The sequence below is a fragment of the Zootoca vivipara genome, chromosome Z2, assembly GCF_965207765.1.
Source record: "Zootoca vivipara chromosome Z2, rZooViv2.hap1.1, whole genome shotgun sequence".
In the NCBI taxonomy this organism is placed as follows: Eukaryota; Metazoa; Chordata; class Lepidosauria; order Squamata; family Lacertidae; genus Zootoca; species Zootoca vivipara.
The window spans coordinates 18499479-18622852 of record NC_142585.1 but is presented as its reverse complement, the minus strand read 5'-3'; the positions used below and the strand labels follow the sequence as shown (position 1 = coordinate 18622852).

At 44.0% G+C, this 123374-nt stretch overlaps 7 protein-coding genes and 1 long non-coding RNA gene across 13 annotated transcripts; 5 read left to right on the top strand and 3 right to left on the bottom strand.

Annotated features, from left to right (window-relative positions):
* Positions 1-5811: 5811 nt before the first annotated feature.
* On the bottom strand, positions 5812-29026 carry AIFM1 (apoptosis inducing factor mitochondria associated 1). 3 transcript variants are annotated; one of them, XM_035123086.3, is made up of 17 exons: positions 28871-29026; positions 26019-26161; positions 22222-22315; positions 21768-21797; positions 20917-21041; positions 20690-20820; positions 19370-19460; positions 17633-17717; positions 17416-17492; positions 16402-16510; positions 14161-14268; positions 12265-12353; positions 11685-11825; positions 9801-9943; positions 8091-8215; positions 7545-7741; positions 5812-6089 (listed from the first exon to the last, which is right to left on the bottom strand). In XM_035123086.3, exons 1-17 carry the CDS (start codon positions 28941-28943, stop codon positions 6018-6020), a joined length of 1833 nt encoding a protein of 610 aa, XP_034978977.3. In that variant the 5' UTR covers positions 28944-29026; the 3' UTR covers positions 5812-6017. The 3 variants fall into 3 exon arrangements, with proteins under 3 accessions (XP_034978977.3, XP_034978978.3, XP_088520676.1); XM_035123087.3 differs by lacking the exon at positions 26019-26161 and adding an exon at positions 23526-23653; XM_088664550.1 differs by lacking the exon at positions 26019-26161.
* Positions 29027-29127: 101 nt separating this feature from the next.
* Positions 29128-36007, top strand: MARS2 (methionyl-tRNA synthetase 2, mitochondrial). Its single transcript, XM_035123582.3, has 3 exons — positions 29128-29419; positions 30333-30667; positions 34724-36007. The coding sequence occupies exons 1-3, from the start codon at positions 29176-29178 to the stop codon at positions 35867-35869; spliced, it is 1725 nt and encodes a 574-aa protein (XP_034979473.2). The 5' UTR covers positions 29128-29175; the 3' UTR covers positions 35870-36007.
* A 4707-nt stretch (positions 36008-40714) lies between these two features.
* Positions 40715-46915, top strand: RAB33A (RAB33A, member RAS oncogene family). Its single transcript, XM_035123134.3, has 2 exons — positions 40715-41135; positions 46306-46915. Exons 1-2 carry the CDS (start codon positions 40941-40943, stop codon positions 46756-46758), a joined length of 648 nt encoding a protein of 215 aa, XP_034979025.1. The 5' UTR covers positions 40715-40940; the 3' UTR covers positions 46759-46915.
* Positions 46916-51764: 4849 nt separating this feature from the next.
* On the top strand, positions 51765-54622 carry RBMX2 (RNA binding motif protein X-linked 2). Its single transcript, XM_035123187.3, has 6 exons — positions 51765-51862; positions 52160-52275; positions 52389-52440; positions 52853-52982; positions 53322-53499; positions 54051-54622. The coding sequence occupies exons 1-6, from the start codon at positions 51858-51860 to the stop codon at positions 54404-54406; spliced, it is 837 nt and encodes a 278-aa protein (XP_034979078.2). The 5' UTR covers positions 51765-51857; the 3' UTR covers positions 54407-54622.
* Positions 54623-56908: 2286 nt separating this feature from the next.
* Positions 56909-70847, top strand: SLC25A14 (solute carrier family 25 member 14). Its single transcript, XM_035123185.3, has 9 exons — positions 56909-57079; positions 59651-59798; positions 60016-60110; positions 62111-62196; positions 64477-64572; positions 65213-65337; positions 66481-66616; positions 67405-67485; positions 69923-70847. The coding sequence occupies exons 1-9, from the start codon at positions 57016-57018 to the stop codon at positions 69962-69964; spliced, it is 873 nt and encodes a 290-aa protein (XP_034979076.1). The 5' UTR covers positions 56909-57015; the 3' UTR covers positions 69965-70847.
* A 9405-nt stretch (positions 70848-80252) lies between these two features.
* On the bottom strand, positions 80253-82126 carry GPR119 (G protein-coupled receptor 119). Its single transcript, XM_035123583.3, has one exon. The coding sequence runs from the start codon at positions 82010-82012 to the stop codon at positions 81023-81025; it is 990 nt and encodes a 329-aa protein (XP_034979474.1). The 5' UTR covers positions 82013-82126; the 3' UTR covers positions 80253-81022.
* Positions 82127-83614: 1488 nt separating this feature from the next.
* LOC148686576 (uncharacterized) lies at positions 83615-85903 on the bottom strand. Its single transcript, XR_015948655.1, has 2 exons — positions 85765-85903; positions 83615-84578 (listed from the first exon to the last, which is right to left on the bottom strand). It is a non-coding gene; the product is annotated as an uncharacterized LOC148686576 (long non-coding RNA).
* On the top strand, positions 85496-122417 carry ENOX2 (ecto-NOX disulfide-thiol exchanger 2). 4 transcript variants are annotated; one of them, XM_088664534.1, is made up of 16 exons: positions 85496-85836; positions 98540-98662; positions 102243-102374; positions 103381-103518; positions 104860-105066; positions 106479-106712; positions 107405-107617; positions 110367-110473; positions 114078-114189; positions 114786-114851; positions 115043-115224; positions 116333-116440; positions 117422-117484; positions 119217-119325; positions 120482-120567; positions 122200-122417. In XM_088664534.1, exons 1-16 carry the CDS (start codon positions 85641-85643, stop codon positions 122332-122334), a joined length of 2211 nt encoding a protein of 736 aa, XP_088520660.1. In that variant the 5' UTR covers positions 85496-85640; the 3' UTR covers positions 122335-122417. The 4 variants fall into 4 exon arrangements, with proteins under 4 accessions (XP_088520660.1, XP_034978959.1, XP_088520661.1 ...); XM_088664535.1 differs by lacking the exon at positions 85496-85836 and adding an exon at positions 92119-92241; XM_035123068.3 differs by lacking the exon at positions 114786-114851.
* Positions 122418-123374: the final 957 nt, after the last annotated feature.

Sequence of the window (123374 nt, the reverse complement as noted above, 5' to 3'; positions counted from 1 at the left end):
GCCTTCCACTTGATGCTTACCTGTACAATAACAGTTGACTTTTGAAAACAGTTTCTTGCCATATCCCTCCCAGGACAAAGCAAGCTGCTGTTGGTTGGGGAGAGAGAGTACTGGGCTCTTAGTCCCAGTACGGGCCAGTAAACAAAGAACAGCAAGGAAGGGAGATGGATTTTGGCTCCGATGCTGTTGTCCTTCACCTAAACAGTTGAACACGAAGGCGTCTTACAGTTTTAAGTTAAGAACTTGCATTGTTTTCCGAAAGTGCATCATCTAAGTGACTTGCATTTTCCTGATTGGAATTCCCATTCCACTCACCCCTCAGCTAAAGCTGCTGTGATTCCAGTTGTGTAAAATGGGGAGTGAGTAGGTTGAAAGGGTCAGCCTCCACATACACTTTCTCTCCCAGCTCTATCCAAACCCAATGTTCTAATTTCTTTAAAGGAGGCAAGTGCTCTGTTCACACAGCTGGTTTTTTAGGACTTAGCCTCCTTTGCATCCTCTTAAAACCAGGAGTGGGGAACCTGTGGCCCTCCAGATGTTGGGGAGACTCGGAACACCCCAGCCAGCATGGGCAATGGCCAAGGACTCTTGAGAGTCACAGGTTCCCTATACTCACTTTAAACAGTACCAGAGTATAATTATCTGTTGCGGTGAAATCCTAAGACACTTTGCTGGGTTATCACTCATACCATTCAGGTAAGGTGGGATTTGCTGGCAGCAGCACCCTGTCTTTGCAAAGGTCTTCCCGGTCAGTGCTGTGCAAAGGCAAGGACTAATTGCAGCTGGGGGGGGGGATTCAACATGGAAGGTTTTGTCCAGGGACAGGAAACCTGTGGCCCTTTGGTTGCTGTGGGTGGACTTCAACTCCAAGCACTTCCAGCCAACATACCCAATGGTCAGGGATGATGGGAATTTAAGTCTCAGCAGCAGCTAAGGTGGCCACAGGTGTTTCCCATCTCCGATCAGCTCCATCATAGTTTAGCTGTACACAAGGTTTCTGTTATTCCTGGGAGGAGGATAGGTTTGACAAATCTCTCCTCCCTAGCTGGGATTATCTCCCACTTTGTCTTCAGCAATAACTCAGCAGTTAGGTTGGCTTTCTAGTTAGGAGGATTATGTGGGACTGTCGCCTCATTTCCCAGAGTCTGCTGGCATGGGCAAAGAACTGAGGGTGGGAAGTCAAGGCACTCTTCTTTGATGCAGGGCAGTAGGCACAAGCAGTCCTGTGCTTTCCACTCCATCCTGAAGCCCACTAGGAAAGTAATCACCCCTCCACCCGTTACTACTCATTTTCTCCAGCAAGAACACGGTGTATCTCCTCCATCTGTTTTTATTTTTACAACAACCAACTTACAGAAGCAAGATTTCACTCCCTTGCTCTCCTACAAGCAAGGGAGTGAGAGAGGTGGGTTCTCTCCTCAAAGCACAGCTTTTACTGGCATATCAGGCTGCTTGCCTGGTGGAGAGAGGAATGCAGCAAGCTGGTGAATTTCTGGAACCCCCTGAATTGTGCCTGCTTTGTTTTGTGTTGCAAGTTGTCACTTATGATGCTGGGCTGGGCTCTAGGGGACTAGGGTTCGTTCCTCTCCTGTGCCTGCTTTCCCTTTGATATACCTGTTCCCTACCCAAGCCTGGGGCATGGAGTGCCTGGAGGAGAGGAGACGCTGCTCCAAACTGAAGTGGGATGCACACACAATCCTTGTTGGGCACAGCTGTAGCTCCTGGGGGGACAAATCTTGCCCTTTAATCTAGAAAAGCATTTATTGGCTATTCACTGGAACAAGGAGGCATGGTCCCTACTCTGTAAGGCAGGGATAGGAAACTTGTGACCTGGCCATACTGCCCAGGGCTGATAGGGACCGGGAGTCCAACATATGGCTAGTCACAGGTTCCCCATTTCTGTTGGAAAAAAGGATACGCATGCCAGATGATAAACTGATCATGGATGTGAACCTCATTTAAATTTCTCCCTCCTAACTGCTTGGGATCCAAGCTGGGGCCTAGCATGAAGCTGTAGCCAATTATTATTATTACATGGTAGGCTAGAATCCCCCAATTGTTTCCTATACAGAGCAGCTGACAAGATTGGGTGGCTGCAAGGGTTGAGAGGGAATTCAAGGACGTCATGTGCCACCAGCAATGTGGAAGGAGGACACAAAAGATAAACCACTCCCATGCCCCCATATCAGCCAATGAGCTGCAAGGGAGAACACTGGTGTGTGACAGGCTCGAAGGGGGCATGGCTTATCCTCACTGGTCAGTCTTCAGTATATGACAACAAACTATATATCTAGAGCCAGCTAAAAACAGGCCCTTGGGCAGCTGCAGTAGTTCGCCTGAGCTCATGAAAATCCTTTACATCGTGTGAAACATTTCAAAACAAGGGTGTTGGAACAGCAGGAGGTTAAGTGTAATCTTAAGAACTGAAATGTGAAATTGCTGATCGGCTACCAAAAGTATGCAACGCCCTAAGATCAGCCTCTGTGCTTGAGGTTCTAAAGGTAAAGCCATTTTTTAAAAAAAAATGGTAATTGGGGAACTGGCATGAAATTACAGGCCAGTTAGTTTAACATCTCTACTGGAAAAACTATTGCAGAGCATTATTAGAGGTAGAATTACCAAGTACTGTATACAAAAGAGAACCTTGCTGAAAAATAACCAGCACAATGTGTACATATTGCCTCCCATACCACTTATTTTAAGATCGTCAATAAGTATATCTGCAGAGATGCTGTGGTAGATACTGTACTGCATTTTCAAAACTTTTTGATACAGTGGTACCTCAGGTTAAAAACCCTCCAGGTTACAGACTCCACTTACCCAGAAATAGTACCTCGGGTTAAGAACTTTGCTTCAGGATGAGAACAGAAATTGCGCTCCGGCGGCGCGGCGGCAGCAGGAAGCTCCATTGGCTAAATTGGTACCTCAGGTTAATTTTTTTGGTTATGGATCTCCGAAACGAATTGAAGTTCTTAACCAGAGGTAATACTGTACAGTTCCTCACCAAAGACTAATGAGTAAGCTTAGCAGTGATGAAATGAAGAGAATAAGGTCTTATGGATCAGCAGCTGGTCAACAATCAGGAAGCAAAGGGCAAGAATAAATGGGCTGTTCTCACAATGAAAGGCTGTAAGCAGGGCCCGCCTAGGATCAGTACTGGGACTTGAGCTTTGAACTATTATACTAATAACCTGGAGTTAGGGATAAGCAGCAAGAAGGCCAAGTTTACAAATGGCACCAAACTGATCAGGGAGGTAAGAACAAAAAGGGTGAACTGGATGAATGGGTATTCAAACAGCAAATGCTACTCAATGTAAGTAAGCGCAAAGTGATGGCCATTGAGGCAAAAAATCCTGGCTTCAACTGTACACTTAAAGGGGCCTGAACTAGTGATAGACTGAGCAGGAAAAAGGTATTGGAGACATTCGATGGAAGCATCAACCAGTGTGCCACAGCTGTGGAGGTGAATACCATCTTATGGAGCATTAAGAAAAGGATTGAAAACAATTGTCAGTATTGCAACAGTACTATACAAATCTGTGGTGATACTGCACTTAGAATACTCTATACAGATCCAGTCACTGTCCCTAAAAAATACATTGTAGAACTGGAAAAAAGGCTCAGAAAAAGGCAAGCCAGACGATCATGGGACAGGACAGGAACAAATCCCCCCTAATGAAATGATACATTTGTAATGCTGGAAAAAACAGGATGTGAAGAAAGCGGGTAGGTATTTTCTCTTCTAATACTAGAACTGGGTCATCCAATGAAACTTGGAAGAATCAACACATGCAAATGTATGTATGCACCACATACTGAAACCATGAGATGTGCTACCACACAATGCAGGCATGACTATGAATCTGGGTAGCTTTCAAAGGGATCTGGATTGAGGATAAGACTTTGAATAGCTACAAGTACTCATTACTGGACTACTGCCAGTATTTGGGGCCATATGTCTCCAAATAACACTTGCTAGGAATCAAAAGTTGGGGAAAGCATTGATGCAGCCATGGGATTCCCAAGGCCACTGTGTGAATGCTAGAGATGGTCTTTGTGGCATCTTACCATTTAAGGCAGGCATGGCCAAACTTGGCCCCCCCAGCTGTTTTGGGACTAGAACTCCCATCATCCCTAGCTAACAGGATCAATGGTCAGGGATGATGGGAATTGTAGTCCCAAAACAGCTGGGGGGCCAAGTTTGGCCATGCCTGATTTAAGGCAACTTTCTTCGTTTAAGACTCCACTGTAATAGCCTAGGGCAGAGGAGTCCTCTTTCCCTGATTGCTTCATCCCATCCAGGTGCAATTCTAGCTGGACTAGGGTGTAAAACAGATCCGGATCTAGTGGTAATTCACTGGGTGTCTTGCTGTAGATCAGAAAGGCCCCTCTCATACCCAACTGTTTTAACAATAGCAATGGCATCCCACCCCCACCCCCCAAAATTAGGCAGCTGAAATGAAGAAAGCTTGGAGGAAAACCAGGAGTGTATTTTGGAGTGAAAAGGACTCGGAAGCCTGGTCCCCTGTCATTCCTCAACTCCAGGCCTCAATGCAGGTTCCACAGTTGGCTCTACCATAAATCAAATCCATAGCTCTCTGGCTGTTATTCCCTGACCACTAACTGGTGTCTGTGGCTTGATGGTATGATGTCCAGCAACTGGTTCCCCAGCCCTGCCATCAATCAAACCCACTAGTAGACACTTCCTTCTGCACAGTAGCACCTGAACGTGTGAGTCAGGTATTAGCCGAAATTCAAAGTGGCAGGAAGTCAGCCATAAACACCAGGTATTGTTTCCCCAATATAATATATCCTGTTTTAATGGTGGTTATTATGTAACAGGTTACACCTGCTTACTTCGGCACCAAGGTTCTCCAAATTACTTCACCCTGTTTTACAGTGTTAGAAGATAGATTCAACACCAATTTACTTGGCAGTTTATCTGGCAAGGGAAACTTTTATTGCATGCCATAAGCAGCAAAACCAAACCCTGCTCCTTGTTGTTGTTTTGGGGGGGGGGTTCAAGAAAAGGAACATGAAAACCCTCAGCCTGAAAATAACTCCTTTTGTCTCTACCCAAGAAGCTCCCTGCTCCCTTTCAGCTTTTGAGAAGAAGTAGGAGTAGTAGTGGTGTTTGGATTTGATATCCTGCTTTATCACTACCCAAAGGAGTCTCAAAGCAGCTAACATTCTTTCCCTTCCTTCCCCACAACAAACACTCTGTGAGGTGAGTGGGGCTGAGGGACTTCAAAGAAGTGTGACTAGCCCAAGGTCACCCAGCAGCTGCATGTGGAGGAGCAGAGAGGCAGAGGGGAACCAAACATGGACAGAAAGCCAGGAGGAGGATGGTTGAAGCCAGGGATGAGGAACCAGCAGCTCTCTAGATGTTACCAGCTCTGATCATCTCTTACCATTGGCCATGCTGGCTGAGGCTGATGGGAGTTGGAATCCAGCATTGTATGCAGGACCAGAAGTTTCCCATACTGTTGCAGCTGGTCTCTGAAGCTCCCGATTTTCACTCCTACCCAGCACAGTTGTTCCCCCTCAAAGGCTGATGTCAGAAAGGAGTGGCTTGTTTTACACTGTGACTGCCCAACCTTAACCTTCACACAACCATTCCTCAGTGCTTTTTTCCACAGGGGGTACTCAAGGGTATGCAGTACCAGCACCTCATTTTGTTGTTGTTTAAAAAGTGTGGCACTTATTGGAACAACTTCATGGTGAGTACCAACACCTATTTCTCTAGATAGAAAGAAAAGCATTGCCAGGATCCAATCAGCAGCAGGGAGGTTACCAGGAAACAGGCCCCAATTGCTATTTAGAATCCGGTTTAATTCATGGTGCAAAGAGAGCCCAAGTCTTGGGCCATTACAAACATTCACAAATATTCACACATACTGTGGTGGGCAGGACAGGGAGGGGGCACACAAGCATACGAGCTCACGCAGCCTGGTGCCTAGACCTTCATCTCTCCAGTTTCCAAATGCATCCCAGACCAAGGCTTTGGGGGGGGACACTCAGTCCTCATGAATGTTGAAGAGCTTGGCAACTTCGTTCAGGTCAGCGTGCTCTTCCCCATCCTTGATGATCTGCAAGAGAAATAAAACAGCTTCTGCCTTGTGTTCATTTACCTGCTATGAGCCTACACTGTTCAGCTGAAGCTCCTGAACTGCCACTTACTCCACTCTGCTATCAACCACCATGGGGTGTCCTTTTTGAAAAGCCCCCCGCCCCTAGGCCAATCTCAGCACTGCTACTATCTCAGAAAGTGACTAGGTGGTCATGTTTTCTGATATCTCCGCACTGTAAATAATATGCACAATAAAACTCTTAAAGACAGTGCGGACTGGAGCGTCATTACTCGAGAGTAGCCGCAACAACCCCCTGACAGATGCAATGCAACATACTTAATCTGCAAAACCTGGGATGAGATAGAACTAATGGCCTAGCCTAGATGTTTCTCAGGTGTGTTCTCCTGATAGAGGGAGGGGGCAGGGCTAGGAAATACTCTTGTCCAAGGTCTTAGAAAACCTCTCCCAGTCAGGACAAATAGTACTGATCAATACAGGAGACAAGATGACATGACCCTAAATGAAATCCAGCTACTCGTGTAATCTTGAGGACTCATATCCTGCCTTCTCTATTCCTTAGGTGTTGTGCAAGTCAGTCAAGAAGACCAGCCCTGTACTTCTCTTCCATTAGGCTATCAGGAGCATCACCTCCAAGCCTCCTACCTTGCAATTCATAATACATTTATGGCTGTAAAGTTTGCTTTACACTAACTAGATCCTACTTGCAAGTTCTTCTCCTTGTTGTTGTTGTTTTTGTTGTTTTTGCCACACGGAAAAAAGCATGAGCTGGGGAAGCACTGGTGTGCTGCAGTTATCTAAATAGCCACAGACCAAGCACAAGGGTATCACACCAGATGTATGGGTGAACACATGGAGAATGACACATTCCCTGGAAGCACTGTCTGTATCTTCACTAGCATCACTCTACTGGATCACTGACATCTCATCCACGGAGAGTTGCCCATCTCCTATTCACAGCAGTCTGATTACAGCCTCAGAGTTTGGCAGACAAGTCAGTTCTAGTTCTGTTGGCTCTTTTTAAAATATATATATATTAAAAATTAAATCCTTTCTGAAGACCACTGATGCTAACTGCCAAACACAGCATCTTGAGGCAATGAGTGCCACAGGTTGCATCAACAGACCTATTACTTCTTCTGGACTATCAAAAGGCTGCAAGTGGCTTCTACATAAAGTAATTCTTTTTGCCCATGCTATGATTCTTTTAAGTTAGGTATCTTCTACCTTTTCAGACCCAGGGCCTACTTTTAACCCAAACATGCATTTCTTAATCTTTTCCCGTATGTTTGCACCGTGGCAACACTCCTGTTATGACACACCCTGGATCACCCTGAAGCCCACTAGTGGGTTCCGACCCACCAGTTGAAGACCAGTGGGCTAAGTAACAGCAGCCACATGGATGCCGAAGATACACCCCATGAATAAACCCGCCCCCAGACTCATGCTGCTTACCTTTCGAGCAATTGGCATCCGGTTAAAAATGTTCCACAGCACAATTCCCACCACCACTTTATCCCTGAGGTAGAATATGACGCCTTTCCCATAGTCCTCTCCCTGCTGTGGGGCCTGCAGGCTGGAAAGCGAGGCGGCCGAGACCTTGAGCTCTGGTGCTTCTAATTCCGTTTCACTCTCAGAGCGGATTCCAGTACCTAGAATAAACTTGGTCTTAGCCCTGGGCACAGCCTGTTGGGCTCCCCTCTCCTCCTCCCTGCCTTGCATGCCAGGGTCCCCCAACCTGTGGCTCTCCATATGATAATGGACTACAACTGCCATCAGCCCATGTCAGCATGGCTAATGGCCAGGGATGATGGGAACTGTAGTCCAATATGGAAGGACACGGATTGCCCACTTCTGGAATAATCCTTAGCAGGCTGCGTTTCACTCCAAGGGAGAAATCAAAAGCTATCCCTATAAGAAGAAACAAACACTTCTTCCAACCCAAGATGACTCTTTTATGAATCAACCAGTGGAAAAACTGATTAAGGAGCGAAGTTTCACCTGATTCCTCTGTGGCTGATCTTGGGGTGTCCTTTGCTGTTGCTTTAGCAAACACTCCCACAGTGGGCAAGCTGCCATCCACAAGACCAATAGCTTCATAGCCAACATCCGGGCCCAGATCACTCCTAAGGAACCAAGCAAAGACAGTAAGGGCTAGCTCAGAAATCCAAGGCAGATTGTGACTGGCATTCTCAAAGCACAAAGAAAGAATGACTGAACACAGAGAGGCTCTGCAATATCTTGAATCTCTTTATTATAGCCCAGGAAGGTTGGCATGTCTTTTTTTTTTTTTTAAAGCCACCCCACTGCATCCATGTTTTTATAAGGTGGGCTGAAAGCAATCAATGTTTTGGAGCATAACTCTTGGATTACAAGAAAAACAAAATGCTGTCACAGGTATTATGTAGAGTGGCATGTCATTGGTTGCTTTTAGATGCATTCGTTCTACTCATGTGAACATGTTTTTAGCCATATGTGTTTTATCTGTTTTTGTTTTCATTTTTGTGAGCTGCCTTGATTCCCCGTTCTATGGTAGATACGGTAGATGACAGACAGCTAGACAGACAAAAAAACTCATGGGAAGTATATCCAAAGCTGCCTCAACCAGGTCAACTGCTGTCCACCAAGCCTAGAACTGTCCACTGTAACTGTTAGCGGCTGTCCAGGATCTACTGTAACAGACTTTCCCTATCAACTGCTTCCTGAGACCCTTTAACAGGTAATGCTGGATTGAACCTGGAGCACTCTGCTCAACCATTTTGATGCCCTAAGAACCAGAACTTTCCTATTTATTTTAAATAAAAGCTGAAGCATCAAGGACACCGACCACTGGACCAAATCCTAGTTCGGCAGAATATGTACAGCTTTTTGTTATAGCAGCCCCTTCTAACTTGGTGCTCTCCAGATGCCGTTGGATTCCAACACCCATCAGCTGCAGCCAGCAGGGCCAATAGTTAAGGATGGTGGAAACTGTAGTCCCACAGCAACTTAGATGCGCCATGTTGGCTACTCCTGCGTGTAGCTTTGGGGGAGATGTCTGGAATTCTGAGATGAGGAAAGGAATGTTCAATTTCATATTGCAAGGGGTGAGTAGTAGTAGTAGCAATAATAATAATAATAATAATAATAGTGATGGTGATGATTTATCCTAAAATTAGGGGAAAACATATCAGGAAGAAATGTTAGAACCTCTCCTTGCTTTCTACTTGTGGGTTGTTGGGTGCAGGCTTTTTTTTGTTTTGTTTATTTTGTATATTAAGGGAGCATTCAAAAGCCAACCTCAGTCTACAGCCTAACTATCTTATCCCCACCTTATTCTACTGCTTGTGTAGATCAGATCTCAGATGAACATTTAGGATGTGACACAGCCGTTTAGCTCCTGTAACAGAGTTTGTGCTTTTTGTGGCAGCTTTGCCAAACTGCCAGCAATGGTCCTTAGTGCATACTTAAGTGCATAAAGTCCCAGGTTCAGTTCCGGTATCTCAGGCACCAACACAGGGGGAAGATACCTCTGCCAGAGACCCCAGATAGCCATTTTCTATCAAGAGCAGACAATACTGGGCCAAATGAACCAACAGACAGAAGTTAATATGAAAGGCAGATTCTACAACTTTGCTACACCAAGTTGGTGCAAATGCAGCATGTTGAAAAGGTCCAGGAAGATGAGCTCAACATGAGCAAAATCAGACAGAACAAGAGAATCCACATTACCAGAACATGGACTGGTGCCAATATGGCTTTGCCGCTCCCGTCATGTTCTCTCCTGCCAGCCTTCCGCTCACCACAGCGTGATCATGGTGTTCCACACGCCGCCTGCCTAGCTTGATGTCATAGAAGCAAGCAGCATCCCCTGCCTGGGAAAGGTGCAAAGGGTGAGGACTGGGCAGAGAAAGGTCAAATTAATAAGAGATTTATCAGGTCCTTCAAAGCACAACAGTGGCTTCAATCTGGGCACTGTTGGTCTCCAGCTGGGAAAGGTGGCCTGAAACTCTTTTTAAGAATGCTTGCAGCATTGGTGGAGATGGAAAAAGAGGAGGTGGGCTTTTGGAGAGTGATTAAAACTAGAGCGGAATGAAGCTGTCCCATATTCAGCACTGAATATGCTGCTAGTCACAGTCAGGAACCCTTAGCTATTTTCTTTTTGGGGGTGGGGTGGGGGGGAGGAAATTTGTATCATGATGAGGACCAGAAGCTCAACTTTCTTCCCTTAAAATGGGAACAGTTTCTCAACATCCTATGCACATTACTAGATTCCATGTCAACAAGCATGTTGACATGGAATCTAGTAATGTGCATAGGATGTTAACCCCGTTAACCCCTGCTCCTCAAAAGCAACATGCTTGGATGTTCCTTCCAACTGTCATCAACCAGAGGGAGAGAAAACAGTATTTGGGCACTCCTTCATTGTGATTAGATAAAAACAGAGCTTGGTCTCCCCCAATTCCTCCAGCAACCAATTTCCATTGCTGAGACCATTCAAGGGAGAAACAGCTGCAGCCACCTCTCCATCGTACTTAGACCCAGGTACATGACCTGCTGAATTACTGTCTGGCATACAGGTGTGATGAGTTTTGGAGGAAAATTAAGACAGTCTAAAAATAGACTTCTCCAACCTGATTGCCTCCAGGTAGTTAGGACTCCATCTCCCATCGGCCCCAGCCAGCAAGGATGATAGGAGTTGTAGTACAAGAACATCTGGAAGTCTCCAGGTTAGGAAACACTGGTTGAAACCATATCCAAAACAGACTGTTGTTCAATTTCCAAAACCTTTCCATCCTTAGAACATCCAAGGAGAGAAGCAGAGACAGGGCAGGGGAACCACTGATGAACAGACACAGTGAAATAGATCACAGGGTGATGGATAAATAATTGGGGGTTGGGGGTGGAGAGGGCTAAAGTGGAAGCATTGCAAGCTGATCGTTCTGCAGGTCATTTGTAAGCATAATGTTCATGATGTGTACGTAAAGCTTGTTTTCTTTTGTAAACCACATTGGGAGAGCTTTGCCCTGGAAAGCTCCATGTATGTAACCACTTTAAATAATAATTGCTGCTCTTATTATACAGGTGTGTCCCGTTTCCCCCCTCCCCACTAAAGTGTGATCGATTTGTGTGTGGTACTGGGAAATAATTAAACAGATCAATTCAAACTTGGAAATGGTGGGGGAGAGCTGGAGAGTCCTTGTGGCTCTCTGACACAAGTCACTGAAGAGTTCAGTGAGGGTGGAGGAAGCCCCCAAAAGACTGGAGGCACAGTGGGGATTTGTATTGGCTGCTCAATCTCCTTGCCTAACAGCCGACGTGCGGGGTAGCTCAGGAGCAGCACTGCTTTCCCGCGCATCCTCCAGCTGTCCCTGAGCTTCAGTTCCAGTTATGGATACTTTTGGATACAGTATTTTTTGTATGGATTGAAAAGAGAGTGGCAGAGGTGTTTAAAGGTGTTTAGGGGTGCTCCCCAATTTATGCAATTTCACTTATGCGCTCATAACCACTGCATTAAGTGGGAAGTTGCCTGTACTAAATCTTTATAGTCAGTAAACTCTCCAGCAGCTCAGGCCCATTCAGACGCTCTCTCCATACATACACAAACACACTTACCACCCAGATATTGGAGCGGGCCTGGAGCTCTGCATTGACCCTAAAGCCCCCGAAGTCTGAGTCCACCTCCAGGCCAGCTGACTTGGCCAGTTCAACATTGGGCTCCAGGCCCACAGCTGCCACAATGTGATCGGTCTCCACCTGAGTAGCAGAAAAAGCAGACCGTTTTTTAATTCCTCTGAAACTACCTGCACTATGTGGCTGCCAACACTTAGAAGTCTTAGCCCCAAAGTGCTTACAGTCAAAAATTAGAGAGGAGAAAGCAGAGGAAAATGAGTGAAGCAGGAGTCAGCTTAACTGGGGTTTAGAGGGGAAAGTCTATGCATTTATTTCAGTTACAATGACTTGTTGGTTTCAGTAGGGAGCAGGAACCGAGGGTTGAGTTACATTATGATCACGATTCACTCCTTTTGTGCACAGACACACACACATAAACATAAGAAGCAGGACCTGATCACAATAGCACTCTCCTCTCCTGTGGTTTCCAGCAACATATTCACAAGTGTTATACTGGCTCCGACAGTGGAGGCAGAACATGGCAAAGGCAGGTGATCCATCTTGTCATTTGCCCAGTACTCACTTTTCTTCCATCCTTTAGTCTTATTTGCAGCCGGTTTCCAACAACAGATACAGACTTGACAATGGCATTGGGCATCACATTCACTCCCTCTGCAAGTAAAGCACAGAAAACAACTACTGTCTGATGGCAGGAGGCAGAGAGATGCAGTGGACAAAGACAGCAATGCAAGGGCTCCCAGATGTCTGCATTTTTCTGGACATTACTGGGATTTCAAAGGTAGAATTGACATCTGGGGGGAATTTCCAAAAGGTGGTGCTTCGTCCTGGATTTTAGGCAGGTCAATCGGCAGGTGTTTTAGGCAGCACAACAACTTTGGGATCTTCTTTAAAAAAAGCTCAACAATTTTTGGGGTGTCCTGATTTTTACTTTTTGAAATATGGGAACCCAAGCAATACCTGAAGGTTGCACATGCCTTGCTGCCTACACAGAGCAGAGCCAGGCAGAGAAAAGACACAGCAGCAGGGTTGGTCAAGATCTGGACGGCATCCAGCTCACCCCAGGGCAGCAAAAGGAACAGTGCTGGTGCCGCAACACCTTCAATTTAAAGCTAGAGATCAATAACTTGTGGGCCAGGTTTGCGTACCCCATGCTCATTGTAATTGCTAGCACTGCATTCTTGCCTGCCACCTTTCCTTTCAGTACCGGAAGTGTGCGCATGGATGCTAACTTTATGAGCGAGTGCCTCTACATGCCTTGACTTCCTGTTCTTCCCCGCTCCATTTGTGCTTTCCTATCTATTAGGCTCATCAGCCTGCAGGCAGGTACTGTGGCATTTTAATAAATCTGTGCAAACTTTAGAAGCTTTGTAAACTAAGCATGCAGGGATGGAACAGGAGTGCCACCAATCATTACAACACAGCAGAGAGAGAGGAAGTGGGGGATTAGAATAATAGAATTGTAGAGTTGGAAGAGACCATGAGGGTCATCAAGTCCAGCCTCCTGCAATGCAGGAATCTTTTGCCCAACGTAGAGCTCGAACCCACGACCCTGAGATTATGAGTCTCACACTCTGCCAACTGAGCTATCCCAGCTTTTGCTTAAGGCGAAACATTAATAGCTGAGTCAGAAAGAGACTTGGCAGGGCAATTACAGAGGCATGGCAGGCTAGGATGCAGTTTACAAAAAGGGATCTTGCCTATGGTTATAGCTGGCAGCAGGGAGATCTAAGGAGGGGTTGCAATGCAGGGTGCACAGAAGTGGGGAAGCTTTTTAAGTCAAGGGCCACATTCTCTCCAGGGTGGGGTAGGGTGGGGAGTTACATACCAGCAGAAACTCGCTTTAATTCTGTTTCTGCCAGTCCTACCCATCCCCCCCAAAAAAATCTTTTTCTTTCTCATGGCCCAACACAGAAACAGAACTGGCTCACCAGGAGAGGAACACAGCACTTGCTCTTCATTCCTGCAAGTTGCTGGGAGAGATGAGGTGAGACTGCAGCTGGATGGGAATTTGCCACAAGCCAGATTCAGCCTGCACAACAGCAGTTCCCCACTCCCGAGCTGCAGGAAGGGGCTTACACCTGGCTGTCCCAAGAGCGAAAATGCAGAGTAGCAATTGCAAAGGGAGTCAGAATGCAGATGCTAGGTGGCTGGGCAGATATGCTATAAACAGCTAGGAAAATGTGCCTTGGCCATACCGAAGGCATGAGATAAGGATGTTGGGGTGGCAAGCCTCAGCTCTGCCTCCTAGGATCAAACGGCAGAGCTGCCTCATGGCACAAGAACTGTGGAACAGAAAAATGGCTTGGAGACAATTCTCATGCAAGTCTTCCTGCTGACAGGCTGTTGCAGCCTCAAAATCAGACCATGCCAGTCCACAGCCCAGGCTGACACGCGTCTGGGTGCTTAAGGATAGCCTCCCAACAGCTCCAGCACAAAGGCAGAAAAGGGAGGGCCTTACCTCGCCTGACTTTGTTGGTGGTCCAGTGGCTCAAGTACTCAGGAAGAACTTTGCCCATGTTGCCATTCTCTGGGAACATCTGGATCACTTCTAGGCCCCTTGACTGTGCTGCAAAGGGAATTGGAGAGTGTGGGCTACAATTTGTTTTAGGGCATAATTCAAAGTGCTAAGTCCTAAGGCCTGGGAGCAGAGTACATGAAAAATTGTATTTCTCCCATTTAAACCTGTCCGTGATATAAGAGGCCCTTCAGGTGTCCCCACCTTCACAGAGTAAGCAGGAAGAGACCTGGAAAAAAGGGTCTTTTATGAGATAGCACCCAGTGCAAGAAATACCCTCTGCAGACATGCCCACATGGTACTGTCATAGAAACTGTATAAACCATAAAATTAAAAGTTGGAATGTGTGTGAGAAGGGTTGAGCAAGTGTTTGCAAGGGAACCATGAGACAAGGATGGAATTACATGCACACAGAACTATAGCTGTAACTAAAGGTAAAGGTAAAGGGACCCCTGACCATTAGGTCCAGTTGTGACCGACTCTGGGGTTGTGCGCTCATCTCGCATTATTGGCCGAGGGAGCCGGCGTATAGCTTCCAGGTCATGTGGCCAGCATGACAAAGCCGCTTCTGGCAAACCAGAGCAGCACATGGAAACGCCATTTACTTTCCCGCTGTAGCGGTTCCTATTTATCTACTTGCATTTTGACGTGCTTTCGAACTGCTAGATTGGCAGGAGCTGGGACCAAGCAACGGGAGCTCACCCCGTCACAGGGATTCGAACCGCCGACCTTCTGATCAGCAATGGTTTAACCCACAGCGCCACCTGGGTCCCTAGCTGTAACTAGGAGGAGGCAAAAGATAAGAAAGTTGTTATGGCTTGCGATTATGCCAGTAGAAGCTAATTGGCAGAAGTACTGCCATATATGGACATAACAAAAAAGCTTGTGCTTTTTTCAAATTTGGGAGGCCACCCTTCAACTACTTGTTGGTTCAGGTTGTGTTGCACCAGCCTGGCAACACCTAAATAAAAATCCTGTTTGACTGACAATTGGTGTCTGGGTTCTATTGGCTGTCCAGGCTGAACCCACAGGCTATTGGGTATAGAATCCAAAATTCCCCCAACAGCACCATCAGTGTTAGCTTTCGGTATCGAGTCAATAGAATTCACTGATCGTTTGGGGGATAACATCATTTTACAATTTTCTCAATTTGCAGGAAGACTGCAGGTGTTCGCTTCCATTGCTTTATCTCCTGTTTTTATCTTCAGTGCTGATGCTTTCTGATACTGTTGCTTCTTGATGCTGCGTGCATGCATGAGTGAGAGACAGATTCATGGTAAGATACCTTGGGAGCAAAAGACCAAGAGGTGGCATATGAATATTTAAACACCTGCGCATGTGTGAGCACACACAAAACTGAGAACAAGATTAGTCACAGCAAAAGCCAGTAAATGCATGTACACCTGCTTTTCTTTTATGCCCAGCAGACTTCTGCACACTCAAAAGTGAGAAACTCCTCAAGGCTGGTGTCTGTCTGCTTGGCTTCCTGGGAAATTGGATTGGTACACATCAGCACTTAGGCAGGGCTGTTGTGCTCCAAGCTCCCAGAATCACCCATGCAGGAGAGCAGAACTTCAGTATCCTGAGAACAGCCCCATTTAATACATTAACAACATTCTAGTCCTCATCACTGCAGAAGAGAGTCGGGGGTGGGGAGAGTGTCTGAGCAGCCTCTTGTGCAATTTCAGAACCTGGGAAGATATAAGCTGGACCTCTAGTCATCAGCGGTGAGGATGGAGGGCTAAGAAGCCAGTCATTTTCTAAAAAAGACAACAGACTTAGCGCAGCTAGTCTACAATTAACCTTAATAGTTCTCTCAACAACTCCTCCAAGGAGTAAATCAAAAGGCAAAAATTTGAACATGGGCACATGGGCAGAACATGTGAGATTTTACATGCTGCCAAACTGACCTAATTGCAGTGACAACAATCCAGACCTGATTCATTCCTTCAGAGCAAGGCAGCTCACTGCATTTATTCCACTATTCTCATTTCTAAGTCCTTGCATTGTGGCAGAGTGCTTTAAAATTCTTGCCTTGTTCATCACCACAAGCAGCAGGTTTGAACAGGGAGTAAAAGTGGTTTAGCCAAATAAGCTTGATGATCCAGTGGCTATTTATACCCTTGTCTCACACTCTCAACTCCTGCTCTTTGCAGACTCTCACTAATCAGAGGTCACACTTACCTCTTCGCCCCAAAGCACAGGCTAACTCACTACCCAGGAAACCACCGCCAATAATGGTGACTGACTTGACTTCTCTGGAAATTTTCTCTAGTGAACGGAAATCTTCAACCTGCAAGGAGACAGGGGAGCATTTCAGTGGTTCTCTTTAGTCAGTGTTAGTAACAGTGTCCCTGCTCAGTACATTAATCAGAAAAGTTCTTAGTTTATAGTTTCTCACTGAGACCAGTGAGCTACAAGGTGAGCAGAGGACCTAGGAACCCATTCTCCTTTGGTATTGCTTGAGGTCTACAGGTAACACAAGACAGGGATGTAGGCTTTCCATTATCAAACAATGAAAGTCAATGCAAGCTAAGTTAGCAGTTTGAAGGAAAGCCAAGCATTTGTTGTCTGTTACTAGTTGATTTGGTAACTATGAAAACTCTTGGTTATGGACAAGATTTCAATCCAAATTAAATGGGGCACAGAACCTGTTCTTTGTGGATGACAGTCTAGAAAAATGTTTTTCATTTGCTGCACATTTTTACATTTTTTAAAATGCTCTTAACATTTTAAAATGTTTGTGATTGTTTCCAATGTTTTTAATACCTTTCAACTGCACTGTTCTAACTACTTTGTTGTTTGCCACCCTGGGCTCCTTTGTGAGGAAAGCAGGATAGAAATTAAACTCTCTCCCTCTCTCTCTCCATACTCACACACTCAGGAAAAACAACACATGAAAGGCACTTGCATCTAATGTTATAAATTTGGGGTGGCAGGGAAGAAGACAAGGAAAAAATGAGAAATTGCTCTGGAATTTTCTGATATCTTTCATATCTTGAGATGTTCAAGAAACACTAGCGCTTGTCTGCTTTGCATTTTTTCTTTGTTTTTTTAAATATGCTTTTTAGGGGGGGAATCAATAAGCTTTCAGTTCAATACAATTTCTTAAAAACAAGCCAGTTAATAAGCATAAATTCATCATGGCAACTGATGGGTGAATTGTTGGTCAAAAGATGGTTCCCCTCTTCGGATTACCTTCCGGAAAAGGGTGAGCCTCTGCTGCACCTCTTTGCCTGCCTTCTCAATCACAGGAAGATTCCTTGGAGAACCACCTGAGGACACAAATGAAATACCAAAATCACATGTAGGCAGAATATCAGAGCCCTCTGGCATCTTGGCTAATACCTCAATACACCCCATGTCCACCCACTGTGGACTAAAAGAGAAAAAGAAGCAGCCTCCACATCCTAACCTGTGGCAATTAAGCACTTGTCATAGGAGATTTCTGCACCGTTGTCAAGTTTCACTATGTTGCCTCTGATGTCCATGTGGACCACCTGCAAGTCAAACACAAGCTTATGTTTCACAGAGAAATGAGTGAGCACACAGAACCTGAGCAGCATTCCCTATTGCAGCCTTTCTCAACCTTGGGTCCCCAGATGTTGTTGGGACTACAACTCCCATTATCCCTGACTACCAGTCCTTCCAGTTAGGGATGTTGGGAGTTGTAGTCAAAAAGGGCCTAGGGACCTAAGGCTGGGAAGAGCTGCCCTAATAACCTTTGCATGCCAGTGGTGTGTGGGGGCAGAGGCAAAGGGGGCAGAGCAATGGCAGGGGCGTAGCAAGGGTGCCACCCTGGAGGGACAGACAGTTGGTGCCCCTCCGCGACTCCCAAGCCGAGCCCCGCCGCCCGGTAAAAAGCCTCACTCGGCATGGCGGCGGCTGGCTTCCTCGCTCACCTCCTCTGCTGGCGCGAGCTTTGCTTCTTCCTTCCTGCTGGGCAGAGCCATTGAGGCGAGGCGTCCCTGGTCCGCCCCTCGCCTCCGCGGCTCCGCCCAGCAACAAGGAAGAAGCAAAGCGCAAGCTAGCCGAGAAGGTGAGTGAGCAAGCCAGCCGCTGCCGCGCCGAGCAAGGCTTTTTACCGGGAGGCTGGAGGCTAGCGGGGAGAAGCGTCCCCTCCCACCCACCTGCCACTCCCACGCTGCCCCCCCAAAGATGGACTTTTGGAGAGAAGTGCAAGCGGCGGCACTGGCACCCCGCTACTTAGAGCGCATGCGCAGTGTCGCTACGTAGCGACGCATGCATCGTACGTAGCGATGCATGCGTTGGTGTGTTGTACGTAGTGACGCTGTGCATGCGCGCTACGTAGTGACGCCCCGCCCCAGGGTGCGCATCATGTTTGCCGCTCCGGGTGCCCAGGCGGCTTCCGCCAGTGAGCAATGGTTCTAACTCTTACTTCTGCACAGCTGGCTTCATTCAGTCTATCGCTATATTCATGCAAACAGGGTGCATCACTGCAGTTCAAAGATGTATTCCAGCCAGGAAAACACACACAAGGAGGATAAAGAGAAGGGCTGGTATGGGTCATGGCCAAAGCAGGGGGGGGAGCTAAGCAGAGAGGCTTGGCGGGCCAACATTGCCCCCAAGGCCTGAGATTCCTCATCCTGCATACATCATCTTGAGAGGACCTCTGATGGGCTCCCCTGACTTGGGTGACAATAAGAGAAATGGAGGCAACCACTGCTAATGGAAGAAACTACAGTATCCACTGCCTGGTGCCAACTCTTATCTTCTGGCACCAGGCAAGCCCTTTTTAATTTTTGCATGCCTTTTAACATTTCTCCTCCCTAGGAACATAGGAAAAAAACCCTAGGCCAAGTCAGGCTACTGATCTATCTAAATACACATTGTCTATGCACTGACTGACAGCAAAAGCTCTCTACCATTTCCAACAGAGGTCTTTCCCAGCCTGGCTTGGAGACTGAACCTGTAACCTTCCACAGCCAACATATGCACTCCGCCAATGAGCCAGCCCCCTGCTAAAATTGGGTGTCATGCTGCTTTATATAGAGCAGCATCTCTTTCAGTTTTGACACTGATTGGGTTTGTTATTGATTCTGCTTTGGTTTCAAGAAATAAATAAAGGAGAGGATATAAATCCCTTCAGATACGGTACTGATGAAACAGATGTAATCAATGCTACACTAACCTTCCTTCCAGTGAGGACGGCCACTCCACCATTCTCTAAGTGAGGCAGGTCACGTGCAGATACATAGAAAGACGGTGGCTGGAAGTATATACTGCATTGGGGTGATAAATAAGATGGGAGAAAGTGATGCTCCACTCTAAGTAGCCATTACCTTCAGACTTGCTTCCTCCACATGCTCAAACCCAGCAGTGGCCAATGTGGTCACCTCCACATGCTGTTGGATGATATCTCCCATCATCCCTGACCACTGGCCCTGGGGCTGGTGGGTTTTGGTAGTCCAACAATGCCTAGAAGACCCTACTCTGCCTATTCCTGTTTTAATATCTCCAGAGGTGACCCTGCTTACCAGTGCTTGCACTACTTTCCTCAAGTTAGGTAGCTGAAGATTAGGACTTCTGGGTAGCGATACCCTCTGGGTGGAATTCACTGCCCCATGAGGCCAGCAAAAGTCAATCCTTGATGAATATTTAAAAGCGGGTAAAATCTTAGTTAGGAACAACACTTGCTGCTTAAGACTGGCTGCTGCTGCTGTTATTTTACTGTTGCAGGCTATTATTATATAGGGTGCCCATTTTTATTGTGCTTACTGTTAGATTATTATATCATTATATCATGGGTCATAAGCTGCCTCGAGAGCCCTTAGCTTTTGGTCAAAAGCTACTAAACTGTACAAAAATACATTAAACTTAAAACTCAAAAGCAATTCTTGGGAAAGATACCAGGATCCTTCATGCCAGTGATGGGTTGACCTCATACTTTTTATAAAAAAAGCACAGAATCTTCATGGTCCACCAGCATGTTTTAAAGGTACAAAGTAAGCAATTCACAATCTCTCAATACTTAAGCTGTAACTGATCTGTGTTGAGCAATCATGAGTATATACTCTTGCTCAAGGACATACAATGAGCCATGCTGGACCAAGAGCAAAGAGGTCCATCACTGCAAGGATCCGGCAACGAGCAGGTCTAGGAGCCAATGCCCCAACCTGCAGATAACAACCCAACTTTTTGCTCCAAAATTATTCAGTTGGGAAAGAGCTGCAGCACTTGAGGGAGGAGGTGCCTCAGGAACAGCTAGCAAATTCATACAGGGAGCAGGGAACAGAACGATTTCAACCAGCATAGTAAAGAGCCCTGACTTGGCTTTCAGGGACCTATTCTGCACCACTCATTGCCAAGTAGGAACATGAGGCACCTATTTGGGTGACAGCAGATACTTTCCAGGGCATTGCTTTGTATTCCAAGTCTCAAACACTCACATTGATTATCATTTTGTCACATTTGGGGGGCAAATGTAGTGAGGGATGAACAAGAAACCCACCTCCTCTGTTTACCATTCCATTGCTTGAACCTCAGCGTTTCTGGGACATCTGGGTCATCTGAAAACCACAGTTCTTTGGAAAGTGGCGGCCGCATGTATGGAAGTTCAGGGTCTTCAGACACAATCAGTACCTTGGACATGAGGCAGTGGAAATAATTACCTCGAGAACCTCAACAAGTACAAGAAAATTTGACGTTGCAGCCAAACTCCGTGCTTCTGTCACTTACCCTGGCCCCAGGATCTCGAGCCCGGATGGATCTGGCTGCAGCAAAAGCAGCAGTGCCTCCACCAATTAGTAGGAAAGGTGCATGGGACGGAACTTCTGGGCGAGCGGCTGCTTCTGTTTCTTGGGCTGCAAGCAACAGATAACCAAGTGGACAGTGAAGGCAACCACAAAGGTACACCCAAACAGAAAAAGGTCTCTCGTCCAAAAGAAACAGAAAGGGAAGAGAGCTAAGTCTCATCTCTCTGCCTGAGAATAATTTTAATACCAAAGAAACAATATTAGTGTGTAATATAGTGACTTCATGTATTCAAAATGCATCTGATATTTTTGTTGTTGTAATCCTCAGAACACCTCTATGAAGTAGGTCAATAGTGCCACCCACAGATTGGAAGTGAGGGGCTGAAGCTTAGAGGACAGTAGCTTACCTAAAACCACCTAACTCCAACTCCTATCAGCACAAACAACAGTCAGGTGTGATGGGAATTGTAGCAACACTTGGAGGGCCATAGGTGCTCTGCTCCTGCTGTAAGCTTTAGTACAACTTAGCAAACCCTCCAAAATAATGGTGGTCATGCCAAAGAGACAAACAAAGTCAGTCTAAAGGTTAAATCCCAGGTTAAAATCCCTGACATCACCATGTAGGGATAGGAAATCCTGGAGGGCAGGAGATAATATTAAGCTAGACAGATCACTTATAACCCAAAATAGAAGAGCGGACAGCAGCTCCATCATAGCCTCCACTGCAGCATTTATTTCTGAACCAGCACACATTGTAAAAATAACACTATTCAAAGATACTTTGGTGGTGGTGGGAAGGATACAAAGTCCGTCTGTCTTGAAGCACTCTCTCACCTGCTGTGCTCTGGGAGGCAGCATCTGCTTCTGGAAAGAGAGGAGATGCAATTTGGAAAGCTGCCATGTGCAGGTAAGCAGAACGCAACTTCACATCACACACAGATCAGGCCAACATGCTAATTTGAAGGGGATGTCTGCTACAGCTAACAGGACAGGGTCACATTTGCTCAGAATCTTACCACTACAGGCCCGTTTTCCCTCTGTTGACAACTCCATTTCCTTACATGATGGTAAAACCTTTTTAGAAAGTGAACCTCATTTGAACTCTCTTCTTTGCAGGTCCCAGCTTGCAAACCAACATTTTATAGCAGGGACCTGCTTTGACTCCTATCAGCCCCAGCCAGCATGGACAGCTGTCGGGGTGATGAGAGCTTGAGCTCAACAACATCTGGAGGTGTTACACATCCCTCTTCTAAAGGTTGAGGCAATCCTGATAAAGCTGGATACATACCTGACAGAGGTTCTGCATCCTGCTCGGGGCGCTGATCCATTGTTGCAATGCGCTCATTATACCGCTTTTGATCTTCTCTTAATACCTTGTACGCCTAGACAACCAAACAGGTGACAATTTTGACATACATTTGGTTTATCTTTGCATTTACTGTTAGCTGAGCAATTGGCTTTTGTCCACCTGGCACACTCAGGAAAAGTGGCTTCATTCCAAGGAAGTAAAGCAAAAAAAGGGAAGTGTCTGACTCCCCAGGGAAGGACAGTGGGAACACATTTTATCCAAGGATTGTGGGCTTGAAATGCAAGGGGGAATTTGAGAGACCCCTTTTGCAGATGGGAGAGAATTTCTGCAACTCTAAGTGAAGGTTACTACAGAGGACTGGCCAGGCTTAGATTTAGCAAACATATAAAGGTGCAGACAACTGGAAAACCTGATCAGTAGATCAGCAGCTACTGGCCCCAGGGGCCAAATCCAAATGTAGCTTCCTTAAGGCACCATCAATGCAGGGGCAAGACAGCTGTGGGATGGGGGAAGCAGTGGCTGTGGTCTTGAGAGGCTAGATAAGTCTCAGCAGGCTAGTCGTACTCAAATGTTGCCTCTAGTGAAAGTCGCTGCCGACTGGAGATATATTGCTGAGAAATAAAATGGTTCAAAGTGGACTATTTCTTCCCCTCTCAACAAAAAGTAAATAAATAAAACCATGTATACTTTCCCAAAGGGGGTCTGAAAAAGTAACAGGATACCCCAACTCCATGCAAAAAGTGAATTAAAGCATCTATTAGCATGAGCAAAAATCACACAAATATGAGGGAGAAGAAGTAGAGGAAAAGGAAAGTTAGCAATTGCTAAAAATGAAAAAGTGTGCAAGGTTCTTCTTAAACAGGTACAAAATTATATAAGATAAAAGAATAATGATGGAGAGACAGAGAGAGATAGACAGACAGAGAATCAACAACCATCAACAAAGAAGTTGAGCCTTCAAAGACAGCAGGAGCAAAGACAAGCGTTTGATTTACCACAACCAGAAGCATGAACTCCAAAGTCAGCCTTCCCCAACCTCTCTAGATGTTTATCTGGACTCCCATTAGGCCAAGCCAACATGGCTGAAGGTCAGTGCTGATGGGAGTTGTAGTGCAACAACAACAACTAGACAGCACCAGGTTGGAGAAGGCTGCAATAAAGCTCGAATTTATAGAAAGATTAGTTTGTGAACATTTCAGTCTGCCAGCATGAAATGGCAAGCTTCAGTTATGTCATGCACCACCCACCAGCCCAGGCAACAAACTCAATGGAAAGCAGCTTACATAAGCACCTGCCCCCGTAACTGCTCCTCCTACTATTAAGAAGTACATTAGGTTGTTGCTGCCCTTGCCAGGAGCACCTGGAGACGTTAGCGATCTAGAAGGGGGTCTGAGATGCAGGCACTGCAAAACTAAAAGGAGACAGGGAGGAAAGAGAAAAGGGAAAGGAAGCAGAGAGCTCTGAGTATGAGATTAGGACATTGGATTATACAGATCTTGGGGTGAGCAAGGACTGTGTCAAAACCAGTATGCTAAAAGACAGAAGGTGTTTATTTATAGTAAAGAAAAGAACTCTTTTCATCCCTGATTCATTGTAGATTTAGCTTTGACCATGAAAAGAAGCAACCTTGTTCAAGAACAGCCACTGCCTCCTCCTCCTGCAGCTGAGGAATGTGAGAAGGTGAGGTCCACACATAATATCTGCTAGTTCATGAAATTATTCTGCAGAAGAGAATGTTAAAGCAGGTGTCTGTCTTACTCCCAGATGCCACAATTCTTCCCCATTACCACCAGCAGTTGCAAAGGTTCTGCTGCTTCTTTGGCTTGGGTCCTAAACATTTTGACATGATGATGATGATGACGATGTATGAAGTGGCAAAAATGCACAAGAGGTGCACACTATTCCAAAGGTCCTTTCCTAACATTCAAAATAAATGAGAGGCACACTCTGAATCTCCATCTAGTTGCTCTCTGAAATTATTCACATCCCTCTGTCCAAGGAACCCAGCATAATGTCTTCAGCTGGCAGGTAACTGTACATTTGCACAATAAACTAGATTTACCCATGACTCCACCAAAACAGGTTTCAAATTGCCCACCCCAAACCCTATACTGTTTCTTTAGAGGAGGAAGCACATGCAAAGAGTAAAGTGTGTGCTTTGCATACACAAGTCTCCAGTTCAATTGCTGGCATCTACAGTTTAAAAAAAGTATTGGGAAGTAGGTCATGGGAGATATCTCAGCCCCAAACCCTGGAAAATTGTCACCACTCAGTTGCCAAAACAATGGGCAGCTTACTAGGCCTCTTTTCATTTACAAGATCAATTATTAGCTCCTCTGAAGAGTGTTTTAGGCTGTCCCCAACAGTTTCCCTTTAGAAAATGATTTTGGTGTGGTTCCATGGCAGATCCTCTGAATGGTTTGGGAAGTATCTGATGCTGCATAGGTGCTCAAGCTAAGAAGGGTTAGACTTGGCCAGTCCCTGGGATCAGAGACCACTGGGAACCTCAGGTTAAAAGTAGCTAGTATAATAAATATTGCTTAGAACAATATCTTTATATATTGTTTTGTTGTTTAGAATACCCAATGCTTTAATTGTAAGCTATGCTTTATATGGACAAAGTCCAATGCAAAAGCTTTCCTAGTAAAAGGGTTTCAACAAAGAGACAATGGATGACTGGTAATAGCCAGACTGGTAATAGACTGTGATTTGGATAATAGCCCTGGAAAGATCAACTACTTGTCTGAGCTAGTAAATATTTCTTACCCCCATTCTCCCTAGTGTCACAGTTCCTGGCAGTTACTCTCAAATCAGCACAACTCCAAAATAGCTGGTCAGTAGTGGCACCAGTGGCTGATGCAGGATTTCACCAGGGTTGGGAGCAAGAAAAGGAGACACTGAATAATAGCAGCTTTTCTATTTTAAAAGGGTCTCCAGTAGGCCATGGAAAGCTTGCTGAGATAGAGCATCAAAGCAAGACAAATGAGCCAAGAACTAAGAACATGTTGCACAAACGCAATCAAAACATCCTGCAGAACCCAACTGCTTAAAGACTCAGAGGTTCGATTCTCAGAGAACAGACAAACCAACTGTTCTGCTATCAGGTTCACGCACAAAGCTCATGTACCCATTCTTTCCCCAAAGTTTTCTAGTGATGGCCTGCAATAATGGTTTGAAATGGATTTCCAAATCTGTTTTGGAGGCAAACCATAGTTTGATCGAGTTGAACATAACAGCCACCCATGGTTTACTCAAACCAGGAAGGGAATCAGAGTGTGCAAGGGGTGCAACAAGTCTGAGGTCTGATCCTGGTGACCAAACCACAATTTAAGAACCAAGCCAATTTTCCTTTTTTGTCCTCGGTTAAGTCCTGTTATTTAAGAATCTGATTTTAAATGATAATTCATAACTGACCTTCTTTTGAAAAAAGGGTATTGTGGGAGGACTTCCAGAACGGATTAAGTTCAAGAACCAAGGTGCCACTGTATAGCAGACATAGTAGCCATTTGTTTGTGTATATACTGTATTGTGTTTACCCTTCTGGTGAGATAACTGAAACAATGTGAGAGAAAAGGTTAACTTTTGAGCCAGGCCTAACTTTGCTCCTTTAGGGTATTAAGAACACTGTGAGATTTTTGGAGACGGAAAAGAGAAGCACAGAAACAGAGATGAGAAGCAGGAAGAGCAGAAACCAAAGGAGAGCTTAGAAGAGAAATGACCACCGTGTAGCAGGAGACATGTTGCTCTTTTCTTGACCATCAGGCCTTTCTACTTACATAGGCCCCTGCTCCTAAGGCGGATAAGCCCACAAGAAAGGCAAAGACAGTATTTTCGCCTTTGCCTCCCGGAACACCAGAACTAGTCATTTGTCTGCTCAGCTGAACTTCTAAGGGAACTTTCCATCGCTGAAAGAAGTTGCCTGGAAACATAATTTGTTAGGAGGGAGAATAGTCAACAGTGTACCTTAACACACTAGCTAAGTTATAAACTGACAGTGGAGCAATCTACTTGTTTCACAGTGAGTGCTACATTGGTACTAAAATTATTTCACTGAGACATCCCAAAAGATAAAAATTGAACTGTCTACCCTCTAATGCAAAGCACAAAGGTGAAACTCAGATTTAAAATAAGGGGCTCAAGGTGGCTCACAACAAGGTTCCTCCTCTTCTCTCCCCTCCCTCCCGGTGTCTATAATCACAATCACTTTATTATGAAGGTTAAGTTGAGACACAAGGGCCACATTAATTCTGGCTTACCGTGGTTTATTGTGAATGTGAAATAGACTGGTACACATGCTGTCCCATCACTCCCACTTTAGTCTTCCCCGGGGCAAGCATGTTAAGCAAACCAGGAAACCTTGGCACCCTGTTATGTCTGAACCAAGAATCATGGTTTGTAGCTCCTTAAGAGGCCATGATCTCCAAGCCATGCCTCAGGTTGGCTAGCAATCATGGCTTGTTAGGAAGCAACAAAGAGCAAATGCTTCAACACCTGTACTTTGAAACTCCCTGCCTATTGCTATTAGGCAGGCACCATCACTATAATCTTTTAGATGCTTGCTGAAAACTTTTTGTTTCAATCTTATACCTATCATATGCAATCCTATACATGCATATTAGCCACACTCAGTGATACTTCCTCCCAGGCAAGTGTGCAAAGTTACTTGGTCATTTTCAGTTGGCAACTAGGTTCAGCAAGATACACTCAAAGGTACTGATAGAACTGTAATCTATATAACTGGCAACTGTGAGACCACAACTTAGAACCATAGCAAGCTTTGAGGCCACAGCTAAGAACTAAGTTTAACACTGACTAAAAGCATTGACTGACAACTTGGCATTCCATTCCTGTCTATAGGCAAGTGGACTGATTTCCAAAAGGAAGAGTAACTGTTCATAAGCACCCATTAACTTCTCCCTGTTACTAAGTCCCCTAACATTACAAACCTGCAAAAAATTTACTCACCTGCTTTGTTCTCATAAGGGACATTGCTCTTGTGAGTGAAAAACAGACTGGTTTGTTTGTTTAAAGCAGGCTTAAAAGTGCAGCAAACATGTGAAGGAGTGGCAGAGAGCACTCTGTCCCTCCTTCATCAGCTTGCTAACTCGCCTATGTGGAATTCCAGGTCCAATACAAGACTGATTCAGCTGTGATTTGACACCTTCAAAGACATAGTAAAGGTTAAGTAAATGGGAGTCTGTTTTCCCCATCATGCCTACTACAATTTAGTCACATGAGTCTTGCAGCCCAAGTCTATGCAAAGCTAAGGTATTCCTAAACTTAAAGTCAATGATTTCAGTGAGTTTAGGAATACCTTAGCTTTGCATAGACTTGGGCTGCAAGGCTCATGTGACTAAATTGCACTTGGAAAGATCTGGAATTGTTGTTGTTGGCATCCATCTATCTGTACTTTACACATGCTTATTACTTAATTTAATAAGCCCCACTGAAATCATCAGGGATAACTTCCAGGTAGACCTGCTTGGGAATATTACACTGGGCCTCGTTTTTTTCTTTTCTTTAAGATTTGAGACTTATTTCCAGGTAAACACTTTCATAATTGACCAGGGAGAAATACAGGCTTGCGTTCTCAATTTCAGAAATGAGATCATTTTAGGAATTCAACAGCCAAATATCTACACTGACTAATTAGTTAGATATATGAACACGTCAAGTGCTGGGCTCTTCTTGAAATCTTTCATTTAATTAACCAACACCAGTAGGGTGTTGACTCTAGGCACTGTACTTAAATATTTGTCCGTTTAGGTTTACCAAATTCTCTTCTCTAGCCTCTTAATACCATTCTACAGTAACTGCAATCCTAACCAATTTGAAAATAAATAAATGTTCTCCAAAAATGTAGGCTATTAACATATGGGTGCCAACAAAGGCTTCTTAGGACATAAACAAAAGGATGAAACAACAGTAATAATTGGTTGCAAGACCAATAAATCTACCTTTTAGGATAGAAAAGTGAGTTCCATTCACTTGGAAAGATCTGGAATGGTTGTTGTTGGCATCCATCTATCTGTACTTTACACATGCTTATTACTTAATTAATAAGCCCCACTGAAATAATCAGGGATAACTTCCAGGTAGACCTGCTTGGGAATATTACACTGGTCCTCGGGTTTTTTTTTTCCTTCAATAGCTTTGGGGGAGACTTGACATGCACAGCAACCTTTGCAGAAGTATAGCGTCATAACGACCCATAAACTTCCTTGGAATAAAGCGTCAGTTTCGCATTGTCTTTGTGCATTATGCGGTACCTTGGGGGTTTTTTTGATCTTGTTGTTGTTAGCTGGCAACTCCATCCTTTACTCTCTCCTTATCCCACCCCCACCCCGAGAATCAAAGCAGGTAGAACTTATTTCCTTATGTGGACATCTGGAACGAACGAAGCAATTTCATAGCTAGAAGTTGTGAACATGTTACCTACGTTCAGAATTAGCGTGTATGTGTGTGTTTAATGTACCCTAAAAACAAAGACATGTCATTTATGGCAGTCGTACTGCAGCAAGGGAAGCACTGAACCCATTTTCCCGAAGGGGAGACTGAGGGACTTGAAAAGACCTTCTGGAGATTCGCACCCCCCGCCCCAGGCCACGCTGGCGAAACCCCCGCTCACCTGTCCCCGCACGGCCCCGTGACCTTGGGCCCAGCGCCCGCACAAGCCTGGTAGCCACGCGGCAGCGGAACATGATGGCGGCGGCAACGGGCACCGACCCGACTCAGGTCCGCTCCCGGGTCTCCCCCTCTACTGACTGAAAGACGCCCGCGCAACGCCGGTCTCCCTGCGCACGCGTGTTCCCTGTCAGCGAACGCCGCCGCTCTAGGAACGGGGGCGCTGTGACTCTACGGTAAGGAGGAGGGGCGCCTGGGAGGGGCGTGGCTTGTCCTCCGGCGACGGCGCCCTCCCCGCGTGCGGCGATCATGCTGCTGCTGCTCCGTTCCTTCGCCGCGCGCCGCCCGCTTCGCGCTGCCGTCCTCCCCGGGCAGGGTTCGCGGAGAGGCTGCCACGCCTCGGAGCGGAGCGGCCGGCGGCTGCTGCTCACCACGCCCATCTTCTACGCGAACGGCCCGCCGCACATCGGGCACCTGTACTCTGCGCTGCTGGCTGATGCGCTGCACCGGCACCGGGAGCTGCAGGGCCGCGGAAGAGGGCGCTTTACCACGGGTCAGTGAGAGGACTGGCAAATGGGGTTGTGTGAATGGGTGGTGGGTTTTCTTCTCCTGTAAAAGGCTGCTAGATGCTGCTGATCTGTGGAGGCTTTTCCTTGAGCGTCCTTTAAAGCGGTTGTTGTTGTTGTTGTTGTTGTTGTAATGTTCGTCTCCCTTTTGGGGAGAAGACAGTCCCTCAAGCTTACAATCTTTTCTGCGGGGAGATGGGTAAATAGCAGGATGAAGTTTCAATGTAGCACGTGTGCATGCAAGTGTGCGGAACCAGCCAACTCGCGAGGGAAGGTGAGGCAGTCGCTTTGTGGGCAGGATCCACAGGGGCAGCAAATCCGGCCTCCCAGACAGTAATGCATTACCTGCTGCTGCAGCAGCAGTGGCAACAGCAGCTGTGAAACACTCCTTACCCACCCACCTAGCTGCCAGATGCTATTGGGCTGCAGCTCTCATTAGTCTCAGCCAGAATTGCTAGCAGTGATGATAGATGGATGCTGTAGTCCAGGCATCTCCAAACTGCGGCCCTCCAGGTGTTTTGGCCTACATCTCCCATGATCCCTAGCTAACAGGACCAGTGGTCGGGGAAGATGGAAATTGTACTCCAAAACATCTGGAGGGCCGAAGTTTGGGGATGCCTGCTGTAGACCAACAACATATTTTTCCTTTAATATAACCAGTTATCTCCATTTTCCAGCCCTAAGAACATTAGATCAGCTGGATCACAGTAGAAGTCTGTCTAGTGCAGCCTTCCAACCTTGGCTACCCAGATGTTGGTTAGCTACAGTTCCCATCATCCTTGATAAATGGTCAGGCTGCCTGGGAATGATGAGAGTTGTACATCTGGAGGCCCACAGATACCAGGTCTGTTGGATTCTTAATTCTTTGTACTCTCCTATTTCTCCTATTTCTCTGCACAGGAACTGATGAGCATGGTCTGAAGATCCAGATGACAGCAGCAGCTGCAGGCAGTTCCCCTGAACCGTTCTGTAACCATATGTCAACTAAATTCCAGGAACTCTTCACCCAGGCGGGCATCTCTTATACAGACTTCATCCGTACTACAGAACCTCGGCACAAACGGGCTGTGGAGCACTTCTGGGCAGCTCTGCAGGACCGGGGCTGGCTCTACCAGGCCCACTATGAAGGCTGGTACTGTACTGCTGAAGAAACCTTCTTGGCTGCTTCCCAGGTCACTGAGCATCCTGATGCACAAGGCCACAGGCACATGGTCTCACTTGAGAGTGGCCACCAGGTAATGAAAAGCACCTCTGTATCTTTTCAGTTCCGATATGGCAGCCCTGTTTTGTAGGGTTCCATCCCTCAGGAAAGTATCTTTTGGGATTTGCAGCAGAGCCTGCTCTAGGATGGCCCCTGTGATCTCATGCAACACATCTTAACAAGCATTTGGGGCAAATAGGATGCACACAAATGCAGTTACTGTATATTTTAGAAACACTTTTCATCTGAACTCTGCCTTGGCTTTAAGCAAGAAAGGCTTCAGTGATACTTCTGAAATTTAATTATTTATTCACCATAAATATTCCCAAATTGATTCACATAAAAAAAAAACCACACAACTATAACAAAAAAAAATTGTAAGGAAGATTGAGAGCAGTGGATTAGTAACTGTAAACAATTAAATTGTTTCAGTTTTCAGAGTTAGAAGCTGGTGGGTGGGTGTTAAATATATTTCCATTGTTCTGAAAAGTTAGCAAAGTAGGTATCAGGTTGCCCTCCTTTGGTAAGGGATTTCAGAGATGGCATGTCACAAAGTGAGAAGACCCTGGCTACATTCACAGCATATATGTGAACACGTCCTTTCCCCCTACCATCCTGAGAACTATCATTTATTAAGGGTGCTGGGGACTGTAGCTCTGTGAGGGATAAACTACAGTTCTGAGGATTCTTATTAGGGGAACAGGTGTGATTTAAATGTGCTTGAAATGTATGTTGGGTCCACAGCTCCTCTCTCCATACATAACCCTGCTCACTTTGATGTTTGAGGAAGGCCTCTGATGATGACCTCAGCACACTGGCAGACTGATGTGAAATCTCAAGTCCATAGACGTTGCTTTGATTTTTTTTTCTCCATCTTTGATTATTATATTTGAAGACTCTTTTCATCCTGCTAAGAAATCCTCCTCTGCCCCTTCCTTTTCATGCAGTAGCAAGAACACAGTCACATTGACTTTACTGCATGGCTGATTCCCAAATGACTGCAGTCACCCTGAGGTTACATAGTGTCACCAAGCAATGCTGCATCTTGCAAAATCACTCCAGAAGTGTTGCTGAGTGAGGCTGAATGATGAGAAATGATTGCTATGTGAGTCATGGCTTAGAAATTTGCCTCCTTTTTGTATAACGTGTCTCTGGCATAGGAAGGGGCATTGGGAAAATGCAAATGTCTCTTGCAGCATTGGTACACACAATCTCAAGCTTTTTTAACAGGTGGAATTATAGCAGAAATGACTGAGCAATTAAGTGTGTGCGCCAAATATGTGTGTGCTTCATAATCGTGCTGCACAAGCATAGAAATTTGATAATTGGTGGAAAATTCAGCATCCTGGGAATTCCCTGGGGATTTGAAAAGCAAGTTTCTAGTCCTTCAGTTTGGAAAGTTAATATGTAATACCTGTCACAATCTCAGAAATGAGCATGTAGGGCTGAGCAAGATTTCCAGTAAGAAGCCCTTAACAGTTGTGTTTCTGTATTCTATGAGAATCAAAGAAAAATCAATCCTGTACATTAATAGTGAAAGTTCTCTGACTCTGAATCTTTATTTTGCTGAAATATCAAAACTGCATAAGAAGACATTAGCAGCAGGCTCAGAGGAAACTTGTAGAAACACAAAAACCTTAAGGGAAAAGGTGCTGGATGGGAACTAAGTGAGGATTGAGCAAATTTAGTGGGCACAGAATGATGACAGAGTTTTGTGTGGGAGGGGGGAATGGAAACTGGAAAGATAGAAAGAACGTGGCTGGCTGGGACCTTGAACACTCCAAGCAAGACACTTAGCACTGCAACATTTTGTTGCAGGTTCGACTTGTCGATGTAACATAAGCAGACACATTAAGGTTGCTTAATTTGCACAATTTATGCAGGTTATAGGATTTGGTTTCTCTCGGCACCAAACAATGCAGCATATGCACAGCCTTGGATTAGGCAGAAACAACAATTTGGCCTTTAATTCTGGGTGGGCATTTTCTGCATGTTATGAGGAATTTGATTTATTTCTATACATTGTTTAATACTTAATCCATTTCAGAGGGGATAGCTGGTGTTTGTGTGAATGAACCTGCTTTATTTTAGAAAGGCATGGTGTAAATGCTGAAACAAAATGAATAAGGGTTCCTGGTTATTGACTGAAGCAGGGCAGTCCAACTTTTCATACTAAGTGGGCTGTAAGAGTACTTAGCACAAAACCTGCAAACTGTACACTGTGTTGTCACAGGGACTGGAAGGCCAAATTGTGATGCCCCTCCTCATGCTGCCAGATAAATGAGGTACAGTACTGGTTTTTGGCAAGGAGGTGTGAGGCTTAAGCATCATCATAGGGCCTCCTACCACCTTCCCAAAACTGGAGAAGCAGTAACAAGGTTTTGGAAAGGAGGCAGGAGGACTCTATCAAAGTCCTCATGCCTCCTTCTCAAAGCCTAGTGCCTTGCTTACCTGGTTGGGAGAGTCAAACGTTGCTGAGGGCCACCAAAAAGGTCTCAAGGGTGACATATGGCCCATGGGCCATGTGTTAAACCTTCCTGGTATAAAGGAATATCATGTAGCAATTTTTCTGTAGCTTAGCAAGTCTGAGGACCCATGTGTGCTATACTTTCAGTAAAATGTCCTGGGAACTGTAGTTTTGTAAGGGGGCTGAGAGTTTTTAGGAGACCCCCCACCCATTACCTTTGCAGAGCTACAGTTACCAAACTGTACCCTTAACAAACTACAGTTCTCAGAATTCTTTGGGGGGAAGCCAAAGTCAGGATATTGCTTTAAATGTATAGTGCTCATGGGGTTTGAGAGTGGTCAGTGGTCAGTGCCACTGGATGGGAGGCTGCCTAGGAGCTCTATATATGCCGCCTTAAACTCTATGAAATAAAGGGGGAATATAAATATTTTTATTTCTTTGTTTATTTGGTTGGTTGTTTTGTTTTTCAAATTAAAATTTTACAGTCACATGTCCAACTTACAACATAAAAACAAGATTCCAAGGAATCTCTTGGACTTCTTTCCTCCCCTTTGTGGGTCCTATTGTTAATCATTTCTTCTTGCATCTTTTATGATAATCCAAAATCTTTTACCTCTCCATTGTGTGCAAAATTCACCATTAAACTACAAGTGATATTCTAATCCTACTAACGATTTTAACTGTTTACAATGGTTTTTTAAAATAAGTTATAATTTCCCCCCATTCCTTATTAAAACTTTGGTCTTCCTGATTTCTGATTCTTCTGGTCATTTTGGCCATTTCAACATAATCCGTCAACTTGATCTGCCATTCTTCTCTGGTAGGGACTCAGGCCCGTCCTAGCCATAGAGGCTAGTGGCGTGGAGAACCACGGCGCTGGAGGGCGCTGGAAGGGCGCCAAGTGAGCGCAGGGTTCCGGCGATCTGGCCAGGACTGTGCTCCTTCTCCGAGGACTCTGCGCTGCGCCTCCTTCTCGTTTCCCCAGCACTGGGTTCCGCTCAGTCGAGCTTCGCCACCAGCGCGCGCACAGCGCCCAAGCAGCTCTTGCTGGTCCCGCGGTGCACGCGCTGGTGGCGAAGCTTGACTGAGCGGAACCCAGTGCTGGGGAAACGAGAAGGAGGCGCAGCGCGGAGTCCTCGGAGGTGGCCTCCCGCTGCTGCCGTGGTCCGCTTGGCACTCCCGGGCCCTTGGACAGGCTCTGGAGGGGGGCGCCGGAGGGACCTAGCGCCAGGGCGCTGGATGGGCTTAAGACAGCCCTGCAGGGACTTTATCTTCTTTCCATCTCTGGACCAATAACATCCGCACAGCCATGGTCGCAGACATAGTCTTATCTGCTCCCTTGGGATTTTGGCATAGAGGGAATATAAATGTAATGCAGATGTGGGGGAACTTCTGGCCTTGCAGATGTTGTTAGACTCTAATTGCCATCAGCCCCAGCCGGCATAGTTTGGGGTGATGGGTGTTGTATTTATGAACTATAAAGGGCAATGGGAGTAATAGTCTAGCAACATGTGGAAGGCCAAAAGTTCCATCATAGATGCAATGAATATAAACAAATGAATAACTATTTATAGGGGAGACAGCAAGAAAAAGGTTGTGACCAGTTTCTCTCTTGCATCTCAGGTGCACTGGACCAAAGAGGAGAACTTCATGTTCAAACTGTCCGAGTTCCGGGAACCGTTGCTGAGATGGCTCCTGGAAAGCAAGGCAGCCATAACACCTGAGCCTTTCCACCAGCAGGTGCTCCATTGGCTGGAGCAGGACTTGCCTGACCTCTCTGTGTCACGTGACCGAAAGCGGCTGCAGTGGGGCATCCCTGTCCCCCACAACTCGACACAGACCATTTATGTCTGGGTTGATGCCCTGGTGAACTACCTGACCGTTGTGGGTTATCCCGACACACACCACACCTGGTGGCCCAGTGCAACGCACATTGTGGGCAAAGATATCCTCAAGTTCCACGCCATCTACTGGCCTGCCCTGCTCATGGCAGTGGGGCTGGAGCCTCCAGAGAAAATATTGGTGCACTCCCACTGGACGGTGCAAGGGCAGAAGATGTCGAAAACTCTGGGAAATGTGGTAGACCCTCAGGCCTGTTTCCAGCGGTACTCAGTGGATGGCTTTCGGTACTTCCTGCTGAGACAGGGTGTCCCTGAGCGAGACTGCGACTACTATGATGAGAAGGCTGTCAACTTGGTCAATTCAGAGTTGGCTGATGCCTTGGGGGGTCTTCTTAACCGGTGCACGGCCCCCAGCCTCAACCCCAGCGGAAGCTACCCAGGCTTTTCAGAGGCATGTTTTCCTCGGGTCATGGATGCTCATAATAGGAGAGGCAAAGCCTTGGCTGAGGACTACAAACTGGTGTCCTCAGTGAAAGACCTGCCTGCTCATGTGAGCGACTGCTTCGAACGCTTTCAGATCTACAAAGCTTTAGAATCGATCCTGGACTGCGTGAGACAGACGAATGGCTTCCTTCAGAGGCACGCGCCTTGGAAACTATGCCGTGAAGATCCTGAGCAGCAGCAGTGGCAAGACACCATCCTGCACGTCACTCTGGAATGCCTTCGGATTTATGGGAGCCTCCTGCAACCAATGATCCCAAACACTGCTGATAAAATCCTCACCAGGCTGGGTGTTAGCCCCACGGAAAGGTCTCTAAGCAACTTGAACTTCCTTCCTCGGTACTATGGCGAAAGGTCCCCCTTTGAAGGCAGGAGACTTGGGCCAGATGCTGGGCTCCTATTTCCAAAGCTGGAGAAATCCAAGTGAACCCAACTTCCAAAGCTGGAAAAATCAACAGATGCTGCAGAAGATCACTCACAAGTAGTCTCTTTTTATGCTTTCAGAAGGAGAAAAAAGATGGCAGCTTGTGCCTTATGGTTACATTTTAGTAAACGGTTGCTGGCATGTTGTAGGTATTTACTCTCTTAAGTTCATTCACAAGAGTGCCTATTGACAAGGTTCATTCATTGAAAGGGAGAGCCAGCTTGGCTCTGGTGCATATTACTCTGATGGCCCCACTGAGGATATAATTCCTTTTAAGGCACATCTCTATCAATCCTCACACACAGAAGAATTAGGATAGCACTCACTTCTCATTGACCAGTCTGGGGGTGTGGTGTGGTGTGTTGGTGATGGCTGACTCTCCTACAACAACAAGAGGTTATATCCAGTGTTTTCTGGCCATTGGCACAAGAGTTTGGCACTGGCAGATGGGTGAGTTTGAATCCAGTGCAGTAGAGGAATCCAATGCAATCAGTTGCACTGGTGGACATATGCTCAGTCAATTGAGGAACAGTCTGGGAACATAGAATGAAAAACATCTAGAGGGCACCAGCATGGGAAATAATACTGCTCTAAACCTTTCCAATGTTTCACTGTTGCCATTGCTGAGAAATGGCTACATGGAAAAGGACTGGTGCATATTTAATACTTGGTAGACAAAACGCTTTGTGCACAAACTCTAATTGTTGTGACACTGCTGTAAGATAGGCTGGTATCTGTGTTGATTGCAGTTGCAGCTCAGAGATTCATGATGACTGCTGAATTATGGGTTCAGTTGTACCTGAATCAGTGGAACTCACTGCTGCAAATGGTGGTACAGCTTAGATGGCTTTAAAAAAGGACAATGCATTTGTAACATCATAATATACAACCATAATATGCAATCATAATATTGTATATAATCATATAATGTACAATCGTGATATTGTACAATCAAAATATGCAGTTGAAATATATACAATCTTACAATCATATCACACAATCACCATCACAATATCAAATAATAATATCACACTATTATCACGCAATCCTATTGTACAATCATACACAATCATGTCAGACAACCATATCTTACTACATGAACATTAATAAATTGATGCTGTAGAGATGCATCTGAAAGAATCACAGCATATAATAGGTAAAATTCACCCCACACTTGCAAATAAAACTATTCCCAGGGCTGTTCACCTGATTGGTGAGCTATGGGGTGCAGCACTCATCTCGCTTTCAGTCCAAGGGAGTTGGCGTTTGTCCACAGACAGCTTTCCAGGTCATGTGGCCAGCATGACTAAACTGCTTCTGATGCAGTGGCACACCATGATGGAAGCCAGAGTACACAGAAACACCATTTACCTTCCCGACACAGAGGTACCTGTTTATCTACTTGCACTGGTGTGCTTTTGAACTGTTAGATTGGCAGGAGCTAGGACAAACCAACAGGAGCTTGCCCTGTCACGGGGATTTGAACCGCTGGCCTTCTGATCAGCAAGCCCAAGAGGCTCAGTGGTTTAGACCACAGCACCACCCGCTCGCCACCTTTTTACCATATATGTGTGCATGTGTGTATACATACATGCAAAATTAATTGAGAGTATCCTTTTATAATTAATCAAATACCCCAGTAATGAGAAGTTAGAGCTCTGCTAAAGCATGGAGTATTGTAAATGTGTGTATATGTGTGTGTGTGCCATTGCTACTGAAACACACCTGGCTGTATATATGTCATTGGATGAAGTTAGTTTTCAATTCTTCCACATGCTTTAGCCCTAGTACCTGCTTTAAAGGCCAAAACAGTCCTGGGAAATGTGAGTGAATGCCACAAGTAGAATTTGCTGGTGTCCATCTCTATTTTCCTAGCAGCAAGTCATACAGGTGTCAAGGTCCCAGTTTATTACCTGTCTATCCAGCCTTTCCAATAAGGAGCTTAAGGCAGTGTCCATGAACTCCTTTATCACCAAACCCCTCATTTATACCCTTGCAACAACCCTACTTAAGAGAGAGATTGACTGGCCTAGGCAGAGGTGTGCCTATGGGGGCTGGCCAAGTTGCCCCCCCCCAGCAGGCAGCACACACACTCCACAAAAAATCACACAATTGCTTGACACTCCTGGGTTACCAGGCAGTCTGGGGTGGGAGAGTCCCTGCTCTTCTACCTGCTCACAACCATCTTGTGCAGTGTGTGGGCAGTGTGTGGCTCCTTTAGGGAGTGGGGCGGGGGAGCAAAGAAAGGACAGTACACAACTTTGGGGAATCTCAAACTTGTGGTGTGAAACTAACTGGTTGTTGTCTTCTTCCTTTCCATTGTGCTCAAGGGAAGGGCAGGGAAGCGCACAGGAAAATTAAACTTAAGTTTTTGCTTCCACAAAAAGGATGACTGGAGGGGGCCCCTAGTTTTGAGCATGGAGTTGCAGTGCAAGCTATTTACTACCTGGATACAGTTGCTGAATCCCCAAGAACAGGGCATCAGCCTGCAGACTGAAGAATATATGAAAGATATAAAAGTTGCATAAAGCACTTTGTAAACAAAAGGGAAGGATGATAGTAATGATAAACAAATAACAGCCATGGTAGTGCTGATATCATTTCTTTAGCCCAGGTGGTGGTCAATGCTTTTTGGGACCCCAAGGCACATTTGCTCTTAGAATTTTGAAGTGTCAGGTGTAGCTCTAGTGGCTTTAGCCCAAACGTAGCAGAGTTTTCCTGCACAGTGCAGAAACTAGTTGAGGTGGAAATGACTAGGCGGCTAGATGCAGAATAACTATTTACAGGATTTATTAAAAGAAAATAAAACCAGCAGAGTTTCTGCATACAAAACAAAGCAAAATAAATCCTTACTCTCTCTCTCTCTTTAACCATACACAGCACTCCTACTCCTAACACCCAACAAGAAACAACTGTGCTAGCAGTCCTATATAAGAGTTCAGTGCTGATCATTAACCAATCAGAGAGCTGTTGCCAGGTCAGGCAGACCTTGGCTTTCTGCCAAGAGTAAATTGACACTGCCTTGAGTTAATTGTGTGAAGCAAGAATCTGTAAGTTTCCCATGAGAACCAATTAACAGAAACTGAACATTTGCAATCCAGAGCAACATATTGTGGGCACCACATATAACGTGAGCAATGATTAAGGCTTGGCAAAATTCTAAGATCGCTTCAGCAAGAAACAACTGAGCCTAAGCTTTGTATAGTAGTAGTAGCAGCAGCAGCAGCAGCAGCTTAATCATAACTGTAATCCTCACCAGCACTGTAAGATGCTGCTTTGCTGAAGCAGGCACCAACCTCTTCAGCAATTCTGCCACAAGCAGGAGAGCTTCTGGTTTCACCTGGTCTTCTGCTCTGGAATTCTCCAAGGATGACAACAGAGTCACAGCTGAAAAACTTCATGCACCCTTTAACATGCCAGGAGAACGAAAACCCTGTTTACCATCAAGCATCATTTGTGGAAGCTAGCTATCTCCTGAAGTAGCAGGGAAAACCTGGGGATTTTCATCTACAGTATATCTGAGGTGAATCTTATTCAGTTAGAACTGAGAACCACTTGCCCATGGTTTTATTATTGTTTCTGATTATCTTATGAATACTGCACAATTAATTATATTCATCTGCCCCAGCTGCAACAAAACATGTCTCTCCTGCATTAGTCTCTACAGCCATAGCACTGCAACCTTTTGACTTCACACCCAAAGGTGCACTCCTCCATTGTTGCCCAAGACAGACAGATGCCAACCAGTTATATTCCATTTGGTTAGTCGCTACTTATAGACCAACAAATCCAACAGAATTCACATTGGATTCACTTATGGGTAAACATGTTTAAAGATGACAACTTTGCAGCACAATCTTATCCACGCTAACAGTAAAATCCTAACCAAATCTCAGAGAGTTCAGTGGATCTTAGTCCCAGGTAAATGGCGTTAAGATTGCAGCCTAGCCTGAGAGCATTTGCCATTGAATCTTCTGTGTTGGATCAAGTTTCTTTTTCTGGTGTGTGTGTGGGGGGAGGCATATGTAGCTCCTTGCCAAGGGCACAAGGGACCCCAGGTAGGCCACTGGCCAGGGCTAGTCAATGTGGAGCCCTCCAGATGTTGGGATGCAGATTCCCATCAGCCCCAGCAAGCATGGACCAAAGTCAGGGATGATGGGAGCTGAAGTCCAAGAAGCACCATTTTCGCTGGACTAGCCCAAGGTCAAGTTAGCTTCATGAGTGACGATTTTAGCCTGGATCTTCCCAGTCCTATCCCGACATTCTCAGCAATACAGCCCTCGCCGACATTGGAGCGCGTTGTTTAGGCAGCATGTGTTCCATCACTGTAAACATGCGAGGCCTCCGTACGTGTCTCCTATTCTAATTGTTTCATTGCTGTCAAGTTCTCCCTTTTTTAAAGGGAAATTCCCTTATGCTGAATAGGCTTCCTCGCGAGAAAAGGGAAAACTTGACAGCTATGTAATTGTTTTTACATTCCTTTGAGCAGCAGAACGTGGGTCACCACGCACTCCACGTCTCAGATGTGAGCAAGAGCTAAGGAAATGAGCACATTTCCATGCGCAGCAGGGGATGAACAGTTGGGAGCGAGAGAGCCGGCAAGCAAGTGGGGGCCACCCAGGCTTAGGCTATTGGTTTCCCGCGTCCTGCCTTCTACTGTAGTTGGCTAAGCGCAACACAAGGCGCCGGTGGGGTGCTGCTAAGGCTCCGCCTTTGGGGGCTGTGCGCTGGAAGCCAGCTGGGTGTCGGCAACCAATGAAAGCGCGGAGCGATGGGCGGCTCCTGGCCGGTGACTCGAGGGTGCTCCCGCAGTTGCGACTCATCGCTTAAATGCGGCTGGCTGGACCGACAGCTTGGAGCCTGGTAGTAGGCAGGGAGCTGTGTTTCGCCCCGGTCGCCATGCCGGCCGTACTGAGCCAACCCTGAGCTTTCCCGTCGAGTACTGCCTTCGTTGGGTTTTCTTATTTGTTCCTTTGGCGCGGCGTGTTCCTCCGCTACGCTCTCGCGCTACGGAAAAGCCGAGCCTTGTCCTCGCCTAGCCTGCTAGCCAGCGCTGGCGGCGTGTCCTCCCAGAATGGAGCTGGAAACCTCGATGGAGCAGTCCGTTCAGACGCGCATCTTCAAGATCATCGTCATTGGCGACTCCAACGTGGGCAAGACCTGCCTGACTGTGCGCTTCTGCGGGGGAGCCTTCCCGGCCAACACCGAAGCCACCATCGGCGTGGACTTCAGGGAGAAGGCGGTGGAGATCGAGGGAGAGCACATCAAGGTACAGCAGGAAGAAAAGCAGGGAGGGAAGAGGGAAAGAGCGGGGGAGCCGGGCCTGGTGCACACAGCCTTTTCTGGGAACCGGGTCCTCCTTCCAGGTGGTTTCGTCTGTTGTTAGCGGGGTGGTTTTTTTTTAGCAACCCTAATTGAGGATGCTGCTTCTGAAAGCTCCGCTCGTCTTCTATTGCTGCCATGTCTGAAAGGATGTAGGGCGCCCCATGGAGGTGAGGAGAGCCGGGGAGCAAAAAAATCGATGGACTCCCATAGAAGCAGGCTATAGAACCCTGTTTGGTCTTGGGAGAGTAACAGGAAACCAGTATAATACAGGCTTGGGTAGAGGATGAGCAACAGTAGGCAATCCACCCTGAACTACAAGCTTCTTAAGGCACAATGTGTAAGATGTATATATTTTGTCTAATCCGAATCCTGGTGCTGTTCTCACCACCACCATCTTAATATGCTCACACAAACCCTATTGGGTGGGAAATGATGAGGAAGGGAGAGATAGCAAAACGGGGACTGGCCCAGTAAACTAAGTAAGGATTTGAAGGGCCATGAATCTGAGGTAGAGCTCCTGCTTTGCATGCAGAAGGTCCCAGGTTCAATCCTTTATAAAGCTGGAAGAAAGAACCCGGCCTGCAACCCTGGATAGGCTCTGCTATTCAGTATAGACAGACCAATGGCTGAGTCTGTGTTGCATATATATTCTCCCTAACTACTTACATCATTTTGGCTCTAGGTCCTTCTGAAGGTTGGGGGATTAATTTCACAGTGGCTATTTTCTAAAATTACAAGTGTTTAGGGCTCCACGGTGTCTGGAAGTCGTGTGGTGGAAGCATTCCCCGTCCCTCACCCCCAGCTTGGCAACTCCTGATTGCTAAAGCTGGTTGTGATGCCCTATAGTGGCAAAAGAAAAAGGGGGCCAGGGCATAGTGCTCATTGCATTTACATCACTTACTCAACTACTTGATGACTTGCACCTGTGAACTGACACCCTCCTCCCCACTGGAAAATGCTATGCCTGATATGAAAGTTCTGGCTTCAGTGCTGGCATCTGTGATGGCCTCTTCCTACAGGCAGTTCACTACCATGTCCATAATCAATTAGCATGCATGAATGAACCAGCCTCCATAACTGTACTGTGCTCAGATGCTCTGTTCTTTATGGCTACTTCACATGTTTCACGAAGCAAACACCTCCTTCCCAGTAGTATTGACAAGGTGTGGGGGAGATACACTGGTAGAAAGGGGGGGGGGTATGAGCAGGGCCAAGATTTCAGTGCATTCTCATGGTCACATCACAGCCCAGAAACTGTACTCAACCCTAGTGCTTCTGTTATGCAGACTTCTGTTGAGGTTTCTGTGTGATTGCACAAGGACTGGCTATACTGTGGGATTCTGAAGCTGTTATTAACTCTGGATGTTTTCGTTTTGGATTACTTTTGCACACCAGGAATTAAGGACTGGATATATGTGTGCTGGTTCAGTCCTCTCTGCTACATCCTTGCAATGTTAGGCCAGTCGAGAGCACACATATTTACAGTGGGGGATGGGAGAAGAAAGATATAAAATCCAGAATATTTAGATATCATAAAATCGGCATCTGCAGAAGTGTTCAGATTGCTCAGTTACAGTAAATTCCAGGGCAAAGTATACATTACATACTAATGCCATACTCAGTTTAAGAAGTATATTGACAAGCTGGAATGTATGCAGAGGGCAACCAAGAGGATTAAGGGTTTGGAAACCAAGCCTTATGAGGAATGGTTGTAGGAGTTTGGTATGTTTAGCCCGGAAAAGAGGAAACTGAGAGGAGATATGATAGCCATTTTCAAATAATCTTAAGGGCTGTCACATGGAGGATGCAGCAAGCTTGTTTGCTCCTGCTCCAGAGGCCAGGACCAGAACCAATGGCTCCAAGTTATAAAAAAGTAGATTCTGACTAAACTTCAGGAAGAACTTTCTGACAGTAAGAGCTGTTTTGACAGTGGAATGGACTCCCTCAGGAGGTTGTGGATTCTCCTTCCTCGGAGCTTTTAAAGCAGAGGTTGGATTGCTATCTGCCATCTATGATTTAGTTGAGATCCCTATATTGCAGAGGGTTAGACTAGATGACTCTCAGGTTCCCTTCCAACTCTACAATTATATGCTTCTATGAGTCATAGACCTTTAAAGAACAAAAACTCTTATAGGAGATTGCCTCTATACTAACCTTTCTCAACTTGGTGCTCTGTTGGTGGTTTGGATTACAATTAACATCATCCCTTACCACTGGTCATGCTGGCTGGCACTGATGAGAGTTATAGTCCAAAATTCTGGAGGGCACTAGGCTGGGAAAGGCTGGTCTACATGGACAACCAGCAGGGTTTTGGCATGGATCTTTCCCAACCCTACCTGAAGATGCCAGGGCTTGGACTTGGACCCTTTGCATAGAAAACATATGCTCCATAACTGAGCTACAGCCCCTTCCAAAAGAGCAGGTGCTCTTGGGATTCAACCCCACACTGCAAACTCTACAGAGCAATTTCATAAGCATTCAGCCACAGCATTTGACCTGTCCACCACTCTCATGTCCGCCTTTCTCCTTTTTCTCTCCACAGTTCCCAAGTGCAGTTCAGGACGGTAGGGAATTCTGTTCAGGAGAGGGAGTTTAGTGTAGTGACAGTTATTTTTACCTAAGGTTAACAAGCTGCTGCAGTCAACATTATTCCCTGTCCTGCTCAACTGTCAAAGGGTAAAAGAGCTCTGCCTCCTTCCTTTGCATCTGATAGCTCATTCTCTTCATTTCTCCTTTTTAAAGAAAACTGCAGATACCCCAGTGGTCAGGGTGCCATGCAGTTGTGGTTCTGACCCAGAGTGCCCAAATAGATGTAATGTTTAAAAACATCTTTCTTTCTTTTTATTGGTTTAGAAAAGGGAGGTTGACCCTTTCCTCACTGCAATTTATTAACTGCAAACCTTCCCCCCACAGCAGCTTTTTCCTACCACACAGGGTTGTAAACACACATGTTACCCTCTGTATGGCAAGCTTGCATCCTCCCCCAACCACATGAACATGTTCTCTAAAAATAACCCCATATAATGTGAGTGTGGGGGGTACACGCAGTCAAAATGACCGTTGCTCTCATTCCCCATAGCTGAGGGATGGTTTGGCTTAATGTTAAGTCTGAACTCTGAGGCTCCATACAAACCATGAACTGTAGCCAAGGTTTGCTTTTGGATTACTGTTCATGCCTTATCTGCAGGAAGCAAACCGTAATGCAAAGCCAGAGCATGCCTTAGTTGCAGGTACTAGCATGGGAGCAGGATGACCCTGGGAGGAAGTGAAGCAGCCATTATTATTTTTTACTGTGAGAACCCACACACTAGTGCAGTGTTTCTCAACCAGTGTGCCCCCAGATGTTTTGGGACTACAACTCCCATCATTCCTGACCACTGGTCTTGCTAGCTAGGGATGATGGGAGTTGTAGTCCCAAAACATCTGGGGGCACACTGGTTGAGAAACACTGCACTAGTGCATTCATGCTTAACTGTGGTTTTGGCTTAGTGCTGCGGGCAAACTGCACCAGGCTGTGGAAAAAGTCACTTCAAATATAAAGCCATCACAGCAGACCAAGATCTGCATGCAAACCTTTCTCCTGGTTTATTATTATTATTAAAAAATAATAAAGAAAGCTCAGCAACTTTGGTTGGCCCTCATGCATGTTCACTTCATCAAATCTGGCCCTCTTTGAAAAAAAGTTTGGGCACCCTGTCTTAAGCAGTGCAGTGTATTCCTATTGCCTCATGAATGCAGACCCAGTTTCCTTTAAGCTCCTCTGCCTCCAGGCCCTCAGAAAACCTTCTGAGGACAAAGATTGGCCATTTGGCCTTGTTTGGCTTCAAGACCAGATTACAAAGGCTAACATTGGGAAGAGATTGCTGGTTGTGGGAAAAGATTAGGTGAAGGGAGGTCAATTCATGTTTACTCAACTAAGAAAGGTGTGGGCTAGGAAGTAGGCCCATGTCTTCTTGTTAATCTCTCCTTGTCTCAGCTGGGGAGAAGGCTGACCCTACCTATGAAATGGGTCATATTAGGGAATAATAACTCTATAATTGTAGAAAAAACTTTAAATGACTTTGATTTTATTGACTTCATAATCTTTTAGGCTGCTGTATTTGATTTTTATTGAATATACCCCTTCATCATATTTTTCTTGAGAAGCAGTTTATAAATCTGCATATATTTTAAACTAGGTCACAACTAATACACACTTTTACCACTTTAAAAGTTAGAGCTTCTCCCAAACAATCCTGAGAACAGTAGTTTACAGAGCTACAATTTCCAGCACTGCAGGCAAACTACAGTTCCCAGCATTCATTAGGGGAAGGACATGTGGTTTAAATGGTGTGGATATGACCTTAGATAATGTCGTGGCCTAAGTGTGTCAGAGTAGGGTCCAGCTTCAAATCATGAATCAGCCACAAAGCTCAGAAGATGAATTGGGGGAAATTTCAGCCATACCGGGGGTGTTATGAGAATAAAATTAAAAAAGGGATGAAGAACCATGTGGGACACTCTAGGCTTCCTGAAGGAAAAGCTGGATATAAATGGAGGCTGAACATTTTTCTGTCAGCTGTTAAAAGATTCTAGCATTTCCTCCAGAGCTCATTTGCCCTGGTTCCTGTCTTGGATGCGGACACGCACGCGCGCACACACATACACAGTGGCTGGGTCTGTGAGCTTCCTTGTTAGTTTTCCCACAGTGCCTCTGGCATTGCTTGGCTCCATGCCGTTATTAGAAATAAAAAACCGACAGTACAGCATAGGCATTGTGGGGATTTGTTTCAGTGGCAACTTATGGCTGCCTGCTGCCTCAGATGGGTGAGCCCAGAGCCTGCCAAAAGCACCTTCATATGAGCATAGATAGCTGCCCAATACCCCGTCAGACCATTGGTCCTTCCAGTTCAATATTATCAACAAAGACTGGGAGCAACTCTTGAGGATTTAGGCAGGGGACATTCCAAGCTCCACCTGTAATTGAACCAGGGATTGTCTACAGGCAAAGCAGGTCTCATGCCTTGAGCTATGGATCTTCTTCCGTGTCGACTCTTAATGCTGGAGCTGATCCTGCATGAATGTACTCTCTACCTGGCTTGTAGACTCTTCAGAAATTCTGCTCTGTTCCACAGGTGCAGGTCTGGGACACAGCAGGCCAGGAAAGGTTCCGGAAGAGCATGGTGGAGCACTACTACCGCAATGTACATGCTGTTGTCTTCGTCTATGATGTCACCAAGATGGCTTCCTTCATCAATCTTAAGACCTGGATTGAGGAGTGCAATGGCCATGCAGTCCCTGCCCTTGTCCCTAAAGTGCTTGTGGGAAACAAGTGTGACTTGCGGGACCAGATCCAAGTGCCGTCCAGCATGGCCCTGAAGTTTGCTGATGCACATAATATGCTTTTGTTTGAAACCTCAGCCAAGGACCCCAAAGAAAGTCAGAATGTGGAATCTATTTTCATGTGTCTGGCTTGCCGGCTGAAGGCCCAGAAGTCTCTACTTTATCGGGATATGGAGAGGCAGCAGGGGAAGGCACCGAGAATGACGCTTATGCCAGATGGGAGCAGCAAAAACTGTCTCTGCTGAACTGCTGAGGTTGCAATTCCTGACCATTTAATGGGTATGTGTGTGAGTGTATGTGAGAAGGGCAGATGGTTTTGACCCTTGATGAACTGAATCAAGACCTGCTTGTCTCAATCTAAGTTAAATGTTAAGTTAATAATAAAATTTGTATGGCATTCAACTGGTTTGGTTGTAGCTTTGTTTATGCTTGTTTGTGATCTGAACAAGCCCTTGTGATAAACACCTTTGCTGATGATGGGTGCTGGGTAGCGTGACTGATTTTATTGCTGGGTTAATAGAAAAAAAAACAACTCTGTTATTAACTCAGGAGAAGTATAGACTTAGCTGTTTCTGGTAGTATTTATGATTACACTGCCAAGCAAGGTGGTGTACTTCTGCAAAGGCTGCACAATATTAACTCATTTCCCATGCATAGGTTCAAAGGGTGAGAAGACACTTTGGTTACAAAACTGAATGTTTATTTAGTTACACACTCTGTGAGAGTGTAAAGCATGATGGTGATGCTAAGGGAGACCCTAAACTTGGTTCAAGACACGAACTCTTTACAGAGAATTTAAAACAGCACTCTTTCAATCTTAAGATTCGGATAGACTTTTCCCACCTAGAATGGCTATTAATGTTCCAAACCAGCAACACCCACCCATTCCCTTCTGGAATTTAAGATCTCTTCAGGGAATCAAAACAGGGTTGCCCTGCCAAGCTAACCCCACTCAGATAGCCCAAACCCCAACTGCCCACACTGACAGTTTCTCCCTATCTCCAATGTCCCTGTCTAATATGCAGACCAGAGCATTCCAAACCGTGTATCACAACACATTAGTGTGTTGGCTGCAGTGTGTAGGTGTGTCATGCAAATGCTCGTAAAGGGGTTAGTTTAACCTCTGGTTTGCTATTAAAACTGAACTACTGTCTTGCAAAATGATGCATGTCTAAAAAGCATGCCACCACCAACATTAAAAGTTTGGAAAGCCCCGCCACATATAATCCCGCTCTACATTCTTGAGTACCTATCTGACAGTTAAAACCAGGCATCCCCAAACTTTGGCCCTCCAGATGTTTTGGACTACAATCCCCATCAGCCCTGACCACTGGTCCTGTTAGCTAGGGATCATGGGAGTTGTAGGCCAAAACATTGGGAGGGCTGCAGTTTGGGGGTGCATGGTTAAAACTGTAAGCCTACACTTAAAACTTCCCCTCTCTTTCTCCTGACTGGCTGTTGGTTTCACCAGCTGTCACTGGTTTCTGAGTCACACCAGGAGGCAGGCCCAGGGCTTGACTGTCACAGCCTTGTCTATGAATGGTGGCTGTAAATGTTTTGGTCTCCTCTCTTCCTGACTGGATTAACCAGGATGCTCAGTACTGTACTGAAAAGAGCACTGCTCACTGACTTGAGTTGGAGCTGATCTCTGAGCTGATCAGTGTGAAAATTTCACCCATCAAAGATTGGCTGAAAGGTTGAAACCTAGTGCTCATTGATGTGTCACTTCCAATATTGCCAGTTTGCTTTAAAAGGCCTGGTTCCTAAACTATACAGTATTACCTCCTTCCTGATTTTCCACCCCACTGCCTCCAGCTGTCAATTAGCATTCAGTGGCGTCTGATCATGCTCAGAGTCCTCAATGGTTTTCCCCTTTAGGGGTTTTTTCCCCACAAAGATAAAATGTTTTGTACTTTGTAAATCTTGGAGTTAACCTGATCCTGCTGATGCCTCCCTATCACACATGGGAAGTACCTTATTTTGGTTACATACGCAATGACACTCACCACCTGAACATTAAAAATAGAGGGGATTGTGATACTTTCATCATAGAGATGGGGAATCCCGTTTTAATTTCTCTGCTCAGGCATAAAACTAGCCTGGGTCATCCCTGAGGAGTGTATTATTAATGTGGTTCTTCTCAGACATGTCCGGCTCTCTGTGGGAGGAGAAACACCAGCTTGGGAAGGAACCACATAATTGATAGGGTCTGCATGGATCTTGTGAAACATTTTACTGGTGCATCAGCTTTTGTAGATTAGAGCAGAGATGGGGAACAAGCCACTCTCTATATGGGGATGGTGTATATTGGTAGAACATTTGCTTTGCATGCAGAAGATCTCAGGTTTAATGTCGACATCTCCAGGTTGAACTGGGAATGCCCCTGTCTGACACCTGGAGAGGTGCTGCAAGCCAGTGCAGCTACTGTAGACTAGGTGTAGGGAGCCTTTGGCCAGATGTTACTGAACTACATTAACCATTAGTCTCAGCAAGCACGGTCATTAGTTAGGGAATGATGGGAATTGTAGTTCAGCAACACCTGGAAGGGCAAAGGTTCCCCATACCTGTTGTAGACAACATTGAGCTAGCTGGACCAGTGGTCTGTCTCAGTATAAGGCAGCTTCTTGTGTTGCAATTGTGTTCGACTCTCAATTCCCATCAGTACCTGCCAGCATAACCAATGGTCAGGGATGATAGGGTGTCAGGCAAAGCTTTCTGGGAAGGCTGTACCATAACCAGGATGCCACTCCCTGGTGCAGCCTTTCCCAACCTTGGGTCTGCAGATGTTGTTGGACCACAGTTCCCAACATTTCTGCCCACTGAGCCATGCTTTACTCCAGCAATATACGGAGCTTTAGTCCAGCAATATATGGAGACCCAAAGTTGGGAAAGGTTACACTAGTAGTTCCCCGCTTACTTCATTTGACGGAGTCACTGAGAACAGGACCTCTGAAGGAGATCATAATGTTTAAGTAGGTACATTTGAGGGAAGGCAGATATTCAGGTAACCTGGTCCCAATACTCTTGAGCTTTAAATATTAAAATGTTTTAAATTGGGCTTGGAGATTAACTGGGAGCCAGTGAGGCTGACAAAGCACAGGTATTGTATGGTCAAATATCCGGTTCTGGACCAAATGGGCCCCACCAAGCTCTGTCTGCCCTCAGCAAGCTCCAACCTGCCTGCCTTCCTATTTTAAACCATTCAGAAATGTGGTCAACTTCCTCCTCCACAGTCTAAATGTTGGCAGGAAGGAGGATGGGACAAAACAATAATTGGTTGGATCTGCCTATTATTGGCTCTGTGTATCTGCTATTCATTTTGCCTGGGTCTCCTGCTAGCCTTCCATTCTACCAGCATAGCTGCCAAGTTTTCCCTTTTCTCACGAGGAAGCCTATTCAGCATAATGGAAAATCCCTTAAAAAAAGGGATAAATTGGCAGCTATGTCTACCAGTCCAAATGGACACCAACCTTCCCTGTTGGTAACCATATGGACCTGCCCTGATACAATCACTGGAAGGGTGTGGTAGAGGTTGTCCTGGGAAAAGGCATATCAGGAGCATCTGATATGCCCCTGCAGCTTTGGTTCCTGATGCCACACTGCAATAGGCCAGAATCCAAATAAGCCCAGTGAGGTAGTTGTTTCTGAGGGAGAGGTAAATGTTTAGAAATAGAACACTTATCAGGCACTGGTGATGTCATTGCCTGCTGAAAAGTACCGGTAATAGCTGGCTATTTGTGAGGCTGGCTGCTGTTGCTCACATCTCATTGCTTCCTTCCTACTCACACCAGTTAGAAATGCCAAAGGAGATCTTTAAGCAAGCAGGACAGTGTTCTTTCTTTTACAAACATTTGTAAGTGCTTAGATTGTTAATAAGATGCCGAACTATAAAAACACAGTTTGTTGGTGTCATAAATTGCAGGACAACCAAATATTAAAAACAGTACAGCATCAAACATTAAAAACTTCCCTAAACAACATTCCAAGTGAAAATACAACTGGAAAGCTTTCCCCATTTATTCCTATTGCAGAGGAACATTTGAGGTCACTTTGAGGGAGTCAAAATGGCTTCAGGATTGCTCTCCTGTACTATTTCAAACATGTGGTTTTTATACTTAGGTATGTGTGGTTACCTTGTGCATTTATGAACACTTATTCTATATTTGATATTTTAGAATTCTGATAAAGCTATACAACCTTTAGAAGACATCTGAAGGCAGCATTGTATAGGAATGTTTTATTAATGTTTAATGTATTATTGTGTTGTTATATATGTTGGAAGCCACCCAGAGTGGCTGGGGCAACCCAGTCAGAAGGTGGGGTATAAATAATAAAATTATTCTTATTATTCTTAATATGGAATAGGACATCCCTATTTTCATGGGAGAAATGTTGGAGGGTATGCATGTACTGTTGAATTGACTGGAAACTATTATTACTAATTTCTTACCCACCCACCTTACCCACATATGGTCCTATGACAGGTTATAGGAAATTAACAATACAGTACTGTATTAAGAACAGTTTCCAACTGGATGAATATGTGTCCATTTTTTTATTGTTTTTAAACTCTTTTGTTTTGTTTGTGCTGTCTTGTAACTGTTTCTGCTTGTTTCTTTTATACTTTGTGCATTGCCTTGGACCGTATGTGGAAGGCAATTAATAACGTAACCTACTCTGACTCTCCAGTTTCTCCATGCAAAGCAGACGCTCTTTCCTAGGGCCTTTCCCTGAGGGGCTGCCTCACTTACTAGGAAATAATGCGCCTTGTACAATTTACACATGAGGAGCACAGCCACCAGTGTCACACATTTTTAAACACCTTGGTTTGAACACGTGAGAATTGAAACCTCCTGCATCTTAAAAAAAAGGTTTATGAAATTTAAAAGCATTAAAACATGTTTATTGCATTGACATTTAGTTTGGATATATGCATATTATTTATTAATCAGAATTGGAATCGAAGCCCCGCGCTCCAGAGTAGTCCGGTCCCCCATTGGAACCTCCCATTACGAAGGACAGAAGAATTTACACCACAGGGATGTGAAGGGCTAGAGCGACACCACTTGGCACCAACGCCAATGGGCGGGTTTTCAAATTTCAGAACGGCTCTGTCAAGAATGCGTTCTACACTGTTTCTGTCTCTATCGTTCCATTGCGTTATAAAGTCCCTAGAAGGCGGGTTGGGACAGCATGGCCGAGAGAGACGGAGCATCGGGATTGGTCATCTCGGCAGGAGGCGCCACCTATCAGGGACAGGAGGAGGCAGGACCACGCGTGCGCGGCCGCTCGGGCTTGTGCAAGGCTTTTTTGGGGTTGCACGCAAGAGACGAAGAGAACCCCCATGAAGTAAGTGAGCGGGCGGGGGTAGGGAGGTTTTGGTTTGGTATGGCGTGTGGAGGTTTGGGAGAACGAGCGGGGCTTCCCTTGGAATCAGCGCTCGGCCTTATAGATCGTTTTTCCGAGAGCCGAGATCCAGCCTGAAACGTGTGACTCCCTGACACGGAAGAGCACGTCTGGATTTGCACCAGATCGCTAGGACCACATACACTGGCGCGAATTGCTGGGACACCCTGCAGGGTGGTGAGGGTGCATGTGAAGTCTGTCCTGAACTCACACGGCTTTTGTTTCTCTCTCTTTCTGTAGTCCACTAACCAAAGTGAAGCTTATCAACGAGCTGAATGAGCGCGAAGCGCAGCTTGGTGTACAAGATAAGGTCTCCTGGCATGCTGAGTACAGCGACAGTGCCTGGGTGTTTGTGGGTGGGTGTCAAGCACAGAAGCAGCCTCCGATGCACAATCCCTGAAAGTATAGCAGTTTGTGCGACTTCTGCTGAGAACTGTACTTATTTCCTCCTCCCCTTTTTTGCTTCTAGGTGGTCTTCCCTATGAGCTGACGGAAGGCGACATTATTTGTGTGTTTTCACAGTAAGTGAAAAATTGATATCTGATGTTGGAAGCCGAGAAACTTGTTTATTTAGGATTTTAAAGATGCAATTTTCAGTTAACACTTAATTCCCAAAGCAGCTAACTTTTTAAAAACATCTTACAAAATTACTTTTAAAACTGTTTTGTTTTTTAATAAATTCTATTTTTGCATTTTGTATTTTACATAAAAACATAAACAAATGAATTAAATATATAATGTTACCCAGTGTGGCAGTTAACATTCATGGATACAAATTTTGAAGCAGGGGTACACTCTTCTCACCTCTCTGCCTTGAGAAATTAAACCCTACATCAGCATTTGTGTTTTCTTAATATTTCTTGGCCTGACTTGTATCCTTCCATGTTTTCAGTGTGAAGCCTAAGTTATGTTGGTCTCTGTATTTCTTTTCAGGTATGGGGAAATTGTGAACATAAATCTGGTACGTGATAAAAAGACAGGGAAATCCAAAGGTTTCTGTTTCATTTGCTATGAAGATCAGCGAAGCACCATTCTTGCGGTTGATAATTTTAATGGAATAAAGGTGGGTTTGGCAATTGGAGACATAAAGTGTCTAGAATTCCTCTCTGTTGTACTTAGCTACTAGAGTCAGGCTGTGAAAAGTCCTCACTCTGGAAGATGCATTGAGTCACCAGACTCTTCTAGGAAGGGTTTGCAGAAATTGAGCATTTTCAATAGCCCTCAAAAGGACTAGTCATAGTATTTCATCAGGCATCTTAACATTCTATGAGTTTAGTTCTTATTTTGCTCCAGGCTTATGTCTTGTGGTGCCACTTCTGCCTAACTCTAAAGAAGAGGAGGATAAGAAGGTTGCCAGCTTAGATGTGTTTGTTCCATAATTGTAATGATTCTCTGTTCACAGATTAAAGGAAGGACAATTCGTGTGGACCATGTGGCTAATTATCGCCCACCGAAAGACTCTGAGGATATTGATGATGTAACAAAAGCTCTCAGAGAAAGAGGATGTGGTGCTAAAACACCTCCAAGTTCACCAGAGTCTTCAAAAGATAGTGAGGTGGTAGTAAAGAAACACAAAAAAGGTAACATCTATGTGTGTGTCTGAAAATTGTAAGTCTGTTTGAAACTCCCAAGTCTAGAAATATGAGCCAGCTTTTGATTCCTATAAATGACTAGTGTGCAAGGCAGTGAGAAAGCATGCTGGAAAGTCCAAACTTATGTCATCTTCCCTGCCTTTCTTTAGTTATAGAATGCCTTTTACCTGACTAGTTGTCAAATATCTGCTAGGATTGTCTAGCCTTTGTTTAACGGGTGGTTTGAGGAGGTGTGGGTGAAGGAACTGAAACAGATGGCTAGTCTTTATGTGTATTTCTCTTAAACTGTTGCCTTTGATCCTTACAATGTATAATGCAAGGTCAGCAGTAGGGCAGAACTGATACCAAGATTAAAAAGAGCCAACTGAATTTGGGGAAAGATGGGTTCTAGAAATGTTTCGTGTCCAAGTGTCTTGGGAATGTTAGGGCATATGACACACTAGGAAGAAGAGTTTTTCAGGAGAGAGCAGAAATAATGATGAACTTTAGTAGGGATGTGACAAACCTTTTTGACCTCTGTGTCATCTGTTCATCTAAAGAGAAAAGCAAGAAGAAGAAGAAAGAGAAGAGAGAGCACCGAAAATGTGCGAAAGAGAAACAGCTTGCAGACTCTCCTCCTTCTAAAACCAGGATCAAAGTGGAGAAGGAAGACCCAGGGTATGAATGGCATGCCAGTGCAAGTCAGCAGACCTGGAGTAGCACATCTGGGCACAAACATGCAAGCTTGGCACAACATGAACAGGATAAATATGAGCATGTGAGAGTGAGGTCTCGAGACAGAGCCACAGACAGGGACAGGCAAGAACAGAGAACAACCCACAGTGAAAAGCACAAGAAGGTAGATACTCCCAAAGAAAGGCCCCAAGCAACAGAAAGCAGAAGATCCTGGGAGTGATGGGGGAGAAGAAAAGCCCTGCAAGGAGGAGTCTTCAAGCCACCACAGACCCACCTGACCCTGTGACATGCAGGGAGCCCTGAATCCTTAGTGGAGTGAATGTTGTGTGCTGTTGTTGGCCTCTGTTTTTAAGTAACTTTTTATTGGGTTTTAGAAATAGAAATAATGAATTTTGCAAATAAATAGACCAAGTCTTCACATGTCATTTGTATATCACAATCTTGCACCTATTATTTCTCCACTAATCCCAATATCACATCACCCATATTTTTATGAGCAAGGGAGAATTAAACAATTTGAGCACTGGGAATTCACATTGCAAGATTCCTATACCAATAATCAACCTATATTTGGTAACCAAATAAAATTAACAGCTTTACAAATCTCACATTTTTTCCTGGAAACAATGAAAACACATAATAACGTCCATTGAATAAGCTGGACCTAGGACCAGAACCTTTTGCAGATTTTGTCCAAATCCAGAAAGTTGTAAGTGTGAATGGATTTGTAAGCCAATGTAAAGAGCAGAGATGTATTTAAAAACAAAACAAAAACAAAACATTGCTTTTATAGGACACCATTTATTTCCAAGTTCTCTAAGGTGCCCTACTAAGCTCGCTTATTGCCAGACATTAGGCCTGTCATGTTGCTGAATTAGCATGTGTTGTCATAGCTGTTTAGATTTGAGAGTCCCCATCCTCCAACAATTGGGCAAAGGTACAGCAAAGATTTTTTTTAATGTGTGGTCTGCCTGCTTGTTAAGTTTCCTTTGTCATTTGGACATATGGATTGGTGGTTAACATTTGAAATAATAATAATAATAATAATAATAATAATAATAATAATAATAATAATAAAATAATAATAATTTGGAACAAATATAATTTTAGTTGCAATCAGCTGGCCCATAAAATTTTATAATATGCACCATCATTTATTTGTTTGCTGGAGCCTGGATAGCTCAGTCGGTTAGAGCATGGTGCTGATAACACCAAGGTTGCAGGTTTAATCTCTGTATAAGACACCTGCTTATTCATGTGATGAAAGGGGGTTGGGCTAGATGATCCTCAGGGTTGCTTCCAAGTCTTCAGTTCTCTGATTCTCTTGATTGTTATTCTTATAGTTTACTCTTTACGTTTAGTGGTACTGGAGTGCCCTCTACTGTTGAAAGAGGACATAAACCATGCTGTATCTTTTAGGTTTAAGTTAATTCAACTGCTTTTTCAAACTTGTGACATACCGTATGTAGCTTTATTATAGAAGTAACTGAACTGCAGAATTATAGCAAAACTGTGCAAAGCTTAGACTGGTGAAGGACACTACTGATTATTTGCCAAAATAAGTACAGGTATTAATATAATTACTTCAAATGTAAAGGGGCTAGGAAGGCCAATAAAATGCTCAGAATGGCAACTTATTTGTTCAAAATGGACATATAGTCTTTTTGCAAAAAACACATAAAACAGATTTTTAAAAAATACATTGATTCTTTTATGTTCCAATTAAAATCACCATCGGTTATTAACTCATTCGACGATTTTCCCCCCATTTTGGCCATAGGGTTCCCCCATTGTGATACTGTGTTCCATTAAAAATGCATTCAACAAAAATAAACCTTCCATTTACACCTTTCAGTACTTCTGTAGACAGAAAATTAAGTCATGAATGTATTAATAGGGCCACCCCTCTAGCTTTACTGGAGACACTTGCTATGAACCTGTATTGAGACCGAACTTTTGTGTTTATTGTCAAATACAGTTGACTGGAAACGAAGACCAAGGGTGATAAACCTGATACTGTACAGTACCAGTTTCTGAGAAAGGTTGTTCTCAAAACAGATTTAGTCAAGGAAAGGCATTCGAGATCTGACATAAATGTTTCCCCACAGAAGTCTGCCATGCGGGTCTTGCTGTTTTGTTCGTGCTCTACACAATTCTTGAGGTTTTAAATGTGAAAATGAAAGGAGTTGCTTTGATAAAAACACTGCAAAGGCCTAGAAAGGCCTTTCTTCTGTTGTGTAGATAGGTGGTTTGTTCCTTCCCAAATATCTGTAGTGATTATGTCCTCCTATACAGTATTTAATATGACCATCATCCTCTCATGCTGGCTAACAGGCAAGAGTGAAATCGCAAGAACCTACTGTAGTCCTAATCGCTACGCCACACACGGGTGTAGCCTTTTCCCACGTGCCAGGCACTCAACCCGCCCTGGCAGCCTCGACCCCTCCATTGTCTCTCCCGCTCATCTGTCAGGAATCCTGGCCAAGGGAAGGGGGCGGGGCGGATGGGCGTGACATCGAGCGCGCTGCATGGGCGGGGCAGGCCCCCCGCCGCCGCCGCTTTGCCATTGGCCGGATTTTATCCCGCCCCTTGAAAAACGCCCGCTTCACTTGTCCAGTCATAAGCTATGGGACTGTCTTGCGCATTTTATATCACGCGGGTAGCGAAATCCTTACTCCGCCCCCTCCCTCTCGCTTTTTGGCCTTTGCCGGTTGCCGTCGCCACTCTTTCTCCAGCAGGAGCGCCGCCGTGCGAAAGAAAGAGCGAGGCTGCTCTGGGAAAAAGGAGCGGGGGTGGGGGCGTCCCTGCCGGCTCCCTTCCTCAGCCGCAATGTCGGTCCTGAGCTGGAAGCCGTTCGTCTACGGCGGCCTGGCCTCGCTCGTCGCCGAGTTCGGTGGGTGAGAGGGGAAAGAGGGACCCGGGAGGTGGGTGGGGGGCCCCGGCCTGGGCGCACGCTCTCGCTTAACCCCGCCCCTTCCCCGTTACCGGGCAACAGGCCACGCCCTTTCTGGGGCCTAGTGTCTCCGGACTGTTGTCTGATACCGTTAGGAGGCTTTGTCCGACCCTTGCGGGCTTTCCCTTGTCTCCACCCTCTCACTGCTAATGGCGCATGCCGTTTTCAGTTCGGTGCATACCACTCTGCCAAAGAAGAGGGGGTGGGGAAGCCTCGGTGGGGTGGGGTAGTCTTAGGAGCGCCAGCCTAGGACAGGGGAGACCCCCTGCTCCGCATCTCCACCTGCCGGCGAAGCTCGCAGGGTGACCTTGGGCCAGTCGCGCGCTGTCATACCAGCCTACCTCGCAGAGTTGTTGTGAGGCAAAAGTATCTCTGTTGCTGGAGGGAGAAAATGAGGATCCGAATGTTAACACGGGGTGATCATTGCAAGGGTGGCTTATTGGAAATGGAAAGAGAAAGGGGATGATTGGGAATGTGGGGGAGGGAATAGTATGATGTAGGGGTTAAAAGTTTTGAATTAGAACTCAAGGAACCCAGGTGCTGGTGAAGCTAAGTGGATGACCTTGGGCCTAGCACTGTCGCTTGGCCTAGCCTACCTTGCAGGGCTGTAGTGGGGATGAGAGAACCACTTACACGGGTCTTGTGACCCTTGGAGGAAGGTGGGATATAGAGAGAAGCGCCTATGTTGCAGGGCCTCGTTTTTCATACAAGTTCAGACGAGAAGTTGGTTTGACTCCTCAGCACAGAAGCTCTTGGGGTGACTTTGATCGCTATACGTTCACTCTACCTATGTGTTGTGAGGACGAAAATGGAAAAGCAGGATACAGTACAGTATTTTATGCCAATCTACACTCAAGAGGAAGAGTGGCAAAAATATAAATATATACAACAGTGGATGACTTGAGTCCATGGGTTGTTCCTGACTTTTCATTTTCTCCTTTCTCTCATCTTCCTCCCATTGAGAAGCTTATTAGCTAGGTTTAGGGACTGTGTATGCATGCATACTTTTAAAATATTTTAATTATAAACGCAACTAAATGTCCTTGTGGCACCTTAAGGAGTAAGTAGATTTATTTGTGACACACACTTTTGTCAATTGGAGACCGCTTTAGCTGCATGAAGTGTTATCACATCTATCTGTGTATGCATACATCATGCAAGTACACATTGCTTTGTGTTTCTGTATGATAATTTATAAAGTGCCTAGTGTTTTCTAGGTGCTATACAAAGATTTAAAAGCAAAACACAGTTCCTGTATGTACACTTAAAGGCTAGCAGACATGTTTCAAAGGGGAAATGATAGGGAAGGAATAGAGAAAAAGCAAATTCAGGTATTAGTTCTTCATAGTTGCATAACTGTTCCATAAACAAATGAAACAGCCACTGAAAGAGAGTTCTCAAAGAGGAGGAGTCAAAAGACAGTCCCAGCAGAGCTGATGAGGAGCCTTCCTGTCTTCTCCCTTTCAAATCAAGTGTATACTATATCTTACTGACATCCATAAATTACATGTGTGCATATAGACACAGTTTTTAAGGTATCAAACAGCACTTCAGCTCTGGTTCTTGATAGGATGCAATTAAACACTAATTCATTAATTTATTTACAGTGAATAGCAAAACAGATTAATTCCTTATGGCAAAGTGTATTGGTTTCTGCCTTCTTGAGCTGTTCAGATGTGACTCAACAGTGTGCTGTAGCTCAGTTGGCAGTTATCAAACCCTGGAAAATTGTACCAATCAGTGTAGACAATGTTGAGCTAGATGAACGAATGTTCTGACTGTATAAGGCAGCTTCCTATGTTGCTTATAATCCTATATAATAAAGTCCCTGTGTCTCTGCGTCCAGTCCCTGTGTCCACATAATGCGCATGTGCCCCACAGACACAGGGACTGGACGAAGAGGCGGGGCGTACACGCGCACATGCTCTCTCCCCCCCCTCAACCCTCTGCCTCCTGTTCCCCTGCGGCGGCGGACCAAGATGGCGGCATCGGAACCCGATGCCGCCATCTTGGTCCGCTGCCTCCGCCTCCTGACAACCCTACCTGGCCCGTGGGAGGAGCGGCGGGGCCGCGGCCTTCCCTCCCTCTCTGTGCTCGGCCGCGGGACACGACAGGAGAGCGCTTCATTTATTCGCATTCCTGGCGCGCCCCGCGGCCGAGCGCAGAAAGGGAGGGAAGGCCGCAGCCCTGTCGCACCTCTAGCGCCCGTTTTCTTAACGGGCTGAATGAGACTAGTGCCTTAATAAATCTAGTGCCCTTGGTTGGTTTTGGTGGAGTGTGGGAAGCAGATGGAAGAAATACATATCTGTTTGGATGGCTTAGTTCAGTACAGGCAATACTTGTGCTTTGTAGGAAGGAATAAGTCAATGAACTGGATTGAATCCTAGTCAAATATGCAAATTGTTACAGAGCAGCTAGTGTTGGCATGGATTTGGGGCAGGGTTGACCAATCAGCATCCTTCTCAGCCCTCACTGTGGTGTCTGAACTGAAGTCTCGTCTCTTTTTTATAGGGACGTTTCCTGTGGATCTCACCAAAACACGACTTCAAGTCCAAGGCCAAAGCATTGATGCTCGTTTCCGTGAGATCAAGTATCGGGGCATGTTTCATGCCTTGTTTCGCATCTCCAGGGAAGAAGGCATTCTCGCACTCTACTCTGGGTAAAGCTCTGTTCCTCTCTTTTATGTACAGTAACCACACCATGCTTGAGGCATCTTCCCCATCCTTTAAATTGAGGTTTCAGAACTTGTAGATAGCAAGAGTCAAAACTGTGTACTGTAATTGGAATGCTAGGGGAACTCAGCCAAAAAACCCCAAGGAGGAGTGATGCTCCTGCTTTGCTGAGTGAAACTTAACTGTCTTCTTCCCCCACCACAGGATCGCTCCAGCCTTGTTAAGACAAGCATCTTATGGCACAATAAAGATTGGTATATACCAGACTTTGAAGCGACTTTTTGTGGATCGATTAGAAGGTTAGTTTGCCAAGAAAACAGTGTGTGCCTTTTTTCTTAATCTATAGGGCCATGTATATTGATGATGCCGTACTATAAATAATTTATCTGGTTTGGGCTTCCTCTTTTATGTCTGTGGCCTCAAATCCTTAAGGTGGGAAAAAGGGCTGCATTAGTCCACTGCAAATAGATGATGGAACTGCACTCAAAGGTGTTCTAGAAAGACTCAACATATTTCAAGTTATAAAGTTTACTCCTCAGGAGTAGCTTTATTTTTTTACTTCTGTTCTTTCAAGGGAGAGTGAGCCACATTTCTCTCCACTTCATTTGCTGTCTTTGACATTTTCTACAGCGTCTTTGGATGCAATTGCTCTTGTTGGTCATAATTCAGGTTTTTTTTTAAAAAGTTCTCACTTGATGTTTGTTTATCAGTGGCTATTATATGAGATTGGGCCCTTTGGTGTATGTATACTAAGCTAAGCATGCAGGGATGATTCTATTACATAATTTAATTTGTATGCCACCTTTCCACCGTTCAAGCCATACTCAAGGTGGCTTACAATACAAAAAATACAAAACTGCAGCATAATGAAAGTAGTAAAAAACAAAACAAAAAAACCCAAACTGAACACTTTCCGCATAAATCACAAGATCTAAAATAAAGACACCCCCCCAAAAAAAAACCACCCCAAGCAACACCCCAGCCTGAGATCTGTTCAGCAGCTTAAGCTTTTGTAGCTGGAGTCAGTTAGGACCTAGCATTCCCAGACCAGGTGGAAAAGGCTTGCAAGGCAGAGAGCAGGTCTTTCAGGTCTCACAACAATATAATCATGTGAAGGGGCTCATGCATACATGGACTAATCCCACCCTCTGGATACTGGCATACATGGTTGACATGCACTACTACTACAGCCAATGCACAACTGACATCAATCTGAAAGGATTTATGTGCATGCATTTATGCACACACATAGATGCACTACAAATAGCACCTGCTATTCCTGGAGTCTGGCAAAACTGGAGTGATACTTGAGTGTTGGGGGAAGAGATGCTTTTTCCTGGAGGTAGGTGAGGTGTTGTAGCCAGTCATGTTGTGATTTTCATTCAAACAACTGGCTGTTACTTAGCTTCATCTTGGTCCATTTCCTGGCAGCCTCTCTAGTACTTCCTGCAATTCAGAATCAAGTTCCTGGGCAGCACTGTCCTCTTGCTTTCCTTTTGGAAACTTGGAGCTTGGTACTGTTTGTTGTTGTGGACTCTGATTAAGCTGGTAGTCCTGCCACCCCTGGGCTCCTGATGGAGAAACCATAGCATAGCTTGAGTTCCTCTAGTACTTGCAACTGTAGAATGTAACATAACTTACTAGAATCCAGCAACATGCCTCCTTGTCTCTTGGCTGCCCAACACAGTTGCCTCTGTCTATGCCTGCCATGTGTGGTGTGTCATGGTCTCTCTGCTTCTGGGTACTATTGTCCTAAATATTTGTTTCCCTTCAGGCCCCACGCAGCCGTTGACCCGGTCTCCTTTGGAGAGCGCTGCGGTCAGTACCACTGCCCTTCCCAGCATTAACTCTGCTCTAACTCTTGGCTTTTACTTTCTGAACTAATGACCTAATCTCCTTTGCTGGTTTTTTTTGGTCTTGGGGATGGCTCTTCTAGGTTTTGGTAGAATCCTCCCCACCCCTGCCATCAAAATTCTTTTAACATTGCCCCCATGGGATTGGATGGCATTTCTTTAGACAGATAAGTGTCCTGAAGAGCAAGTTAATTGGTAGTGTGCTCCTGTGCTCTCATTGGTCAAGCTGCAGAAGTACTTTCATTAGAATCCAGAAGTGTCACAAGGCTGTTCTTGGTGCCATAGGCCCAGAAGAGAAAAAGCTGGAAAGCTGGAACTCTTGGTCTTTATGTAGCATTACATCTTTGTTGTCTTTGTTTTTCTTCCTAAAATGCTCTCTTGGTCTTCCTCCTTTGGGGTCCATTCTGGGGTTATAACTCCCTCTCCAAACTCCTTCCTGTTTGCAGATGAAACATTACTACTAAATGTCTTATGTGGAGTTGTGTCAGGGGTGATCTCCTCTGCGCTGGCAAATCCAACAGATGTACTGAAGGTAAGAGGGACCTGCTGTTATTTTGCTTCTACAATCCTTAGCACTGCCATAACTGCTACTCCATGTTTGTCATACTTTTTGACCACACCCGCAACAACAAAGGGAGGAGACCGAATACAATTTCACATTAGTGTAACTTATGTTACACTTTTAAGTTAGACACATGAAGACCAGTAGTCCTCAGCCTCTTCTGGTGAGCCTTTAACTACAGCCTGTTATCTTGTTCTAAAAACATTTAATGAATTTTATATTTATTTAAAATGATGATGGATCCATGCATATTTGGTTTTAATTTGTTTGGGGATTCTTCAATATGTTTTATCATTTTTATTTGTATACTGTTTGGAGTATTTCTGATTAAGCAGTTTATACACTTTAAATACAGTAAGCCCACAATTTACGTGGTGGCTACATTCCTGGGATCACCCCTAAAGCCAAAATCACGTGTATAGTCAAAAGCCATTGGAAACTAAACTGAGATAAATATGGGGTTATAAGATATTGCCTTAAATCATTGTAAAAGGGACAACTCAGTAAAATGTGTTCCGTGGATTCTACCTCACCCAAGGCACAATGGCACATTCTCTGACTGTATGGGACTCCTCCAAATCTTCCCCTCAAAACTGCCGAATCAAGGACATTCAGTCTAGCCACTGTAAGTAGTCTGCGGTATTCCACATAGTGGATATCCGTCAGGTAACGGGCTGGTGCAGTCCGATACACCTGCTCCCCTAAAAACATCCCAGATTTCACGCGGGCTATGTCCTCCTGTCTGGCAATATCCCCCAATCTCTGAGCGATCAACGCTTTAGCGTGGCTGTACGTCATGGACTCAATATAAAGGGAGGACAGACCGCACTTTTGCACTTCCTCTACCACTTCCCTTTCCCATGGAGATTTAAAATTATCCCTCAGAATCAGGGGGGCCAAACCCATCGGTCTGAAACATAGTTTGAGCCATAGCCATAATTTCGTTTTCAGGGCCACATACCTAAAGGCTTGGCAACCGGTCTCCAATCTCATGATCGCACCTGCAACAGAAGGGGGGCTCCTGAGAATGGCCCTGAGGAATTGTGATTGGATAGATTTCAATCTTACAAAGTCCCTACGCGAACCCAAGGCAATGCCCACCAGAAGTAGTGGGAGAACTTTCATTTTAAAGAGTCGCAGGGCAACACCCACTGTTTGTGCCTGTTTCTTGGAATACAGGGATCTAATCAACAGAGCTGCTTTAGAAGCATTTGTGGCTATATATTCTCTGTGTGCCAAGAAGGACCTGTTTGATCGAACTATCTGACCCAGGTATTTGAAACAACTAACCTGCTCTATGGGAATATCATTAATTGACCACAAATTAGGTTTTGGTTGAGCAGCAAAGACCATTATTTTGGTCTTGGCATAATTAAGATGGAGCTCGTGTTGGGTCACGTATTCATGAAGAGCTCGAAGCATCCTCCTTAACCCAATGGGGGAGGTAGCTAAGAGGGCCGCGTCATCCGCATACAGGAGGACATTCAAGGCTCTACCTGCTAATTTTGGCGGGTGGAAAGCAGCATTGGTCATATGTGCCACTAGTGAGTTAATATAGAAATTAAATAGGGCAGGGGCAAGCAAGTAGCCCTGTCTTACCCCTCTAGTGGTGGCAACCGGATTAGAGACTAGCCCCTTGCCATCTAGCCTAATTCTCAGGAAGGTATTTGTATGCAAATTCATAATCAGCAAAAGGAGGCGGCGGTCGATAGATGTTGCTGCCAGTTTTGTCCATAGCTGGTTCCTGGGAATTAGATCAAAGGCCTGCTTAAAGTCGATAAAGGCGACGTGGAGGGCTTTTAGGCCTTTGCCAGCATATTTGTCGGCCAGATGGTTCAGGATTAGAATTTGGTCTGTTGTCGATCTTCCAGGGTGGAAACCCGCCTGTTCCTCTGCGATAATATTATAGCTCTCAATCCAGATCATTAATTTGGTCACATTTTCTGTCTCAAACCTCTTTTCCAACCTTAAGCGCGCGCACACACACACACACACACACACACACACAAAGTTTGTGGCGGTAATATCATATTAGTTTACAGCATGACCCATCCATAGGCCTTGGCTCACTAGTTCAAGACCAGCCATATACAACAAATGGTTTTGATACCATGCTAGACAGCTGCTTCATGCTTAGATTTTTGGGTTTACAAGCAGTTTACTTTGGATAACAGGTCATTCATTACTTTATCAGAAATGTTGATTCATTTCTCTTAACTGGGAAGTCTCTTGCTCATCCCTCTCTTTTAGATCCGAATGCAGGCTCAGGGCAGTCTGTTCCAAGGAGGAATGATTGGAAGCTTCATAGACATCTACCAGCAGGAAGGCACGCGGGGGCTATGGAGAGTAAGTGCTTCTTTTGTACACATGCTTTCTTTCTTTCTTTCCTTCCTTCCCTCCCTCCTTCCCCACCGACGACTACTCCTTGTAGTGCTAGCATCCCATCCATCTATCATTTGCTTTTTAAAAAATTCTTCAGAGAACAAACTTTTTATAGTGAGACTTATCAAGGATAATATGGGTTTCTGTATTTTGTTTTCCTAACTTATGTAAAATCCACGTTTTTGGTATAGTGAGTGTGTTGCAGATTGAATTGGCTAATATTCCTGGTTTGCCTTAGTACCAGCATGTATTCCTTAAGTACAGTGCTCAAATTACTGGGGTGTGTGTGCAGAGGTAACCTTACCCGGTACCTTTTCAGACGTCCTCATTGTTTACTATTTAAAGAGATTACTGAGGGAAGCCTGATTTTGCTACAACTAAAGAGGAGTCAGGGGGTAAGGCTAATGGATTTCATTAAATTCTCCCCAACTCTTCTGCCATAGTTTGAGAAGTGACCAGGGTTGGTTGTCCTATGGTTGTCTTAAGGCATGGGTTGGCAAACTAAGGCCCGGGGGCCGGACCCAGCCCAATTGCCTTCTGGATCCAGCCCGTGGAAGGTCTCTGGTGCCAGCACTATTAACTATTAAGTCTTTTCATTTGGCAGGGTGTAGTCCCTACTGCTCAGAGAGCTGCCATAGTGGTGGGAGTCGAATTGCCAGTCTATGACATCACCAAGAAGCACTTGATCCTGTCAGGAGTTGTGGGGGACACAATCCTTGCCCACTTCATGTAAGTATTGATCAGTTTGCATGTCTAAAGTGAATGTAAACATACTGTAGTGCTGTGGTGGGGAGATCACCTCTTCCCACCATCAGATCAATTTTCTGATGAGCAGAGGTGATAACTCCTTCTCAGAGGCTGGTCTGCATGAATCAGCTGAGGATATGAGCTCTGTGAAGAGGGGGGGAGCAGTATTGTGTGGGTACATCTACTTTTGGTCACACCTATTAATGGCATGCGGCCCCTGGAAGATTTGTCAAAGGTGATTGTGGCCCTTGGACTTTACACTTCTGTGCTGAAGTTTCTCATTTTCATTGCCTGAGGAGTGAGTGTTTTTTTTAATGTTTGTGTCATGGAAGTACCCATCTAACATAAACACAGATAAATTAAGAAAAAACAGCTACTAAATCATCTGTAGGCACCTTACATTCAATTCTGGCAGGCACCTCCTCTTTCCCCCTGCTCATTCTGAGCACTGGAGACTTGCCACTTCTCAGAAGACAAAGGGGAAATAAAAAGAGAAAATGCCCCATCGCTCACTTCATGCTGGAAATGAGAGGCAATTACATACAATGTCTAATTTATCTCCACATAGGGGTAAACAATGTAGTAAATAGCAGTGGCACTCAACCGCTCTGTCATGTGAGTCCAAATAAGGTATTACAACATGACAGAGTGGTTGAGTGTCACTGCTATTTACTACATTGTTTACCCCATGTGGAGATAAATTAGACATTATATGTAATTTTCTCAGCAGGTTGCGTTTTTTGTGGTTTATGCTGGAAATGAGAGGCAAGCCCTGCCCTTCTCCTGAGTCCTCAAGCACATACAGAGATCTCTGGAACAGAAAGGGCCTCATCTCTAACTTCTTACCAGATTCTGGTCAGGAGCAGTCAGGACAGATCTGCACTGCTTCTAACTTTTACCAAAGCCAGTGCCAACTAATCCTGGACCTACTTTAAGTTATCTGTGTATACCGGAAGATTTAGGGGAGAGGGGCTGGTGGTAACCAGAAAAAAATTGTTCCTGTGCACATCACCTCCATTATGTCAGTCTTGTTTCTAGAAGCAGTATATTAAGAATGGGAGGAATCTACAACCCTGAATTGCTTCCCCTGGAGTGCAAATGTAACCTCGTGTATTCTCTATTTAGTTCCAGTTTTACATGTGGGCTGGCTGGTGCCGTTGCTTCAAATCCAGTGGATGTGGTGCGGACACGTATGATGAATCAAAGGGCCATTGTGGGGACTGTTGACCTCTACAGGGGTACACTGGATGGTCTGGTAAAGGTAAGCTTTGTAACAGAGTCACTTTTGGGTCTTGAAATGTCAGGGACAAAATGGAAGATGGGTTAAAATCCTAAAAGTCCTTTGAGGTTGCTCGTATAACATTAAAATAATTCAGTGATGTGTGTATGGCAAGTGAGGTTTCTCCAAAAGCTAATTAACATCCCAGTATTATGCCAATCCATTCACAGTTTGTAGAAGCAAACAGTATAAAGCAGCCTCTTTCAGTCAGTCCCTTTCTTCTTTACTACTTTTTAAAAATAAAATAAATACAGATACAAACTGATCAGTGATTTGGTGTGTATGTAGGGATTGCGCTTTTTCCAGGACAAGGATGAATGACAAATCTACTGGGAACTTCTTGTGCCTTCTAAATGAAGGAGACTTGCACGCAAGCACATGTTTGTGTATTCCTGGAAATTCTTGTGCCTGCCTCCAAAGCTAGCCACTGGGACTTTGCCTGCAGTTAAAAAACTAGAAAGAGCAAAGGCATGTAATGAGCAGCTGGAGGAGATAGCAGGTTCCTGTGGTGCTCCAGATGTTGCTGGGCTACAAAGCCCCATCATCCCTGACCCATTGGACATTCTGCCTGGGAACGATGAGAGCTGGACTTCAACAGCACTTGGAGAGCTACAGGTTTCCCACCTCTGAACTAGAGATTATCTAAAAGCTGAATATCACCCTGTAACAGAAAGCTAATTGCTTTCTGTTCTGCCATATAGCTCCAGGCCTTTGAGAGAACTGGTAGGTTGATCACAGTGGATCCTGAAAATTTTCTGTCTCCTTCCCAGACATGGAAAAGTGAGGGCTTCTTCGCGCTTTACAAAGGATTCTGGCCAAATTGGTTGCGGCTTGGGCCCTGGAACATCATTGTATCCTTTAACGTGTGTGACCTTGGTGGGAAAGTAAAGTTGGAGAGAGTTCTCAAAGCAATTATCCCATAGTAGTCTTTCTGGAGTTAGATATTAGATCACAGCTAGACAGATCTTGCAACAATGACGTATTCTCATTTCACTTTCAACTGCAACTAAACCAAACTGTTGTTTAAAGGTGAATGCCCAGTGCGTGATGCGGGCTGCTAAAATTGCAAGGGCTTCACTTTGCTCCTTGTTTGTTGCTGCTAGGGACCAAGCCATGGTCTGGTTTAGTTTTGGTTCTGAACCTGGGCTTGTGGGTTCACTGCTCTCTAAACAAACCGTAAATGGTAAGCCAATAACAGTCTTTGGTTACAGTTCGTGGTATACTTGTGGAGAGAATTAGACTACTAACCTACGTTAAGATGTAATGCTAAGCCACACTACAGCTTAGTTTCCAGCAGCATGGCAGGAACAAGGAAAGAGTCAAGCTCCTGTGATTTCATCACTGTGTGTGCTTTCAAACTGTACAGTCGTACCTCTTCTTTTCAAATAATATTTATTAATTTTCAAACATTTTGACACAAAAACAGAAACATAAAAGCAAAGATAAAACATAATCAAAAAAGAAAAAAAGAAAAAACATATCAATTCATTACATTAACTTGACATTGTGGACTTCCTCGATTCCCCCCACACTGGGTCCATTTATTAAATCTAAATTAAGCAATTTTCCTTTATCATCTTAAATCATTCTGACACAATTTTTCCATTATTTCCCAACCAATTCTAATCTACTCAAAGAAAAAAAAAGATACTGGCTATCCTCAACCGATAATTCATTAATTAATCCAAATCTAACTTTATTTCCCATCCATCTCTAATTCTTCCTTTAGCCTCACAATTTATACCCCCAATTTTTTTTCCATACATTCAAATGTTATTTCTTCTATCATAATAGCCTTTAACCGCATTTATCTAATTCTACCCCCCTTCCCCTGGACTCCGGATCTTCCGGATGTATCAACCAGCCTCATAAAACGTTCCAGTTTCGGACCATCTTAATCAGAAAATAACCCATTGTTGCTCCTCAGCCTATTCCCACTCTTTCGCCACCTGTCCACCACTCTCCCTTCTTTGTTCCCTGCTCTCCCCCCCCCCAATTTTCTAACTGTAGAACAATACCATCCAGCTATGTTTCCACTTTTCAGGCCTATCTCAATTTTTTTTCCAATTAAGCTCAGGCCCCAGCATGGATCCTGCCCTCCCTCCAGTCATACCTCTTTTTGTGAATGCTTCATGTTGCGTTTTTTCCGGTTAAGAACGTGGCAAACCTGGAAGTGTTTACTTCTGGGTTTCGGCGCATGCGCAGAAGCGTTCTGTGTGGTTTGCGAATGCACAGAAGCACTGCTCTGGTTGCGGACTTTTCAGGGAGCGAACGGCACCCCGGAACGGCTCGTACCACTGTACTTTAGTTTAAAGTGGTATGCAAACCATGCCACTGTACATTATGGGAATTGTGAGACTCTGGGAGCTGAAAGGACCTTGTTTTTCATTTTAAAACAAACAAACTGGTCCTCATTGTGTCTGCTGGAATTATTTACTCTGTGTAGTCTTTCTGTGCTACACTTTTAGCTCCATTTTTAGCCGAATTGATATTTTCTCAGGGGTGGGTAGTTGGGGCCCTTTTCAGCTTTGGTTTTTTTTATCTAGGATGTACTAAACAGTGGCGATACAATTACACTGAGTGGGCAAGGGAAAGGCTGCAGAACAGTGGTCAAGGGGGCCATAGGTACCACATAGCACAGCTTAGAAGTAGCAGAGCTCATGCTTTGCATGCAGAGGTTTCCAGTTCAATCCTGGCAGCTCCCATTTGAAAAAGGACCACTAGTAGTCAGAGACAGGAAAGATCTCTGCTTTCAGAATAGTGGTATTTCTTGGTATAAGGGAGCTTCATATGTTAACTGTGTATTTGGACTATATGTATAACCCAGATTTCTCACTAGTCTGAAATTGGGGGGAGGGGGTGATGGAAGCATTACTCTAGCTGTCTAGCATGACCAACACAGGTGGGAAACAGGCGTTGTAGTTCTCAAGTTGCAGAAACAATGAGGGAAGTCCTAGAGATATTTATTAGCTGGGCGGTAGTACCAGTCTCTAGACTTCTGCAATTCTGACTGTGGAGCTGTCTCATTACTTGGGTGAGAAAGTGGCTTCTCTGATATTTCATGAGTGAATAGTTGCAGATGATTAGCCAAAGCAGGTGTTGGTTGAGGGTCTTCTTGTCCCAGCAGCTCCAAGTCGAAAGCACTTATGACTGGATTGCCCTTCTGTTTCATGGTTTGAAATAGAAACCTATAAAGTGGATGCTTAGCTGCTATGAGACTTGGGACAGGGAGCAGGGTGTGGAATGAAAAGCCAATTCCTTGAGGGCATTTCTTTAACTTGTTGGCAGTTTTTTATCACCTACGAGCAGCTGAAGAGGCTCCCTTTCTAGGGGCCAGATTGGATTGGTGATTCAGCTGCCCTTCTTGCTCACCTCCCCTGTTCCTGCATCTTCATGTCTTCTTGCCTATGCGGACTGAGGCCTACCATCCCCACTCCTGAATGCTCAGGTCTCGGGAGCAAAGCTTGGATGAGAAGGGGGATGTTGGGGCCAGTGATATTCAGTGCTTTCCCATAAAGGGAAGGTTGGAGAGCAAGGGGGGAGAGAGAGCATAGGGCTGAGTCTGTATCTTCTGTGAAGAGCTGTGTGAGTTTGAGGTCTTTCAGAGTGCAGCTTATTGCAATGTGGATTTTGCAGTAAGCTGTGCCTTCCCCTTAACTTGTGTGCAAGGGGGAAATTAAAAGGAGCTGCTGCATTCCCTTCCACTGTCATGTTACCTTAATAAACTATTTATTGGAGCTATGTATGTGTTTTGTGTTTTTCAGTATTGTAAGTTTGGTGCTGGAGGAGGCAGCCTGTGAACGAGAACAGCTGCTCTCTTAGTAGACAAAAAAAAACACACACTAAAAAGTTGTACATCCAACTGCCCTCTTCACCAGCCCTCAAGGTGGCATTGTCATAGAATGTCTGAATTCACCAACTCCTAAAGCTGCACTGCTGTGATGACGCAAAATGTTGGTGAACATTCTAACTATTGTGAAGAAAGGATCAGTTTTTGATTCTATAAATTGCTTAATGTTCAGATTCAATGCTGCTGCCCTAGGAAACTGGAAAGTCACTTTGACTCGGATGATGATTCATGCTTGCCTAGTGATGAAGGAAGCCTAGAGAACTGAGGAGAACAGAGTAAAGATGATCAGAATGTCCTGTGTTGATTTGAAATAACCAACCAAATGCATGGCTGTATATTGCTATTAAATATGTTTTTCTTTCACTAGTGTCCTTGAGTTTGTTAAAAGAGGGAAACCTCTTGATTTGTACTGTGTTAACCCTCTAAGGGGGAAAATTGACCTCCCAGGAATGATACATCAAGGAAGTTCCTATGCGTACAGTTATTGCAGATGGGGGAAAAAGGATTAAAGAGTCTATTGCATACAGATGGTGAACAAATATTAATTTCAGGCAAATAAATTGCTTTTTCAAGGATGTGGACATCTGAGCCGTTACAGGAGATGGGGATGCCTGTTGGGATAGAAAATGCATCCTGCTGATGAAATTCAATTAGAGATTTTAAGAAAAAAGTACATTGCAGGGCAGGGAGGGAATAAAAATAGCCTTGTAGTGCAGGTTTTCCCTTTATGTTTTAATTTTATAGCTTGTTAGCCTGGGCCATGAATAAAGTTAGAAATTGGGGGCCTGGGGTTAACCCCTCCCCCTCCCCCGGTGTGCATTATCCAGTTCTCTTGTCTCTGGAGAGTGTGCTATATTGATGTATAATATCCCCAGTAAAGTGGCTGCACAAAGGTAGCAGGTAGTCGTGCTCTATCTTGATCCATATTACGGGAGCTGTTTTGTAGCATTGGCACTGGAAGGTCAACCAGCTTCGGGTTCCTTCCCCTTCATTAGCCTGATGGAGTTACATCCTGACTTCTGTGCACCAGTTTTTTTCTGGGCAGTATTCAGAACGACACCTGTGAACTGTGTGTCACAGATGGCACCTTTGCTACCTTTACTGTGCTCCATCATAATAGCAAATATTTATTTTTTCAGGGTTTCTTCAGTGTCATTCACTTAATTTGTGTGCTTGGTTTTTTGTGGGTTGTTTTTTTTGAAGTGCAAACACAAGACATGATAAAACAGCATAAAGGAAATGCCTTGCTGCTTCTATGTTTGCTTACATTACTCTAATTTTTAATATCTTTTAAGCACCAACAAGGTTTTGATAAGGATGTGGCCAGGTTGCTCACTAGAGCAAAGTGGTTTGAGCATATAACACCACTCCTGGCTTGACTGCACTGGCTGCCCATTAGTGTCCAGGCCCAATTCAAAGTGCTGGTAAATAAGGCAGAAAAACAAACTTAACAAACAAAAGAATGCAAACTCAGTGATTCAAAATATCTAGTTGCTAAGTACCAACCTTGTGCCAGCTGCCATACTCTCTCTGGGATGTGGCTTCTTCACCCAGCACAGCAGTGCACACAGGAAGCAAGATCTATAGTTCTCAGTTTACACTTCTTCACCCTCAAAGAAATAAGTCAATCACTTCTATGTTTTGTTTTGTTTTTTGAGGAGCTGAGGATGATGCACTAAGTCTGTCCTACAACAACCCTGGGAGGCATGTTTGACTGAGAGAATAGGGCCAAAGTCATCCAAGGAACTGTAAGCCAGAGTAGAAATCGCCCAGGATCTCCCCCAGCCTCCTATTATATACACTGCAAAATTGACCAAGGCCTATGTCTATACAGCTTGTATACAGATAAGTTCTGTTCAGATTTTAGTATTGACATGCAGAGGAAGAGGTATGGGATTAGTGTGTGAGATCCTTGTTCTACATGCTTCCCTCATGTGTTTTGTATTTTGCATGAACGGGCTTAACCTGCATCATGGTTTCACTTGATAGGAAAGGCAAGGGACTTGGTACCTTTTTGTTTTGCCTACACTCACCTGCTTTTCACAAGGTTCCAGCTATGGGAACCCAAGCAATCAACAGATTATCAGTGTAAAAGCATGTCCCGCATCATCAAATGTGATTCTTCATTTAATACAAAACATCTGAAATGGTATTTCTCATAATTTCGAATTAATAGACCGATACCTAGTCCAAACTGAATACACTTTTTTTTCTCCTCCATCACAACTTTGATGACATAAAGCTGTGGAGATAAAATTCACATCTACATCCAGGGTTCAGTTCCTTCAGCTACCTCCGTTTCCCAACTCTGTTATTGTTCCCTAATGATACAAAAATATCTCATCTCTCAAAAAAACATCAGTACATGGTCTTACTTTTCCTGAGATGAAGTCAGGGTGCAACTGTAGCATTCACTGACAGTGGTTGGTGTATATGGTGTCACAGCTAAGCGTTTGCCTTTTAAGTTCATGTGAAAACCTGTAAGACATTGTATCCTGCATATAAAATCAGCTAAATTTGCAATAATGCATTTTTGTGCCATTTGTATTATAACGTTTCACATAAAATTTTCTTTGATTTGCTCAGCATAGAGGTGAGTTTGCTGGTCACTCGGGTTGTGATTATTTCATTCCTCATAATACTGACACATTGACTCTAGGATCCAAAGGTTTCTTAAAAGTCTGTACTGACTGGAGACATTCAATACCTCTAGGTGTCTTTTCAAATAAAACACGGAGAAGCCCAAAGTGCCTTGTGATCCATGTCATTCATCTATCTTCTGAGGGTGATACTCTTCCCCAGTGGGAGTACGAAGTGGGCATCCGCAAATTCACCAAATAGTAATTGTAGGGAGTACGGTACGGTAGCTCAAATTGTCCCCACTCTGAATTGGATAGACAGATGAGCAGGAGTCCTGGGGATGACTCCTAGTTCTGTCCTGGTGCATCTCTTCCTACCAGTGCAAGACATCCACTCAGTACTGCAATAAGAAAGCAAGAAAGTATAGTTATCTCTCACACATTGCAGTGTATGTGTGGAGAACCTCCAAATGTTATCCTCCCAACTGGGTGTGCTGGCTGGGACTGATGAGAGTTGATGTCTGACAATATCTGGAGGGCCCTAGCTTCCCCATCCCTGTTTTACTGCAAATGCAGGCTATGTTGGACATTTGCTTTTTGTAAAGTAAAAAGAATCTGAACAGACTGGGGGGTGGGAAATAGTAGCTGTGTATTAGGTAATATAATCTGTGCCTCTCATCAAGTTCCAGCTTCAGCAGCTACCATCTCCATTTAAAAAGGTCTCAGGTAGCAGAGTTCTTCCTAAGACCTTGGAGAGTAACTTCATAGACTACTAGTGGACCAACAGTCTTAGGGCAAGGGAAGAAAAATGATCATCCCAAGGGCCATATTCCCTTCTGGCAACCTTCCGGGGGTCACATGGCAGTGGTGAGTGGAGCCAGAGGCAAAAGTGAACAAAGTAACACGTGTAAAAATTACCTATGTACAAATGCAGTAGGCTAGTTTATAAACAGACACCTCTGTATTCTCCATTCAGAAAAGCAATAGGTCTTACCTGAGTTCCAACCAGGAAAAAACACTCTGGATGTGAAGCAGAGACAGTGCGGGTAACTTGAGATGGGGTGATGTTGCTTGGGGAGATAGGCCTGGAGCATGAAATTCAGCCCCCAGGTCTTTTTTCCTCCCAACCTGTGACTTAGGGTGAAGGGCTATACTTCAGCATTGGAGCATCTGCTTTGCATTAAGGTCTTGGGTTCAATCTCTGGCATGTCTAGATAAGGTTGGGAGATACTACAGTGTTGTGGTCTGATCTAAGGTGGGTCACAACAGCAGTGCTACCGCATTCAAATATATGGTGGTAAATTAATAAATGGGTCCTCAAATGCATGTATGCATTAAATATGAGTCCTGTGTCTAAAAAGGTTGAAGGCTACTGCTGTGGACAAAATTGATCCAATGTTTTGACTAATAGGCTATGTCATCTGACTAATTTTTATACAGCACAGTTCCTTCTTTCCAAATGCACATTGCAATCCATTTTCACCTTTGAGCTGAATAAGAAAGCGGAGTTTCTTTCTGCTCTGGGATCAAGGGCTGCTTTTTACACCAGCTTGGAAGCTTTTAAGCACTCATTGTCTATTAAAAGAAGTGAGGGATGCAGTTCCAAGTCAAAATCGTTTAACTCTATGGAGCAAACTGCACAATGTCCTGAAGATCAATAACATAGCCACTCTGAATAAGCCAGTGCCATGGAAGAGGAACAGTGATATAGCTGTTCAGTTGACCTTTCTTTACAAAGTCTGTGGTGTTTTGTTTTATTTGTTGGGTTGGATCTAGACTTATTCATACTTGGGGCAGATTCACTGAAATCAGTGGAAGTAGGGTTACTTCTATGCATTTGTTGTTACCGTATTATAGGCTGACATAGTGTTTTTGCATGAATGCTCTCAAACATAGGTCTTGCTTACTACATGTTGAAGTAGGTGACATGCTGCACATCACCTAAAGGCAAGTCTTAGACCACCACACTGTGCCTTCATCATGTGCTTCTGCCTCAAAAAAGCACTTTAGATGCCCTTCTTTAATGCTGACACAGAGGGTTGTGGCTCTTGCCTCAGCTGTAGCTGGGATGACTATCCTGAGATTTGGAGGGAATGCTGAAATCTTGCCTAAAAGTCTGCAAAGTAGCTTGTGCCTTCTGGCAATCTGCCCCAAGAGCAGCTGATGGGGTCATCATGATTCGTTTATTATTGCAGAGGAAGCGATACACAACACCCAGAAACTTGATCCTTTGTCCTGGGTATTGAGGCCGGGCTGTTCCCTCCTCAGTCCCATAGTCTCAAGGCATCTGGCAGATATGATAAGGCCTGCAAATAGCTATTATCCCCCATACGAAACATGCTACCAGTGGCTACTAACCAAGAAGGCTATGTTCTACCTCCACTGCCAGAGGCAGTATTCCTCTGAATACCAGCTGTAGTGTTGGGAATTAAAAGTGGGGTGAGTGCTGTTGTGGCTCAGGTCTTGCCTATGAGCATCTCATAGGCATCTGGTTGGCCACTGCAAAAACAGGTTTTGGGGCTGGATGGGACTCTGGCTTGATCCAGTATAGTTCTTCTTCTGTTCTTATGATAATGGAGAATCATAGAATTTTAGAGTTGGAAGGGATCCCGAGGGTCAACTAGTCTAACCCCCTGCAATGCAAGAATCTCAAATGAAACATCCACAACAGGTGGCCATCCAACTTCTGCTTAAAAACCTCCAAGGAAGGAGAGACCACCACCTCCCAAGGGAAACAGTTCCACTGTCTAAACAGCTCTTACTGTCAGAAAGTTCTTCCTGATGTTTAGTCAGAATCTCCTTTCTTGTAACTTGAAACCAATGGTTTGAGCCCTACTTTGCGAAGCATGAAAAAAGCAAGCTTCCATGTGACAGCCCTTGGGATGTTTGAAGATGGCTATCATATCCCCCTTTAATATCCTCTTATACAGGCTAAACATACTCAGTTCCCTCAACCGCTCCACATGAGACTTGGGTTTCAGACCCTTGATCATCTTGGTCGCCCTCTTCTGGTTTATTGGTGGCTACAGACTCTAGAACAGGCACCCCCAAACTTCGGCCCTCCAGATGTTTTGGACTACAATCCCCATCATCCCTGACCACTGGTCCTGTTAGCTAGGGATCATGGGAGTTGTAGGCCAAAACATCTGGAGGGCCGCAGTTTGGGGGTGCCTGCTCTAGAACTCCTTGGCACAGGAGGTCCATCTAAGGCAGTGTTTCCCAAACTTGGGTCTCTAGCTGTTTTTGGACTTCAATTCCCATCATCCCTGACCACTGGTCCTGCTAGCTAGGGATGATGGGATTTGTCGCCCCAAAACAGCTGGAGACCCAAGTGTGGGAAACACTGATCTAAGGTCACACCCACACCATACATTTATAGTACAGCACTTTCACAATCATGGCTTCCCTTTAAGAAACCTGAGAACTGTAGTTTACCCCCTCCCCACAGAACTACAATCCTCAGCACCCTTAACAAAATACCTCCCAATATTTGGAGGGAGGGGAGCTATGTGCTTTAAATGTAATATGTGGTTGTGTCAATCTTTGGTGACCACCTGCCAGCAGGCAAAGGCAGGGTGCAAAGGCAAACAAAGAAGCAAACAAAGAAAACAAGGGACATCCTCTTGCCCAGGATGTGCATCTTTAGCACCTTTCTCAGCTATCTTGCACTTTGTCCTACATGCCGTTCAGGATGTGGGGTAATGTTAGGAGGGGCGGACAAACTTCACTAATGTATCTTATATCCCCCAACTGCCACTTGCGTCAAAGCAAAGCGGTTGATTTATTTCAGACTTCCTCCCTCCATTATAAACTGGCTGGGTATGAAATAGAAAGCCTTATGCTTCAATGCTTCCAAACAACACTGTATTTCTGCTCTGCTGTTGCTTGCAGGGGCAGCATCTGGGGAGATGTGCTTATAGATAGGAGATAACAGACAGTAGTGGGAGTTTGCTGTTCCAGGCATCTTGGGATGCAGGTGACAGACACCCTAAGGGCCATAGTTGAGTAGGATAGCAGGCCACGTAACACTGGTCTTGACAGATCTACATTGGCTCCCAGTACGTTTCTGAGCACAATTCAAAGTGTTAGTGCTGACCTTTAAAGCCCTGAACGGCCTCGGTCCAGTATGCCTGAAGGAGCGTCTCCACCCCATCATTCTGCCCGGACATTGAGGTCCAGCTCTGAGGGCCTTCTGGTGGTTCCCTTGCTGTGAGAAGCAAAGTTACAGGAAACCAGGCAGAGGACCTTCTCAGTAGTGGCACCCGCCCTGTGGAACGCCCTCTCACCAGATGTCAAAGAGAAAAACAACTACCAGACTTTTAGAAGACATCTGAAGGGAAGCTTTTAATGTTTCATAGACTATTGTATTTTAATGTTCTGTTGGAAACCGCCCAGAGTAGCTGGGGAAACCCAGCCAGATGGGCAGGGTATAAATAAATAAATAGTTGTTGTTGTTGTTGTTGTTGTTGTTGTTGTTGTTGTTGTTGTTGTTACTTTGCATGCAGAAAATCCCAAGGTTCAATTTCTGACACTTCCAGGTTGGGTTGGGAATGTTCTCTGACTGAAACTCTGGAGAGTGTAGCCAATACTGACCTAGATGGACAGTGGTCTGACTCTGTTTAAGGCAGCTTCCTTTGAGACTGTGAACATATGCCATCTGGAATATATCTGTATCTATGGGGTGAGGACAGGCGATTTGAAATTAAAGGCTAGTACTGGCATCACTTTTTTGTAAATAAATTTTTATTAATTTTCACAGATAGTAGACAATAAAATAAGGATACAAAAATCAAACCACAATCTAATATTTGAACTTTTAATAAGGAATACTGTTATTTTACAAGTTGTCTTTTGAGGTTCTTTAAACCTCAAGACTTCCTTCTACCCACTTCTACTGGTTCTTTGCATCTCACATCATTCTCTGTTATCATTTTTATCCAATTGTTACTGCTTATCACTTTCTACTCCTTACAAATGCTTAATCTAACCCTGTCAATGTACCAGCTTGTTTACAATATTTCTACGCATACTGTACACAATAATTTTTTTCCATTCTTTTTTAAACTTCTCATGGTCAGAGTCTCTTGAGTTTTGCCATCAGTTTTGCCATTTCTGCATATTCCATAAGTTTTATTTGTCATTCTTCTATTGTTGGCAACTGTTCTTCTTTCCATCTTTGGGCTAACAGGATCCGGGCTGCTGTTGTGGAGTACATAAATAATTTCTTCTGTTCCTGTTACATCTAATAAAAAAAAGCTTCTGGTGTTTTTTTTTTAAAGTTAGCTTAAATATTCTCTTCAATTCATTATATATCATTTCCCACTGGCTTTTAATAACCTTACATTCTTACCACATATGATAGAATGTACTCTCTTAACTTAAATATTCTCTTCAATTCATTATATATCATTTCCCAGTGACTTTTAATAACCTTACATTCTTACCACATATGATAGAATGTACCCTCTTTTTCTCTGCATTTCCAACACTTATTAGAACTTGTTTTATACCTTTTAGCAAGTTTTACTGGTGTTATATACCACTGATACACCCTTTTCATATAGTTCTCTTTAAGTGTGGTACATGCAGTAAATTTGAGATCTACCTTCCAAAGTTTTTCCCAATAATTCATTTGTATATTATGTCCCAGATCCTTTGCCCACTTTATCATTACACATTTAACCTCTTTATCTTTAGTTTCCCATTCCAACAGCAAATTATACATTTTTGACAGTAATTTTATGGTGTAACTAAATCCTTTCTTTTTATCGTTTTTAAAAGTTTCATTTAGTTGAAAGTATTGTAACCAATCTGTTACTTTCTCTCTGATTTCCTCGATATCTTTAAACTTTAATTGATTATCCACTTCTGTTCACAGCTCTCTGTACGTTGGCCATTTAGTCCTCATGTTAACATTTTTTACTGATATTACTTCTGTTGGTGAGATCCACCATGGTGTTTTTTGTTCTAATAAATCCTTATATCTCTCCCATACTTTTAAAATTGCATTTCTTATTATGTGGTTCTGGAATTCTTTGTGCACTTTGGCTTTATTATACCATAAATACGCATGCCAACCAAATCTATTGTCGTGTCCTTCCAAATCTAAAAGGTCCATGTTTTCTAATTTAATCCAGTCCCAAATCCAACAGATACAGGATGCTTCATAATATATCTTTAAATCTGCTAGGGAGAAACCTCCTCTATATTTAAGATCTGTAAGAAGTTTATATTTTATTCTCGGCCTCTTCCCTTCCAGATAAATCTCGTAATATCTTTCTGCCATTCTTTGAAGCATCTCATATTGCTTATCATCAGGACTGACTGAAACAGAAATAACATTTTTGGCAATATGTTCATTTTAATCACCGGTATTCTTCCCAAAAGTGACAAATTCATCCGTCCCCAAATCTCTAAATTCTTCTTTATTTATTTCCATACCTTTTCATAGTTGTCTTTAAATACATTAATATTGTAAGCTGTTATCCATATCCCCAGATATTTAACCTTTTTGTAAATTTATATTTCTAAGTCCTGTTGAATCTCTTTTTTATCTTTTCCTGATACATTTTTCACTATCAACTTAGTTTTTATTTTTATTCAACTTAAAGCCAGCCACCTGTCCAAATTCATGAATTTTCTCTCTTTCAGAAGAGAATTTTTCAGATCCTCCGCTGTTATTACAATATGATCAGCACATGCCTTCAGTTTATATGCTGTTATACCTCTGATAGTTTCATCTGCCCTAATATTTCTCACCAGGACTTCTAATGTCAAACAAACAAACAAACAATAAAGGTGACAAGGGACAGCCTTGTCTTGTCCCTTTCTGTATCTTACATTTCTCTGTTATCACATTGTTTACAATTAATCTGGAATTTTGTTCTGAATATATTGCTTCTAATCCTTTCCTAAATTTCTCTCCAAAATTCATTTCCTCAAATGCTTTTTCCGCATCAATAAACTTCAATGCTGCTTGCTTTTCATTTCTTTCTTCCAGGTATTCTATTACATCAATAATATTCCCAATATTGTCCTTCATCTGTCGACCTGGAAAGAATCCTGCAAGTTATGTAGGCCTCTTTCCATGTTTCTGGTACCTTCCCCTTTTCCATAATTCCATTCATTACATTCAGTAATGGGATAATTACCAGCTTCTGTAACTTCTTATAATATTTGGCCTGAGGCCGTCCGGTCCTGGTGATTTCCCTATTTTAGCATTATTAATTGCTTCAGAGACCTCAAAGAAATTTTCTGGTGTATTTAATGTAATAAATTTTCCTGTTTGAATTTTTGTCTTATATAACTTTCAATTTCTTCTCTTTTCTCTTGTCTGATCTGATATAGGTCTGTAAAGTATTTCACAAAAAAATGTTTTCTAATGTCTCTCAGAGTATCAATAGTCTTTTCTTTAATCTTTAATTTATTAATAGTGTTTTTAATGCCATCTTTGCTTAATTGCCATGCCAATAGCTTTCCTGGCTTATTGGCATATTCAAAAAATATCAGCGTGTGCTTGCTTCTGCACTTTGCACTGCCTGCTCAACCTGTACATCTTTCAAAGCAACAGATTCCACAGAGACACTATACATTGATTCTTACACTCTCATCTCCAAAGGTAACTTGCCCAGTAAAGGTTGCCCTGGAGGTGGAGAGTGTGAAATTATATTTTTGCTAGCAGTCTCACACAATGCAAGAGTTTCTCCCAGTGAGAGCTATAGCGACATTGGAGCTAGCCAGGATTTTTGCCTTGGGTGAAGCCTCCAGAGGGGCGCCATTGAGGCTGCCAGCCTGTGTGTGTGTGTGTGCGCGCGCGCAAATATGCAGGGTGTGTGTGTGCTAAACTGGGTCTTTGACCCGGGTGAAATAAAGCCTAGTTTTGCCCCTGCTTCTCCAGGTGAAAGGGGTCAAAGAACACACCCAAGAAACAACACTCCCCACAGGACCTTTTCTTACCGATCACTCCTCAAGCTGAGCTAGAGAAATGGCATGCACTGCAGCCACAACCCTGCTGGGATTAGGAAGACGGTTGTCAGCATGGAACAAGGGGAAGATCCTGCTGCGCACACACAAACACATTTGATAGATTTGAAGGCGCACTTCCTTCTGCCAATAGGCATAGACTAAGGGGTTGGCCAAAGAGTTACACAAGCCCATCACCCAGAGATACTTCTCTAGGAGGCGCTGCAGGTAACAGTGCTGACATGCAACCTGCACGATGCTCCCGACAAAGAAGGGTGACCAGGAGAGCACGAAACACCCCACCAGGATGGTGATGGTGCGCAAAGCCTTTGTGTCGCTGGAGGGCTGAGGGACTCGGACAGCTGCCTCCAGTCCAATGTGTTCCCGTTCTCGAATCTGCTGGGCGTGGAGGGAGGCGATCTTCAGCAGGTGGCAGTGGAAGTAGATGAAAACAAAGAAAGCTGGGAAGAAAGCCACGCAGAAGAAAGTGAGCATGTAGGTGGGCTGGAAGACTCTGAAGAAGGTGCAGAGCCCTTTGTAGCTGTGCTCCTGGAAGCTGTGAGCCATCACAGGGAGGAAGCCAACCAAGCAGGCTAAGAGCCAGAGCCCTGCGATGCAAGCCCCAACAACTGGGCTCCGCATGATTTTAAAGTATTGGAAAGGGTGCTTAACAGCCAAGTACCTGTCAAAGGTGACCAGAATAACAGTGAAGATGGAGGCAGCTGAGGGGCAGGTGATGCAGGCCATTCTCAGGAGGCAGTGCTTTCGGGGCGTCTGGTACTCAGGGCCGGACAGCTCCTCTGTGATCAGACTCGTGATGGTAAATCCAACCAAGAAGTCAGCAACAGCCAGATTTAAAACAAAGCACAGCCCAAGGCAGCCCCCTTTCGAGATCAGCCGTACCAGTGCGACAGCCACCAGAGCATTCATCACTAGGATGAGGGAGGCCAGGATCGCAAGGATTACCCCAAATCCAACATTTCCCATGGCAGTTTTTTCTTTACCAGAAGAAAGGAGCTCTGCTGTCAGTACAAGCAAACCGAGCTGCTTCTCAGGGAGACCACCTTGCTTGTGAACTTATTTGGAAAAAAAAAAAAATCAAAACCAGGATATGATGTGTTGGATGAGTGTCTTGCTGTTTCCTGAGAGCCTAGCACCTTCTGCCACCTTCATCTCACTAGCCTTGCAAAGTTCATACTGGCAATACCTGTCCAGGTGCTAGGTCTAGTCCCTCCCCCAGTTTCCAGACAACCTGAGAGAGGAGAGGGGAAATGCTTCCTGAAACTTTGCTGTACAAGCAAAGGCCACCTTCTCTATATGCCTCTGACAGTGTGTCTCTCAGTTCCAGTGTAAAAGTGTGCCTTTGTGATGAAGCCATCAGTTTGTATTGTATAGTGGTACCTCTACTTACGAATTTAATGCGTTCCGAACGCACATTCCTAAGTCGAAAAAAATTGTAAGTCGAATCCCATAGGAATGCATTGGGAGAAAAAATTCATAAGTCGAAGCAACCCTATCTAAAAATTCGTCAGTAAAAAAAAAATTGTATCTAAACCGCATCCAAGATTGCGCACGGAGCTCCATTCGTAAGTAGAAACATTCTTAAGTAGAGTTATTCGTAAGTAGAGGTACCACTGTATTGTATTGTATTACATTCCTAAGTTTTCTTGACAGAAAACTCTTTTTCTGCTTGTACATTTCCTTGAGTAGCCATGCATGGTAAGCTAATCATAGCAGTATCATACCACTTTAAAAAGTTGTGACTACCCTGCACCTGAATCCTGGAAACTGTATTTATTCAGGGTGCTGAGAGTTGTTAGGATATGCCCCCTATTCTTCACACAGAGCTACAACTCTCATAGTTCGCTGGGAAGAAGGACTGATAATCAAACTGCCAGGCTGGGTGATTCCCCCCCCCCAATATTGTGATATATCACCAGCTAGACATCATATCACGATGTCTGAAATAAAGATGAAGCTATGTAGAGGCTGGCTTCATGGTTTTCCCCACATCATGATTTTTGCATAACACAAACACACACCATGATTTGCAATATATTGCCTGGTCAAAAATCATGAAACCGATATCATGATAAGGACTTCAAAGCAGTTTTGGATGATATATTGCTATATCATCCAGCCCTAAAAAACAACCTGAAAATTGCACTCTGTGAGGGAAATAGGGGTCTCCTAATAAGAGGGGGGAGGATTATGGAGATGTTCACTTAGTATATAAGAGCCCTGCTGGGTAGGTTCAAAGGCCTATTTAATCCAGCAGGGCTGGGCCAATACATTTTGGCACCTGAGACAAACCACAAAGTGCTGCCTCCCCACCTCCTCCCCTTGCTAAGGAAGAAGCAGTGAGTGAGGATCTACATCAGGAACAAGGCAGGGATAGAGTGGAATAAAGATCTACATTGGAATATGCTGCCCCTGTGGATTCTGCTACCCGAGGTGGTTGTCCTGTAATCCAGCATTCAGTTCTCACAATGGCCAATCAGATGCCTATAGGAAGCCCAGAAACAGGGCAATTAGTGGTATGGAAATGTAGTTTATGCTAGAATTCTTGTGCCACATACAGGAACAAGATTTGTATTCTCTTTATTTGCTTTTCCATTATGTAATATACAAATGAGGAATTACTTTTGTGTACATTGGGTTGATGCTGATGTTATGGCTAAAGCATGGTTTGGCAGCCAAATCTCAACAACAAGTTCACATGGCCTCTCCTCACAAACATGATTCTACAAGCTAGTGAGGGAATCACGAAACCCACATGCACACCCACACTATGTGCAATACCTAAATTTTATTTTTGTAACTTTTTTCCATTTCTGAAAATACTTGTAACAACCACTTGGTACCACACACCAATAAACATTTCATGTATAGACAACGTAAATGATACAGTCAAACATTAAGCAGGTTTGTACAACGTTTGAAGCTGATTTGTATCAGTTAAGAGTCTTCTCATTTCTATTTGTCCTGGAGTGAGCTGTGATTGGCTGGTGGTGAGACAACCAAAAGGTTGCAAAATATCAGAAGGAAGCCATTAACCTTAGCGTAAAAGTTTCCTGTGAATTTTGATGAGGACATTAGAATTTTACAGCAACTGTCGGGTGGGGGGGCCATGAAGATATTCCCCATTGACTTTATTTAATAACATTCCACTTGGGATATCTTATAGGACCCACTAACCCCTTGCAGAAACAAAAGAATTCTAAAAGAAAATGGCCACATCTTCAAAGAAAGCAGAAATGAAGTTCTTTTGAGAGTTTGAAATCAAGTAAGATTCTTGGAACTGACCCTATAAAGGAAGCTATAGATGGGTATTGGGGTTTAGTTTAAAAGAATAGGGAGAAAAACCATGAGCATGTCTTCTTATTTAACTGTTTCCAACCACTTAGTTCAATAACATGACAGAGTTCCTGACTGCATGGTACTCTCCAGATCATCTCTGAGAATGTTGCAGGATGGAGATGTAAACTGATGGACCCTAATTTTTTGCAGTATCTTCAGTTCTTTGTCATTGGAACAACCTTCAGTGTGTTGTCTGTGGGGAAGAAAGAATGGAAAATTTAATATACTTTCTGAGGATCCTACTATTTAAGCAGGCTTTCCTTTGCTCTTAAGATTCATCATGCTGCTGTTTTATTATTTATATTTAATTGAATGTTTTATCAATGGATTATGTGTTTACTGATGTATTTCTCTGCATTTTCGGTTACAAAGTTTGGTTCTCAATACTTTATATTGTTTCTATGCAGAGCACTTAGGGATTTTGTATATTAAGTGCTAACAGAAATATTTGGAGGCAGTGCAAGACAGGAGTGCCTGGCGTGCTATGGTCCATGGGGTCACGAAGAGTCGGACACGACTAAACGACTAAACAACAACAACAATAATAAATAAGTAAATTAATATTGCATGAGCTTTTGAGTTCTCCAGAACTCTTCCGTGCTCCCTTAGCAGCATTGAAATCATTTATTGTGCTTCCTCTATACTTTGGATGTCAGTATGAGAATAGCATTCCCATGAATGAAAATCGAAGATGCATTGCACACCCTCCCTTTACATAGTGTTTTATTTGTTCTTCAAAACAATAACATATAGTTAACCACATTATTTATTTTTTTCATAAACTTTATAGACTGTTTGCTTAAAGCGGTTTACAAAAAGATAAAACAATAAAAACTATTTTTTTTAAAAAACACAACCGTACTTGAATTGAGTGCTGGGGATAAGGAGGGGCATATAAAGCTGAAGCAAACACAGGCACAAACCTCATCTGATCTGTGCCACGTTCTGCCCCATACTCATGCACACATGCTGCCAGAGCAGCCTTATCTCTTCTGAGCCCTGCGGAGTCCCTTGAGACTACATTTCCCAGAAGCCTTCGCAGCACGGGAACTCGAGCAGCCAATCAGAACAGGCGGAAGCGATTTCCCTCCTTAACCCCCACACTTCCCCCTTTTAAAATTCGGCAAATCCCGCCCCCGTGCCCCCCCCAGCCTTCCGCGCGGCGCACCATAGCTGCCAAGTTTTCCCTTTTCTCGCGAGGAAGCCTATTCAGCATAAGGGAAAATCCCTTAAAAAAAGGGATAACTTGGCAGCTATGGCGGCGCACACGAATCTACGGTTGCTCATCATGCTCTCGGGTATTCAAGCCACGCCCCTAGAGACCGCCAATCAACAAGACGTCGCGCAAGGCAGCTTGCAGGCGGGGGTTGCGAAAGTACCGCAACGGCGGGTCCCTCCTGGTGAAAGGATGTTTCGGGAGTATCGGTGTCGGAGGACTGCGGGACCAGCAGGTGGGCGTTGCTGGGCAACGGAGCGGGGCGGGCCAGGGCGCTGCTTCCTGTCCTGCCGGGATCGTATGGGAGGGTGGATGGAACGGGGTTGTCTCACCGCCGTTGTCATGGGAACCGGCAGCGGCCTGCGCTCTCAAAGAGCGCAGCTCCCCGGTTTTTGCTCATTGGCCCTATTTACCAGGTGCAGCAGCCACGATCTGCTCCTCTCAATCGCTGCCCCCTGTTTGGACCCTATATTTGCCTTTTTAATCAACTGGGTGCGGTGGTGTAGTGGTTAGAGTTCTGAATCTAGAACCTCATCTCAGATCCTCGGACCCACTCATGAAGAGCCAGCTGTACTTTCTTAGCCTAGCCTACCTCACAGAGTTGTTGTGAAGATGAATAAGTCAGTCAGTCAGTCAGTCAGTTAGTTGGTTGGATCCAGTTAAGCCCTCCTCTGAACAGACTAACGGAACTAAGTTATCCCATGCCTATTCATCTCAATGGGTCTTCTCTGTGTAGGGCTAAGGTTTGCTGTGACCTGCCATTCGCATCCTACAACTTCAACATAAATAGTATTTTTCTCAGGGTGGCTAGTAGAGAAGTGAGAAACAAAAAAAGTGAAATGTAATGATAATAATAAATATTTATAATAATTAGTATTTATTATTTAAGCGAATCATAATAACAATACAGTGATTTAAAGCAACAGCTAAAGCAGCAACCGCTTATTCAGATGCGGTGAAATCAAACCGCTCTAAGTAGAAAATGCTTGCCTCAGCAGTTCTGTGAATATAGAAATAGAAATGGTTTTTTTTTGCCTGTAATGCTGGCATTAGCAGTTTTGTGAGCATAATTATTTTTGCCTGCCCTCAAATAATAGAACAGTATAGTAATGAGATTTCTAGGTCAGTTGTCTTTGGGAGGGCATTCAAAAGGCAAGGAACCAACACAGAAAATACTTTCTTATAGAGCCATCTTTACTGCCTTGAGCTTCTTGAATAAGCAGTATATAAATGTTTATAATTATTCTCAATTATTTGCCCAGAATCGTATTTGTATTGTGTAAGTAAAATTTTTGCAATCATTAACAAAAAAGTTTGTATAATGCTGTTGTAAGTTTGGGGGTTAGTCTTCATGATCCCCGAGTCCCTTATAATTCCTGGGGTCCTGGATCCAGCAGGGGTTAAACTCTAATGGAGGATCCCCATTGCTGAACTACGGTAGCCAGACAAGCTTATTGGTGAATTAATGGCTCTTTGTACTGTCCTTAGTATAACAAAGGAAATTCGTCCCCTGGCTAGTAGTGAGAAAGCCCCAAACCACAGAGTTGGGTGAGCTGAGAGCTGCACTAGAACTAGATACAGGCAGAAGCTTGATTTCTGTTTGAATCCAAGGTTATGACTATGGGAGAAGTAAGAAGACTGGGGTATTAATGCTGTGAGCCCCTCCATCTTCGGCTCAGGTTGTGTATACTGTACAGGTAATTCTCATCCCACACTGCTTTAACTTATGTGATTGCAGGTTTGATAGGGGTGGGGAGAATAAATAAATGGAGAACAGGGAAAATCCACTATTCCCTGCTGTCTATTTATTTCCCCCCACTCTACCTATGTACCCAGCAGGTATTCCTTGCTTCCTGGGCTTGGGGAAGAAGGCACAAGGGCTCTGGGAGCATTTTACAACCCCCATGGCTCCTTCCCAAAGCCTGGCGCCTCTGTTATCCAGCTTTGAGAAGGCAGCTTGAGGGTTCTGGGATACTGTATTGCCACAGCCTTAGCGCCACATTCCCAAAGCTTGACACCTTGCTTACTCGGCTTTGGGAAACCAGCATGAGGGCTTTCACAGCATCCTTTGCAGCTCCTACACAAAGCCCAGTAACTGAGGCATCTGGATTACCCGCCTCTCAGAAGATTGAAGGAGTTCCAACAAACTTCTCAGAGCCCAGTAAGCAGCCCTCCAACTTGCGTGAGAAACAGTTTCAAAAGTTCCTGGTTATTTTGTGTTCACAAGTGGACCCCTGACATTTAACCCTTGCGTAAGATGCAAGTTTCCTGTATGCGGAATAAACTGTATATCATAAATACACTAGTCTCTGCTGTCCCTCTGAACATGTCAGATTGCTACTACCGTAGGTGGGTGATCTTTGCTGTCTATTTTGTTGTTTCTTCAGCTTGTAAACCGCCATGTGTATAGTGATATAGAAAGGTGGTGTGCAAATTAAAAGGAAAGGAAAGGAAACCAAAACATGGGTAAGTTATTGGTACCCCTGGAATCTTGCACTGCTCAGAGATTGGGGTGGCATGCAACAACATGTTAATTAGATATATATGTTATATTTTGGAGTACTCTGTATAAACTACATATTCAATATTTTGCCTAGAGATGTAACTTTTCTGGAAATTTTGAAGCTTGGGAAAAAACCTCCCCCCCCGGGGGGGTTTTGGGGAGGGAAATGGAAATTTTCGGAAAAATTGAAAAAAATGCTACATTAGCACTTCTTTTTTCTTTTCCAGATTGAAAGTCATTCTGTTACTTTAGAAACATAAAATATAACTATGGACAATTTTAATGGGCATAAAATTATCACAACTAGCATATTAAAAATATAGTGTATCCAAACAATTAACACAAACAGAATTTACTTTTAAAATAATATTTATTTGTATTTGTAACAAATGGAGCAACAACCTCCCAAACTATTTACTAGTTTATGTGGAACAAAGAAAACTCCACAAAACAATTTTTAAAAATCCAGAAGTAACCCTAACCCTAACCTTTTAAAATTAAGTACAGTATATACTTTCAGGCCCTTTTTGTTGCTCTATATTTTCTTCCAGTGCTTTGAGGCCTAGTGAAGAGGAACAGAACCAATGCATACCACATGCATGCAAAAACAAAACTGAAACCTTTTTCTTTTCTGGTGACAACAGCACCTCCTAAAGGAAGAAATGTATCTTCTTCTTGCATTGGAGAGTTCAGTTTGTAACGTAGGACTTGCTTGTCATCACAGAAATTAGAATAATCTGATACCATACATAGTTTTTAGAAATGATTTATAAAATATTTGAACCCCTTATCTTAAAATATTTTATTCATCATGTTAAAATAAAACATTCCATAATCTATTTTTTATTTTTCAATTTTCCCAGTTTTTTTGGAAAAAAACCAAAAAAGGCTTCAGGAAAAAACAGGGGAAAAGATTTCGGGGTTTTTTTCGGGCCTTCACATCTCTAATTCTGCCCAGCATAAAAACTGGGGGAAATCTTTTGTGTAACATTCAATGTTTGATTAAGACAATCGATGTGTTTGTTTATTTTTTCAAATCAGAAAAAGAGGTGCTTATTTTCCAATAGGTGATTACTTGGTTACTCACCCCCCGCATATTAATCTATGGACACTTAACATACATACCAAGGTTGTGTGTAGCCAAAAGCCCAAGTGAATGTTTATCACACATGAGCCTCTACGTTAAATTGCTTCTCATGTAGAAATTTGATACAATAGAAATTGCCCTGTTGCCTTGTTCACACTGGTTTCTTTCATTGGAAGATGAAAGAAATGTCATGTGATTGCTTCCACAGCTGGAGGCAGCAATACTTCTCAAACTGCTTGCTGGTTTCCTACAGGCAACTGTTAAGCCTAGGATGCCAGACTAGATGGACCATTTGCCTGATCCAGCAGGTTCTTCTTATGTTCTTACGAGGTACTGCACATCATCCTATGGAACAATAGACTTTCTTTTCTGTGACTATAATGGTTTCTCCCTCAGATTTATATATACCTGTGCCACTTATCAATAAAACATTTTTAGGATGATCTGAGACGGAATAATCAGACGGTCTATGATTTGATTGTAGATGAGGGTTCTGATCTGGTTTGTATTACTGAGACCTGGGTGGGCAGGCTGGGAGGAGGATATTTTTTTTGGCACAGCTGCACCCACCTAGATACTTGGTGCAGCATAAGTACAAGCTGCAGGCACCGGGGTGGGGGTAGGGAATTGCTGTGGTCCACATGACTTCCATTTCCAGGAAACCACTCTGGCTTAGAGCTGGCTGTGAGGGTGTGTGCACTTGGTGTCAGGCCAAGGAGACAGTAAACTAAGATTGCTACTACAGAATCCACCCTACTGCCCAGTTGCTTCTCTGACCAAACTGGCAGTAGTCATCTTGGGTGTGGTGTTGTGGGATCCCAGAATGTTAGTTCTGGGTGATTTCAGCACTCATGTTGAGACTGCCTTTAGATTCAGGCTCAGGACTTCATGGTCTTCTTGGTAACTGCAGGGCAGTCTTTAGTGGTCATCTGTCTGACACACAGGGTAGGGTGTACCTAGCAGGGTATATATTGGTGTACCGCAGGGTACATATTGTCTCCAAAGTTGTTTAACATCTGCATTAAGTTATTGGCATTATAGTATTAGGAGATTTGGGCCAAGGGGTCATCAGTATGCTGATGATGCCCTGCTCTATTTCTCTATAACATATGAATCAGGAGAGGCCGTGAAAGCTCTGTATTGGTGGCAAGCTGAATGAGGGCTAACCAGCTGAGCCTGAATCCTGGCAAAGACAGGGGTCCTGTGGATGTACGGTTCCTGAGTCCAGATTGGACAATTGCCTGCTTTGGATGGGGTTGTACTACTTCTGAAAGAGAGGCTTGTAGTTTAGATCAATCTCCATTGCTAGAGACCCAGATGACCTCAGTGGCCAGGAATGCCTTTTACCAGCTTCAGCTGGCAAGACAGCTAGGGTAGTTTCTGGACTGGGATAGGTTGATCACTGTTGGCCATGCACTGGTCATCTCCAGATTGGAGTATTGCAATATACTCTATGTGGGGACTGCTCCTGCCTAGTGCAAAATGATGTGACTCAACTGCTCACTGGGGCAAACTTAGTGCTTAGGCCATTGGTGAAAGAATTGCACTGGCTGCCAGTTAGCTACTGGGCCAAGTTCAAAATCCTGGAACTGGGATAAAAAGTGTAAGGATTGTGTGACTCCTTATATACCCAACTGCTCACTGAAGATGCCATCTTATCAGGAGGCCCATTCCGTACTTTGTAGGAATTGGGCCTTTGGGGTTACGGCAGATTCCATTTGGATCTTTCTTCCACTGCATATCAGACAGGTGCAATTTTTGTTGCCTTTTTGGCGCCTAAGGGAAAACCTTTCAGCAAATCTTTCATATGAAGATTTTTTATCTCAGTCTATATGTGCATTTGACTTGATGTGTGTGTGTGTGTGTGTGTGTGTGTGTGTGTGTGTGTGTGTGTGTTATTGTCAAATTACTTCAGAATGCTTTCTGGGAAATAAATGCTACTTGACACACATACATGCAAAATAACAGGTAATACCTGAATATCTTTTGTAGGGAGGACCCCTTGTAGCAGTTACCACAGAACTTCCTGCCACCCAGAGTGTAGCTTTGCAGCAATATTTATTCTCTGGAATATTCACCATATTGGTGTTTATCCATGTAAATAAGCCTACAAAAATTAACAGCCTGCCAAGAGAGTAGCCTGTGTCTCTATGCTGGTTGAAGATGAAGGGAAGACTCCTCCTCCTCTCACAGCCAGGTAGAAATGCAGGCTGCTAGCTTCTTTGTAGGATAGTAAAAAAACGTGCCTTCTGTCAACTGCATTGTGGGAGAAGGGGCAGAGTAACGCTTCCTTCCTCTGCCATCCTATTCACTCACCTTCATGGAACTCCTGATCACCTAGGGTTACTAGGTGAGTTTTTAAAATACAAGGTTGTATGAATATCTGCTGATCTTGGGTTTCCCCCCACCTCTTTTCTGTTTCAAAGTTATGGTTACAAAATAAGCATGTTGGGAAGCTTAAAAGGTTGTTTTTTAGTATGAATTCTTTAGAAGAAAGAAGTACCATACTGGTTTCTCTTGAGGGTTAAGTTATGGCAAAGACAACCACTCACAAGGCAAGCAGCCAGCAAGATTGGGGCTTGCCAATTGCATGCCGCTTCTCAGTGATCCTAGGACTGAAATCCTTTGCAAATTCACAGATGAGCATGCCGTTAATTACTTCGCCACCTGCTCTCTGGCCGTCTCCCCATAATGTTCAGGATTTAGTCTCTTACAGAGTCACTGATTGGTAACTGATGGGGACAGATGCAGCAGTGGGCAGCAATTCATTTTAAAAAAAGAGTTCCATGCCTTTCCTCTTTAGCATCCCAGCGTTTCCAATTGCCTGCTGTGTAGTTTTATTGACGTTAAGCTCTCCTCTTGTTACGCTGGCTGCTGGCACTTGGTTTGTTTGCAGGGTCCAGCACAGCATATACGTCACACACAGGCTGAACTGTGTTACTAGTTTGTGTTTATATGATGGTGTGGTAGTGTGGGTAGCAAGATAAAACACGCTGAGACTGAAGAGCACTCTTTGCGAAGCACCATCATGTTTTTTGTGCATTTCACAGGTATGGTTTGCATTCTGGTGTAATGAGATTCACCTTGGGAGGTTTTTGACTCCAGTATGTTTGCCATGAGCAGTCTTAGTTTGCGATGGGGTGGTGGAGAGTAAAGTCTACAGACACCGATAGTCAAGTGAGATCAGTGCTCTAGCCAGAGTGCCTGCAGCCAAGTATAACACTGAATCTGAGCTCCCGGATCTCTTGGATTATATGAATTCAGCAATAGCACAGTTTAAATATGGAATAGTTGGAGTTAAATCTACGGTGTATCTGATAAAACTGGTGCTCTTGATAGTCTTTTAACGTGGTTTTCTGGCTTTTAGCCTTCCCAATCTGCCTTGGAGTCATCAAAGGCTCTCTGTTTGGGAGGGAAGGTTCAGAAGAGCTTTCAGGATTTTAATTTTTTTATCTCAATTTTTTTCCTAGACTTTCATTTTCTAAATCTGTTTCTGTGCAGCTTGAAATGTGTTATGGGAAGGATTTGGAATAGTGTCTTTGAATATGTTTTTTTATAATAAATGTTGAAACAGACAGTATTTAAACAGATGGGCAGCGGCTTCTTGATGTCTAGCTGTGGCTTGAAACAGAAGCAAGCCACTCCTAGGTGCAAGGGGACTGTAGGAAAATAGGTCATCTCTGAATCTCAAGTTTCAGTGTAATGGGAAAAATTTATATCCAAAACTTAACTGAGATTACCTCAAACTGGAAATCAAGCTCTGTTCTTTATGCAGATTGCTGCCACTGTTGATAGGTAAGCACTTTGTGACTGGTGAATATTAAAGATTAAAATTAGCCTATCTTGGCCAAAAGTATGAAAGCTGGTGTGCTGACTCCATTCTTTCCCCCTTTTTGCAGCTGCTTATACTTCCAAAGCATGCTTTATGAGTTTCATTGTGTAGTTATCATAGTCAGTCTCTTCTGTATGTGCAGCATGCATCTGACAAAGGAATCCTGTGGCATAGCATCCCTGGAGTGTTTTTAGATTTTATAGGTCAAGGTGTCTACCTGCTACATGAACATTTTGGAAGACAAAGTTGACTTAGCTATTAGCCTTTACAATAGTCATCTTCATCGTACAGTGGTAGAGGTCAGTGAAGCAAGTCATTAGTAGCAGTAGCACGTTCAGATAGAAGCAGTAGTATAATACAGTACATTTATTTAGACCACTGGAAAGTCACAGAAAGTGATCTATCTGTCAGGTTTCACAACTCTTCATCAGGCAAAATTTGTTTTTCGTTTTTTAAAAGAGAAAAATGTTGCTGATAGAAGGCATGGTGAGAGCCAAATTATACATGACTGCAATTGCAGAGTTTGCCGTTGCATGCAGGTCCACCCCACCACCACATACTGTAAATTGAAGTTGCAGAACCCCCCCCAACCCCAGTTCAGATCCGAATTGCAATTGGGGACTTGGGTTAAAACCTACAACTATGCTAGGCTTAAAGGCTACATTACATTAGAGTTCCAAGATGGTTAGGGGCCTTGGTGTTCACAGTTGGTGGGGGTTGTGCGCACCAGCATTTAAGAGCAGAACTGAGCGCAGAACTGCAGCTGAGGTCACAACTAAGAAGTTGGCAATTGTTTTTGCAGACTTTGCTTTAAAGTAGTCTATTTCAATTTCTATGCCAGTCCATTCTTCATAAACAGGAGAGGTGCACTTCTTGGCTCTGTAGCTTTAAAAACTGTAGCTTTTAAAACATGGGTAGGCAAACTAAGGCCCGCAGGCTGATCAGGCCCAATTGTCTTCTGGATCCGGCCCGTGGATGGTCCAGGAATAGCCACATGTATCGCCAGCACGCACGTTCTTTCCCTCTCCCTCACATGGTGGTGCTGCCTCCTCCTCCCTCCCTCCCTCCCTCCTTCTGGCTTCTCCCTGCCCTCCCGAATGGCTTTATATCCCGTAAATCCCCCAGAAAGCAGCTCCTGCCAGCGGCCATGTTTCTGGTGCTGCTCTGCCCATGTATGGGCACCGGAAATTGGGCAGCGCTGGCATTGGAAATCACTTCTACGCATGTCCGGAAGTGCGTAGAAGCGACTTCCGGTGCCGCTCTGCCCATTTCCAAAATGGCCGCAGCGCCAGAAGTCGCCTCTACGCATGTCCAGAAGTGCGTAGAAGCGACTTCTGGCGCTGCGGACATTTTGGAAATGGGCAGAGCTGCAGCAGAAGTTGCTTCTACGCATGTCCGGAAGTCACGTAGAAGCGACTTCCGGTGCCGCACCGCTGCTGGTCCTGGATTTTTCAATCCGGAACTTGGCAGCTATGGTTTGTGATGTATCTACCGTGTTTCTCATATTATAAGACACGTCTTATATTTATTTTTTCCTCAAAAAAACACACTATGGCTTATTTTCAAGGGATGTCTTATTTTTTTCCTCCTCCTCCTCCTGCTGCGGCTGGCATTGCTGCTGCGCCTATCACTATGTCTTATTTTCGGGGTATGGCTTATATTCCTTGAATGCTTAAAAATCCTGCTATGGCTTATTTTATGGGTATGTCTTAAAATATGAGAAACAGGGTATGTACAGTATAGGGTAAACTTTGTACTGATCAGCTGCATAAGCCCCTTGGTGCTACCGGTATTTTCTTTGTGCATTTCTGCAGACCACACCCTTGGGCACATGGCAATATCAACATTGTAACCAAGCAGCTTGCGGATGCTATTCGCAATTGCTGATGCTTTCACAATTCCTTTAAAATTAGCTGCAGTGTTTCAAGAATGCACTTGTGTCTTGGATTAGGGGTTCCAAGTCCTTCAATCATATTCCAGGCGCTTTGCATTCTTTTCATTTGCTGCTTGGAAAGTATGGACTACTAAATAACTTGAACAGATGGTTCCCAAAGCTTTGGTTTTGCTGTGAACTCCTCCAGCTACAAATGTATCCTTATGAGCCGTGTCAGAGTCCCCAAAATCAGGTTATGGTGATTAAGGCACATATCTGACATAAGGCACACTGTACTGAATCTGATCATTCTTTCATTTCACTTGCTACTTTTGTCCTACAGCAGTCACAGGCAAGTGTTTCAATGTTTGGTTTGTTGATGTTGTAATAGCAGCACAAATATTCTCTGTCATCACTCTTATTTTCCTTGCCTTTCTTTACCTTTTTTTTTCTTCTCTTTTCTCCTCTTCAGTTCTTTTTTTGTTGTTGATATTGCTCATGTAAAAAATATTAATAATGATATGTATTTATTTTTTGGTTCTGTAGATGCATATGCATGACTTATATGTGTATATGTATTTTTATTTGAATATATCAATAAAGGATTTTTAAACATTTTTTTAAAAAAAATTCTCTGTCATCACATCAAGTTGCGAGGGATTTCCTATTGCTGTTTTGGGCTGCTTAATTAACTCTTTAATCCCTACCCCTACTAAAATTAAACTTTTGTGTATATAACTCAGATGAGCACACACTTATCCCCTTTTTATCCCCACCTTCCTCAGTTTATTTCCTATGCTAAGTTATAGATGGTAAACTCTGCTGGGCCTGCCATTATCTTCTGCAAAGTGGCAAGCAGATAGATGGTGCTATATAAATAATTAATTTACAAAAGAACCTTATTGGGACTATCTCTGTAAGGGAGCTATATGACTGGGCAGATTTGACTGTTTTGGTTCCCTGTCACTTTTGTATGTGTTCATCCATATGTCTGGTCTGCCCCATTTAAAAGCAGTGCTGTGGGAGAGAGGATCACATTTCTGAATATATGTGTCTCAAAACAATGCAATTTAAAACATGTTTTGATAAAGTTTTTGCTTTAAAAATACCTTGCAAAATGTAAATATGTGCAAATCCCAAAGGATAATTACATTCTGATTTGCAGCTTTGAGAAGTACAGATCAAGTTAGTTCATAGCAAAGAAATGATAATTTTCTCAAACATTTCTAAAACGGTGGCTGCAAAAGAGGATCTTTGTTTAGCTTCTCTTGCTCTTGATGGAGCTAGGCTGGGAAGTATTCTCAAGCTCTTTGAAGATTGCTTTGGTTAGCTAGATTGAAGGAAGTGTAAGTGAGCTTGTGTATGCTCACATTGGACAGACTGGGTACAATCATTCTTTTATCTGGAAGGAGACTGGCTTCCTTCTCTTGGCCCTGGGAGGATAAAATGGAGAGGAGAGAACCACGTACACTACCTTGTGCTTCTTGGAGTATATGTGGGATATACCGTATTGGCCCGAACATAAGCCTCACCCGTATATAAACCACACCTTTACAATTCAAAGGGGGGGGGGAGACGATACTCGAATATAAGTCGCTCACTTAAAATTCTGCAGGCACTCACACCTGTTCTGTTTCAGCAGTGATATCATAAAAGCCAGTTTTTGTAAGGCAGTGTTTTTCAACCACTGTTCCGTGGCACACTAGTGTGCCGCGAGATGTTGCCTGGTGTGCCGTGGGAAAAATTGAAAAATTCAAAAGATTGTTCTGGCAAACAAAGCTATTTTGACATTGCTCCCATTTTCCACTACATATCTGTGTGAGATGAGCTTTTCAAGCATGATTGCTATAAAAACTAAATACAGAGAGAGACTGAGAGCTGTTGACGAAGAGCTACGTGTGTGTCTTTCTCCGATTCCAGCCAGAATATCAGCTTTGTGTGCAACCAAACAGGCCCAGGTTGCACACTGAATAAAGTATTTTATAATTTTTCATATTTCTGTTTACTTACTATTTCATAATAAAGTAATTATAAAATACTTTCTTTGTGTTTATTTGATTCCTATTCAAGAGAATTACTTTATATATAGCCAATATAGGCACAGAGTTAATTTTTTAAACATTTTCTAATGGTGGTGTGCCTCGTGATTTTTTTCATGAAACAAGTGTGCCTTTGCCCAAAAAAGGTTGAAAAACACTGTTGTAAGGTTGCGAATTGAAGCAGCGCTTTAACTTTTCACGGTCAGAATTTGGGGGAAAAGTGAGGCTTATATTCAGGCCAATATGGTAAATGAAATAAATGAAATAAAATTGAGAGGTGTTGTAACAACATGTCTGAAAGCAATGAGTCTATGTTTGGTAGGCTGCAAATTATGTGGCCCTGGTGTATGCAGAACTGAAGTCTATGCATTTACTTTAAGCATCTCCATTCAGAGTTTTCTGTCATGTCTGTCCCAGCATTCTGGCAAGAGAGAAGACTGTCACTATTGCAGCCTTGGTTCCAGGTGCAGGAAATGTAAACCTGACTATGTAGGGAATGCTCTAGCAGTAAATGTTTATCGTTCTGAAGTGTCCCAAGACTCTCCAACCATCCCAGTGATGGCTGAGACTTGTTGCTGCTACTCTCACCAGGGCTTTGGGATTAGCGTAGGGTTTAACACCTAGCATCATCATATAAAGTTCTGTCCTCAAGAGGCAAGTCTGCTTGAGATGCAACATGCCAGGATAATTCCTTCACAACAGCTCATTCTCGCTTTGCTACAAAAGGACCCTTTCACTTCTCCAGGTTCTTCTAATGTGATAAGCCATATTGGTGAGAACTTAGTCAAGATGCTCTTTCAATTAAGCTTTCCTCTTGCTTTTGAGGTGTTGCAATGCTAGGCATTCTTACCACTTGTATCCTGTATTTGTTGTCATAACCAATTGTGCTAGGTGCTAAGGTTAATGCCAAACAAATTTCTGAAGCTTGTGTCTCTCTCGTCCCCGTCCCCGTCCCCCTCATTTCCTAGTACCACAACACAAGGCTGGACTTCAGATTTCTATGGAAGGTATTCAGCACCCACAGCCATCAATTATTAAGTTCCTTTTTGTTGTGTGTGTGTGTGTATGTATATATATATATATATATATATATATATATATATATATATATATCTTTTTAAAACTACTACCGGTAGTCCCTGTACAGCAGAGAATATATATCATCATACTTTTATCAAATGCCTTTCATTTTTTTTCCCTTTCAAATTATAAAAAATACATGCAGCTCTTGCACTCAATGGTATATAGAAATACTTGACTAAAAAGTAGGTAGAATAGCTTTTACAGTTATGGGACTAATTTAGATCCATAAAGAAGTATGCAAATTGTCTGCTTTCACAGACTCCTCCATATCACCATCTTTCTCACCATCTGATTCCCCTAAACAGTGAGAAGAGGGTTGGCAACTGAGTGGGGAGGGCCTGCATCCCCTTTGGACAGTGTTTGATAGTGCACTGTTTTCTTGTATTGCTTCAGGTTTTTCTCTCTCTGAGACTGTGTTGTGAAAACATTTGGCTTACACTTGAGTATTGAGGATTTGTTTGGAAATTAGAAGGGATCAAATGCTATTCTTAACAAATTCTTCCCTTTTCCGTCTCTCTCAGGACTAAACCACCTGCCCTTTGACCCTGGCAATAGCAAACCTCTGCCATTCAATAGCAGGGACAGCCCTGCTGAAAATGGAGGCGAGGCAAGCCAGAAACGGAAGAGGATAAATTTGCCTACAGGTAGGCCATGATGTGTGCATGTGGTGTAGCAAGCTGTGTTTGTGCCTGGGGGATGTCTTAATACAAGAACACAACAGGACAGACCCAGAAAATGGTACTGGGGAAGTTCTTTCCTCTCCATGACCACTTCTGTCTCTCCTATTTTGCCTTATTGTTAACATGTACATGAAGCTGCTGGGAGAAATAGTTTGGAAGTTTGGGCTAAAGCGTCATCAGTTTGTGGATGATGTACAACAACTCTGTTTATCATTTCCACCTTCTAGTTTGGGGTTTTAGGATGGATGAGGGCAAACAAGCTGAAGCTTAATCTGGATAAGACAGAGGCACTGCGGGTAGGAAACATGGTGTCCTGGGCCATAGAGTGTGCCCAGAGTTTGATGAGGTTGCACTCCACCTGAAGGACCAGGCACACAGTCTGGGAGATTCTCCTGGACTTTCTAGGAAGTTGCTGATGGAATCTGTTCCCAGAAATAACTGATACATAAGATGTTACTCTATCTGGAGAAAGTGGAGCTGGCCACAGTAGTCCATGCCCTGATTGCATCTCAATTATGCTACTTTAACATGCTGTATGTGGGGCAGTCCTCAAACACTGTTCAAAAGCTTCAGCTGATACAGAACACATTCTCCAGTTGCTTTGGGGGGGCCAGATGACTAGAGCATATAACACCAATTCTACACTTTCCACTCTCATTACCAGTGAGTCTTCAAGCCCAGATAAAGTGTTGGCGGTTACTTTTTCAAACCCAAATGGTTTGGGACCAGGATATCTGAAAGGCTACCTATATTTTTACATGAACCTGCCCAACCCTGGGTTGGTAGGTCTGCCTTTAAGATTAATCAAGTTGGAAGTGGGGGGACGGGACGGGGCCTTTTTACTGGTGGGCCTATCACTGCGGAACTTATTCACTCAGTCTGTTTGTATATAAGCAGGCCTTAAAGCACACAATTGTTTTTTGCAGCTTTTAACTGAATAAGATTGTTGGTCTGTAATTTTAACTGTTGCTGTTTTTATCTACAGCATTGTGTTGGATGATTTAATTGGTTTTTAAAATCTGATGTTTTAAATTGTTGTAGGGCTGCATGAGAGAACCTAAGTGAACAGAGGCTCACTTTTAGAATGGAAAAATGTCCTGTTATTCTAGCTCATTCCATGCCAGGGATCCTGAGTTCTGGGATTTCTGTTACTTGTCACTTGATAGCCAGAAGTCAACGAGTCGCAGCTGTGTACGTGCTTGAGTCAGGATGAATCTGAATTGGGGGTTTATGTTTGTTGGTCTGGTTGATATGCAGTAGCAAAAACAAAGTACTTCTTATCCTCCCTCACTGCCATAAAAAATTGGAATGAAACATGGACATTGCCATGATGATCCCAAAGTATAGAAAACACAAGCTAAGGAAAAGCATATATTTAATTGAGCCAATGCAGGTTGATATAGAAATACGACTTGAATTTCACAGAATTTCACAAGCTAGATAACTCCTTGTGTTGGATGAACAGCTCTGTGAAACTCAATAGCGTGTATGTTCCTTTACCAATTTTTATTAGCCCAATATAGATACAGTTGCACGCCCCCCTAACTTCCAAGTAGTATGAGATTCCAGGGGTTCCAGGCACTTACCCAGGGTTCATGTTTCCTTTCAGGAATGAGGCACAGCTGAGACTTTAGGATATATGGTTTATTTACACATATATACAACCTGAACCTGCGATGCAGGGGTTCACACTATTAACACCCTGAATTGGCATTGTTTCTTCCTTCGCTGCAGCACTGGATTTAAGCAGAAATCCATCATGGCTCTCGGTCACTCTGCTTGCTATTTTGCTTCTCGGACACATCACTGCTCACTCTCAGCTCTAGCTTTTGTCCTTCTCATTATCTGCGAGTGGAGGGAGGGCCCCCATTTGCCATCTCCCACAGAGCCCCTTAATGGCTCATCACCCATGCTATCACCTCATGGGAGAGCTAGCTTGGATTGATTAACTTTTAACACTTGCTGAATCCAGGGATTAGAGGGGTCTGGCACCCACGAACTCATAGCAATACTGTTTAACCTGCATCAGTTACATGCAAAGATGTGGTATTGTTCTTATTTTGGGGTTTTGTGATAATCAAATGGAACCTGCTGAAAATAGCAAAGCCATCCAAAAGGAAATTAGAGCCCCAGACTACGCATCGGGGTTGATGATTGTGCTAAAATGATTCTGCATGAAGCAGAAAACTTCCTTACTCTTGATGAGCGCCTGCCCCAACAGAGCATTGGATGGGGAACCAGTGGCCCCCCAGATATTGCTGGATTCTAACTCTCATCTGTCACAGCCAGTATGGCCAGTGGCCAGGAAAGATAGGAGTTAATTGAATTACAAGTTCTTCGGGCAATTAAAGGAATGGGTCAGAGGATGTAAAGTACACCTGTTGCAGTGGCAACTGATCTGATGAGAAGTGCAAGGGCCTGTTGGCTCATTCTAAGCATTCCATCCCCAGTGCTTTCCCTTCACTGTTAAGCTGGAATAGAGTAATCATGGGTACAAGGGGAGGAACCAAATAATTATTTCAGCCAGAGAAGGATAGATGAACTGTCATTATCATACGAGGTGAGATTCCCTAGAAGCAGTTGTCACCTGTCAAGGTTTTTCCTATTGTCCTGCTCAAACTTCGAGATGGGCTGGGGAGGTCCTCCAGGTAATTCCATGTTGTTTAGGGTTGCCATACATCCATAATTTCCAGACATTCCCCAGATTTGGCCATTGGAAACAGTATCCGGGTGGAAATCACCAAAATGTCCGGGCATCAACAACTTTGGCCAAAATAACAACTTTTGTGTCTGGATATTCAGTTTTTGAACTGCTGTTACTTGCCTTGAGATGAAGGGCTTCGTGATGAAGGGTGGGATATAGGTAAAAGAATAAACAAACGAATTAAAACTACTAGTACTTGGCATGAGATCTAAGATGGCATTGCGATGCACTAAGTTTTGTGTGTGACTTTGCCTCTTGAAGCTGCTCTTATGCCAAATCTATCTACTGTTTTTTAAGCTTAGGGCAGATGGGAGAGAATTTGAAAATGTTTTCAGGAGTTTGACAGTGGGATTTGGCCTCTGGACATGCAGAAAACATATGGACTTTGTCCTGGATTATGGCCTAGTGTTTTTTTTTTAGGGGTTATACTCTGCCATCAGAGGATCATTCTGGGGCCCATGATAAGTGCTGGCTCAGATCTATTTTAAGACTTGTGCCTTTACAACTAGAGCTCTTATTTTGGAAAGAACAAGATGTTGGTACATGGGGGATGGGATGATACTCTAGAGAGAGGGAGGGGAGCACAGACAAATGTGGTTTGCATTAAATAGTTTGTGCCTAAAGCGAGTATTTGTTGCATCCTACTCTCCCCTTAGAATTTATCCCATCATTTGCCAAGATATGCAGGATGCCATTTTATAGGGGAGATTTATTTGGTTTCTATCACTTTCTCTTCCAGTTTTATCATTAGTAAAAAAAAAGGGTGGGGGGTAAGTGATGCTGGTAATTAAAAAAAAGTACATTTGTTAATACGTTTGTCAATCATAATCCTTTCTGTAGACAGCATCCCACATCTGAGTCTAGAGTCTCCTCCAATGGATTTGGGCATGTCAGACCCAACAGCCTGGACCACTGCAATGAATAACTTGGGGATGGCACCAATGGGAATAACAGGAGATCCTCTTTTGCCTGGTAGGTTGTGCTCTTGGTTTGGTATTGCTGCTGCAAGCATGCAATGCTTAATTTTTCCAGTGGAGTGTTGAGGGGAGTAAATGTTCAGAGAACACATGAGATCCATGCCTAAAATGGGTGGGGAATCTCTGGCCTGGGTCTGATTAGGCCTGTTAGGCCTCCTTATTTAGCCAACAAGGCCATTTTCAGGGAAGCCATGCCCATCTGTCCTACATCTATTGGAAGTCATATATAGTATGAAGTCAGATATGGGGTAGGTAAAAACTTGGATCAGCTGAAAGGGTGTTTGCAGGTTTCACTAATCAGATGATTGGCAGCACCTGCAAAACAGCCTGCAAAATAGCACTTTGAAAGGGTCTTTGCAAGACTAGACAATTGGCTGAGTGCTCTATCCACTTGACCCTTAGGAGTGGCTGTGATAATAAACAAAAAACAGCTCTGCAACTTTAATGCAGAATCTGGCTGTGACTGGCCTGATTGGCCGACCCTCTTGTATGTTACCAAAAAGCACCTTCACTCCATCTATGGAGCCGTTAAGCACTTTTTAAAAAGTTTCCTAAAAAGAAAGGTAATTGACTGAATGAATGGATTTATGTGTAAGCACTCATGCAGCACATCTAAAATTAAAAGAAGGCAAGGCAGTCTGGGGTGGAAGAGGCAAAACAGATGCCTGAGCCAGCTTTCAGTGTGGTGGTATGCATGGCTGTCATTTCAGTTACAAAACCAGAAGGAAGTGCGGCTAATCTCCCAGCGTGGGGGTGTACTGTGGGCTCTCTTTTTCTTCAATCCTGCCTGTCTGCATCTTTGTCCTCCCATGCATGAGAATTGGCTTTTGTGGGATTATGTGGGCTGCCAAATGGCTCTATTTCTCCAGACTCATTGCTTTATGTATCTCTCAGGTTCTTAAGTTTTGATTTTACTGATGGAAAAAAAATCTGCTTTCCTAGTTAGAATTATTGTGCAGTTGCAGCTGAAACAATCTAGCTTGATGGCCTCTCTGTTTCAGACTTCGACCCTGCCCTTGGAATGATGACTGGGATCCCACCAATCAGTCCCTTGATGCCTGGCTTGGAAATAGTGCCACCACCAGTGATTAAGGAGATCATTCATTGCAAAAGTTGCACACTCTTCCCACCTAACTCAAGTAATCCTTGCCATAATTCTTGCAGTTGCACTGGGATCAGTTGGGAAATATTGAAGGTACAGAGGGACATCTGATGAAGAGTCTGGTGGATGTACAGATCATGGAGGGAAGAAGAAGCTCTTTTCCCAACAGGATATTTTTTATAGTTTGGCCAAGCCAGAATACCTTTTAGATTGTAGAGGTGGCCTGGACCACCTCAATGGGAGCGCTGGGAGCCTCAAGCATCTTCATGTCCTCAAGGAGTGAGGCCATCTCTGTACTACCCTGCTCTGCTGCTTGCTGATTCTGTCCACTTAATGAGAGGCAAAATGGAGAAGCAAACATTACTGGTTAAAGCAGCAGTCTAGAGGTGGTTGTGGGGGAATCGGTGGCAGGGAGAACCAGTGGCAGTCAGGGATCACAAGGGCTGGTGTCCAGTGACTTCTGGAGACTTGCATGAAACCCATCCCTGGTCTAGAATGCCACTTGATGAAGGAAAGGGAGGTAAACGTGTAACTTCCCAGAACTCCGCTCTAGTCTGCTTGGCAGTCCATCTCTAACATTTTCTAGTTGAACCCTTCTCTGTTTTAGAATATTTTCAATGTCAGGGAGTAATTGGAAGAGAAAGCTATAGAGATGAGGTTGCAAATCTTTTTTTAAAAAATAAGATTTTCGACATCATGAAGGGCAAAAATTATGGCAGTGCTGATTGTGCAGTATGCACAATTTCATAAATTTGACTAGAACATGAAAATGCATAGGACATTTTGCAAATGGAAGCCTAGTTTTGCGTAGCTGTTGTTGCAGGCTGCTAAACAGCAAGCAGTAATAAAAAGAGAACCCAAGTAAATTTTATAGACCCTCATTTCCCTCTTTTCATAAAGCTGGTGGTATTGTCTCCAATGGTATAAGGGTGTTTGTATTTGGCTGTGCACTGTTCTTGTAGTTTATTTTTAGTATGCATCTAGCAGTGAGCTGTTGCCAAAAAAAGATGATCTTTTCTTCTTTGGGAAGCATGCTGTGCTGGAAAGATATTGCTTTTTTGATATTTTAAGGCTGGAGGATATAACTTTGCCTGGCAAGTTTGAGGGCTCATCCGCACTTCCATTTGCCATGCCACATTCCCCTGGGAAAACCCAAAGGGCAAAGGCAAAACCGCTTGGAGGCAAGGGGCAAGTGGAATGCCACTCAGATCTGTGCTTTCTAGGCACAGGACAAGTGCAAGTGTGGAAGAGGCCAGAGTTGGCCAAGCCTTCTGACACTAAAACACAAATGCGCAGCTGTTGTTGTCGGATTGTAGTTGAATACCAGATGTCTTTTGCTTGTGGCAAGCTTATGTATCATATATCTTCTTGTCCTTAGATCTCCCTCCTCCCACCACAAGGGAAAGACCTCCAGGATGCAAGACGGTATTTGTTGGAGGACTGCCGGAAAATGCAACAGAAGAGACTGTTGTGGAGATTTTTGAGCAGTGTGGAGAGATCTTAGCTCTTCGGAAGAGCAAAAAGCACTTCTGCCACATCCGTTTTTCTGACGAATACATGGTGGACAAGGCTATTTATTTGTCTGGTAGATACTGTTTGTCTTTGCTTTTGCCTCAGAGATAATTTCTTCTGTAGAGTTGCAAAAGCCACATGCAGTCATGTCTGTTGTGTCCCCTTCCATTTTCCCAGTTGTACAGTCATCTCTCACCAATTTCAGTTATTTGGCTAAGGAGTCTTTTAACTTCACTATAACATGCAATGGTGACACAGACCATTGTGAATAGCTTTCATAAATTTGTCTAATAAAAACAGAAAAATGGTCAATTCCAAAATTCCAACAAGCTAAAAAATGTCAGCATGAAACAACAGTAAGGAACTCTTGTGAGTTGGCCAGCTCACGAAGAGAGGGAATTATTCTAGTGCAACAAGCAATGTGTCTCTATGACTGATGATGATGATAATTGTTATTGTTGTTGTTTGTACCCTGCCCATCTGACTGGGTTTCCCCAGCCACTTTTGGCAGCTTCCAGCATATACAAAACCATAATAAAACATTAAACATTAAAAACTTCCCTATACATAGCTGCCTTCAGATGTCTCTTAAAGGTAAACCTTGTACAGTATATAGTAGTTACTTATCTCCTTGACATCTGATGGGAGGGCATTCCACAGGGTGGGCTCCACTGCCAAAAAGGTCCTCCACTTGGGCTCTGAGCTAGATCTCAGTGGCCGGGCTGAACGACGAGGGTGGAGATGCTCCTTCAGGGCCTGAAATCTTTATAATACCTGCTGTAAACAGCTGATTATCAAAAACTATCACCTTTTCAAACTATCCAGAACCAACATGGCTTCTTTGGAGAACTTTGGAGGGTAGCCTCCCTTCTGGAATAACATGTGTTGTCCAGCCAGTATCACTGTACCCCATGAGAACCACCCTCCATAGTTGTAAGAGGAATCTAGTAAGGCTTCAGCAACTTAACAGAAACCGCAGCAACCTTTCATCTGATGCTCACCCAGCACCCTTTGCGCTGTTTACAACTTAGCAAATATTGCAGTTACAATTTCATACAGAATTTACCTGAAGTGGTTTTGAGCTGTGTAGCTGGTCTGCATCATAGATGTGATACAATCATTGATAAAGCAAACATATTGATATGTGTGGATGAGCATACATAGCAGATGATGTTCATTTCTTTATCCAGTTTGAACATGGATATTATTAAGCCTGAGTTGTAGCTGCTCATGTTTCCTCTGATAGGTGTCTCTGGCAGTCTCTGGAGACAAAGCAGACATAACCCCCATGTTGTTGCAGGTGTATAATAACAATAACAATAACAACAACAACAACAATAATAATAATAATAATAATAATAATAATAATTAATACTCTGGGCAGCTTCCAACAGGATATTAAAAACACAATAAAAGATCAAACTTTAAAAACTTCCCTATCACAGGGAAACTGCTGATTGTTGTTTCTGTAACTATCATTGCCAGGTTATCGCATCAGGCTGGGCTCCAGCACTGATAAAAAGGACACAGGGCGCCTGCACGTGGATTTTGCTCAAGCCCGGGATGATTTCTACGAGTGGGAATGCAAGCAGCGGATGCTGGCACGGGAAGAGCGCCATCGCAGAAGGATGGCAGAAAAACAGTTCCACCCTCCCTCCCCGCCTCCTGTTGTCCACTATTCATATTATGAGTGCAGTATTGTTGCTGAGAAGCTAAAAGGTACATAGGGCTTCCCTAAACTGGCAGACTGTTGCATGAGGATTGTGGCAGGTGGTTAGGAACATAGGAAACTGTCCTGTATGCTATCAGATGAGTTATCTGTTTCTTACCCAGTACTGTATGCTCTGACTGGCTATGGTTCTCCAGGGTCTTGGAAGAAGAAGGGTCTTTCTCATCACTTCCTACCTGATCTTTTTAACTGGGGACTCTGTAAGGATCGCACCCAAGAAATTTTGCATGCAAAGCAGTTGTTCTTCCACTGAGATGTGATCCATCCCATGTAGACATACAACAGATGAGTACATTGCAGCTGTCTGTGGAGTTAATCTCATCCACCACAGCCTTTCAAAGTTTTGCCTTGCTTGGGTGGATCATTTCATGAAGACCTGTGCAAAACAGTAGTATTAATTAGACTGTTGCTTGTTACCTGAACATCTCCAAGTGACTTAACTAATGTTTAGTAAATAAATGTAAATACATTATACCATAAAAACATAACAAAAGAACCCCCATAGCAGCCACAGGAAGCTTTGGCAAAGGACTAGTAACAGAACAATATCATCTTAGCCTATCAAACCTCTTACTATGTTTTTGTGTTTTAAACTCTCACACAGGGAGCGATTATTTAAACAATATTACTTGCAAAATGCACCAGTGCTTTGTACCTGAGCAGTGTTTCTCTCTTGGGTCAGATGATTCAAAGTTTTTGGAAGCGGTGCAGACACTGCTGGCCTGGATAGAGCGTGGGGAAGTGAACAGACGGACTGCAAACAACTTCTACTCAATGATCCAGTCAGTCAACAGCCACATCCGCCGACTTACAAATGAGAAAGCAGCCCATGAAAAGGAAATGGAAGAAGCAAAGGAGAAGTTCAAGCTTGCACTCTCAGGAATTCTTGCTCAGTGTAAGTGTTTGTGGCTTGCAACCAGGATTTAAAAGTCTCACTTGATGGAAATGTACCATTTTTTTGTTTTCTTTTTTTCCAGTTGAAGGTTGAACAAGAGAGAGAGAGACACAGATCCGGAACATACATTCCCTTTATTAAGAAACATATTTAGGTTTATTTCTTACAAATTTCTCAACCACCATGCTGCATTGGTACAAATGTCAAAGAAAACCAGCAAATATTTTTTTTAAAGGAAAAAGATAAACCATTTAGCAGATAAAATGCTGGGCATTAAAATTAATTTTAAATGAACGAAAGGTTACCAGGCCATCAATGCTCAGTGGAAACAAGAAAATCTTACAAAGCTTCTGGAAAACTATCAAAATCTTATTCTGATAGGTTTCTGGAGAAAAAATGGTCCCCAGACACAACAAACAAAAAAGCCCACAAAACTCCTACTGTGCACATTTTCTTTGGTAAACTAATGATACAGTCTGGAGAGCATTCTTGGGTGATTATTAATGGGATGGGACACAGGGAAGAACATGGTAGTGAGCCTTAGTAGATGTCATGTGCTTGCAGCATACATACTGCATCAGGAGACAGACCACCTATTTCTGCACCAGCTGAAGCTTCTGAATCTTCTTTGAAGTGTCTTCTTAATTTCTGTTCACACTCGGGATGTGCAGGTATTTTCTGCCTTAGTGATGTTCCTACCCACAGGCTGCTCCTGTGTTAACCACAGCCTTGTACTTTGGTGATTGCTGAGAGGCTTAGGCAACAAAGGTAGGTGTATAGCCAAATCCCTTACCTTCCTGTTCATTTGAGGATCTACAGATCATCTTACTAAATGGGAGATTTAAGCCTTCAAGGTAATGTAATATTGCTGCATTTTCCCTTTTTCGTGTCACTTTAAAATTTATGTACAAAACATTTGATGCTCTTCTGAGCCCTGGGAGTGTTCTGCAGTTTTCACTGCCCTGTTGTTAACCAAGATCCATTTCCAACCAGGAGATTCTATTCCTATTGAATGTCCTGCAGAGCTTTTTTTCCTTCATTCTCTGGAACTGAGTAACTAGCCAACCAAGTCCCTGGCAGGCAGCAACACTGCAGTGCCTCACAGCTGGGGAAGCAGACACCTCAGCAGCCTCCTGGCCTTGATAATCTGATTTTAAGGTCACCTTGTTATGGATCACAGCACAGTGTGACCATTCGTCTCCTGAGTGTACCAAGAGGATTCTGAAGTCCTTTACAGTTTGCTTAGTGTTTGTTTTGAATTGTTTTATTCTGTTAGCCTTAAAAAAAATTTAAAAAATTGGTCCCGGATTCCAGAAGGATGTACAGTAAGTAGCAATTGGGGAAACAATAAGTGCAGGGGGTGGAGATTGAGGGGGGAACCTCAGACCTGAATCCTGTCATGATATTGGTGTTGGTCAATCTTTAGCCAGGGCAAGAGCAATTCAGTAGCCTCTCCAGTGTTCAAGCCAATCACCTGTGGCTATGTGATGGATTTTTAGCTCTTTTCAGGGAAGATGATCTTTCACATCTCAACCTTTTGCCTAGAAATTTGCAGGAATATGTTTTGGGAAAGGACCTGTATTACTTTACTAAATGTGGTGCAGCATATCATGCTTTCCACATCACCAACAGGCCCTACTCTGGTGTTTAAAATAACATTCATCCCGAGGAAAACTGTGCATTGCAACTTCTCATATAAGCTGTGCAAACATGTACATGTGGTGATTTTTTTAAAAAGTCTAGTCATAAAACTGGTTCACATGTTATGCTAAGCCAAATGCTCAGCACAAATGCATGAGTGTGAGGCTTTTCAGAGAGGATATCGCTGCTGCTACACTCCTTCCCTGGTTCTGCTGCTGAACTGCTCTGAGCTAAGCCATGTTTTGGCTCAGTGTGTTGACTGAACTAAGGTTCATGGTTTGTCTCGATCAAGACAAACCATGTTGTAAACCGAAGAACAGACCTTGCTGTTGTTTGTCTGGAGTGAGACAAGCTACAATCCTGGGTTCATCACATGCTGAGCTAAATGTTGGCTTAGCTCAGAGCAGTGCAGCAGCAGAAGGACAAGTAAAGTGGCTGTGATTTCCTCTCTTGGGACCCATGCTAAACCATTGCTTGCCTTAGTGTTACAAGCAAGCCAACCTATTGGGAATATTAAAACTCCACTGGAAGTCACACCCCATTTCTTTTTGGCTTCTGAGATTTTTCCAAGCCATTACTCTGGTAGTAAGGACTAGAAATGGAATTAAAAACCAAAGGTAAGATTCAATGTGCAGGATTTTGGGTCCAGTACTTATTTGCAGTTACAGAGTGAAGTGGGGGGGGGAATTCTCTCTCTCTCTCTCTCTCTCTCTCTCTCTCTCTCTCTCTCTCTCTCTCTCTCTCTCTCTCGCCAAACATCTGTTTCTTTTTACATGAGTGCTTTTCTTCCTCTTGAGTTTTTAAAGAAACTCCGTTTTTGAGTGTTTAGTGTCACCTTCCTCATCAAGACAGCTTACTCTGTTAACTTGGCTTCTGCCTGATTGGACATATAAACAGATCTTGCCTGTTGTGCTGCTTTGATCTCCAAGTTCTGTGGCTCTAGCTTCTTCCTGAGCACCATCTTTCTCAGCTATGGTTCCACCCAGAAAAGCATCATAAGAAAAAGATTCACTGGACCACCTGCCTGATCCCGCTCTCTTACTCCTTTCTCTTGCCCTCTCTGGATGATATTGTGGCCTGGTTTTGCCTGCTGATTTTGAAACTACAGTCGAGCAGATAGTGGCCGTTTACCATTCTGCATCCAAACAAAAGGCTTGGGACCATTTCACGAAAGCGCAACGTAAGAACATCAGCGTATGGTGCAAGCAAGCCGAGGTTGGTACTTCCTTTTACTTTTTGTTAGCTCCCTCTGGCCTATAGGCTTGCTTATAAAAGGATGGATTTTTCCAGCCTTGCCCTGGAAGGTAAGTAGCAACGCACATGGAGCTAAGTTCATAGCAAAACACAGCATGAGGAAGTTCAGGAGAGGAAAAGAACAGCCATTGGTGAACACTATTAAGAAGCAGTTCAGAATTATAGTGGGATATGAATGAAGCTCCTTAGAAACAGTTGTACAGTACTTGCATTTTTGGGCAGCATTATGCCTATGACCTAAAGATAGTAGCTCTGCTCTCTTCAGTTCTGAGGGCAGCCCTGTATAGGGAAGCTTTTTAATGTTTAACATTTTATTATGTTTTATATATGTTGAAAGCCACCCAGAGAGGCTAGGGCCACCCAGTCAGGTGGGCGGGGTATAATAATAATAATTACTATTGCTATTATACTAAGGTGGATTCAGGTGCTTTAAGACACACACAATAGCCATATAAAAACTTAGGGAGCTAGAAACATGGCAAGGAGGTCATCATCTGTAGCCTGCAATCATCTGAATGTCAGCTGTTTGGGAATATGGGGGTGTGTGTGTCTTGCTGGTGGGCTACCCATAAGCTTCTGGTTAACCACTGTGGGGGCAGAATGTTGGTCTAGGTGGGCCTTCAATCTGATCTGCCAGGGCTCTTCTTAGTTAGGTTAAATGGCTGGAAAGTTGTGGCAGTGCTAGCATTAGCCATGAGGCTGTAACAAGGCTACAAATGTCCCACGTGGGACAGGCATTATGGAGAAAAGAGCAGTTGTGCTGGGTTCAAGTTGCAGATGAGATTGGGTTCATGCGAATAAGTATTCTTAGCTGTAATAGTTGAACAAAGGAGTATGGATTCTCCTTCCCTGGATGCTTTTTCTCTCCACACATTTGATGAGACCAGATGAACTACTGCCAGGTATGATTTAAAGAAGTTCTGCTATTGCAAGGATTTGACTCTTTGACCTATTCTGACTCTAAATTCTGGGCGACCATGCAGCCTGTCTGCTACTGAAGCCTGCAGCAGAAACAGTGAATGTGCCAGGCATAATTTGAAGGAAGCCCCTAAGTGGTGGTGCATTGTAGAATTATGAAGAGGCTGAGTATTCTATATGATTTAGAAAGGGCTAGAGATGGACAGGCTTGTTTAAGAAGATCCAAAGAAGCTTTAAAAATGTTCAGTCGTGCATTCGGTTGTCAGGCATGCAGAACTGAGAACATAAGAAACATGGAAATGAAGACAGTTCAAGTTCTTCCCCAGAAACTTCTGGTGTTGGATTCAAACTCCCATCAGCACCAGCTAGCATGGCCAATGGTCAGAAATGATAGGAGTTTTCATCCAACAACAACTGGGGGGCCAGAACTTCGCCATTCTGCCTTACATTAAGACATACTTGCAAATGATTTAAGGATTCACATGAGACCGTGATATAGCTTAGTACTCAAACAGGCCATAACTAACATTGATATAAAAGGACAATTTTAATGCAAAGGTGCCTTGTTCAAGAGTGGCGCCTGTGCTACTCTGTGACATAGTTTGCTCATGATTATTCTGGATCACAGTGGCAAATAGTTGGGATGAGAAGCAACTGGGCATGTGTTAAACTGGTTTAAAATACAAATATACAATGAGGTTCCTTGCAGTTTGTGGCAGCTTCAGGTAAGTAATTGTGATCTGGAACATATGGCAAGTATTCTGCGCGATTTTATTGGTAGTTTCGTAACTGGAGTAGAATAACGCAGGATATAAATAAATGAAATTTAGATCCTGTCCTGCTGTGCCTGCGGAGTAATTGGCACGCTTATTCGAAAACCATTTTCATTTATGTTTATTTATAAAAACACTGCTATCCTGCCTCTCTGTCTTAATGAATCCCAGCAAAGTATAAAAAGCAACTAAAAATGCAATAAAGAGAATTGGCCCAAACAGTAGAATTGCTTACGATCTTACTGTCTGTCTGCCAAGTGCTCTGCGAAAGGGCCATGTTTTTGCAAAATGGCAGGAAGCTGGCTGTGATGGGGCCAGGTTGGCCTCCCTCTGGAGAGCAATTCCACACCTTTGGTACTGTAACAGAAAACACCCTGCCATGCATAGTCCATCTACTTTTAGTGGCTGGGTAGAGACATATTAATGGAGAGTTCTTAAGGACCCATGTCTTGATGGCTTATTAACAAACCTTTCAGCACTTTCCAGCATTGACCAGTCTTCATCCAAAAATAAATAAATAAAGGAGATAGTGTGAGATGGATGCCGTAATATGGAGTTTTGGGAACTTGGGAAGAATGCTGCCTACTTTTTATTTTATTAATGATTTGTATTGTGTAACAAAAGTACATATAGTGTCTGTTTTCAATTCATAGGGTCCTTTTCACAGTTCAGTTACATTCAGTGTGGGGAAAAAGAAAGTGATGAGGGGAGAAGGAAGGGGGGTATAATGATATTTCGTTCTACTGCATAGTATTTGTGCAAGTTTTCTTGTGTAAGCGTCACATAAGTAGGTCATTCATTAATTGATTCCTTTATTTCTGTTGGTGCTTTTAATGTGGAAGGTTGTGGGTTCAATCCCTGGTATCTCCAGTTGGAAGGATTGGGTAGCAGTGATGGGAAAGTCCAGGGCATTCTGGCACCTCTGTAAATTTGCTATTCCCTGGCACAACTTTGCTCCCCCTAAAAAAAGCTCAATAAGTTCCAGCATCTCTTTCTAGGAAAAAAAAGCCCTGGGAAAGACTCTTCTCTGCCTGAGATTTTGAATAACTGATGTTAGTCAGCGTAAGCAATACTAGGCTGGGTAATATAAATCTAGCATAAAAGTCCCCAGTACCCTAGAAGCAAATCATTCCATCTCTTTAACCATCACACTTTTGTCTGGTTGTTCATTTCTGTTTAGCTGCCATGTGACTTTTCTGTGTAGCCTGGAATTGCTATGCACCTTTCTACAAAAGGACCCCCCATGCTTTGCATCTGTGGAGGGGGCTGGGAGTTGGTGGGATTTCTCACCCTAATATTCAGGCAATAGCCAAAGGATAAGCCTCTTAGGTTTCCCCCACCCTTTCCTCCAAAATAACCATTTTTCAGACAGACTGCACTTCTGCCTTAGAACCTCACTGTTGCTAAGATCTGGTGTTGCTAAGAGTTGAACTGGGGAGGCTTTGGTTTACATCATTCCCAAGCCATGTGTATAAAGAATGAAAGGATCATGAGGCTTGTTTGAGTAATTAAAATTACTCAATCCTCAGTTACTTGGAGATTAAAAAATGGACAAGGAACATAAAACATTTTGTTCTTTGAACGTACTGTGCAAGTTACAATATTTATCACCAAGGGGGACTTGCTTTGAATTCCATGCTAATCTTCCCCACCCCAAAATTCTGTGAATGAATTCTATCAAATTGCACAAATTGGGAACTTGATAGGTTTAAGTGTCCAAAGCCTGCCATTACCAAACACAAAGTCGCTACACTTCTCCCCCTATTCCTTTTCTCCTGGTACTTCTTGCAGGTTCTTACCTGTGAACCAGCCTGCAGAGCAATCAGTAGCATTTCTTTTTTCTTTTATATATAAAAATGCTCTTTAAATCATAGGAAATCCGCAACATTCAGAATGATGAGCTGATGGGCATCCGACGAGAAGAGGAAATGGAAATGTCTGACGATGAGACAGAGCCATCAGATGCCAAGGAGATGGAAGAGTCAGGTATGACTGGCACTGTGTTGAAAGGAAGCCAGAGTATTCAAGTTCAGGGGTGAGCGGTTTTCAAGCATGTGTGTTCTACTTACCTATTATTTTTAATCAGGGCCCCAGGTTTTTCCAGCTAGAGTCAGTTTCAAAACAGTAGCTGATTGGGAATGGCAGAGCTAGTCGCAGTTATTTCCTGCACTGAGACCTCATATTTCTGGATGACTTACCTATATACATTGTTTGAGTTCCTGCAGATCTGGATTCTCACATAAAATCTGAAATGCACTTGGTAGTTCCCCTAAGAGCTGAGGCACCAGTTAATACAGGGGATGGGACCAGGGCCGTCTTAAGCATATCTGGCACCCTTGTGCCGTGGTACGAAGATCCCTCCGGTGCCCCCCCCACCCCGTTTCCCAGTGCAGCTGTCTGGCGGGCGCAGCCCAGCGCCCCCCTGGCAGCCCGGCGCCCTGGCGCCCTGCACCACCCAGCCTTGCCATAGGGCCGGCCCTGGATGGGGCCTATAGATAATAATTTGTTCCTGTGATGTACAGCCATTGCATTTGCTTACTGTCCCCTGCTGCAAAGCATGCATGGTATCATGCTAACTACAGATCAGTCTGACGCAATCCATACTACAGCTGTGTCATGGGTGCCTACAGAGCAAGTTACCAAAACAGGTGAGACCAGATGCTGATGTATAACACATGTATAACACAAACATCTCCAACATACTTATTAAGGAATTATGCATATATTTAGAAGGTGTTCTAGAAAATAAATAACCAAATGGGGTACAATGAAGGTCAAACTAATTCCAAGGACATTAGGTGAGCCCCCCCTACCCATTTTTTCTCTTCCCAACCCCCAGCTTTAATATCTCAAGCAGAAGCTCTGAAGGAAGAAAATGACAGCTTAAAATGTCAGCTTGATGCCTACAGGAATGAGGTGGATCTCTTAAAGCAAGAGCAGGGCAAAGTGGACAGAGATGAAGACATAAGCAAAGACCAGAAATTAAAGATTCTCCAGCAGGCTTTGCAAGGCATGCAGCAGGTAGGACTCTTTCCTACAAAAGGAAACCACCTCCAATGAATATTTGTAATAATTGCCTTGTGCCAAAGAAAATCTCTTTTCCCCAACATGGTGCCCTCCCGAAGTTTTGGATTCCAACTCCCATAATTCCTGACCACTGTCTATGATGGCTGGTGCTGACGGGGGTTGTAGTCCTAAACCTCTGGGGAAGGCTGTTCTACTGATGCCTTTTATTGGAGTGAAAATAAATGCCCTTGTGAAGCTTGCAACATGTCCAAATTCTCTTTCCAAGGTTACAACATGGGAATGCTGAGCCACTAAGAAGTAGACTTGATTACAGAGCAGTACTGTTTAGGCTTTACAGTGCCAGAGGCTTCCCTGAATGCATTTCTGAGATACTATTTCTGATGTAGTCGTAAAACTGCTTCTGTGCGGCTGGGGAAAGAGTTAATCAGTGTGTTTCCATGTGACTGGTAGAACAATGAGTGGACCTAATCACATGGACTAATGTGGGTCTTCCTCACAGATTTGGCACCATGAAAGGGCACCTAAATTGTTTGTTCCAAGCAGCTGTTTCAGGAATATCTTTTATGTTCCTAAATGCTATGCTACCGGTAGTCAGAGGGACTACAAAGGCTCACTCATCTGCAGAAAGAACAACAGCAAGAGTTTTGGATAATAAAAAAGGGATGTCCTCTAAAAATGAACAGCTCAGGTAGCTTTAACTTTTGTATGCAAAAGCTGTACCATGAGCTGTAAAATGTAAAATGGGCTGGATGTTATATAATAAATGTTTTTCAATGCATTGAAGATAGGTTCTGCCAGAAAAGGAGCTCCACTGGGAGAGAGGTTGGAATAAAATAGGGGATAAGACAGTGGAAAAGTAGATAGAGCAGAGGAAGTAACACTTTATCTAAAAACAGCCCTGCTGGGTCAGACCAGGGGCCCATGTTTTCCAGCATCCTGTTCGCACAGTGGCCAACCAGATGCCAATTTATTTATTTAATGAATGAATGAATGAATAGTAGTTTGCCTGGTATTAGTTTCGGATTTGTTTGTACTTTACTCAGTGTATGGGATTGGGTGCTAAAAATACAATAGATGAAACTATTCTCTTCCTCTTTCCAAGCATCTCCTGAAACTCCAAGATGAATGTGACAGAAGAGATGCTGAACTGGAAAAAGTCAATGAAGAAAAAGCACAACTTGACAAATTGCTTGAAAGCCTAAATGAAAAGGTAAGTTTTGCTCACAGGTGCTGGCTCTCCATCCTAACTTGGACATAAAGCTCCCTTTGTAACTGGGAGCCAATATTTCTCTCTTACAACCTAAACCCACCTCACAAGTAATTGTGAAGATAATATACAATAGAATAGGGAGAACCATGTATGTTGCCCACTATCCTTGGGGGAAGGGTGGGATAAAAATGTACACACCAGGCCTTGCCAAAACAGTCTTGAATTATGTAGTAACCTATTTACTGGCATTGGTATGAACAGAGCAAAGGTGTATGAAGTTGGGTAACTTGCCTCATATCCGTTGAGAATTTGAATCTTTTACATGTCAAAAGTCTTGTAGCCTCAAGCCAGTGTTGCATTTCATATCACCTGCCTGTATGACTTTCCGCCACGTAACGAGTTTTTATGATATTGCTGTTGTTTTTAATTATTAGACACTTCTTTGGGGAGTTGCACAAAACTTTCTCATCTTAAAATAATAATATTGGGTTAGTGGCTGCACATGATTTTGCTCTTGATTCAGGGCCGGCTCATCATAGACCCCCGGTGGTGCAGGGCACCATGGCGCCGGCCCGCCAGGAGGGCGCCGCAAGCTGCGCCCGCCTGCTGACCCGCCGGTCCGCTGCGCAGCTGCGCGCGGCGCCCACCTGCCCACCGCGCTGGGAAACAGGGTGGGAGGGCGCCGTAGAGATCGCGCTGTGTCTGCCCGCCCGCCGCGCAGCAGCACCGCGCAGCAGCACCGCGCAGCAGCACCGCGCCCACCCGCCCACCGCGCTGGGAAACGGGGCGGAAGGGCGCCGGAGAGATCCGGCGCGCCATGGCGACAGGGGCGCTTAAGACGGCGCTGTCTTGATTGTTAACTCTGCCTTAGTTTGCTAAGGTGATGTTTATCACTGAGAGGGAAAAGTGCTGAGTGGTTCAACTCATAAGAATAACATGCTACTGGGACTATGATTTTTTTGTTTCTCCAACTGAATGTAGCAAGAGCTGGCTGCTGGACCAGAATGGGGCAAAGACTCCAATGATCAAGACCATGTGAGCTTTGTAAGTTTCTTTCTGAATACTTTGACATAGTGTTATTTTTATATTTCCTTGTGAATTCAGGTTCAAACATGGCTGCTTTTTTTTTATTAACCCAGTCCTACTATGCAAATTAAGGGACCCAGGTGGTGCTGTGGGTTAAACCACAGTCTAGGGCTTGCTGATCAGAAGGTTGGCGGTTCAAATCCCTGCAACGGGGTGAGCTCCCGTTGCTCGGTCCCAGCTCCTGCCCACCTAGCAGTTCGAACGCACATCAAAGTGCAAGTAGATAAATAGGGACCGCTCCAGCGGGAAAGTAAACGGCATTTCCGTGCACTGCTCTGGTTCGCCAGAAGCAGCTTTGTCATGCTGGTCACATGACCCGGAAGCTGTCTGCAGACAAACGCCGGCTCCCTCGGCCTATAGAGCGAGATGAGCGTCGCAACCCCAGAGTCGGACATGACTGGACCTGATGGTCAGGGGCCCCTTTACCTTTACCCTTACTATGCAGGGTAGCAGGCAGTATTTTCCTTTGCTTTCCACAAATCCTAGAATGAGCCTCAACTAACCTGTTGAGGTAATATAGACAATGGTGACAATGGTGACTTTGAGGCACAAAACCATCCTTTTGCCCCTTTCTATTTCTGCACTGAAACTGAAGTTTCTCCCTATGACATGTGATGCTTAATTTCAGCCATGGTGATTACATGGTTTGTAACAGTTACTGTTCTCAAACTTTATGGAATTGCACCCTTTGTCTGATTTACTAGATCTTCCATTATTATTAAAATCTTGCAACCTATTTTAGTCCTTTTGGTTAGATTTCTTTTGGCTAATTCAGTTTTAGCTGGCCCTCACCATTTTGTTCCCTATTCCCTGATGGATTATCACCATTGTGTAAGCTTCCCACTTTCTCAATAACTCTTGCTGTGTTAGACAGAGGTCTGCCCAATCTGTCATTTTTGTTCTGAAAGGCAGCCATCAGTTGCTTCTAGGGGCTTCCAAGCTAGGCGAGGAAGTGATGCCCTTCCCCAGAGCCTGGTATTCAGAGAGAGATACTACCTCTGTGCATGGAAGTTCTGTTCAGCTATGCTAGCCACTGATAGACCTCTTCTCCATGCATTAGCCAAAACATCTGGAGGGCTGCAGTTTGGGGATGCCTGGTCTAATCCCCTTTTAAAGCCATCTTGAGGCTAACTACCTGTGATGTAAAGGTTTTAACTTCAGTGCAAGATTCTTTTCTTTCTTTCACAAACAGCCAGTGTGCCAGGGGAAGGGGGGAACTGGATCAGGCCCATAGTGGGGAGGGCAAGGTGCATTCCCCTGCTGCAGTCTAGATCCCCACACCTGCTGTTTCTATTTGCAGAGAGAAGCTCACATTTGTTGGCTTACAACAAATGTTGGCTGACTCTGATGTGCAGTTGTGTGTTTTCCTGAAGAATATTACACTAATTGTGAGCATGTAAAATAAAAATAAAAATCCATTGTAAGTGAAGAAGTCAATGCCCATTCAGGGGTGGGTGGGTGGGTGGGTGGGTGGGTGTGCGTGCGTGCGCGCGCACGCACGCACACACATTTGGGAATAATTTCTAATGTGTTTTTTCCAGCTCCTTTATCCTATCCCCATTCTATAATTTATTTACTGTTTGTAAAGTATGCTTACTGTGCAACATGCAGGATGCAGCTGGTGACTTAATTGACAGATTGCTAGGATACAAATCAGTGCTAGAAAGTAATTATCTGTAATTGCCTTCAGGCCAACGACTTTTCACCAGCTTGCTCAGTGTGCCAGGAGAAGGAGAGCACACTTGAGAGAAGATTCAACGGCAGTCCTATCAAATCAGAAAGGGAAGCTTTGCTAGTGGGTAAGGATCACTGGCCACGGTATTGTTGAGGCTGGGATACATTCCACACAGAAACATAGGAGGCTGCTGGGCACCATTGGATCATTGGTTCATCTACCTAAGTATTGACTGGCAGCAACCTTTCAAGGTTTCAGGCAGGGACCTTGAACCTGGGACCTTTTGCCTGCAAAGCATGTGCTCTTTAACACCAAGCTACACCTCCCTCTCTTCAAGATATGCCAGCTCTATAAGCTCAGGTGTAAAGGCTCGTTATCTTTTGCAATATGTACAACCTAAATTCATTATGCACTCCAGGCATCTTTATTGTACAACAAATTGGCCTTTTCCCATAAAAGTAAAAACTTTTCCAATGGGTGGGATGGATGATGCAATCATGAAGCAAACACAAGTTTAAGTGTCAGTGTTTTTTTAATCAACAGGAACACCTTCTCTTGGTTAATTCCCAAAGCACACCAAGCTGTGAATAATTTTGCCAACAAGCAAAATTGGTTCTGAGAGCTCAATAACAAAAGTGCATATGCTCAAAAGTACTACTTTTATCTGGGCCTTGGTCCACCCACCAGAAGTGCAGCCCAATCTGATAACCATTAATGAAGCCTGGTCTGAGTCAGGCCAACATACATAACACCTGATGTTATAACAAATAAGTTGGAGCCTGTAGTGGGAATCTCTCTTCACTAGAAGTGGAGAACCTGTGAATCTCAGATGTTGCTGGACTGTTGCTGATGGGAGCAGGAGGCTAAAAACATATGGAGGGTGACATGTTCCTTCACTAATGACCTGCTGCTTGAGCATTCCCATGACATTTTGAAAAGTTGAAAGCCAGATTATGCTCTTCCCCAAAGGTACAGAACTGCTCACAGTAGAGACTAATAATAATAATAATAATAATAATAATAATAATAATAATAATAATTTATTATTTGTACCCCACCAATGTGGCTGGGTTTCCCCAGCCACTCTGGGTGGCTTCCAGCGAAGATTAAAAACACATTAAAATGTCACCCCTTAAAAACTTCCCTGAACAGAGCTGCCTTCAGATGTCTTCTAAATGTCAGGTAGTTAGTTATCTCTTTGACATCTTATGAGAGGGCGTGTTCTCTGCAAGCATCTGAGTCCTGGACGTAACTCCATTACTGTAATTTTGTTTCTATAGGAATAATCTCGACCTTCTTGCACGTTCACCCTTTTGGAGCGAGCATTGAATACATCTGTTCCTACCTCCAGCGCCTTGATAGCAAGGTATGTGCCTGCACCTCTTGTCTGATGAGCAAAGTAAAGTTTGTGCCACTGAGGGGCATTTTGTGACACAATTAAAAGCCTCCCTAGGCTCCACTGGGAGGAAAGGTGGGAAACATAAATTTAATAAATAAAAGCCCAAGTTGTTGCCAGCCAAGGAGTTGTCCCATGGATTTTGGAGTGCCTGCAGATGATGATTATCATTTGATTTCTTGCTCGCCTTTCACCTTGAGGGCAGGCTGCAGTGATTTAAAAATTCAATTTTAAATATTCAGTTAAAAGAAATTACAGTCAAGAGGTGGGTTCTAATATATAAAGTATATATCTCGTGTCAAAGGGTAAAGAAGTGTTTCTTCAACATATGACAAAAACTACATAAGGTGCCAGAAGCTGCTCCATGGGCAGGGAATTCCGCGGCTTACGTGCTGCTACTGAGAAGACCCTCTTCTGAGCCCTCCGCCCCAGACCTCTGAGGATGTAGGAACTACCGAGTGCCCATACTCCCCTCTGCCAGTCTTGACCCCCAAGAGGATCTGTAGGGAAGGATGCAATCTTTCAGTTATTTGGGACCTAAGCTATTTAGGACTTCAAACACTAAATGTGAGCACCTTGAATTTGGTCTGGAAACCAACTGACAACTAGTTCTGGAGTGTATGTGAATTCTTAATGGAACCCCAGCCAGTAAACTGGCTACTGCATTTTGGACCAATTCAATGTTGCAAGTCTTCCTTCAAAGACAGAACCACATAGAGCGCACTGCAATAGGCAGTACTCAGTTCTGGAAATTACCAGAGTACAGTGTAGAGTGGCCAAATCATCTCTGTCTAAAAGGGAGCATGGCTGCAAATCAGCTGGAGATGGAAATAGGCACTCTCTACTCACCACGGTCACCTGAACCTCCAGTGACAATGTTGAAACCGGGATTACCCCTAGGGGAGGGCAACCCCATGCAGAACAGGCTGTCTTCCCTACCTCCCAGGCTTAATGCCACCCACCTGTAGCTGCAACATAAGCCATTACTTAGCACAGGGATAGGGACCCCGTGACCCTCCTGATAATGTTGGACTCCACACACACACAATTTCCAACCATTGGCCATACTAGCTGGCATTGATGGGGGTTGGAGGCCAGCAACATCTGGAGGGCCAAAAATTCCCAACCTCTGCATCTTAAGTGCTGTGGTCACACAATCTATTGTGCTTCAATAACAACCCTCTGATTTTATCCACATATTCTAGCCCAGACTTAGGCAAACATAGCCCTCCAGATGTTTTGAGACTACAATTCCCATCATCCCTGACCACTGGTTCTGTTAGCTAGGGGTGATGGGAGTTGTAGTCCCAAAACATCTGGAAGGCCGAGTTTGCCTATGCCTGTTCTAACCAGTGTGCAGTTCATCAGTAGTAGGTGTGGTGTTTCTGGTCCCTGGAGTCAAGAGCTCCCTAGAGAAACAGTGGACAGTGAGTGACCCAAGTTCGTTAGCAGGATTGTGTGTCTGGCATATCTGGTTCAGGATACCCTGAAATGACATCTCACCCAAGGTGTTAAATGTTAACACTTCATGGTGAACTGAGAGGATTGTCCATTGTTTTTTGTCTTGAACTGTTTTAGTTACATGCTGTTTTTCTTTTCTAGATTTGTGCTAGTGAAGTGGAAGCCCTCATGATGCGACTCCAGCACACTTTCAAGCAGGAGATGAGTGGTGTTGGAGCAAGCCTTGAAAAAAGGTGGAAATTCTGTGGCTTTGATGGACTGAAAACAGCCGCATGAACTTGAAGCTAATAGGACTTTGGACCATGAGTTTTTTTCTGATTTCTATCATTTATAATAAAGAGAAAGATTGCAAGCAGAAATAGTTGCCATTTTGCAACAGAAATGGTTTGTTGGGTGAGTTTACAGCCGCCAGAGAGACCAAACATTTCTGTTAGAAACTAACCTTCTAACATTTCATTTCAGTGCTGTGATTACTCTGTTTCATGACTTTTGTTTGGACAGAATCAGCTATTTTGGACCTATCTGTTCTCATATGGTTATGGAAATTGTGGAAAGACCAAAGCAGCGCTTTTTTCCAGCTGATTCCAGTTCTGAGGTTTCTCAAGACACTTCCATTATCTCCACTGTTGGTGTGTATGCAGAGGTGGTCCCAGTGGTGGCTATTGGGTATGGTAGAGCAGAAGACTGGGAGGCCAAGGGTTGATCAAGCCAGGGCCAATGACAGCTGGAGCCAACTAATTTTGTCCTCATCTTCCTCCCTGCTGAGTTCTAAAAGGGCAACACTTAAGACTTAAGGGGAAGGAAGCTGACAACCAAGAAGGTAGGCAGGTGGCAGCTGCTTGAGAGCAGACTGAGCTTTGTGGGGCAGTTCTCCATTTGCCCTATTGAACCACCCTCCCCAGGGTGCTTACATTCGCTGCTTTGACCACATTCTATGTGTTGAAACTTGGGAACTGTTGTCCTAGCAAAGGTCTGTAAGGGCCAGACTAGATGACACATTGGTGGTCCATGATCAGATCAGCTTTCTCTTTAAATTTTATTTTAATAGCCATTGTGGAAGAAAGGAGATTGGAATGTGACTGCAGTGTTACAGTAGAAGGGGGTCTATTAAAAATTCATTCCATTGTGCTGCTTTCCTGATTGAAATCTTCCCTTTCTCCCCTGGAAGCTGCTATTTGTCATGGTGAGAAAATGACAGCTCCTGAGTGGGTAGAGGTTATATTGTGGGTAGAGGATAAATTAATATCCCACCCTTTCTCCCAAAGTTGCCCTGGGGCGGGGGCAAACATTAAATAGTAAATGAATAAAATTTTCTT

Excerpts from the sequence above, each read along its gene's own strand:
- SLC25A14 (XM_035123185.3), top strand. The coding sequence starts at position 57,016 with ATGTCGGTCCTGAGCTGGAAGCCGTTCGTCTACGGCGGCCTGGCCTCG. Across the intron at positions 59,799-60,015 it reads ATTCTCGCACTCTACTCTGG|GATCGCTCCAGCCTTGTTAA; the intron begins GTAAAGCTCTGT and ends CCCCCACCACAG. Across the intron at positions 66,617-67,404 it reads CACTGGATGGTCTGGTAAAG|ACATGGAAAAGTGAGGGCTT; the intron begins GTAAGCTTTGTA and ends TCTCCTTCCCAG.
- MARS2 (XM_035123582.3), top strand. The coding sequence starts at position 29,176 with ATGCTGCTGCTGCTCCGTTCCTTCGCCGCGCGCCGCCCGCTTCGCGCT. Across the intron at positions 29,420-30,332 it reads AAGAGGGCGCTTTACCACGG|GAACTGATGAGCATGGTCTG; the intron begins GTCAGTGAGAGG and ends TTCTCTGCACAG. Across the intron at positions 30,668-34,723 it reads CACTTGAGAGTGGCCACCAG|GTGCACTGGACCAAAGAGGA; the intron begins GTAATGAAAAGC and ends CTTGCATCTCAG.
- ENOX2 (XM_088664534.1), top strand. The coding sequence starts at position 85,641 with ATGGCGGCGCACACGAATCTACGGTTGCTCATCATGCTCTCGGGTATT. Across the intron at positions 110,474-114,077 it reads TATGGTGCAAGCAAGCCGAG|GAAATCCGCAACATTCAGAA; the intron begins GTTGGTACTTCC and ends TTTAAATCATAG. Across the intron at positions 114,190-114,785 it reads CAAGGAGATGGAAGAGTCAG|ATCAGTCTGACGCAATCCAT; the intron begins GTATGACTGGCA and ends TGCTAACTACAG.
- RBMX2 (XM_035123187.3), top strand. Across the intron at positions 52,276-52,388 it reads CAGTGCCTGGGTGTTTGTGG|GTGGTCTTCCCTATGAGCTG; the intron begins GTGGGTGTCAAG and ends TTTTGCTTCTAG. Across the intron at positions 52,441-52,852 it reads ATTATTTGTGTGTTTTCACA|GTATGGGGAAATTGTGAACA; the intron begins GTAAGTGAAAAA and ends ATTTCTTTTCAG.
- AIFM1 (XM_035123086.3), bottom strand. The coding sequence starts at position 28,943 with ATGTTCCGCTGCCGCGTGGCTACCAGGCTTGTGCGGGCGCTGGGCCCA. Across the intron at positions 20,821-20,916 it reads CTCGAGATCCTGGGGCCAGG|GTACTGATTGTGTCTGAAGA; the intron begins GTAAGTGACAGA and ends CTCATGTCCAAG. Across the intron at positions 17,718-19,369 it reads CCGTCCTCACTGGAAGGAAG|GTGGTCCACATGGACATCAG; the intron begins GTTAGTGTAGCA and ends TTTGACTTGCAG.
- RAB33A (XM_035123134.3), top strand. The coding sequence starts at position 40,941 with ATGGAGCTGGAAACCTCGATGGAGCAGTCCGTTCAGACGCGCATCTTC. Across the intron at positions 41,136-46,305 it reads TCGAGGGAGAGCACATCAAG|GTGCAGGTCTGGGACACAGC; the intron begins GTACAGCAGGAA and ends TCTGTTCCACAG.
- GPR119 (XM_035123583.3), bottom strand. The coding sequence starts at position 82,012 with ATGGGAAATGTTGGATTTGGGGTAATCCTTGCGATCCTGGCCTCCCTC.